At 42.1% G+C, this 144,179-nt stretch overlaps 4 protein-coding genes and 1 pseudogene across 8 annotated transcripts in view; all 5 read right to left on the reverse strand.

The window, feature by feature from the left end:
• LOC106803316 (uncharacterized) overlaps window positions 1-5,766 on the reverse strand; it is a 6,492-nt gene extending 726 nt beyond the window's left edge. Inside the window, exons 1-3 of one of the 2 annotated variants that reach the window (XM_087420987.1) lie at window positions 5,349-5,478; window positions 2,556-2,682; window positions 1-1,217 (exon numbers count right to left, since the gene is read on the reverse strand). The exon at window positions 1-1,217 is cut by the window's left edge and continues 726 nt beyond it. In XM_087420987.1, the coding sequence (XP_087277113.1) occupies window positions 1-1,217; window positions 2,556-2,682; window positions 5,349-5,438 (1,434 nt within the window). In that variant the 5' untranslated portion in view covers window positions 5,439-5,478. Of the gene's footprint in view, window positions 1,218-2,555; window positions 2,683-5,348 lie in introns of both variants that reach the window. The other variant, XM_087420986.1, reaches the window with a different exon arrangement.
• Window positions 5,767-27,894: 22,128 nt separating this feature from the next.
• LOC106803281 (uncharacterized) lies at window positions 27,895-37,942 on the reverse strand. The gene is given in 5 exon segments (XM_087422312.1): window positions 27,895-31,536; window positions 31,538-32,026; window positions 32,558-32,703; window positions 34,049-34,168; window positions 37,246-37,942. Coding segments are annotated over 5 exon segments (1,746 nt in total). The 5' UTR covers window positions 37,279-37,942; the 3' UTR covers window positions 27,895-30,578.
• Window positions 37,943-51,321: 13,379 nt separating this feature from the next.
• LOC101408935 (zinc finger protein 418-like) lies at window positions 51,322-59,940 on the reverse strand. The gene is made up of 3 exons (XM_014794408.2): window positions 59,683-59,940; window positions 57,769-57,895; window positions 51,322-56,023 (listed from the first exon to the last, which is right to left on the reverse strand). The coding sequence occupies exons 1-3, from the start codon at window positions 59,713-59,715 to the stop codon at window positions 54,639-54,641; spliced, it is 1,545 nt and encodes a 514-aa protein (XP_014649894.1). The 5' UTR covers window positions 59,716-59,940; the 3' UTR covers window positions 51,322-54,638.
• A 7,734-nt stretch (window positions 59,941-67,674) lies between these two features.
• On the reverse strand, window positions 67,675-77,317 carry LOC101408678 (uncharacterized). 3 transcript variants are annotated; one of them, XM_087420994.1, is made up of 4 exons: window positions 77,069-77,177; window positions 76,402-76,444; window positions 74,220-74,346; window positions 67,675-72,195 (listed from the first exon to the last, which is right to left on the reverse strand). In XM_087420994.1, exons 3-4 carry the CDS (start codon window positions 74,251-74,253, stop codon window positions 70,475-70,477), a joined length of 1,755 nt encoding a protein of 584 aa, XP_087277120.1. In that variant the 5' UTR covers window positions 74,254-74,346; window positions 76,402-76,444; window positions 77,069-77,177; the 3' UTR covers window positions 67,675-70,474. The 3 variants fall into 3 exon arrangements, with proteins under 3 accessions (XP_087277120.1, XP_087277119.1, XP_087277118.1); XM_087420993.1 differs by lacking the exon at window positions 76,402-76,444 and having other exon boundaries at window positions 77,069-77,317; XM_087420992.1 differs by lacking the exon at window positions 77,069-77,177 and having other exon boundaries at window positions 76,402-76,598.
• An 18,242-nt stretch (window positions 77,318-95,559) lies between these two features.
• LOC147912692 (uncharacterized) lies at window positions 95,560-102,957 on the reverse strand (annotated as a pseudogene). The gene is made up of 3 exons (XR_015549406.1): window positions 101,480-102,957; window positions 99,356-99,482; window positions 95,560-97,415 (listed from the first exon to the last, which is right to left on the reverse strand). The product of XR_015549406.1 is annotated as an uncharacterized LOC147912692 (transcript).
• Window positions 102,958-144,179: the final 41,222 nt, after the last annotated feature.

Consider the following 144,179-nt stretch of genomic DNA (forward strand, 5'->3'; position numbering starts at 1 on the left):
ATTGTGAAGTTTATGGTGTTGAATGAGGCTGTAGTTTTGGCTAAAAGATTTTCCACATTCCCTGCACTCATAAGGCCTTTCTCCAGTGTGAATTCTCCGATGTAGAATGAGGCTGAAGCTCTGGCTAAAGGATTTCCCACATTCACTGCACTCATAAGGCCTTGCTCCCGTGTGAACTCTTCGGTGTTGAATGAGGCTAGAGCTTTGTCTAAAAGATTTCCCACATTCACTGCACTCATATGGCCTTTCTCCAGTATGAACTCTCCGGTGTTGAATGAGGATGGAGCTTTGGCTAAAAGACTTCCCACATTCACCACATTTATAAGGCCTTGCTCCAGTGTGAATTCTTCGGTGTTGAACGAGGCTGGAGCTTTGTCTAAAGAATTTGCCACATTCAGCACACTCATAAGGCCTTGCTCCAGTGTGAATTCTCTGGTGCCGAACAAGTTTGGATTTGCACCCAAAAGCTTTCCCACATTCGCTGCACACATAAGGTCTTTCTCCAGTGTGAATACGCTGGTGCTGAACAAGTTTATATTTGAACCTGAAGGACTTCTGACATTCACTGCACCCAAAAGGCCTTTCTCCAGTGTGGACTGTCTTGTGTTGAACAAATGTGTGCTTGTAGCTGAAGGTTTTCCCACATTCACTACACTCATACAGTCCTTCTCCAGTGTGGATTCTCTGGTGCTGGACAAGTGTACGTTTGCGGCGGAAGGCTTTCCCACATTCACCACACTTATAAGGACTTTTTCCACTGTGAAAGGCCTCCTCAAGCTCAGTACTGCTATGCATACTCAGTACTGCTTTGGGAGTGGCCTGGTTCTGGAGAAGGCCCACATTGACCAAGAAGTCCTTTCCAACCTCCTGACAGGTGAAAAGCTTCCCTGACGAATGGCTTCCATAGTTCTTCACAAAGGAGGCCCTGTCTATGTCCTTGCTGTAGGGTTTTTTCCCACTGTGCTCCTTCTGGTGTTGCTGAAGATTTGCACTGAAACAGAATTGTTTCCCACATTCCACACATGTGTATGATTTCTGCCCAGTATATATTCCTTGATGCTCAGCCAGATACAAAATATCTTTCATGACAGGAACACACATCTCACAAAGATGAGCCTTTTGAGTTGACTGATCTGGTTTTGGAATCCTGATTTGTGGCACTCTTTCCAGAGAAACACTCTGTCCAGAAGGTGCCTCCTCTATACCACACAAACAACCTGAAAACAGAGAAATGCCAGTGAAGTACATGTTGTCTCTGGGGACAAGTGGCAGTCACATCACAAACATGTGTTTAACACACCAAAGAATGAATATATGAGGTTGTTTGTAGAATAAGGGAGTTGGAGTCAGGATAAGAAGGGGCTGCTTTACAGTAATGGGACTCTAAAAGGTCACAGAAGTAGGGAGGCCTCACAAGATGAATGACATTAAGGATGGGATGCATAAAGTGAGGAGAGGCAGGCAGTTTCCAACTCACTTCTCTGAGAATCACCTTCAGCAGGGCCTTAGCTGCTGCTGACAGGTGAGCATTTTGCAGATGTTTTTGTCCAGAAACAGAAGAATTCCACTGTAAATGAGTAGCTGGCGGTCAAGGACTATTAAGGATATGTGCACACCACCCATTATGTATGAGCCAATGTTGGAGAACACTGCAGAGGCAGCAATGGAGAGGAATGGGTAACAGGTGGAGACAGGAAGGTTGGGAGCAGCCAGTGACTAGAAGTCAGAATATAAATGACAAGCTGACCAAGTATAAAGAACGGGGGAAAAAAGGTAAAAATGAGGTGTGGCCACCAGCAATGGCACCAAAACACTAGTTTGAACAGGTTCTTGGTATGCTGTGAACACAACCCTGATGTCATGTTCTCCCTCAGCTGCTGCTCAGCAGGGCCCAGCCCCCTCTAGCTCATCCTGCAATGGTGGGAGTAATATCCATTTTGTGAAGCACCCAGAACTCTCCCCTCTCCCAACCTGAGTTGAGCAATTATATGGGACCTGAATAACACAAGTCCTAAGGGAAAGACAGGACAGGTAAGTGCCTAGTACCAGCCCAGGGCAACTTATCACATGACAGACCACAGGAAAGAAAACTAAATGTTACAAAAATAACCTCAGATGAGGGTCTCACAAGAACAGCTTGAGGTGCACATAAGTAGTGACCATGTCAGTGATGACAATTCCTGGCACAGGTACGCATGAAGAACTGTAAGTTAGAAGAAGAGAGCAAAACTTGAACCATGTAAGTACCATGGATCTGGAAAGTCACCCAGCCAGGGAGGGGGCAAGCAAGGTGGGATCCATCAGGCTGAATGCAACACTACACAGAAAGATTACCCCAAATCCTTCCCTACTAGGCTTCAGGGTAGCATGTATCAGGGCTGCAGGGAGAGAAGACGGCAGTGCAAACACCCCAGCCCTAGCAACACAGCAACTAGCCATGGAACTGGGAAAGGAAGGAGTGCCATGGTCTGGATATAAGAAGGACAGAGCAGCCCCTAGGGAAAAGCAGACAGGCAAAGCCTATCCCAGGTCACTGGGGAGGGTGAGGGCCTTACCCAGTGAGGATATGAGTGCAAAGTTCTCCAGCATCACATCATGGTACAGGTGTCTCTGAGCCTCATCAAGGAGGCTCCATTCCTCCCAGGAGAAGTACACGGCCACATCCTCCAAAGTCACATTGCCCTGTCATGATGAGGCCAGATGAAACCACAGCCTCTGTCCTGGGGACACACAATCCCCCCCCACACACACATCTACCGCACGCCCACCGTCCTCCCAAGCTCCTCACCTTAGAGGAGATACCAGGAACTGATGCGATTGATGCTGCTCTCTCCTTATGCTTCCATTAATCAATGTACCCAGCCCGCAGCAACTACAGGCAGGTAGGCAGATAAGACACTATCTACGGTCAGGGACAAGACTACAGGGCCTCATCCCTTCCTGCTAGGCAATTTCCTTGGGGTCCTCCAGATCATGCCTCACAACACAATACAATCTGGGGTCACCCTTCACCCTTAAGTCTTCCGTACCAGAGCCCAGAGCCCATCAATTCATGCTCTCTCTCTCTACATGCACCTGTCTCACATCTTCAGACCCCACAGTTGCATCCCACAGTCACCGCCAACTCCGTGCTCCACACCATAGTCATCTCCTTGGACTCACCCAACGACTTGGCACATGGCATCCAGAGAGAGTTTGACAAACTCTAACAGGAACCAGTATTACCCAAGACCTCAATGGAGCTCAACACCAGGGGGAGCACTGGAGGCTGCTTTGAAGGACTCTCTGCCTGTCTCTAATCCTTGCTTCAACATTAGTCACACAGAACCAAATGTGAATTTTAGATACCCATGGCCCTCTTCCATTTCTATGCTGCACTTGTTGTCCCCTCAGCAGCCAAATCCCTCCTCTTTCCACCTAACCCTCATTAAAAGCCCAGCCACACTGGTACTCCCACCAGACGTAGTGATTCTCACAGATGAGCACATTTGCCCATGGCCTTATGCCCCAGCGAGACTGAAACACTCCATATTCCACCAAAGCTCACCACAAAATTCTAGTAAATCCATCTTATCTTAATCAGTCCTAAGCCTCCACATCTGTCTCACGGTCACTCTTCCCTTGGAAGTCTTGGCCACCTGTCAAGACTATCCTCCCCACACATACTCCTTTCACAGCAACTTCTCTCTCATACAATGTTTATTATGCTCATAACCCCCAACTAGGTGCCCAAGCAACAGACCTGGTCCTCAGAACTCATACTCTTCTTTATGACCCCCTAATATCATTACCATGACCTGAATTCCTCTTGTGAGTATGATTCACAGCTTCACCATGGTGCCCACAATAGCCACCACTTTTGGATGTCTCTATCCTGAACCCCTCCCCAGATTTCCAGACCTCTGGGTCCAGCTGCCCACTTGATGCTACCACTCACTCTCTGAAATGTCTTAGAATCTTAATATGGCTAAAAACAAAACTCTGATACCCCTCGTGAAAATCACTCCTACTACTGATTATCCCATCTCAGTTGAAGCTTCCATCCCTCTATCTGCTAAAACCAAAACTTTAGTGTCAACTCTGACTCTTACTTTTCTGTCTCTCACCCTCAAATTGAGAAAATCTGGGCAGCCCTTCTTAAAAAATGGATCCAGAATCCAACCACTTCTCCCACCTTCACGGTCACCACTCTGGTCTGTACACACTCATCTGGACTATTACAATAGCCTCCTCCTTCACCTCCAAAGTCTGTTTTCCACTCTGCAACCAGATGGAGCCTGTTCAGACCTGAGTAAGATCATCTCCCTCCTCTGTTCCAAATCTCCCATTACCTCCAAAATAGATACTCAACCTCTCAGGCAGCCACATTACAGGACTCATTCCTCCCCCCCTGCTCTTTGCTCCTGACAGAAAGGAGACCTGTTGTACTCTGTTCTCAGCTCAGCCACACTACCAAGCATTTGTATATGCTGGTACTTGTTCCTCGGATAACCTTCTGTAAGTCTTTCCATTGGTGGCCAGAAATAAGAACTCCTCCAAACAACCCTCAGCCTGCAGGGGATTTCTTCCAGGTCTCCAAAAACAAGGGCTGGGATAATGGCAGGCAAAGAGCCCCAGGACACCACAATCTCAAAGTTCATATAGGTGGGGGCCGAATCAGGGAGAGCCTGGGCCACCCTCCACTTCTCTAAGTTCCACAAATTCTTCTTCAGCCACAGGGAGCTGTGGGCAGAAATAAGCCATAGAGGCTGGGACCACAGTGTGTTTCAGTGGGCTAAAACTTCTCGTGTACCTCTACCTGGCCCTGGAGACCAGGTGACCTTAGGCTGAATGACTAAACTCTGCTTCACTCCTCAGAGCTCCCTCCTCCCAGTTCTATGATTTTGGACGAGGACTCAACTCCCTGTGCCTCACTGTCCTCATCACCCCCATTCCAGTCTGTTCTCTCTCTGAGCAGCTCTCGGAAAACTTTTAAAAGCCTAACACACAGTGTTCCTCTTCCGTTCACAACACTCCACCGCTCCCAGGGCCCTTGGATTGAAGGAACAGCCCCTCAGCCTCCAGTGCAGGCGACACTCCTCCTCACACTGTTCACTCCACACAGAACACGGACCCCAGGTCCTTGACTCCCCCCGGCTCAGTCACCCCTCCAGGCCTTTCCCCCGCCGGGTCCTCCCCTGGGACCCTCTCCCACACCCGTCACCCCGGCTCTCAGAAACAAGCCCCACGAGCCCTCCCCGTCCCGGACACCGGGGCCTGGGCTGCAGGCCCGTGAGCGGCGCCCGCACTCGGGGCTCTAGGGCTGGGCTGGGCTGAGGGCGGGGAGGACGCGGAGCACGAGCACTGACCTGAGCCGGCTCCCTCCGCGCGGCCGCCGCCATCGGACTCTGCGGGCGGAGCGGGGCCGGGAGCGGCAGGAGAGGAGAGGAACCGGGCATGGCGGTCCCTGTCCCGGCCCTGGCGCGGGTCCCCCTGGCGGCGTCGCCGAGCCTCTGACCCGTCCTGTGCAGCAGGGACAGCGCCTCCTCTCGCACCTTCTCTGTCCGTCACCTCAGCCCCAACCCAAGGCTCTGGACGCGGAACTGACCCGAGAGCAGCCAAAATGACCGCCACGAGGAGGACTCCAGAAGTCCCGCCCTCCACGCGACGCGTACGCACAGAATCGTCTTCATCCTGATCCTTCATTGGCTCAATCCTGATGCCTCTCGGCGCGGAGTCCTCTGGGTAATGTAGTTCACAGCGCTCTAGAGGACGCGGCAAAGGGTGTTCTCACCTGGACCATCCGAAAGGCCCGGAAGGACCGCGAGGGTTCTAACAGGTTGGGAGAGGCCTTCGCTACTTCTTGAAGGGGCTGCACGCATATTTATGGGGAATGTTGTCTGCAGGTGATCACCAAAAGTTTTTAGAACCATTATTTCAGACCCCATGAAGCTCAGCAGCTCCCAAAGACTAAAAATATTTTAGATGCTCCCAAAGGCTGCAGATACAAATGGACAAATCATTCCATAACATCAGACATAAAATATGTATATTCTTATCTGTAAACTAATAAACATCATCTTATTGTTCTTCATAAGCGTGTAACCTGAAGCACTGGAGTCAATTTTGTGAGTATCTCTATGTTCCGTGAAGAACAAGAGGAAAGGACTCTAGATAGGGCCATGATGGGAAGATAGAAGAGGGATGTTGGGCTGCCCTGAAGCAGATGGACAAGGGTGAATCTCGGCCTCCAGTTCCCACGGAAAACATCTCTCCTGCCTGTATGTTCAGTGATTGTGTCCTACCCAGTGAGGAACACTGTTTTAGCCATATACTATTTCTTTCTCCATATTCTAAGATACATTCAATTCCTTTCAGGAATCGGACAAGTATCTCAAATGGAGAGCAAGTTAACAAAGGCTATTTTCGTATGGGACAGTGACTGCAGTGTTCACAGTCATAGCATATGTGCAAAGGAGGCATCTGAACCCCATGATCTCATTGCCTTGCTGGGAAATAATGATCATTTTTCCTATTTTTGAAGGGACAGTACTGCATGGGGAATTCAGATGATCTCAGAAAGGCAGTTGTGAAATGGAAATTACAGAAAGTTATTAATAATGTTTATGTAGTTCTTTAAAGATAGTGGTGGAAAGCTCTGTGGAAACATCAGTGAAGGGTGAAAAAATTTAAGACCTCAATGAAATTTGAGAAGTCACGGAAGTCTGAGAAGAGCTACAATCCAGTTGAGCATGTGACTGCTGGAACCTTGGTCACTCTGAGGATATTGTCTCCAAAACGTGATCCAGTTGCACACTGAGCAATACCAGCTTGGAGAGAGAGTGAAAGAGGACATTTAGAGTAGCCAGAAGAGTAAACATAAACAGGGAATCTCACATGTCTCGTTTATCACTGCTCTAACAAATGTTCATTGAGCACAGCAAGAAATCATATAGAATTGTATTTCTTACAAGAGTTATGGCAAATACTTAGTAAGCAATGCAAAAAATAGAAGCTAAGAATAATTTAACCAAATGAGAGTATGTAAAAAGGTACAATCTATGTAAGATGAAAGACACCAAAAAATTGAAAAATGAAAAGGTGAATTGAGTCCACAAAACTCCTTTGAGTCCCTGTGAATCACAGATGAAAGTGTCCTTCAAGAACGGCAGTCTTTCATGGACAAATAAAGTCCCATCTCATTTTCTTGATCAAAGTAGTTACTGTGGAGGCAGAAATAGGGCCTAAGTCAGGTCAATCTTTCAGGGATAGTAAGAGGAAAATGCCCACCCTCTAGTTCTTCTGGATGGGATTTAAGCAGTTAGAACTTTCTAAATTATCACTGATCAAAAGCTGAAAGGATGTAAAAGTTTTACAAATCCCAACAAATCCAACAAATCCAAAGCAGGTGCTAAGTTCAGGATCTAACAAAATGCTTTTACATCTGGTTACAGTGTCACATTTAGACCTTAACATTCCTGGTCATTCCTGCTCTCCAACACTTGCAAACTTTTAATCATTTTTTTATTTAACATGACTTTTATCTCTCTAAACAGGAGATCAAGTTTAGGCTTCTTTGTACTGGCCAGAGATATTCACGACAGACGTAATGTTATGGACACAATAAAGGGAACCCTGCACCCATAAACAAAAGAGAAAGAAGATGGAGGTTTTTAGTCTCACGCTTATCACTGACTTTCGTTTTACAGACATACTATTACAGACTCCCACAGCACAGTGTGGTCTCTGAGACAAAACAATCAAACAACACACACACATGCACACTGTATGACAAATTTTTTAAACTATATTTTTCTGATGCTTCAACATCCCCACAAACAGGCTGTGAGCACCCCGCCCAGATGACCAGGTACCCCAGTGTGATAAGGCTGGTCCCTGCCACAAGTTCCCCTTTCTTGTCCTCCTGTGACTGTGACCTAGTGACATCCAAACACACCAATAAAATCCCTTCATGCCTTTTGCTTATCCACCTTGACCTCCAATAAAGGCACTTGCCCCCGGGTTCTCTCTGTCTCTGTCTGTGTCTGTCTGTCTGTCTATCTGTCTGTCTCTGTCTCTCTGGGCTCCCTGGGCACTCCTCTCATCTGGCCCTCTGCAAGATAGGCCGTGCCTCCTTCTTCTGGGACCTGTGAGTATAAGTTCTTTAATTTCATATGCCTCTGCAAGTGTAATTTCTACCACCGTCTTGGAGTGATCCTTAAAGACCCCACAAAGGGGACTTGCTCTCCCACTTACAGCACCATTGGCGACAGGGATGGGATCATTCCAAACTCTAGGCAAGTCCCTGGGAGAGGCCCTCGACTGCGCATGGCTTACTGAGTGGCTCTCCCGATTGGCTCCATCTTCTGGGGAGGCACCTTGTTTTGTTGGCGTTCTGGGCCCTGCTCTGCGCTGCCCCTTCCTTGCAAGGGCTGCCAAGACTCCGCATCCTAAAGAGCAGATCCTGTTCAGTCCCAATAACGCACCCAGGATACCGCTTCCCAGCCGCGATCCGGCAAGAGGGGGTAATTATTTTCTATTTACATCCCGGGAGCCGAGTCACTGGGCCATGTCAGTCGATACTTCTGCGCGCACCTCTGGTAATGGCGATTTCAGGAAGGACCCTGCGGGTAGAGCGGAGTTCCCCTGCCGCTGGGTCACACATCACCCGGATGCAGACCACCGCGCCTAGCCCAGAGTGCTGAGGCTCCCGCACAGCGCAGCGTGTCCTCCGGTGGCGCTTGGGAGAAGGATACCTGGCCTTCCTACCCCGGACAGTCCTCCAGGGCCCTCCTAAGCATCCAGGCTGCCCAGCCCCTTCCCCGCAGCATCGCTCTTGCCGTCGCTCTTGGTCCCCACCCCTCTGAGGCGGATGGGGAGAAAACAGAGAGGGAGACCACCGCGCACAGTGGGCCACTCGGACCACCGGGAGACGGTCAGGTAGACGTCCAAGGAGAAGGAAAAAAACAACTAGGCGCCTAGAGATTAAAGCCATTCTAAAAGATTCTGAAGAAGAGAAAAAAATGAAAAGGGCAAAAAGAAACTGATTTTCCTGCGGTTGGGGCCTTCCGAGGAAGAGGCTGCTGCCTGGAGAGGCAGGGCGCTTCAGACGGCTAAAAGCTTAAAAAAAAAAAAAGAAAAAAGACTGCCGCTTTAGGCGGTTATGACCCCAAGTAGGGAGGAAAAGGGAACTTATTTAAATCTTATGTACTGAGCAAATGCCAGGTCTAGCCAACATAACGCCAGCTCTAGATTACTTATTGATTTAAAAAACAAATACAGGGGGTGAAGATAAAAGGTAATTAAATAAATTGTGTGTGTGTTTATGTATGCATACATATATATGTATACATAGCTAAGGTAAAACAAGGTTCCATAATTTGTTCCAACTGGAAATCCAAAATTTATATACTAAAGAATTTCCATAACAAAAAAAGATTAAAAGGACACTGATTGGCTTTTCTGCCTCTACAATCTAGGTTCTAAAATGAAATTAACATTTGCTAAAATGCACCAATGGACAAAACTTTATGGAGTTAATCAATACTGGGGCTGAAATTATAGTTTTAGCTGGGGAGCCCATTCAATTTAAACGTTGTACGACTCATAACCTGAAGAAAGTAAGTAAGAAGAAAATGGAAAAAATGTTTATGCCTCACTTTAACCGTAGCCTTGCCTAAATTTTCCACAGTCACAGTACCCATTGCCCTAAAACATTCCATATTAGGCATAGATGCTCTAACATAATGAATAATAAAATTGAATTAAAGTAAGTTTTTGACATTTACAAATTGGCTTGATATATGAGACCCGTGAATGTCCAGTTAAAATAGTGACTGTGGCCCAATATGAGTTAAACCAGGGCCTTCAGGATTAAAAGTTATTATATGAAACCTAGTCAATAAGGGGTGATTATCCCCACTGCTTCTCCTTTTACAGCCCAATTTTGCCTGTTTTTAAATGTGGAAAAAATAAAAAGAACTTCATGATGGATTTTTACAGCCTTAATGCGGTGGTCTCATCCATCAAGGCCTCATATCCAATATCCAATATTATTAAAATTACTGATTCTATTCAATCAACGACTGGTAAATATTTTTTGCTCTATATATTTGGCTAACATGTTCTGTTCAGTGCTTCTTTCAACAGCCTCTCAACTGCAGTTTGCTTCCTCCTCCAAAGGGACACAATACACCTTTACTAGGCTACCCCAACAGCTCTGCCATCACACACAATCTCTGCAGACAAATCTTGAATACATCCACCTTTCTCCAAAAGCAGAGGTGTGACATTACATTGATAACATCCTCCTCCAAGGAGATTCATTTGACGCTCTTATTAAGGACATATCAGTCCAACATCATTTAGTCCTTTAAGGGTTCTGGTGGCAACATAGTCCTCATTATAAATTTTATTTTAAAATTACAATTAGCAGGCACTCTTGCTAGTGCCCGCAGAGACTCCTTCCCTTTGCTTCGCTTTGCTTTGGCAACCTCTCCTCATCCTTCTGGAGTCCGGACACTTAGGATGGCCATTAGTTGCCTCAGGGCTTCTGATACAAGAAACTGCCCCTCTCAGCCTTGTGCAATACACCATTGAACAACAAAAGAGTGGCTACCTACTGGGCTTTCCTGGAAATAGAGGCTCTCACAGACCCTGAGCCTGTGACCCTTCATACCCAGCTCCCCACTATGCTTTGGGTCATGGAATCAACACCCCATAATCTTGGCACAGCTACTGAGAGGCCTCCTTAAGGCAGGATGGAACCCAACCTGGGCCCTTTGGTGTGTTCCACCTGTAGGATGGGTGGCCTCCCCTGTCCTCAGTCCCCTGACAGATGCCGTGGTGCTGGAGGAGGTCACCTCTCCTGTAGATCCCTTGGCTACCTGGGTAGTCCCTTGGGATTAACTGAGTGAATAGTTATGGGAGTTTGTGGACTATGCAAACAGCACTGCTAACCATCATAGGTGATAGAGCTCAGAGGAATGTTGCTGCTCTCCATCCCTTATCTCAGGATGTTCCTGAGAAAGGACGGGACCCAGGAAACAACACAACTGACCAGACTTCAGGCAGTCATCTTAGTGCCAGATGCCCTGGCCAACAAATGATGCCATCTTCACATTTATTGTAAACTATTGCACCATTACCTAATAATTGTCCCCTTCAGGGTAAAAAACTCTGGGAATCTGCTGCCTCACAGATACCCCAAATATAAATCAAAGTCACATATGTCTTTACATATACTAACACCACAATACAAGGTCTTGCCAGGACACTCTCCTTATTCTATTCAGAGTTAAAAACATTACTAAACACAAATTCAAAATGATATCTGCACCCCCATGTTCACTGCAGTGTTATTTACAATAGCCAAGATATAGAAACAATCTAAGTGTCCATTGATGGATGAATGGATAAAGAAGAGGTGAAATATATATATATATATACACACACACACACACACAATGGTATACTATTCAGCCATAAAAAAAGAATGAAATCTTGCCATTTGCAACAACATGGATGGACCTTGAGGGCATTATGCTAAGTGAAATAAGTCAGACAGAGAAAGACAAATATAGTATGATCTCATTTTATGCAGAATTAAAAAACAAAACAAAACAAAACAAGCCAAGCTCATAGGTACAGAGAACAGAGGCAGGGGGTTAGGGGTGGCCAAATGGGTGAAGGGGTCAAAAGGTACAAATTTCCAGTTACAAAATGAATAAGTCATGGGATGTAATGTATAGCATGGCCACTATAGTTAATAATACTGTTTTGCATATTTGGAAGTTGCTAATAGAGTAGATTTTAAAAGTTCTCATTATAAGAAAAAAAATTCTGTAATATGTATGGTGACAGACGTTAGCTAGACTTATTGTGGTGATCATTTTGCAATGTATACAAATATCGAATCATTATGTTGTACCCCTGAAGCCAATATAATTTTATGTCAATTATACCTCAATTAAAAAATTAAAAAGTCTTAAAGAAACACATTACTAATTGTAACCAAGACACACATTTTCACTTTTGAAAATACACAATGCTGGGCTCCTGGAAGAGACATTCAATAGAAGTTTCATGTCCCTTTTGAGATTAGGTCCCCAATAACTGGCTTAATTGAGAGATATAATGGTCTCCTCAAATAACTCCTTTTTAAATTCCAGTCCAAGAAATAAACCCCTAAAGTTCTCTACCTTACCACAGTCCTTAATCTATTTTTATAAATTCTCGATCTTACCGCCATCCCATAAGGTCGCAGGCCAGGTGGAGGGCCCAAACTTGCCTGGCCCCACAGGCCAGACAGCTGCTCATCTGATATGGGACCCACGTGAACCTAAACTTCCACCAAAAAAAAACAAAAATAAAAAACCTTGTCAGGTACAAATGCACACCACTCTGTTGACTATGCATCCTCTTACTACAGGTATAGGAGCTTTCACTGGTTTACAATCCAGGAGCCAACATCAACTCAAGAGGGTACCCACTTAAAAAGGATACCCCAGTCTCTCATACCAGGGACTCACTGCTGACCCCAAATATCACTGCTGGAGATGACATCACCTCAGATGACATCGGCCCCACCCAAGACCTCAACATTAGAGATGACTTCACCCCCTGTGCCAGAGGTGGCTATACCCCAGCCACTAAACCTCCACCCCAGCAATGCCCATGGACTGCTTTTCCTAAGGGACAAATCGGACACAGGACAGTTTGTTTTGCTTGCTCTGATATTAGGGATCCTATTATGTTCCTGGGCTTGCTTTCTGCTTAGCCCCTGATCCTGGCATAGTCCTTACTCTCTGCAAAAACATCCATCCCTACACTCCCATGCCTAATGGGAAGTCTGGTAGAGGTTGTTGCTGTCTGTGCCATTCCAAAAATTCATGGAAATGATTGCTTCCCCCAGGAGGCACCTGCTGCATATCAGGCACCCTTTTGACCCCCTGGGGTGAGGACCACCCACTCCCAGATGCCTTTCCTACTGCCCCCTCCAGCTTTCCACCACAATCTCCGACCATGATCACCACAACCACTCTTTTCCATTGGTTAAACACACCACCACATTCTCACAGAAACATTCCACTCTAATAATGTTCGAGTCCTGTGGTGACCCAAACTCACACAGCACCTTGTATATCTGTCTTTGCTGGCTCCCCCACACGTTTTTCCTGGGGAAATCACACCCCAGTGTGCAGTGCTTACACTGAAGATTCCCACAGTTCTTCATCCTCAGGGTTCCACACCCTCATCATATGATCATAGGAGACTCTTCCTACTTGTAACTTTTATCAAAGTTTGCCTACTGTGGCAAGGTCAAGCTGGCCCACTCACCTTTAACATCTCCACAACCCAGGTGACAAGTGGTATCTATCCCAATTAGTATTGTTAATGATGTTGAGGCATCACAGGATAGACTGTATTATAAATTTTTAAAACTTCAAATTTTTCTGATGCTCCAACATCCCCACAACCAGACTGTGAACACCCCACCCAGATGACCAGGTGCCCCAGTGTGATAAGGTGTCCCTGCCACAAGTTCCCCTTCCTGCCCTCCCCTGACTGTGACCTAGTGACATCCAAACACACCAATAAAATCCCCTCATGTCTTTTGCCTGCATACTCCCCCCGACCCCCAATAAAGGACTTGCCTCCAGTCCTCACTCCTCTCTGGGCTCCCCGCATGCTTGGTTGATCCCGATCTCTGGGCACTCCTCCCATAAGGCCCCCTTTGTGGGGTGCAGTGTCTCCCTCCTCTAGGACATGTGAGTATAATAAATCCTTTAATTTCATATGCCTCTGCAAATGTAATTTCTGAAGCCCTGTTGGAATGATCCTTGAAGTTCCCACAAGGGAGACTTAAACTCCCCCATTTACAACACACATACATCCTGTGAACCACAAGCCATCCTCAGACAGCAGGTGCGCACTCAGTAGTTACAAGCTGAGCAGAGCAGACAGGTTAGACGTCAGGCACCCCTGAGACAGGAAGGTGAGAAGGACTGAACATTTCAGGAACTCTCAGAAAATAAGCCTCCCAGTCATATTTATCAGGGCTCATATTGTAACCCTAGGACAAAAAAAATAGTTAAATTTCCAAACAAAATTAATTAGGTTTTCTAAGAAATATCCTATTTACCTAAAAATCTGTGTTTTGCCTAAAAAGAAGGTCCATTTACCAAATTAAATTTCCTGTGGGACAGTGGATGCCACGGTCACAAAACGCATGTGGTGGGCCAGCCCCTCGGCTTAGCGGTTAAGTGCGTGCGCTCCACTACTGGCAGCCCGGGTTAGGATCCCGGGCATGCACCGACGCACTGCTTCTCCGGCCATATTGAGGCTGTGTCCCACATACAGCAACTAGAAGGATGTGCAGCTATGACATACAACTATCTACTGGGGCTTTGGGGAGAAAAAAAAAAGGAGGAGGAGGATTGGCAATAGATATTAGCTCAGAGCCGGTCTTCCTCAGCAAAAAGAGGAGGATTAGCGTGGATGTTAGCTCAGGGCTGATCTTCCTCACAAAAAAAAAAAAAAACACACATGTGGAAAGTGGACATTTTATCCATAAGATAAAGGTTTGGGCCACCATGAGGTCACGTCATTGCTGGGAAGTGATGACCACTTCATCTCTAACTGCAATGACCAGGTCTGTATTGTGACTTGAGATGATGTCAGACAAAACATTTGCAAAGTGCTTAAATGACTGAATGTTATTAACAGTGACTAATTTAGCCAGAGAGAGAGATGAGGCAGGAACAGCTAGGGCAAGGCATATTTGTAATACCTGAAAAGGACAGGTGAGATGAGGGCAGTAAGGTCTAGAAGGGGACAGAAGGAAGCTGAGAACAGGGCTGGGCTGTGTTTCTGGCCAACCTGAGGGTTTTGTCTCCCAACTATGATTCCGTTTATTTCTGAGAACCTTATACAGTAACCATCTTGAAGAGGAAAAGAAGGGAGGACAAATGAGAAAAACTTGCCAGAGTGTTAGAAATGAACCTGGAGAAAGTGGAGAAACCTATAGTCCCTATTTCAAAAAACACATGTTAAGCAATTAATGTGTCACCCATTATTCTCGGTGTATGAGAAAGATCATGGAACAAAACTGGCAACAAACCACTTAGGGAAAGAGTAACGCAAGGCCGGCAGGGGGTGGGGGATGAGATATTAAGTAACAGGGGAGGCCTTCTCGATGAGATATGTGAGGCGAGACTTGAAAACAGAGAAGGGAGAGAGTCATGCGAGTGATTGGGGAGACATGATCGAAGCAGTGGAAACAGGCAGGTCCATGTTCCAGTGAAGCTGGCGGCCAGGCACGTGGAAGCAGAGGAGTGAGAAGGAGCTTGTCAGCGAGGAGGTTAAGAGAGGCGACATGGGGCCAAGTCCTGTGAGGCTCCATAGGCCTCGGCGAGGATTTTGACTTTTCTCAGAAAAATTGCAAAACATTGCAGGGTTCTAACCCAAAGACTGTCATTTTCTGACATACACTGAAAGAGTCATGTTCGCTGGTCAGTTGAGAATTGCCCAGTTTTTTCTCTCTTCACTTCTCCTGCAGTTGAATTAGTTGTATGGTAGGGCTTGAGGGAGAGGAAGAGATTTTCACGTCTTTTCCTTTGATAACTCAAAGTAGTTATCTGCACCCTGTCTCTCCACCCTCCTCTCATTGCAGGCTGCTCCCACTGCCAATGGGCTTCTACCTACCCCTCCTTTAGGAGTACAGTTAGCCTAGTCAACAAAAGTTTATGGTCACTAAGGGCAATGGTCACTTCCAAGCCATTTAAAAATAGCTATCCTAGGATCTTTTGATGATTTTAGGATCTTCCTTTCCTTGAAGTTGATCCTATACTCTCCCATTCTTCCTTTTTCCCCTGACCTATTAATAGCTCATTTTCTGCTTTTTTTTTTTTTTGTAAGATGCGATGTCTCTGCCCACATCATGACTAAAGATGTTTCTCAGGGATGTGAAGAATCAAGGGTTAACACCTTATAATGGAAGCACATAATCCACTTAGACCATCTCCTTGGTTCGCAGTATTTCATGACCCAGATCGCACCATTTTTTTGCTCCTCTCTAGGTGAGAGAGGGACTGTCAGCTTCCATGGATCACAGGAAAGTTTCTCTGACATGTTTCTCCCTGCTCCTTGGGAGAGCCTTATTAATCACTCGTAATTTTTTCTGCTAATTGGTAGAAGAGACAAAAGTTTTTCAGTTATTCTCCACTCCCCAAGCAGGGACTGTCATCACCGCACCTGGCGATTGGATAATCACAGCTCCGGAGGGAGGTGAGATCAGGGAATTTCAAATGATATCTTAGGGCTTTGCTGCCTCCCCACCACCCCTCCTCTGATTGCTGTGACTGTTACCACTGGTCCATCCTCCTAACAAAAGACAACATTTTGGATGACTCTCTATATATCAGTCTGAGAGACAGAGGCTCAGAAGAAAAGGGCTCTATGTTGGGATAACAAGTAATGTGTAACATCTGGAAAAGTAACTCTGCTTGTCAGGGTTGGTCCTGGTACTGACATAAGCTTCCACACAAAGAGGATGCATATTTTCTAAAGCATGAACTAGACTTCTGAAGACAGCCTGTGGGTAAGAAACTCCATGCCATTTCTGATTCCTCCTCTTTCAGCTGCTATGAGCATCAGTGTTACTGGTTGCTGGTGTAGAACACGGCTATGAGGGATGTTTTCTAGTTACTTCAGATGAGAATTCTATAGTTAGAATTTCAAGCTGTACTTTCAGGATCAGCAAGTCATAACATTGTTATCTCCAGTGTGTGATGACGGATGATATGACATTTGATAGGTTCTCAGATCATGGGTAGCCACTAGGAACTTGAATAAAAATTGTTGCAATGTGAACGTTTATTACCCTAACTCTGAGCCCCTGATGCGATTAAGGGAGACGGGGAGTGTTTCTCCATAGACAATAACTCAAAAGAATTTCTCTTGGAGAAAGGAAAGCAGTCTTAAAGGGAAAGCTGATTTCATGAATGCAGGTTTCAGAGAGCAAAAACATCCAGTGTCTTTAGAAGGTACATTGTTCTAACATTTCTTGTGATCTGTTTCTCTGGTTTTCATGGATGTTTTCTAATCTCATTCTTTGGTGTATTTATTCTCATTTTTCTCTTTCAATTTTCTCACCCAGCGTTCTCCATGCCTTCCAGAATCCCATCATTAGTTGATCTGATGAAGAGTTGAATTTGTTCTGTGTGCGTGTGTTTGTGTGTGTGTGTGTTGCTGGAAAAGAAGGACATATTTAAATTCTGCAGCAGAGAAAGGGGAGAGATGTATGCTGGCACATGTCACAGTTAATGAAATGAATAGGCTAAAAGGAAATTAGAAGGCCAGGAAGCCAAACCCTACAATTTTGCCAAAAAGAAAAAAAAAAAGAAATTCACACAACTTATGGTCGTTCAGCTAACTGGTGAGAAACTGGGACTCCAACACTGAAATTTTGACTATAAGATTCCATAGTTTGTGTTTAGAGTTCATTAAATTGCTACATGTGTGAGTGACTGTAAACCCCTCTTGATCTGGCATGAGCATAAGTTACCTATGATGTAGAGAGCTTTGACATGACCCTGTTGAATAATTTGTAAAATATATGTTTCTTTTAACATTTCCATTGTTATTATCTCAGTCCAGAGCTCCACCCTCCCGCATATCACTCTTAGAGCAACCCCAAAAACTCCTGCCACCATCTGACAAGGCACCTCCCAGGCAGCATTGCCCAAATTGGACCCTGTCTTGGTTAATATGACCGGGATGCTTCCTATTTCTTTAAGTTTACAATACAATACAATACAAAAAGAGTCCTGTTGAAGGATTCTTCATTCAGTGTATCAGTATATGTGTTTTACTCTACATAAACACCAAATTTTAATATATAACTTTATGGAGTAATTTGATAAATGGTAGGGCACCATCTCTCTTGTTCACATTTATTTTTATAATTATTCTTTAAATAGTTTTAGCGTAATTTGCCATTTCGCATTTATTGGTCTAATTATTCTTTAAATAATTTTAAATGTAACAACTTACACATATCTTGGTAGCTGATTAGTAATAATGTCATAGACTCATAATGTAACACTGGAGTTCCTTCTCCTGATCATATCTAGGGACAGATCCAGAGTCTTTGTTTATTTATGGATTCTATTAATGCCATAGAATTAAGTTTTCACTATTCATGTAACGCACATTTCTTGTTTTCATTATTCAAGGTTTTCATGGAAATGTAACAGTGTTGTAAAATAAGTATTTTAAATATATTTTTGTATTAATTGATGTTGAGATATACAAAAACTATGGATTTTGTATACATTTTTCTCATATTTGTGTATCATTAATTCGACTAAATTTTGAACTAATCCTCTATACATAAAAAGAAGGTAACTATATCCTATACAAATGAAATCATTTGATGTTTTTGCTTTATAGTATTTTATATTTTAATTTGCATGACCTGTTGTTTGGGGGTAGATTTTTGAATATTTGCTGTGATAGTGGCCATTGTACATTTGCACTTGAGTGAAACGAGAGTAAATCTTTGATTTTGCCATCCTTCTCTGGAACTATACTTACATTGACTAATCCAGTTTGCTCATGGTGAATTATTCTGTTACTATTCTACTATAAAATAGGTCATTCATATTATAATTTGGATTCCTGCATTTTCATACAAATAGGAGACTGCCCTATGGAATGATTACTTAACCAGCAAAGGGACATTTGACCAAAGCACTGTGCAGAAAGATATTGTAACACAAATAGAACAGAAAATGATATATAAGGACAAGATAAATATGGATGTGAACTAGTATAAAAAGCTAAACAACACATTTATTGTATATATATAAATATGTGTTGTATATTTGTATATTATCGTAAAAACAAGCATTCAAATTCAATCTTGGAAAAATAAAGAATGTATTTTTGTAGCAGGCATTTCTGAGCAGGGAAAAAATGGTTAGTGGTAAGCAATGGACTTAAATTTCCTTGATAAAATACACCACCGGCATTTCTTTCTAGGATTGACCGTCTCTGAACGTACTTATTGTCCTCATGACTGAATGCCATCCAAGGACCTGACAATGGGAATAATCTTTGTCTCTCAGACTGGAGCTGGGATCCTGGGCAACATCTGGCTCCTTTGTGGTTATGCCTTCATTTACTGCACTGGAGGGAAGTTAAGGCACACGGATTTGATTCTCAAGAACCTGATTTTAGCCAACTGTTTGGTTCTTCTCTCTAGAGGAATTCCTCTGACAAAGGTAGCTTTGGGGATGAAATACTTTCTGGATGATCTGGGTTGCAAACTAATTTTCTATCTTCACAGAATGGCCAGAGGGGCGTCCCTTGGCACTACTTGTATCTTGAGTGGCTTCCAGGCAATCACAATCAGCCCTAGCAGACCCCAGTGGATAGAGCTCAAGGCCAATGCCTCCAAGTACATTAGATTTTCCATTTATCATACTCTTCACATGCTGGTAAATAGTATTGTTCCTCTATATATTACAGACACAAGGGAAAGCCAAAACCACACAGAGAGAAAGGACTTAGGGTGCTGTTCCAGCACAATTATTAACAGAAATATATCCTTATTGCATTTAGTGATATTTTCTTCCATTGATGTGTTGAGTTTGGGGCTTACGGTTTGGGCCAGTGGCTCCATGATGTTCATCTTGTACAGACATAAGAAGAATGTTCTACACATTCACAGCCAAAACTTCTCTCCTCAATGCTCTGCTGAGACCAGAGCCACCCAGAGAATCCTCATCCTGGTGAGCACATTTTTCTCCTGTAACTCACTGTCTTCATTCTTTACCTTTTACTTGGCTTGCTGTGATAAATCCAGTTGGTGGCTGGTGAACACCAGCGCACTTATAACTGCATGCTTCCCCACTCTCAGCCCCTTTGTGCTCATCAGCACAGATCCCTGTGTCTCTAGGCTCTGCTTCCCCGCTGGACAAAATAAACAATTTCCATAAATTGGTCAGTTCATTATAAATGTTAGAATATATGTCTCCGAATATTGTCCATTTACAAATTCATCTTTTCCTCTCATATATTTAAGCACTTACTATGGCCAAGTCAGATTGTGGACAGAATCAGGAACAAGATAGACTGAGCCTGATCCTAAAATTATTTGTAATTTAGCAAACCGGGCACAAAACAAGGAAGGTATTCTCGTTTCTGCTTTGCAGTGCTCACATCTCATAAGGGGCAGAGTAGAACTGGGTATTTTCCTTGCAGTCTGTCCTCACGTGTCCTCTCTTCCTTAGAAGCCTTGCTAAATCTCCTGTCTCTCCTACTCTCTGCCCTTCTCTCCTTTTAGAATCATTTGAAACATGGTGATTGTAAAAGTTATTCTCAATTTTACTCATTTGATTAAACATATATAATGAACTCCTAAAACCATGAGATTCCTTTCTTCCTTCTCATTCTTGCCTGGGCTAGAAGAGACTTTGGGAATATAGTTACGATAAAGCTTTCCCCCCAGTTTCATTGGGAGAAGAGTCTTAAGTCACTTGGGACTCAAAAATTTCCTATAATTGAGTCCAAAAGCATTTAGTGCAACTTGGATGCCCTCAAATAAATTCCAAACACAACTGCAGAAAAAAGTAAGCTGTCCTTTTAATGATACCTTCAGAGCTGTCATGGGGCATCATACAATACTTGAACAGGAGAGTGGAATTTTGAAATTCCGCGTTGCTTATGGTTACAATGCAATCAGAAACCTCATATATATGCCCCTGCAGTGTTCTCTGTGCTCTAGTGGGATTGAGGACGAACTGAAGGGAAGGGGTCATGTCAGTCTGGAGCTGAGCTGGGTAGGAGTGAGCAATTGGTAAAGTGTGAATGAAGACCATCACTCATGAAGGTGAGTGATGTCGCTGCTCTGGTACTTGGGATCACGGCCCGCAGTAGAGATAGTGACGATATTGTAACCCCCTTGAAGAAGCTGTGGCTGTGCTTCTGTGTCTCAATTCTTCTGTGACTCTTCTCTCTGAACCGACTCTCTCATCCCTGGTGCTCCTTACCTAAGCTCTTTCAGAACTAGTACTCAGGAAATGAACTTTTAGTAGGAAGGGTTACTTGGTATTCTTCTTCCTTCTAAGAATCACAGGGGATGTGTCCATTTTACAACTTCCACTCTGTGTTGCTGTCTGCTGAGGTTTTTTGCTATCATGGATTTTTATTTGTTCACTCAGTCTATTTCCTCACCTGTCTACCTCTGGTCTTTCATTTTCATGCTCTATTCTGGAGTCAGGATATTTCACTTGACCTTTACTCTTCCTTTACCCCTTTAAACTCTTCTTGGTCTCTATATTTGAATCCTCTATATTTGAATTTGTTGATTATTTTTTCATATCACGTTATCAATCACTTGAATCTCACTTTTATTATTTATTCAACTGACTAAAAAATAACTGAATCAGTATATATGTATCAGTACCATTCCCCGTGGAGTGTAACATTCCTGTCTTTCTTCCATTCTCTCTTTTATCCCGGAAGATTCAGACCATTTTCATGAGCTCTTTCTTCTGCGAGACTCAGTCTTGGTCAACATGGTTTTCTCTCTTTTATCTCTCTTCCCTCCATCAGTAGGAGGAATTCTTGCTGCTTCACCTAATGTCTTTCTATTCATTGTCCTTCTTCTTGTATGGTCAACTTCTCCCAAAATCATTTCACATAATCTTGACGTGTTCAGATTCTCTATGAAATGTGTACAGCATGGCTTGACACAAATCATCTTGGGTCTTACAGAGTAAATCATTTTATGCTTTCACGGCATTTCAGAAAGAAAAGATGTCACTGCAGGTACTACAATTGGGAAAAATAATAGAAGCTTAGATAGTGTGTGTCTTTTCTTTCACCTCAAGTTTCATTTAGTCTGGTTCTCAATGATTTTCCTTCTGGAGATGATCGTTTAGATGACTTTGTGGTACTATTTCTATACCTGATTTTGTCACTTATAACATCAGTCACTCTTTCAGAATCAATAGTAGGATAGTAGGATTTCTCCATTCAAATGAAAAAAAACCACTTTTTAAGCATTATGGATTGGCATTCTGTGTCTTAGGGGCATTTGACAGGACATATATGTCTCTTTCCCCATCTCTGGAAGTACTATTTACTTAGTAGATATTGTGTATCTATACAAACCCACTGTAAAGAGTCTGGGACAATAAGCCTTCCTCCACCCCACCTTAATAAAGAGAAATAGAATTAAAGGAGGTGACAGATAAATTATTTCAGATTTCCCACAGCAATCATGATCTGAAACTTAAGGAATTTCATAATTTAAAGCTTACCCTTCTCTAAAATATCTGATCATTAATTTTCAGAAAGACAACTCCATGAAAGACAAAGACTGAGCAAGTGTTGTATACTGAAAGAGGCTGAGACACATGATAACAAAACGAGACTCTAGAATGAATCCCTGCTCAGAAAAGAAAATGTTACAAAGGAAATATTTGGAGCAACTGGTGAAAATGGAATGTAGTATATATCAGATGATAGCATTTATCAATGTTAACTTTCCTAAATTTGATAACAACATGGTGACTGTGAAAAAGTGTCCTGTTCTTAGAAGATGACGACAAAAGTATTTTGGCGTGATAGATGAGAGTTGGGGGGTTGCTAATGTGTAAACACTAGATGAATCTGGGGAATGGGTAAATGGGTGTTCAAGGGTACACTGGTGTTCATTAAACTATTATGACATTTCTATAGGTCTAAAATTTTTCCAAATAAAAATATAAGAACAGAGTTTCCTATAAGAAGAAAATATTAAAATGTTTTGTCTACTTGTATTATTACTAGCCCCTCCAAGTATCTTAGTTTTCTGCAGAGGATACTCTGGTGCAAGTTCAAGAATATGTTCCCCGCTCTCTGTGTAGGAATAGAGGAATTTTTAGTTTGGGGAGGAACCCAGGAATCTGTTCTAGGCTTAATTGGATATAAATAAAATTTCCTGTCATAATAACTAATAAATTATGAAAATATTTAAATATGACTAGCCCTTTTCTTACACCATGTCTTGACTATTCTTGGCCATATGTTTGTTTTTAGTATTAGTTTTCAAATAAGCTTTTCAATTCCCCCAGGGAAAAAAAAAAACTTTTGGAATATTGACTATAATTTCATTAACTATATAGAGATATTAAATACCCATTAACAGTTGTTCTGTGCCAGGTCTTAACTTACAAAGTAGATTGAGTGATGATGGGGTCAATAGCATTGAAAAAAAATTTTCATGTTACTCACAGTTCCCCTAGAAATGAGAGGCATGGCTCACCATGCAGGGCCATAAAAGGAACAACAGGCTTTTGGTCAGGAAGCAGAAGCAGGAGACAGGGGAGAGCCTAGGTCAGAAGCCTTTACTGGGGTTTCTGGGGGAAAGGCAAAGGATGGGCAGCATGAACACTTTAAGATTGGCTAGCTTGAATAATTTTGGCAGGCTTTGGGCTATAAGGATGGTCGGGAGTTGCCAGGTAGACTGGCCCTGGGATGATTAAGGCAGAACAATATTGCCTCCCAGGGTGCATGGGCCAGATGGAGGAGGCCTGGCTCTGCATGGGTTAGTTTGCATATAAAGGTATACTCCTGGCTTGGGCCCTTTGCTGTCTCTAAGAATTGGCTAGCCCCAGGAGGGACAGTCTCTCTTCAGCCAGAAAGGTATTTAAGGAAGTCAAAACATTATAATATACAGAAAGCAAAAAACACGATGAATACAACTGATTCTCTGATGTTTTGACATCATGTTAAGGAAACTTTGGACTGATGATAATGGAGACTTTTTGGCAGAAGGGCATAAATTGTCCCAAACAAGAAGAAAACACTTTACTTTGAGAATAGAAAGGAGGAAGACCAAGAGTCCTTGTAGGCTGGCCCATAACTAGGTTTTCTATTTATATGGCATTAGCCAAAAAAATAGATCTGAAATTTTTAGTATCTCTAAAAATATCTTGATGGAGTTGTAGTGTGTTAGAAATGTGCTTAGGTCAAGTTGGCAGGTCTGGCAGTTATGTTGTCGAAGGGTACAAACTGCTAAGTTAGTAAAGTATATGTAAACATTAGTGGTATTTCTGTGTAATTAAAAGGAAAGATTGTTTGTGGTGGTCATGGTCAGAGATGCAAGACAACCGATTGTGGTGGAAAACTGGAGGGGCGTATTAGAAGGCACTGGGGAGTGGGTAGTCCTCTACTTAGGAGGTCAAGGGTTTGATTAACATGAGGCAGGTGCCTTCTGGGGAAGCAATATATATATTTTTTTTGCTGAGGAAGACTCGCCCTGAGCTAACATGTGTTGTCAATCTTTCTCTTTTATTGCTTGAGGAAGATTAGCCCTAAAGTAACATCTGTGCAAATCTTCCTTTTTTTTTGCTTGAGGAAGATTAGCCCTGAACTAACATCTGTGCCAATCTTCTTCTATTTTGTGTGTGGGTTGGCACCACAACATGGCTGATGAGTGGCATAGGTCTGTGCCCGAGATCTGAACCCATGTACCCAGGGCGCCAAAGCAGAGTGTGCCAAATTTAACCACTATGCCATAGGGCCGGCCCCAGCAATAATGTCCATTAACTTTTGCAATGGCACAGGTAGTAATTACCTCTACTAGATTGCCCTTTAGGCATGGAGTGTAGGGGTGTATGCTTCAGCAGAGAGCAAGGACTATACCAGGCTCATGGGCTAAGCAGACAGAGAGCTCAGAAAAGATAAGATCTCTTGGGCCGGCCCTGTGGCTTGGTGGTTAAGTGCACGCGCTGCGATGCTGGTGGCCCGGGTTCGGATCCTGGGTGCGCATCGAGGCACCGCTTCTCCGTCCATCCTGAGGCTGAGTCCCACATGCAGCAACTAGAAGGATGTGCAGCTATGACGTACAACTATCTACTGGGGCTTTGGGGGGAAAAAATAAAAATAAATAAAATCTTTAAAAAAAAAAAAAAGAAAAGATAAGATCTCTAATATCAAAGGAAGAGACACAATAAACGTCCAGTAGAGGACTGTGGCACAGCTCTTCAGGAAACAGGGATGACTGTGAAGGTACCAGGGGCCTCTCTGTACTGAGATTGTGTTGTTCTCCTCTGCTGCCATCTGCACACTGTCAAATCTACAGTGACAGAGGGGGAGGGGCTATCCTTTCCAAACCAGGCTTTTGGGTATCTCTATTACATGCCTGTCCCACAAGTCTCCGTGGAATATTTATGCATTTGTGTCCCCACACCTGTTATGATGTGTCAATACCTCATTTCCTTGGTGTGTTTTACTTGTACCAGTTGTGTGTGCCTCAAGTGTGTCACACTTTTGTGTTGTGCATGTGGTGTACACGTGTGTCCATGCTGGGTTGAGGGTGTCAGCATCCCACATCTGTCTCCCACGTTCCCAGGGGATATGTCGGGTATCCCCAAGATGTGCTAAGGAGTGTATCACACACCTGTCACACAGGGTCCCCTGATCTGAGCGTGTGTCCCCAGGCTGTGCCGCAGTGTCATCACTACACATCCATCCCACCCAACACCTGAATGTCTTTCCAGGTTGTGCCACTGTCACACACCTGTCTGCCAAGACCAGACCTCATTCATTCATCTTATCAATATCTAGTGCACAGGAAATTTGGGGGAAGGGCCAGCATGTTAATAGTATGATGCAATGAGCCATATCTAGAATGCAGCAAATTATAATGGACACATGGCTCATCACCTCAACAAGAAAATAATAAGAATAAAAAAGAGGTGAGCGGGGCCGGCCCCGTGGCTTAGCGGTTAAGTGCACGCGCTCCACTGCTGGCAGCCCGGGTTTGGATCCCGGGCGCGCACTGATGCACCACTTCTCCGGCCATGCTGAGGCCGCATCCCACATACAACAACTAGAAGGATGTGCAACTATGACATACAACTATCTACTGGGCCTTTGGGGGAAAAATAAATAAAATTAAAAAAAAAAAAAAAAAGAGGTGAGCGATGCCTATAGGTTAAGACTCACAAGACACACATTGTGTAACCTGATTGCATTTGGTCTGTCTTAAAGAACAAACACATTTTTGAGAAAATTGATAAAATTCAGCACTGACAACACATTTATCATATTTTAAAATATTTTTATTTTGTCTGAGAAAGTTATTGGCATTATTAAAAAATCCTTACATTTTAGAAAAACATTCTCAAGAAGTTATGCATTAAATGACATGATGTCTGGGTTTATAAGTAAAATAAGCCACTAATGTGCATGAGGAGAAATGAACCAAGAGCAATCTTGATGGAAGATTAGGGATTCATCAGTCTTTTCCACTTTTGTATATATTTGAAAATAGCCATTGCAAAAGGCAGAATATGGAGAGTGACATCAGCATCATGGCAGTGTGAGTTGCTCCCTTTGTCTCTTCCTTCTAAGTTACAACTGGTAGAATATCCATAGACCAACAAAGTATTCTCTGCACAGCACACCAAAACGCCTGAGAGACCCATACATCTATACACTTGATGGTGAGGGGACTGGAGCTTGTGGAAGTGGTGGAACCAGGGGAGCAGTGGTGTTTGCTCAAAAGACTGGAAGCTCCAGGAACTGCAGCAGCGCCAGTGACCAGAGGCTCCAGGAGCTGCGGCAAGCCCATGATTGGAGGCCCCAGGAACCTAGAGGCCCCAGGAACTGAGATGGTGCACACGACCAGAGGCAACAGGAACCACAGCAGTGCCCATAACCCAGCCCCCTCCCTCTCTCACAGCAGTGGCGCCTGCAAGCCCTGCCTTAACATCAGTGGGGTCTGCATCCAAGACCCCAGTGCCCCCGGCAGTGGCGGTGGTGCCCATGACCTGAGATTCCAGAAATTGTTGTGATGCCTGAGACTAGAGGCTCAAGGAACTGCAGTGACACCCATGATCAGAGGCTCCAGGACCTGTGGTGGCGCCTGTGACCAGAGGCTCCAGGAACCATGGCAGCACCAGTGACCCAGGAACCCCTCTTGCAGTGGCAGTGGCGCCCACAACCCTGGCCCACTCAGCAGCAGCAGTGATACCCACAAACCCAGTGATCCCAGCAAAAGCAGTGCTAGCACCCCTAGAAAACTCAGGAGCAGAAGCAAAGGCAGTGCATGGTAACCGCCTCCCAGTCATAGCAGCACTCTAGCCTGCAGAGAACCTGATAGCAATGAGAGTGGAGCCGGTGACCCTGGTCTGCCCACCCATGGCAGCGGCACCTGCAGACTCAACAACCCCAGATATAGCAGGGGCACCCATGATGCAGGCAACCCTAGAAGCAGCAGAGGTGCTCACCAGCCTGGTGACCCCAGTGGTGAGGCCTGCGACCTTGGCAACACCAAAAGCAACAATGTACCAGCAACCTCAGAGGCACAAGCAGCAAAACAACATCAACAAAACAAAAAGACAACCTCACAACTGGGAGAAGATATTTGCAAATCATATATCTGATAAAGATAAAGAACACATAAAACTCAATAACAAAAAAACAAACAACCCTATTAAAAAATAGGCAGAGGGGCCAGCCTGGTGGCGCAAGCGGTTAGGTGCGCACGCTCCGTTGTGGCAGCCCGGGGTTCACCAGTTCGGATCCTGGGCACGCACCGATGCACCGCTTGTTAAACCATGCTGTGGCGGCGTCCCATATAAAGTAGAGGAAGATGGGCACGAATGTTAGCCCGGGGCCAGTCTTCTTCAGCCAAAAAGAGGAGGATTGGCATTGGATGTTAGCTCAGGGCTGGTCCTCCTCACAAAAAAAATAAAATAAAATAAATAGGCAGAGGATCTGACAGATATTTTTCCAAAAAAGATACACATCTGGCCAACAGACCATGAAAAGATATTCAACATCACTAATTATTAGGGAAATGCAAATCAAAACCACAATAAAATATCACCTCACGGTTGTCAGAATGGCTATTAAAAAGACATGAAATAACAAGTGTTGGAGAGGATGTGGAAAAAAGGGAACCCTCTAGGAGAGGCAGTGGAAGGTGGAAAGTGCAGGCTCTCAAATACAACCAGAAGCAGCTCAGAATCCAAGTAAACAAAGCCTCACCCAAATAAGAAAGGTGTATGCTACTACAAATGAGCAAGCAGAGGAACAACTCAGCAAGCACCATGAAAAATTACGGTAACACAGTATCACAAAAAGAAAATGGCAATTCTCCAAAAACCAAACTTGAAGTCATGGAAGATTGCAATCTGATAGAGAATTGAAAATAGCTGTCATGAAGAAACTCAACAAGCTACAAGAAAACTCAGAAAGACAGTTCAATGAGTACAGGCATAGAGTTCATGAACAGAGAGAGTACTTCTCCAAAGAGAATGAAAAAGAATAAAGCTAAGAGCTGGTTCTGTGAAGAGATAAAGAAAATCACAAACCTTTAGCTAGACTCACGAAGAGAAAAGAGAGAAGGCTCAAATAAGTAAAATGAGAAACAAAAGAGGAGAAATTACAACAGATGCCTCAGAAAATAGAAAGGATTATAACAGAGTACTATGAAAATCTTTTTTCCAACAAATCGGATAACTCAGAAGAAATGGATAAATTCTTAGAATAACACAACTTCCTAAAACTGAATCAAGAAGAAATATAGAACCTGAATAGACCAATCACTAGAAGGAGATGGAAACAGTAATCCAAAACCTCCCCAAAAACTAAAGTCCAGGACCAGACAGCTTCTCTGGCGCATTCTACCGAACATTCAAGAAGATTTAATACCTATACTTCTCAAACTCTTCCAAAAATTTGAAGACAAGGGGATGCTTCCTAACTCATTTTACAAGGCCAACATTAGTCTGATACCAAAATGAGACAAGGACAACACAAAAAAGAAAATTATAGGTCAATATTGCTGATGAACATAGATGCAAAAATCCTCAACAAAATATTAACAAATCAAATACAATACATTAAAAGACTCATACGCCACGATCAAGGGGGATTTATTCCAGGGATGCAAGGATGGTTCAACATCAGCAAATCAATCAATGTGATACACTACATTAACAAAATGAAGAAATCACATGGTCATCTCAATAGACGCAAAGAAAGCATCTGACAAGATTCAGCATCCATTTATGATAAAAACTCTCAATAAAATAAGTATAGAAGGAGAGTACCTCAACATAATAAAGGCCATATACAACAAACCCACAGGTAACATCATAGACAATGGTGAAAAACTGAAAGCTATCCCTCTAAAAACAGGAACAAGACAAGGATGCCCACTCTCACAACTTATTCAACATTGTATTAAAAGTCCTAGCCAGAGCAATCAGGCAAGAAAAAGAAATAAAAGGTATCCAAATTGGAAGGCAAGAAGTAAAATTGTCACTATTTGTGGATGACATGATTTTATATACAAAAAACTCTAAAAAATCCACCAAAAAAACTTTTAGAAATAATAAACAAATACATTGAAGGCACAGTATAAAAAATAAACATACAAAAACTGGTAGTTTTTTTTTTTTTTTTGGTGAGGAAGATCAGCCCTGAGCTAACATCTGCGTTAATCCTCCTCTTTTTGCTGAGGAAGACCGCCTCTGAGCTAACATCTATTGCCAATCCTCCTCCTTTTTTTCCACAAAGCCCCAGTAGATAGTTGTATGTCACAGTTGCACAACCTTCCAGTTGCTGTATGTGGGACGCGGCCTCTGCATGGCTGGAGAAGTGGTGCGTTGGTGCGTGCCCAGGATCCGAACCCAGGCCGCCAGTAGTGGAGCATGCGCACTTAACCACTAAGCCACAGGGCTGACCCCTGGTAGTGTTTTTATACACTAACAACAAACTAGCAGAAAAAGAAATCAAGACTACAATGCCATTTACAATTGCAACACAAAAAAATTAAAATACCTAGGAATAAATTTAACCAAAGAGGTAAAAGACCTGTACAATAAAAACTCTAAGATACTGTTGAAAGAAACTGAGTGAAACACAAAGAATGGAAAGATATCCCACGCTCATGGACTGGAAGAATTAACATAGTTAAAATGTGGCTATGTGTGTGTGACAGGCAGTTTGATTTGGTGACCTGGAAGGCAGAAAACTTCACAAACACTTCCCGAGACCAACTGTTTACCTAAAAAAGCTAGTCTTTCTCTGCAAGCCATTAGCAGAACTCAGATAGCATTCTCTGGGCCAACAATGGGTCAGGTCCATGCTCTGACTTGTCAGAGAGAAGTGAATGAAGACCCCATAACAGCTCAGGGTACTCATGATTTCCTTCAACAAATGGAAAAGCAAACAGGTCAGCTTCACTGAACATACTAGGGTGGTTACTGATGCACATGGTGTGGACCTGCCAGGTGGGAGAGGTAAAATGGCTTCTGCCACAGAAATTAGCAATGACATAAATCTGACAAGGACCACAGGCAGGTTACACATGCTTCCCACATAACTGAAACTTATGGCGAATCTCCAGTCTACGGATGTCCAAAATATGAGACTCAATTCAGGCAGATGGCTCCTCACAGACGCTTTCCTCCAATGCTTTATACTAAGGAATGAAAGAGCACATTCCCCACATATCTAAGGCGTTTTTTCAGAGTGAACTCTTAGGTGCTGACTGAGGTTATCTGCAGCTAAAAGATTTCCCACATTCACTGCACATGAGCTTTCCTATGTCGAAGGAGGCCAGAGCTCTGGCTAAAAGATTTCCCACATTCACTGCACTCACATGGCCTTTCTCCAGTGTGAACTCTCTGGTGTTGAATGAGAATGGCGCTTTGACTAAAAGATTTCCCACATTCGCCACATTCATAAGGCCTTGCTCCAGTGTGAATTCTCTGGTGTTGAATGAGGCTGGAGCTTTGTCTAAAGAATTTGCCACATTCAGCACACTCATAAGGTCTTGCTTCATTGTGAATTCTCTGGTGCCTAGCAAGTTTGGATTTACATCCAAAAGCTTTCCAACATTTGCTGCACTCATAAGGCCTTTCTCCAGTGTTAACTCTTTGGTGTTGAATGAGGATAGATTTCTGGCTAAAGAATTTTCCACATTCTCTGCACTCATAAGGCCTTTCTCCAGTGTAAACTCTTTGGTATTGAATGAAGACAGATTTCTCACTAAAAGATTTCCCACGTTCAATGCACTCAAAAGGCCTTACTCCACTGTGAATTCTCTGGTGCTGAACAAGTTTGGATTTACATCCAAAAGCTTTCCCACATTCAGTGCACTCATAAAGCCTTGCTCCAGTGGGAGCTCTCGTGTCGAAGGAGGCCTGAGCTTTGCCTAAGGATTTCCCACATTCACTGCACTCATAAGGATTTTCTCCAGTGAGAACTCTTTGGTGTTGAATGAGGTCAGATTTCTGGCTATAAGATCTCCCACATTCAACACACTCATAAGGCTTTGCTCCAGTGTGAACTCTCCAGTGTAGAATGAGGTAGGTTTTGTAGTTGAACAACTTCCCACATTTACCACACTCATAAGGCCATTCCCCAACGTGAATTTGCCGGTGCTGAACAAGTCCATATTTGCAGCTAAAAGCTTTCCCACATTTGTTACACTCATCAAAACCTTCTCTAGTACAGACTGTCTAGTGAGGAAAAGTGTGTGTTGCTGAAAACTTTCCTACATTCAATCCACTTGTCAAGACTTTTTCCACTGTTAAAGGCCTCCCCACACTCAATGCTGCTGTATAGCTTCTCAGCGTTGGGAGTGGCCTGGTATAGGAGAAGGCCCGAGGTAGCCAGAAAGTCCTTTCCACTCTCCCCACAGGTGAGGGGCTGCCCTGACACGCGGAATCCACAGCTCATCACAAATGAGGCCCAGTCCATGTCCATTTTGAAGATTTCCTCTCCGCTGTCATGCTTTTGGTCCTGGTGAAGGTTTGCACTGAACCAAAAGCCTCTCGACACCCCACCAAAGTATGGTTTATGCCCATCATATGTTGTTTGGAGCTCAGTCAGATGCAAAATGTCTTTCAACACTAGAACACACTTCTCACAGGGGTGAGTCTTCTGGGTCGATGGACCTGTCTTAGAAGTCCTGACCTGTGACACTCCCTCTACAGAAATGCTCTGTTCAGAAGGTACTTCTCATCCTCTGCTCCACACCAACGACGGAAAGCAGACAAATGCTGATAAAGTGCATGTTAACTTAGGTGGGAGAGGGAAGTCCAACCAAAAATGTGTCATACACACACAGACCGTCCCCGCCTCATGATGCTGCGACTGACAATTTTCTGATTTTATGATGGTGTGAAAGCAATATGCTTTCAGTAGAAACCATACTTCAAAGTTTGATCTTTTCCCAGGCCAGGAATGTGTGATATGATATTCTCTTGCGATGCTGGGCAGCAGCAGTGAGCCACAGTTCCCAGGTAGCCACAAGATCACTTGGGTAAAAAACTGATACACATACAACCATTCTGTTTTTCATCTTCAGTACAGCATTTAATAAATTACATGAGATAGTCAATACTTTATTATAAAATAGGCTTTACCTTAGATAATTTTGCCCTAATGTAGAGAATGTAACTGTTCTGAGCACATTTAAGGTAGGCTAGGCTAAGCTACGATGTTTGGTAGGTTAGCTGTATAAATGCATTTTTGACTTAAGATCTTTTCAACTTACGATGGGTTTATCGGGACATAATCCAATCGTAAGTCAAGGAAGATCTGTACATTCAAACCAAAGAATGAATCCATGGGAATATTTTCAGGCAGAGGGAGCTGACAGCCATTTGAAGAAAGGGCAGGCTGCTTTGTAGTACTGGGCCTCTAAAGATCACAGAATGGGGGAGACCTTACGGGACAAGGACATGAGTATGGGGTGCCATACAGGGAGGAGAGGCAAGATCACTGACTCGCACTTCAGCCAACAGCCTTCAGCAAGACCTTGTCAAGGGGACACATCCATGCTATGCAGAAGGATGGTTGTGTCCAGGCCCAGGAAAATACAATTGGAACTGAGTATCTGGTGTTCAAGGACTATTTAAGGATATGTGCACACTTCACACACATTATGCATGGGTCACTGTGGCAGAACTGTAGCCCATGCAGTGGAGAGGAACAAATGATACATGGAAGTCAGAAAGGTGGGGGCAGCCAGGGACTGGAGTCACAGATGAAATGACAAATAAGAAAAATGTTAACAATGCAGAAGAAAGTATAGAAAGGATTTGTGGCCAGTGGCATTTTCACCAAAACACTACTGGACACAGGGCAGGTTCCTGGTATGATCTGAACACAGCCCTGATGTCATGTCCTCCCCCCAGTGCTACTCACCAGAGCTAGTCCTCCTCTGAGACCATCTTGCCATGTCCACCCTGTGAAACAATCAGGGTTCTCCCTGCATTCCCAGTTGTGTAACCACATGAGACCTGAATGAGGCAAGGCCCTAGGGACGTGAGTGGTAAGCACTGGCCCAGAGCAACTCTGGAAACAAAAGACCACAGGAAAGGAAAGAATATTATAATATAATCTCAAAGGAGGGTGTTTCAACAAAAGTCTATGGACCACATAAGTAGTGACCATGACAATGCCCGTAATTCCTGATACAAGCAATATACGGAAATCTTAAGAGTTCTCAACACCCAAAAAAATTTTTTAACTCTGTATGATAATGGATATTAACTAGACTTTTGTGGTGAGCACTTTGCAACGTAGACAGATATTGAATCATTATGTTACACATCTAAAATTAATTGAATCATTATGTTGTACATCTGAAAATAGTATGTTATGTCAATTATATCTCAATTCAAAAACAGAAAGTGAAAGGAGTTAGAACCTGTTACACAAGGCACCATGGATCTGGACACAGTCATACAGCCAGGGAGAGGGTAAGGGAGGGGAAATCCATTAGGCTGACTGCACGATTCCCAAGTCCCAGACCATACCCTGCACGCCTTGGGGTAGCAGGTGTTAGGGCTGCATGGGGAGTGCACTGCTTGGGGTAGTGCACACAGCTTAGCGCTGGAACCCGAAGTACATATGTTAAGGAAGAGAGGAAGCTAGCAGAGCCCATAATCTGGCTATGGAAATGACAGAGCTGCCTTTGGGACAGGGGGAAAGACACACTAGCTAAGGACAGGGGGAGAAATATGAAGTCCTTACCCAAGGATGTTGTAAGTACAAAGTTCTCCAGCATCACATTGTGGTACAAGATCCTCTGTGCCTCATCAAGGAGGCTCCACTCCTCCTGGAAGAAGTAAATGGCCACATCTTCAAAGGTCACACAGCCCTGTCATGATGAAGACAGATCATTCCATGATCAGCTTCTCTCCTAGTGGAAGTACATCCACCCACTCTTCTATCCACTGCTCACCTTCCTCCCCATTTCCCCATCTTCAAGGAGATGCACACTCTCTCCTCAGGGTCTCTTTGATCACTGTGTCCACCCACAGCAACAATAAGCAGGTGGGCAGATAGACAACACCTAAGCTCTGGGCCAGGCATTGAGGGAAACACGCTCTCTTATCGGGCAATTCTCCTAGGATCCCCAGATCATGCTTGCCAGACACAACAAAGGGTGTGGGCTCACATTTCATCCTTATGTCTTCATCCTTGGGCCATCAGCTCACCTTCCCTCTCCACGTGGACATCACTCTTTCTACCTCATCTCTCTCTCTCACAGTCTCACTCTCACAGCCACCACCTCTTCCCTGCCCTGCACCATAGGTATCTCTCTCTCCTTCCTATATGTTATTCAACACACAGCATATAGAGACTGCCTGGCAAATTCAAACAGAATCCAGTACTACCCCAGACTTCCAATGGTCCCCACTGCCATCGGCAGCCCAAGATCCTGCTCTAAAGGTGTCTGCCTGACTCTGTTCCTTGCTTCAACCTCAGCCACTTAGAACCACCTATGAATTTCATATACCCATGACCCACTTCCTCTTCCACTTGTCTGCATTTGACGTGCTCTCTCTAGTCACGGCCTTCCTCTCTCCTCCTAACCCTCATTCAAAACCCAGTCCCCGAGGCTTTCCACCTCAGGTCCAGCGACTCTCCCAGATGGCCACCTGTGCCCTTAGACTAATCCACCCACCTGACTGAAACCCCCCAGACACCCCAAAGTCATGACAAAATCCTGGAAAGCCCACACAGCAGTGAATAAGCACTAGTCCTGCCCTCACTGTCATCTAGTGTCAATTACTCCTATGCCCCCATATTCCACCCATCTCCCAGAGGCCTTAACCATCTGCCAGATTATCCTCTGTCCCACACTGTTCCCAAAGCCACTTCTCTCCTTCATCAGTGTTTGTGATGTCTATGACCTCCCATCTAAATGCCCAAGCAAGAACCAGTCCATACAACGCATCTACTTCTTCCTGGGATTAACATCATCATGACCAGTATTAACCCTATTAAACGCAACCCACAGTGTTATGGACTGAATGTATTCGTCCTCCCAAAAGCCCTAACTCCCAATGTGATGGTAATGTAGAGGTGGAGCCAATGGGAGGTAATCAGGTTTAGATTAGGACATGACAGTGGGACCCATATAAGTGGAAGATAGAGACATCTCCTGCTCTCTCCATTCCCTTGCACGAAGGAAAGTCTAACTGGGGATAGAGTCAGAAGGTAGCCATCTGCAAGACAGGAAAACAGTCCCCCACCAGGGATAGAATCTGTCAGCACTTTGATCTTGGATTTCCAAGATCTGTGAGGATTTCCAGAACTGTGAGAAACATAAAACATACTATGTTTTAGCTGCACAAACTAAGACACAAAATTGTCTTAGTTTTGTCTATATAGTATTCACTACCTTCTGCAGATGTCTCAATCCTGAACCTCTCCCCATAGTCCCAGACCAATGTGTCCAGCTGCCCACTTCATGCCTCTACTCTTTTATTCTCTGAAATAGCTTATACACGTAACATGGCCAAAACAAAACTCCTAATATCCTGAATGAAAATTAATCCCACTACCAACTTCCACATCCCAGTTGACAGAGCTTCCTTCCCTTCAGCTGCTAAACCCAAACAGCTTGCAGTCATTCCTGACTTCTACCTTTTTTCCTCTCACCTTCAAAATCAGAGCAGATCTACTGAAAAAAACTGATCCAGAATCTAACCACTTCTAACACCTCCACAGCCCCCACATGGGTCCACATCATCAACACTCACCTGAACTATTGCCTGTTGCTCCTTCCTGGTCTTCCCACCACCTTCCTCACACCCCCAGTATGTTCTCCATGCTGCAGTCACAGGGAGCCTGAAGAGAGCTGGGTCAGATCACCTCCCTCCTCTGCTCAAAACCTCTCATTGTTCCCATCCTCCAGAAGAGACACCCAACTAACTGCTCAGGGAGCCATTCCAGGCCTCATTCTGGCCCCCTGCTCTCTCTTCCCATGAGAAAGAAAGGAGATTTGAGATTCCTTTAAACCAGTTCAGCCTCACCTCCAAGAGTCTGCACATACTGGTACCTATACCTGGGGCAACCTTCCTCCACACCTCATTCCATTGGTTGCCAGCAACAGGAACCACTCCATATGTCTGAGGACTCTGGGCTTAGGATTTGTTCAGGATCCTAAGGATCAAGGCCTGGAAGAGGGACAGGTGAAGAGTCCTAGGACACCACAATCCCAGAGATCATGAATAGGAGCAGGATCAGGAGCAGGAGGAGTAGGAACAGGAGGTTCTGGAACACCCTCCACTCACCCACTTTTGAGGGCTCCAGAAGTGCTTCTGTACTTGTGACAGTCTAGGTGAAGAGAGAAGTTCTGAGAGGCAGGTGACCATGGCAGGGCTCTATGGGCTCCCAGCTGCCCAGTTCCTCTGCCAGGCCCCGAAGCCAGGTGACCTGGATGACTGCATTATCTCTAGGTCTCAGTCCTCTGAGTTTTATCAGCTTTGTGACCTTGTACAAGGACTAAATCCCCCCCCCATGTCTCCTATTTTCATTCCCTTTCCAGTCTGCTCCTCTGAGCACCTTTCGTAAAACTTCTAAAAACCTAATTCAGGTGAGGCCTTTTCTGTTCACAACTCTCCATGGCTCCCAGTCTCCTGAAAATGGCAACCTACTATTGCAAGTGCGACTTGGCCTCATAGTCTGTTTCCTGAACAGACACAAGACAGACCTCCGGGTTCCCGACTCCTCCCGGCTCAGTCGCCCTCCAGGCCTTTCCCCGCCGGGCCCTCCCCTGGGACCCTCTCCCACACCCGTCACGCCGGCTCTCAGAAACAGGCCCCACGAGCGCCTCCCCGTCCCGGACACCGGGGCCTGGGCTGCAGGCCCGTGAGCGGCGCCCGCACTCGGGGCTCTAGGGCTGGGCTGGGCTGAGGGCGGGGAGGGCGCGGAGCACGAACTGACCTGAGCCGGCTCCCTCCGCGCGGCCGCCGCCATCGGACTCTGGGGGCGGGGCGGGGCCGGGAGCGGCGGGAACCCGGGGACAGCGGTCCCTGTCCCGGCCCTGGCGCGGGTTCCCCCGGGGCGGCGTCGCTGAGCCTTAGACCCGCCCTGAGCAGCGGGGACAGCGCCTCCTCTCGCGCCTCCTCGGTCCCGTCACCTCAGCACCGACACAGAGCTCCGGAGCCTGACGTAAAGCCGCCACGAGGAGGACGCCAGAAGTCCCGCCCCGACTCGCTTCGCACGCTCGCTTCGCACGCACGGAAATGCCCCTCTCCTGAGACTTGGCTGGCTCAACGCCCTGGCGCCCATGCAGCGTCATCTGGGTAACGTGGTTCTCACAGCTCCAGAGGCCCAGATGTGGACGTTGCTCAGTGAGACCTCTGGGGGAAGAGGCACCAGGAGAGAAGCTGGGATGTGGTATCTCCCGTCTCCAAGGGCGAGGTAGGATCTTTGCTACTTTTTAAGAGACTGTATTCTAATTTCTAAGGAGTGTTGTCTGCAACTGATCACCTAAGTGTTTAGGGACATTACTTCAGACTCCTTGAAGCTTGGCATGCTCCCAGAGTCTAACAGTATTATTTCACGTGCTCCCAATGACTACAAATCCAAAGAGGTATTTCAATCTATAGAGTCATTCAGACACATAATGTGTCTCCTCTTAGCTGGAACCTAATGAACATTATGTTCTTTTTCTTCAAGTGCCTGTTGCGTGAAACGTTGGAGTCAGCTTTGTGAGTTTCAGGATGTCGGGTTAGGAACAAGAGGAATAGATTCCACACAGGGACGGGACAGAGAAGATTAGAAAAGGGATGTTAGACTGCCCTGAAGCAGGAGGACAAAGCTGGAACTTTGTTTCTGGTTCCCACAGAAGATGTCTCTCCTGCCTGTGTAGTCAGTGATTGTGTCCAACTCAGTGAGGAACACTGGTGTATCTATATAATATTTCTTACTCCATAGCCTTAGATACATTCAAGTCCTTTTAGGAACCTGACAAGTATTTGAGAAGAGCCACTTACCAAATGTCATTTTGGAATAGGACAATATTTATAGTGTTCACAGTAGGAGCACATGTGCAAAGGGGACACCAGATCCCTGAGAGAAAGGTTTGGGACACTAAGATCTCATCTCTTTGATGGGAAGTGATTATCATTCCTACTGTATTGCAGGAAAAGTGTCCTCATGGGGAGTTGAGATTAGCTTAGCATAAGTTGTGAAATGAAAATCACTGAAAGCCATTAATAATGATTATGTAGTTATTCAAAGGTAGTGCAGGATACTCTGGGAAAACATCAGTAAAGGGTAAAAAAAGGTTAAAATCTCAAAGCAAATTGAACAGGATATGCTGAAGTCTTGGAAGAGATTGAGTTATTTGAGCAATAGCTATGCTGAACCTGGACACTCAAGATTTTGTCGTAGAAATTTCATTATTTTTTCATTCAGGAAAACATTGATCCCTGTCCCGGGATCCTTTTTTTCCCTTTTTTTGAATTAAACATGAGCTACAGATCTCCAACGATGGGATCCCTTATATCCTACTTGCTTGGGGAATGAATTGTGACAGCCTCAAAGCTAGCAACAACAAAAAGATCTGCCTCTGAAAGAATATGTTACCTTTGGTGCCATAGTTTCCCCTGAGGAGGGGGCCTCGACGCTTGTAGAAGGAAGATCCCTTGTGAAATGTGAAACAAAACCTCCCCAGGGACTGAGACATAGGCATCAGCCATTATTGTGACCTAGGACATGTGTGCTGACACAGACACTGGCAGACACCATTGGAATTATTCCCCTGGCCTGTTAGTGCAGGGGTTTGCCCTGCCCTCTAGAGCACTGATTTAATCCAGCTCAACCAGGGCAGGAAAGCCTGCCCTAGGGACAGGCTCCACCCACCAGCAAGCCCTCAGGCAACTTGTGGACCTGCTGGGGTGAGTGGGACCTCTGTGGTGGGGCAAGTTGGTCCTCTTCAGTGGGGCAGGGCATGTACATGGAGCAAGACTGCATGGACAGGGTGTGTGGGCCTGCAAGTGGTGGGGCTTGTCAGCTGCAGCAGACTTGTGCTTCTCAATCAGCCATATAGGGGATCTGCCCTGGCTTCCAATGCCTGAAACAATTGTGTGCTGCCATACTTGGGGCTGGCCCCACCCAGCTGCACTACTGAGAGAGCTGACAGTGGCATTGCAGGCCAAAAGCCTACAGCAATTGTGAACCCCCTGAGCCTAGCAACCAGCCATGCTGGAGGCCTACTCTCTTAACAGAAAAACTGCAGCAGGAATGTGCTATTAGACCTTTCAGCCAACTGTGCTGGGACTCCCCCTACCCAATAAAGTGACTGAAGGGACTGTATCAGCCACACTCATCTGAGCCTTACAACCAGCCAGCCAGGGGGACAGCCTAGCCTTCTTGTGCAACTGCAGTAAGAGCAAACCCACCACAAAAGAAGGACACACGTAGCTCACACAGGGGACAATCCTGGAACATTTGGAACTGGTGATGAAAAAGAAGCACATTGCTGGGCCTCGTAAGGCATCTTTTACATAAGGCCACTTCTCCAAGATCAAGAGAAGTAGCTGATCTACCTAAAACATACATATAAGCACAGAGAAATAGGGAAAATGAGGAGACAAAGGAATATGTTCCAAATAAGGGAATAGGACAAATCTTCAGAAAAAGAACTAAACAAAACAGAGATAAACAATTTACCTGCTGAAGAGTACAAACTAATAGTCATAAGGATGCTCACTGATCTTTGGAGAAGAATAGATGAATACAGTGAGAACTTCAACAAAGAACTGGAAAATATAAAAAAGAACCAATCAGAACTGAAGAATACAATAATGGAAATGAAAAATTCACTAGAGGGAATCAACAGCAGAGTAGATGATACAGAAGAACAGATCAGCAAGCTGAGCAAAAGATGAGAGGAAATCACCCAAGCAGAACAGAGAAAAGAAAAAAAGAATTAAAAAGAACAAGGACAGGGGCCAGCCCCATGGCCTAGTGGTTAAGTTCAGTGCACTCTGCCTCAGCAGCCCGGGTTCAGTTCCCAGGTATGAAACCACATCACTCGTCAGTGGCCATGCTGTGGCGGTGAGCTACATACAAAATAGAGGAAGATTGGCACAGATGTTAGCTCAGGGAGAATCTTCCTCAGCCAAAAAAAAAAAAAAAAAGAACAAGGACAGTCTAAGGGACCTCTGGGACAACATCAAGCACACTAACATCTGTATTATATGTGTCCCAGAAGGAGAAGAGAGAGACAAAGGGACAGAGAATCTATTTGAAGAAGTGATAGCTGAAAACTTTCCTAACCTAAGGAAGGAAACAGACATCCAGGTACAGGAAGCATAGAGAGCACCAAACAAGATGAACCCAAAGAGGCCCACACCAAGATACATTTTAAATAAAACATCAAGAGTTAAAGATAGAGAATCCTAAAAGCTGCAAGAGAAAGACAACAAACTACATACAAAGGAAACCCCATGAGACTATCAGCTGACTTCTCAGCAGAAATCTCACAGGCTAGAAGAGAGTGGCACAACATATATAAAGTGCTTAAAAGAAAAAACCTACAGCCAAGAATACTCTACCCAGCAAGGTTATCATTCAGAAAGGAAGGAGAGATAAAGAGTTTTGCAGAGAAGCAAAAACTAAAGGAGTTTATCACTAATAAACCAGCCTTACAAGAAATGCGAAAGGGACTTATTTAAGTGGAAAAGAAAGACCACAAGTAGGAATAAGAAAGTTATTTAAAAAAAAAAAAACACATCACTGGTAAAGGCAAATATATGGTAAAAGTAGGAGATCAACCACCTATGAAGCTAATATGAAGGTCAAAAGACAAAAGTACTATAATTATGTATTTCCAAGATAAGAAGTTAATGGATACACTCACACAAAAAAGAGGTTAAATATGATATCAAAAACATAAAATGTGGGAGGGGAGTAAAAGAGTAGAGATTTTAGCAAGAAGTCAAACTTAAGAGACCAACAACTTAATATAAATTGCTATATACATAGATTATTAAATATGAACCTGATGGTAATCACAAACCAGAAACCTATAATAAATACATAAAAAATTAAGAGAAAGGAACCCAAACATAATACTAAAGAAAGCCATCAAACCACAAGGGAAGAGAGCAAGAGAAGAAAGGAACAGAGAAGAACTACTAAAACACCCAGAGAAATGGCAACAAAATGGTAATAAGTACATACTTATCAATAGCTGCTTTAAATGTCAATGGACTGAGGGCTGGCCTGGTGGTGTAGTGGTTAAGTTTGCATTCTCCACTTTGGTGGCCCAGGGTTTGCAGGTTTGGATCCCAAGCACGGACCTGTGCACTGCTCATCAAGCCATGCTGTGGCAGCATCGCATATACAAAATAGAGGAAGATGGGCAAAGATGTTATCTCAGGGCTAATCTTCTTAGCAAAAAAGAGGAAGATTGGCAATGGATGTTAGCTCAAGGCCGATCTTCCTCACCAGAAAAAAAAAAAATGTCAATGGACCAAATGCTCCAATCAAAAGACATAGGGTGAGGGCTGGTAGCAGTTAAGTTCGCATGCTCCACTTTGGCGGCCTGGGGTTTGCGGGTTCGGACCCTGGGCACAGACCTACGCATTGCTCATCAAGCCATGCTATGGCAGGCATCCCACATATAAAGTAGAGGAAGATGGGCACAGATGTTAGCCCAGGGCCAATCTTCCTTAGCAAAAAGAGGAGAATTGGCAACAGCTGTTAGCTCAGGGCTACTCTACTTCACACACACACAAACCCAAAAAGGATATAAGGTGGCTGATTGGATTAAAAAAACAAGACCAGGGCCGGCCCTGTGGCTTGGCGGTTAAGTGCGCGCGCTGCGATGCTGGCGGCCCGGGTTCGGATCCTGGGTGCGCGAGGCACCACTTCTCCGTTCATCCTGAGGCCGAGTCCCACATACAGCAACTAGAAGGATGTGCAGCTACGACACACAACTATCCACTGGGGCTTTGGGGGGAAAAAATAAAATAAAATCTTAAAAAAAAAAAAAAAAAAACAAGACCAATATATATGCTACATACAAGAGATCCACTTCAGATCTAAAGACACTCACAAACTGAAAATGAAGGGATGGAAAAAGATATTCCATGCAAATGGTAATGAAAAGAAAGCTAAGGTAGCAATACTTATATCAGACAAAATAGACTTTAAAACAAAAACTGTAACAAGAGACAAAGAAAGACACTACATGATGATCAAGGGAACAATCCAACAAGAGGATTTAACACTTGTAAATATCTATGCACCCAACATAGGGGTACCTAAATATATAAAGTAATTATTTTATTTTATTTTATTTTATTTTTGTGAGGAAGATCAGCCCTGAGCTAACATCTGCCAATCCTCCTCTTTTCGCTGAGGAAGACTGGTCCTGGGCTAACACCTGTGCCCATCTTCCTCCACTTTATGTGGGATGCCACCACAGCATGGCTTGACAAGCGGTGCATCAGTCCGTGTCCGGGATCCAAACCTGCGAACCCTTGGGCTGCTGCAACAGAGCGTGTGCAAGTAACCGCAACGTCACCAGGCCGGCCCCTATATGAAGCAATTATTAACAGACATAGAAGAAGAAATAGACAGTAACACAATAATAGTAGGGGACTTTAACACTCCAATTACATCAATGGATAGATCATCCAAACAGAAGATCAAAAAGGAAACATTGGCCTTAAATGACACACTAGAACAGATGAACTTAGTAGATATATACAGAAGCTTCCAACCCAAAACCATAAAATAGACATTCTTTTAGAAGGCACATGGAACATTCTCCAGGACAGATCACATATTTGGCCACAAAACAAGTCTCAAATTTAAGAAGATTGAAATAATAGCAAGTATCTTTTCTGACCACAATGGTATGAAACTAGAAGTCAACTACAGGAAGAAAAATGGAAAAGCCCCAAATATGTGGCGATTAAACAAAATGCTATTGAACAACTATTGGGTCAATGAAAAAATCAAAGGAAAAATCAAAAAAATACCTGGAGACAAATGAAAACAGAACATGCCAAAATTTATGGGATACAGCAAAAGTGGTTCTAAGAGGGACATTTATAGCAATAAACTTCAACAAACAAGAAAAATATTGAATAAACAATCTAACACTGCACCTAAAGGAACTAGAAAAAGAACATATGAAGCCCAAAATCAGTAGAAGGAAGGAAATAATAAAAATCAGAGTGGAAATAAGTGTAATAGAGACTAAAAAAACAATGGAAAAAAATCCATGAAATGAAGAGCTGGTTCTTTGAAAAGATAAACAAAATTGACAAACCTTTAGCTAGACTCACCAAGAAAAAAAGAGAGAAGGCTCAAATAAATAAAATCAGAAACAAAAGAGGAGAAATTACAATGGACACCTCAGAAATACAAAAGATTGTAAGAGGGGCCAGCCCCGTGGCATAGCAGTTAAGCGCGTGGGCTCTGCTGCTGGCAGCCCAGGTTCGGATCCTGGGCGCACACCGACGCACTGCTTCTCAGGTCATGCTGTGGCAGTGTCCCACATAAAGTGGAGCAAGATAGACATGGATGTTACCTCAGGGCCAGTCTTCCTCAGCAAAAAGAGGAGGATTGGCATGGATGTTAACTCAGGGTGGATCTTCCTCACAGAAAAAAAAAAAAAGATTGGAAGAGAATACTATGAAAAGCTATACACCAACAAATTGGATAATATAGAAGAAATGGATAAATTCTTAGAATCATACAACCTTCCAAAACTGAATCAAGAATAAATAGAGAATTTGAATAGACAAATCACTAGTAAGGAGATTGAAACGGTAGTCAAAAACTTCCCAAAAAATAAAAGTCCAGGACCAGATGTCTTCCTTGGTGAATTCTACCAAACATTCAAAGAAGACTTAATACTTATTCTTCTCAAACTCTTCCAAAAAATTGAAGAGGAGGGGAAGCTTCCTAGAAGCTTCATTCTATGAAGCCAACATTACCCTGCTACCAAAACCAGACAAGGACAACACAAAAAAGGAAAATTACGGGCCAATATCACTGATGAACATCGATGGAAAAATCCTCAACAAAATCCTAGCAAATAGAATACAACAATCCCTTAAAAAGATCATACACCATGATCACGTGGGATTTATTCCAGGGATGCAGGGATGGTTCAACATTCGCAAATCAATCAACGTGATACACCACATTAAGAAAATGAAGAATAAAAATCACATGATCATCTCAATGGAGGCAGAGACAGCATTTGACAAGATACAGCATCCACTTATGATAAAAAAGTCTGAATAAAATCATATAGAAGGAAAGTACCTCAACATAATAAAGGCCATATATGACCAAGTCACAGCTAATATCATACTCCATGGAGGCGAACTGAAAACTATCCCTTAAGAACAGGAACCAGACAAGGATGCCCACTTTTGCCACTCTTATTTAACATAGTATTGCAAGTCCTAGCCAGAGCAATTAGGCAAGAAAAAGAAATAAAAGGGATCCAGATTGGAAAGAAAGAAGTAAACTGTCACTATTTGCAAATGACATGATTTTATACATAGAAAACCCTAAGGAATCCACCAAAAAACTTTTAGAAATAATAAATGAATACAGTAAAGTTGCAGGGTACAAAATGAACATACAAAAATCAGTTGTGTTTCTATACACTAACAATGAAGTAGCAGAAAGAGAAATTAAGAATACAATCCCATTTACAACTGCAACAAAAGAATAAAATACCTAGGAATAAATTTATCCAAAGAGGTGAAAGACCTGTACACCAAAAACTATAAAACATTGTTGAAAGAAACTGAAGAAGACAAATGGAATGGAAAGTTATTCCATGCCCTTGGATTGGAAGAATTAACAGTTAAAATGTGCAAACTTCCTAAAGCAATCTACAGATTCAATGCCACCCCTATCAAAATTCCAATGAAATTTTTCACAGAAATAAAAAACCTTAGGGGCTGGCCCCATGGCATAGCGGTTAAGTGTGTGTGCTCCGGTGCTGGCAGCCCGGGTTCGGATCCCGGGTGCACACCAATGCACCGCTTGTCAGGCCATGCTGTGGTGGCATCCCATATAGAGTAGAGGAAGATAGGCACAGATGTTAGCCCAGGGCCAGTCTTCCTCAGCAAAAAAAAGAGGAGGATTGGCATGGATGTTAGCTCAGGGCTAATCTTCCTCACACACAAAAAACCCCAAAATTTATGTGGAACAACAAAAGACCCCAAATAGCCAAAGGAATCCTGAGAAAAAAGAACAAAGCTGGATGTGTCACATTCCCTGATTTCAAAATGTACTACAAAGCTATAGTAATCAAAAACAGCATGGTACTGGCACAAAAACAGACACCTGTATCAATGGAACAGAACTGAGAGCCCAGAAATAAACCCACACATCTATGGACAGCCAATTTTCGACAAGGGAGCCAAGAACATACAGTGGAGAAAGGAAAGTCTCTTCAGTAAATGGTGTTGGGAAAACTGGACAGCCCCATGCAAAAGAATGAAAGTAGACAATTATGTTACACCATTCACAAAAATGAACTCAAAATGCATTAAAGACTTGAATGTAAGACTTGAAACCATAAAACTTCCAAAAGAAAACATAGACAGTATGCTCTTTGACATTGGTCTTAGCAGCATATTTTCAAATATCATGTCTAACCTGGCAAGGGAAACAAAAGAAAAAGTAACTAGTGGTACCACATTAAACTAAAAAGCTTCCACACAGCAAAGGAAACCATCAACAAAATGACAAGACAATCTAACAATTGGGAGAAGATATTTGCAAACCATTTATCTGATAAGGGGTTAATATCCACAGTATATAAAGAACTCATACGTCTCGGCAACAAAAAAACAACCCAGTTAAAAAATGGGCAAAAGATCTGAAGAGACATTTTTCCGAAGAACATATACAGATGGCCAAAAGGCACACAAAAAGATGTTCAATATCACTAATTATTAGGGAAATGCAAATCAAAACTACAATGAGATATCAATTCATGCCCACCAAAATGGCTATAATTAACAAGACAAGAAATGACAAGTGTTGGAGAGGATCTGGAGAAAAGGGTTCTCTCATACATTGCTAGTGGAAATGCAAACTGTGCAGCCACTATGGAGAACAGTATAGAGATTCCTCAAAAAATTAAGACTAGAACTACCATATGATCCAGCTATTCTACTGCTGAGTATTTATCCAAAGAATATGAAAACATTAATGCATAAAGATATATGCACCCCTATGTTCATTGTGGCATTATTCACAATAGCCAAGACTTGGAAACAACCTAAGTGCCCATCAAGGGACGAATGGATAAAGAAGACGTGGTATATATACACAATGGAATACTACTCAGCTATTAAAAAAGATGAAATCTGGCCATTTGTGATAACATAGATTGTCCTTGAGAGTATAATGCTAAGTGAAATAAGTCAGATGGAGAAAGTCAAATACCATATGATCTCACTTATAGATAGAAGATAAAAACAACAACAACCACAGACAAACACATAGATACAGAGATTAGATTGGTGGTTACCAGAGGGGAAGGAGGTAGGGAAGAGAGTGAAAGGGTTGACTGGGCACATGTGTATGGTGATGGATGGTAATTAGTGTTTGGGTGGTATTCTGCACAGAAATTGAAATAATGATGTACACCTGAAATTTAAATAATGTTATAAACCAATGTTACCTCAATAAATAATAATAATAAAAAGAAACTAACCCAAATGTTTTTTAAGTTAATGTGATATAAAATAATCTTTGGTAAATAAAAGCTTAAGTTTATTGGTTTAATTAAAATAGGCATGTCTTCAGAGTTATCAACATTGGATATAATGCAAACATGTAACTTATTCCACCTGGATTATTAAACAAATAAGCTCATGTTATCTCCGTTACAAAATTTGTCAGCAAAAAAAGAAGAAGAAAAAAAAACAAAAAGAAGATGATGGCTAACTGCTTTAAGGTCTCATGAAGTTTTCACAAATAATCTAAGTATGATTAAGAACAAATGAATCATATAGATGTTAATGCAATAAGAATTTTTAGGTGCAATAATTATGTTTTATGGTATGTGTACTTAAAAAAACTTCAAAACCTTTTGGTAACTTGAAACTTTAGAATTTTGTTAAGGATGGAAAATTCATTGAATATCTAGATCATTTGCAGATGAATCTAAAACCTAAAAGATGTTTGAGTCTATTAATGAACAAGTCTTGTGCCACATTAAAAAACTTATGCTATGAGAAAGTGTATGTTTTCAGTAAAAGAATGTGTAAAAGAAGGTGTTAGGAATGGAGATATTTTTGTTAAAAAAGTAAATTTGTCCTAAAGTAAAACTGGTTATGGGAAAGAAGAAAGGACAAATTCTGAAATTAAAAAAGAAAGTTATAGAAAGTGTGTGGAAGAGGAACCCTGAGCAAAGAATTTTATGCAAGCTGGCTAATATTGGAATGAATTTAATTACATAAATGAGTTTTAATATCAAAAGTAAGCTGGTGCAAATTAGAATTTGGTTTTCTGTTATAAGGGCAAGGTTTCTTAGGCTTTTAGTCTGCTCTTGATAAAGAGACTATGAAAGGTTTTTCTGTATCTTTGAGTAATCTGCCTAAAAGGCAGGGATTTTATGTTTTATCACAATAATCTCTTGTGCTTTATGTTAAAAGCTGAATTTTTTTCTACTAAAAAAAGCTAAGGTTTTGCAAGTAACTTTCTGAAATATTTTTGTCACTTTATTTAAATAGATAATTAAATATTCAGTTTTATAACAATCTGTGATTCTATTTAGGCAAACGTTTTAAGACCTTCTTTGACATTTTTGACAAACTTCCCAAAATCAGATTCTAAATGAAGTCTTTTTTGACCTCTTGCTAACTTTGGGATTTTTCAGAGGATCCCTGAAACATCTCAAAAGACTTGTTCTCTTTCCTCATAAAAAGAGGGATATTGAACTAATAAGGCTTATCTAATATGTTAAATTACATGGGAAGCATTGTCAAATAACAAATAACATTAGGGCTGGCTCAGTGGTGTAGCAACTAAGTTTGCACATTCCTCTTCAGTGGCCTGGGGTTTGCCGGTTCAGATCCTGGGCATGGACCTACTCACCGCTCATCAAGCCATGCTGAGGCGTTGTCCCACATAGAAGAACTAGAAGGACCTACAAATAGGATATACAACTATGTACTGGGGCTTTGGAGAAAAAAGACAAAGAGGAAGATTGGCAACAGATGTTAGCTCAGGACCAATCTTCCTCAAAACAAAAACAAAAACCCCATGCATTCATTTAAAAAATAAATAACATTGTCTTCTTTATGTATGTCTTTATAAGCATATGTTACAAAATTTCCAGAAATTATGTGAAATTCTGCAAACATACAGGAAACATCCTGTCCCCAGAAGCCTCAGAACGCTTCCCTCTGGATCCTTTGAGCACCTGCAGCTGGATTTCATTCAACTGCTACTTAGTATGGCTTATCAACATGTTCTTATTATTGTATGTTCTCTGGCTATGTTCCAGGAAAAAATGCCTGGAAATCTAATGTGTCGTGATATAAAATGTTGTGTCATTAAAATTGAGGATCACAGTAAGAGGATGGAACATAATATCAGAAAAGCACCTTAGCTGATTTCCATATAAAGGCATCAACAACAGAATCTATAAAGATTGGCATGTGTGGATGAAGTCCATTCTGCCTCTTCAAAGAGCAGCCCCTTGTTGCCAGACTTTTGCCGTCCTGATGCCCTTGTAACATGGCAACAGTCTGCTCCTGAATCGGAGAAATTAAAATGGGTAAACAATGGCTGTAAAATAAACAGTCAGGGCTATGGGAAGTCCAAGACGGCCTCTTGGCTCTTCCCAGCTCCCTGGCAAATCCTATTTTTCATCTTTACATTCCTTCACCCACCATAATGCATTAACAAAAACTATTTCTGTCCCCAGAAGCCTCAGAACGCTTCCCTCCGGATCCTTTGAGCACCTGCAGCTGGATTTCATTCAACTGCTACTTAGTATGGCTTATCAATATGTTCTTGTTATTGTATGTTCTCTGGATGGGTTAAAGCCCTCCCTTGCCACAAAGCTGATGCCCTCACAGAGGCAAAGAAACTGTTAGAAAATGTTTTCCACTTAGAGTATACCTTCCACATTCTGCAGTGATCGAGGCAGCCACTTAACTGGGCAACTCATATGAGCCTTAATGAAAACCTTTCAAACTTCCTGGAATTATCACTGTCCTTGTTGCCCTCAATCATCAGGCAAAGTCGAGAAAACTAATGGAAAAACTGGATCCAAGCAGAACAAGTATTAATTACGTGGGACTACATGAACTGAGGAGGATGCTCCAATGTTTTCTTTTTCCAGATTCAAAGAAATCTTTTCTCTTAAGCAATCAACAATTTCATAAGACATACCTTTGTGAATAAAGATGAAATATTTTCTTTTTCTCCACACCTGATCCCTCCAGAATTCAGAAACTGAGTATTCTTATTTTCAATTATGTAAATAATCAGGCCAAATTTTTAATATAATTAGTTTTACTGTGATGATCTTTGGTAAAAAAAAAGAGGGTAATTGTAGAGAGAAAAATTACATTTGCACTTTTGTAGAAATTAGATTCTAGTCCTGTTAATTGTCTTTCAGCTTTGTTATATACCTATAGACTGGACTCCCCTGGAGTAAGGTATTGTCTTTGGTCATACTGTTCATAGTACCCTCTTTGGAAAACATAAACTAACTCCACAAGAGATAGTCACCAGCAGATCAGTGTCTGTTAATACACAACACAAGGGATTCTGCTGATCCCTTGTCATCTTTTACTAGTATGACCAGACTACTGTAAGTCTCTAATGTCATATACTCAAGCCTATCATCAACAGGTTAAAGCAGCTTTCCCAGATCCCAACTTAAAGGATCCTGGTGGTCAGTCTAGAGCCTGGTGACTGAGCATTCTGGAAGTGTCATCAGAGACAGTCCTCAAGCCCCATTGGAAAGGACCTTACCAGGTGCTCCTGATCACTGAAATTGATGCAGAACTACAAGGCATTGCATACTGTGTGCCCCTCCTGGGTACACCTTTATGTGCGATTACTATGGAGAACCATGTGCTTATAAATGCTAGACAGCTGGCATATGGCAGGACAATGCCTTTAATTATATTCCATTTCAAGTTCTTGTTAAAGAAAAATACCCAACTGCTATCTCACAGGGCTAGTTGAGACTTGGCAACCCAGTTTTTACACCCCATCTACTCTCCATTGACTACCATTGCCAAAGGCTTTGTCCCTCGATGTCCATAATGACCTGTTGATAAAAAAAAAAACTTATCCCTAACCATAGCTGAACTGGCAAATTCTGCCAATCAAGCCATACCTCATTAAAATGATCCCTGGATTCCTTCGCAAGGGTTATATTAGATAATTGTATGGCACTCGATTAACTCCTTGCAGAACAGGGTGGCATCTGTGCCATAGCCAACACTTCCTGATGTACCTGGATCAGCTCCTCTGGTGAAGTTGAATTAGAACTCGGAAAAATTATAAAACTAGCACAGGATCTCTCCAGTCCTACATCAGGTATGTCAGGTATCCCCAGGATGTGCCGAGTGTCAGTATCACACAGGGTCCCCTGATCTGAATATGTGTCCCCAAACTGCACTGCAGTGCCATCACCACACATCCATCCCACCCAACACCTGAATGTGTTTCCAGGTTGTGCCACTGTCACACACCTGTCTGCAGGACCAGACCTCACTCATTCATCTTATCAATATCTAGTGCACAAGAAATTGGGGGGAAGGGTCAGTGTGTTAATAGTATGAGAGATGCAGTGAGCCAAATATAGAATGCAGCAAATTATAATGGACATGTGGCTCAGCACTTCAACAAGAAAATAATAAGAGGTGAGCAATGCCTATAGGTTAAGACTCCTAAGATACACACTGTGTATCCCAATTGCAATTGGTCTGTCTTAAAGAACACATACATTTTTGAGAAAATTGATAAAATACAGCACTAACAACACATTTATCATATTTTAAAATATTTTTATTTTGTGAGAAAGTTATTGGCATTATGAAAAAGCTCTTACATTTTAGAAAAGCATTCTCAAGAAGTTATGCATTAAATGACATGATGTCTGGGTTTATAAGTAAAACAACTCACTAATGAGCATGAGGAGAAATGAAACAAGAATGATCATAATGATGGAAGATTGGGGATTCATCAGTCTTTTCCACTTTTGGATATATTTGAAAATAGTCATTACAAAAAGAAGACTATGTCATTGTATCAGTACTTTTATATTTTGAGAAGGATGAATTTAAAAAGGGCATGAGGAAACTTTTTTTTGTATCACAATATCAAAATATACTTTAAATATGTGCATTTAGATGAATTATACATCAATTAAACTGTTTAAGTTAAAGATACTCAAACATTGTCACTCCCTAATCATTTTACTCTGTTTTGTTATTCTTGAGGTTGTTTGTGGCTACTGGATCAGTATGGTGGAAATAGAATGGTGTGCTACCGGCAACTCTCTCCAACTCCATGTTCAGTGACATCATGTTGGCAGTTTAAAACTGGCCAAGGTGGGGAGTATTTACACCAAGAAAATTGGCAAACACTACAAACTACGGCTTGACTTATGGTATTGTTAAATACAATATACTGAATGTCTACACTTAGAAGAGTGATAAAGAGTATGTCAATAATGCTGATGTAACTTAGTGTTTTGTACAGGTGGCCATGACATTGTGCATACTGAAAAAAAAAAAAAATTAGGAAAAACTGACAAAAAACTCCTCTAGTATTCAAAAACAATTACTCCATGCAGCAAAGAAGTCACTGACATTCATTAAGAATGAGTAAAATTCCAACATATGTCTTTGTTGTCTCACTGTCTTATTTGTTACTAAAAGGCACACAGGCAAAATTCATTAAGATAGAAAATAGGCCAAAGATAAGAATAGGCATTTTACTAAAGAAGATATACAGGTAGCAAACACACAAAATAATGATCAACACAATAAATCCTTACAGAAATGCAATTAAAGCCAGTGACACACCACTACACACTTACTTTAAAACAGTAAAATTAGAAAATGACCTTACCAAGTATTGACAAGGGTGTGAAGGAATTGGAACTGTCACACACTGCCAGTGGGAATGCAAAAAAACACAACCATTTTAGGTCACAGTTTGGCAATTTTGTAAAAAGTTAAATATTCACCTACCCCAAGACTCTGGCATTGTACTCTGAGTTATTAATACAAGAAAATGAAACACGTACCTATAAAAAGGAGAGTAAACAAATGCTCATATCAGCTTTTATTTGCAATTGCTAAATACTAGAAATAACCCAAATATCCATAAACAGGTGAATGGATAGACATAGTCAATTATACATGGAAAAAACGCTATTTAGAAACAAGAATGAAATGTGCATATAAGCACCATTAATGAATCTCAAAGTAATTATGCAGCATCGATGAAACCAGAAAAAAAGAGTAAACACTTTACAATCAATCATAAAATTCCAGAAAATGCAATCTATTGTAGAGGAATGGAAATCAGTGGTTGCCTGGAGGGCCAGGCAAAACAGGGAGAGAGTATAAAAGGGCATGAGGAAAATATGCAGGTGACAGATATGCTCGCTATCAAGATAATGAGGACAGTTTCATGAGTTTATACAAAAGTCAAAACTTACCAAATTGTACACTTTAAATATGTACAATTTATTCTATGTCTACTATACCTTAATACAGCTTTAAAATGTGGTTCCTATTTTAGATTTTGATTTTCCATCTTGATTTTCCATAGAGTGGAAATCTAAATCTTCCAGTCTTTAGAAAATCAGGTTTGACAACTCTGTATTGACTCCACTATCTCACTCCTCATGCCTTGAAGGACAGCCTTTCCTCAGTGGCAGGAAATACTGGCAAACAATGAAGACCATTTCCACCTGAGTCAAAAGGATCCCTGGCTGCATCACAATAGCCACATCCCTGGACTATAGGATCTCCCTTCTCCCCATCCTTCTGTTGTCTATATAGCAATGACCTTGAGGTAAGCGGCTCAGAGAGGCTAGAGGAATCCACAAAATATTTTTTCTGCCAATGAGTTCAGCTACGCAGATAAACATACCTGGAGGTTCCATGATTTCTGTACATACTCATTGCACAGTCATTGTCATTAGAACAATTGTGGATGCATCTTTAGCAGAGGCACATTCCATCTAGTTTGCTGCAGTCTCCTCCACTCTCTATTAATCCAGTGTTTCTGTACCAATTACTGTCTCCCCTGCCCCTGTAGTCTTACAACTAGAGACACCAGCCTACTGAATTCTGGATGAGGACATATGGCTCCTCTGTAGGACCTGGGGTTAAGATTCCCCTCGGCAGTCCTGGGCATTATGTGCTATCCCCTGTGAGCAAGGCAAAAATACATGTTGACTCTAGAAGCACTGGAGGTGTCACAAATGCCCCTTCCTCAGTGTGACCTCTGAACTCACAGATCTCTGGCATTCAGGTATAAAATTAGGACCACAAAGCAGTCTTTCCTAGAAAGCCTTGGCAGCAACGCAAAGTAGGCCAAAACTGGAAAGCACCATATTCAACCATCATACTGTCCCACCTGAGGCACCCCAAGTTTGGATCCTCACAAAAGTTGTTTACCCTTCAAGTTGGAAGGAGCTTAAAAAAAAAAAAAAAAAAAGGCTTTATTACTGTACAAACCAGATCAATGTGCAACAGGCATTTTCTGGCTTGGTGGATTGGAAGCCAGAAAACTTCATCACAAGCACTACCTGAGACCAACTGTGTCCCTAAGAAAGCTAGACTTTCTCTGCAAGCCGTCAGCAGAACTCAGATAGCGTTCTCTGGGACAACACAGGGTCAGGTCCACACCCTAACTTGTCCTAGAATAGGGAATGAAGACCCCATAAGGGCTAGGATACTCATGATTTCCTCCAACAAATGGGAGAGAAAACATGTCAGCTTCACTGAGCATAGTAGGGTGGTAACTGATGCACACACTGTGGACCTGCCAGATGGTAGAGGTGAAATGGCTTCTGGCAAAGAAACTGGCAATGACATAAATCTGACACAAACCCTGGGCAGGATACACATGCTTTCCACATAACTGAACTTATGGGAAATCTCTAGTCTGTGGATGTCTGGATATATGAGATTCAATTCAGGCAGATGACTCCTCACAGAGCCTTTCCTCCAACACTGTTCTTCTAACTAAGCAAAGAGCACATTTACCTGAGGCTTTTCTCCAGAGTGAACTCTTTGGTGTTGGCTGAGGTCAGACTTGCAAGTGAATGATTTCTCACATCACTACATGTGAGCTCTCCTATGTCGAAGGAGGCCAGAGCTCTGGCTAAAGGATTTCCCACATTCATTGCACTCATAAGGCCTTGCTCCAGTGTGAACTGTCCGGTGTCGGATGAGGTGGGTTTTGCGGCTAAAGGATTTCCCACATTCACTGCACTCATAAGGCCTTTCTCCAGTGTGAACTCTTTGGTGTTGAATGAGGACAGATTTCTGGCTAAAGTATTTCCCACATTCAGCACACTCATAAGGCCTTTCTCCAGTGTGAACTCTTTGGTGTTGAATGAGGACAGATTTCTCACTAAAAGATTTCCCACACTCAATGCACTCATAAGGTCTTATTCCAGTGTGAACTCTCCAGTGTCGAATGAGGTGAGTTTTACAGCTAAACGATTTCCCACATTCAGTGCATTCATATGGCCTTGTTCTCGTGTGAGCTCTCTTGTGTCGAAGGAGGCCAGAACTTTGGCTAAATGATTTCCCACAGTCACTGCATTTATAAGGTCTTTCATTAGTGTGAACTCTCTGGTGTTTAATGAGGATGGACTTCTGGATAAAGGATTTCCCACATTCACTGCACTCATAAGGTCTTTCACCAGTGTGAACTCTTTGGTGTTGAATGAGGTCAGATTTCTGGCTAAAAGATCTCCCACATTCAATGCATTCATAAGGTTTTGCTCCAGTGTGAACTCTCCAGTGTCGAATGAGGTGGGTTTTGCGGCTAAACAATTTCCCACATTCAGCACACTCATAAGGCCGTTCTCTAATATGAATTTGCTGGTGCTGAACAAGTCTGTATTTGCAGCTGAAGGCTTTCCCACATTTGCTACACTTATCAAGACCTTCTCCAGTGCAGACTCTGTGGTGATGAAGTGTGTCTGTGTTGCTGAAAACTTCCCTGCATTCAATCCACTTGTCATGACTTTTTCCACTGTTAACGGGCTCCCTACATTCAATGCTACTATGTGGCTTCTCACTGTTGGGAGTGTCCTGGTGTTCGAGAAGGCCTGAGGTAGGTACAAAGTCCTTTCCACCCACCCCAGAGGTGAAGGGCTTCCCTGACACATGGAATCTGCAGCTCGTCACAAACGAGGCGAGGTCCATGCCCATTTTGAAGATTTTCTCTCCACTGTCATGTTTTTGGTTTTGGTGAAAGTTTGCACGGATCCAGAAACCTCTGGATGCCCCATCCAAGTATAGTTTCTGCCCAGGATATGTTGTTTGGAGCTCAGTGAGGTGCAAAATGTCTTTCAACACTGGGACACACTTTTCACAGGGGTGAGTCATCTGAGCCAATGAACCTGCCTTAGAAGTCCTGACCTGTGACACTCCTTGTACAGAAATATTTTCCTCAGAAAGCACCTCCTCATCCTCTGCTCCACACCAACAATCTGAAAGCAGAGAAACGATAAAGTGCATGTTAACTTAGGTGAGAGATGGAAGTCTCATCAAAAGTGTGTCATACATACACATTCAAACCAAAGAATGAATTCATAGGAGTGTTTTCAGCGAAAGGGGGCAATCTGAAGGGAGGGCTGCTTTGCAGTACTGAGCCTCTAAAGGTCAGAGAATGAGGAATACCTTACAGAACAAAGGGCACAATGATGGGCTGCCATACAGGGAGGAGAGGCAGGATCACTGACTTACTCCTCTGCCAACAGCCTTCTGCAGGACCTTGTCATGGGGACATGTCCATGCTATGCAAAGGATGGTTGTGTCCAGGCCCAGAGGAATACAACTGGAACTGAGTATCTGGTGTTCAAAGACTGTTTAAGGATATGTGCATACCTCTCAACACATTATGCGTGGGTCACTGTGGGAGAACTGTAGACTGTGCAGTGGAGAGGAACAAGTGATGCATGGAGGTCAGAAAGCATGGGGGCAGTAGGGATTGGAAGTCACAGATAAAATGACAAATCAGAAAAGTGTCAAGTATGTGGAAGAAAGTATAGAAATGATTTGTGTCCAGTGGCACTTGCACCACAACACTGGTTAATACAGGGCAGGTTCCTGGTATGATCTGAACACAGCCATGATGTCACGTCCTCCCCTAGTTGCCACTCACCAGGGCCAGGCCTCCTCGGAGACCATCAGGCCATGTCCATCTTGTGAGACAACCAAGGTTCTCCCTGTATTCCCAGTTGTTTAACTACATGAGACCTGAATGAAGCAAGTCTTTAGGGAAAGACAGTTCACATGAGCGGTGAGTACTGGCCCAGAGCAACTCAGGAAACAAGAGACCACAGAAAAAAAATATTACAACAAAATCTCAAAAGAGGGTCTTTCAAGAAAAGCCTATGTTGGGCCGACCCCATGGCTTAGCAGTTAAGTGCATGCGCTCCACTGCTGGCGGCCCGGGTTCGGATCCCGGGCCTGCACCGACGCACCACTTCTCCGGCCATGCTGAGGCCGCGTCCCACATACAGCAACTAGAAGGATGTGCAGCTATGACATGCAACTATCTACTGGGGCTTTGGGGGGAAAAAATAAATAAATAAATAAAAATTAAAAAAAAAAAAAAAAAAGAATCTATATTAAAGAAAAAAAAAGAAAAGCCTATGAACCACTTCAGTAGTGACCGTGACAATGCCTGCAATTCCTGATATAGGCAGTAATGAGGAAATCTTAAGCATTCTCATCACAAGAAAAAAAATGTTTGCAACTCTGTATGATGATGAATGTTAACTGGACATGCTGTGCTGAGTATTTTGCAATACATACATATACTGAACCACTATGTTGTACACCTGAAACTAATATGGTATATGACAATTATATCCCAAAAAAAGGAAAAAGCAAAAGGGGTTACAATCTGGGACACAAGGTGACATGGATCTGGGCAGTCATACAGCCAGGGAGAGGGCAAGCAAGGGGAGATCCATTATGCTGACTGCAAGACTGCTGACTCCCAGACTTCACCCGGCACACCTTGGGGTAGCAGGCATTAGGGTTGCATGGGGAGTGCATTTCTTGAAGTAGTGCACACAGTTTAGTGCTGGCACCCACAGTACATATGCCAAGGAAGTGAGGAAGCTATCAGGGCCAATGGTCTGGCTGTGGAAAGGACAGAGCTGCCTCTGGGACAGGGGGAAAGACAGACCAGCTAAGGACACTGGGAGGAATATGAAGGCCTTACCCAGGGATGTTGTAAGTGCAAAGTTCTCCAGCATCACATCATGGTACAGGAACCTCTGTGCCTCATCAAGGAGCCTCCACTCCTCCTGGGAGAAGTAAATGGCCACATCTTCAAAGGTCACACAGCCCTGTCATGATGAGGACAGTCAGCTCCTCTCCTAGTGGAAGTATATCCACCCACTCTTCTATCCACTGCTCACCTTCCTCCCCATTTCCGCCATCTCAGAGGAGATACCAGGCCCTGGTGTGACTGATGCACACTCTCTCTTCATGGTCTCTTTGATCCCTGTGTCCACCCACACAGGATGTGGGTGGGTAGGTAGACAACACCTAAGCTCAGGGCCTGGCATTGAAGGAAGCACTCCTTTTTGTCAGGCAATTCTCCTAGGATCTCCCAGACCATGCCTCCCAGATATAACAAAGGGTGTGGGCTCATTTCACCCTTATGTCTTCAATGCAAGGCCCTTGGGCCATCAGCTCACACTCTCTTCTCCACATGGACATCACTATTTCTACTACATCTCTCTCTAACCATCACTATGTTTTCCCTGCCCTGCACCATAGAAATCTCCCTTTCCTTCCTACATGTTATTCAACACACGGCATATAGAGAGTGCTTATCAAATTGAAACAGGACGCAATACCACCCCTGACCTCCAATGGTCCCCATTGCCATTGACAGCCCAGAATCCTGTTCTAAAAGTCTCCCCTTATAAAATAGATAAATCACAGGCATGTAATACATAGCATAGTGAATACAGTAATAATATTGTGGTAAAACTGTATGGTGACAGACGGTAACTAGATTTACGGTGACAATCATTTAGTAACGTATGAAAATATCAAATCACTATGTTGTGCATGTGTGTTACACCAGAAACTAAGATAACATTGTATGTCAATTATGCTTCAATACACACACTTCTCTCTACCTGCCTCTGTTCCTTGCTTCAAACTCAGCCACTCAGAACCACCTGTGGATTTCATATACCCATGGCCCTCATCCACTTGTCTGCACTTGATGTGCTCTCACCAGTCACAGACTTCCTCTCTCCTCCTCTCATTCAAAACCTCATTCCAGAGGCTTTCCACCCGGGGTCCACTGACTCTCCCAAATGATCAAAGTGCCCCTATACTAATCCACCCACCTGACTGAAACTCCCCAGACACACCAAGATCACAACAAAACCCTGGAGAGCCCATAAAGCAGTGAATAAGCCGTAGCCCTGGCCTCACTGTCATCTGGCCTCAATTACTCCTATGCCTCTGCCTCCATCTCACCTGCACTCAGAAGCCTGGGCCACCTGCCAGATCATCCTCTCTCCAATACTGTTCCCACAGCCACCTCTCTCCTTCACCTGTTTTTGCACCGTCTATGATCTCTAACCTAGGTGTTCAAGTATGAGACCCAGACCTCACACTCCATCCTCCCCTTCTTGGTCTCTTGTCAGCTGCGTGACCTTTTACAAGGACTAAATCCTTCTGTGTCTCCCATTATCACTCCCTTTCCAGTCTGTTCCTCTGAGCAGCTTTTGTAAAACTTCTAAAAGCCTAATTCAGGCGAGGTCTTTTCTGTTCACAACTCTCCATGCTCCCAACCTCCTGAAAATGGCAGCCTGCTATTGCAAGAGCGACTTGGCCTCACAGTCTCTGGTTCCTGAACACACACAAGACAGACCTCAGGGTTCCCGACTCCCCCCGGCTCAAACGCCCTCCAGGCCTCTCCCCCGCCGGGCCCTCCGCCTGGGACCCTCTCCCACACCCGTCACCCCGGCTCTCAGAAACAGGCCCCACGAGCGCCTCCCCGTCCCGGACACCGGGGCCTGGGCTGCAGGCCCGTGAGCGGCGCACGCACTCGGGGCTCTAGGGCTGGGCTGGGCTGAGGACGGGGAGGGCGCGGAGCACGAGCACTGACCTGAGCCGGCTCCCTCCGCGCGGCCGCCGCCATCGGACTCTGGGGGCGGGGCGGGGCCGGGAGCGGCGGGAACCCGGGGACAGCGGTCCCTGTCCCGGCCCTGGCGCGGGTCCCCCGGGTGGCGTCGCCGAGCCTCAGACCCGCCCTGTGCAGCGGGGACGGCGCCTCCTCTCGCGCCTCCTCGGTCCCGTCACCTCAGCCCCGAAACAGCGCTTCCGAGACTGTTGCCAGGAGAACCGCCCCAAGAAAAGCCAAAACGACCGCCACGAGGAGGCCGCCGGAAGTCCCGCCCCCACTCGATGCGCACACACGGAAATGCTCCTCTCCTGAGCCTTCATTGGCTCAACGCCGATGGCGCCCGGCGCAGTGTCTTCTGGGTAATGTAGTTCTCACAGCTCCAAAGGCCCAGGCGCTAGACGGTGCTCATTGGGACCTCCAGGGGAAGGGGCCCCGGGAGAGATACCGGGAAATGGTACCTCCAGCCCCCTAGAGCGAGGGAAGATCTTTGCTCTTTCTTTAAGGAGCTGTATTCAGATTTCTAGAGAATGTTGTCTGCAACTGATTATCTCAGCTGATTATCTAAGTGTTTAGAGACATTATTTCAGTCTCCTTGAAGCTTAGCATGCTCGCGGAGTCTGAAAGTATTATTTCAGGTGCTCTCAATGACTACAAATCCAAAGGGATATTTCATTCCATAGAGTCATTCAGACCCATAATGTGTCTACTCTTAGCCGGAACTTAATAAAATTATCTTCTTTCTCTTCAAGTGCCTGTTGCCTGAAACTTTAGAGTCAGCTGGTGAGTTTCAGGATGTCTGGTTAGGAGCGAGAGGAAAAGCCTCCACCTAGGGAGGGGACAGAGAAGATAGAAAAGGGATGTTAGACTGCGTTGAAGCAGGAGGTCAAAGCTGGAACTCTGTTTCTGGTTCCCACAGAAAATGTCTCTTCTGCCTGAAGAGTCATGAGGAACACTGGTGTATCTATATAATATTTCTTACTCCATAGCCTTGGATATATTCAATTCTTTTTAGGAACCTGACAAGTATTTGAGAAGACTCACTTACCAAATGTCATTTTGGAATAGGACAATGTCTATAGTGTTCACAGTAGGAGCACGTGTGCAAAGGGGACACTAGATCCTTGAGATAAAAGTTTGGGACACCAATATCTCATCTCTTTGATTGGTGGTGATTATCATTCCTACTGTTATTGCAGGAAAGGTGTCCTCATGGGGAGTTGAGATTAGCTCAGATAAAGTTGTGAAATGAAAATCACTGAAAGCCATTAATAATGACTATTTAGGGGCCAGCCCCATGGAGTAGTGGTTATGTTCAGCATGTTCTGCTTTGGCAGCCCGGGTTCGCAGGTTCAGATCCTGGGCACAGACATGCGCCACTTATCACCCATGCTGTGGTGGCGACCCACATATAAAGTGGAGGAAGATTGGCACAGGTGTTAGCTAAGGGCTAATCTTCCTCAAGCAAAAAAAAAAAAAAAGCCTATTTAGTTACTCAAAGACAGTGGCTGGGTAGCTCTGGAAAACATCAGTAAGAGGGTTAAAAAAAAAAGTTAAAATCTCAGAGAAAATTAAACAGGACAAACTGGAGTCTGGGTAGAGATAGAGTTATCCTAGCAGTAACCATACTGAAACTTTGGCCACTCAGGATTTTGTCTTGAAAATTTGAAAATAAAATGAAAATTATTTTTTCATTTATGAAAACATTGGTTAATACTTAGAAGTGTAGTTAAAAAGGACTTTTAAAATATCCTCAGGATACTCTGGTGCAAATGAAGAATATATTCCCTGTTCTCTGTGTAGGAATATAGGACTTTTTAGTTTTTTGGAGACATTAACTAGGATCCAGGAATCTGTTCTGGGCTTTGTCAACACAATCCATAATCAATCTATAAATCAAAGTTGGGGAGAGTTTATTATATGAGCCAGTTTTGAGGACTATAGCCCAGGTGCAGGCCTCCACCAAGGAAGGAAGCTCTCTGAGGAAGTGGGGAGTACGCAGTGGTTATATACCATCTCGGAACAAGGAACAGATATTAAATATGACAGGAATATCCCTTTTACTATAGTCATGAGACACTTTGCTAGGACAGCAGCTCGGTGGTCAAGAGGTCAGTGGTCAAGAGATGAGCACAGTAGGTTAGTAATTAATCCTTAGTGTCTGGGAAGGAATGCTAATCTTTAAAGAAATGCTGCTGGGGCCAGCCTGGTGGCATAGAGGTTGAGTTTGTGTGCTCCTCTTCAGCTGCCTGAGGTTCACGGGTTCAGATCCCACGTGTGGACCTACACACTGCTCATCAGGCCATGCTGTGGTGGCGTCCCACATACAAAAAAATAGAGGAAGATGGACACAAATGTTAGCTCAGGAACAATCTTTCTCAACCAAAAAAGAGGAAGATTGGCAACAGATGTTACCTCAGGGGCAATCTTCCTCACCATAAAAAAAAAAAAGAAATGCTGCTATGGGGGGTGGGGAGGCAACATCCCTATCTTTAAGGGCATCATTCTCTGCTTTAGGACATTGTAAATGTTTAAAGCAGATGTACAATGCATGCTCAACAGGCCACTTCAGGCCTTTCTTGAAAAACAAGGTCAGGCAGAATTAGTTTTAAACCACATGTCTTCCTCATATACTCCAATATATGCTTTTCATTTATTCATCAGCTTAACTGGATATAAATAAAACTTCCTATTGTAATAAATAAATTAATAAATTATAAAAATATTTATATGATTAGCCCTCTTCTTCCATCATGTCTTAAGTATTCGTGGCCATAGGTTTACTTTTAATTTTGGTTTTCAAATAAGCTTTTCAATTCCCACAGAAATAAAACTTTTTGGAATATCGATTGTAATTTCATTAACTCCAAAGAGATATTAAAATAACTATCAACAGTTGTTCTTTTCTGGGTCTTAATTTATAAAGGTGACTGAATGATGATATGGAGGACAATGCCATTAAAAGAAAAGTTTCATGCCAATCACATTTCCCCCAGAAATGAGAGGTTTGGAAGGAACACCAGGTTTTGGTCAGAAAGCAGAAGCAGGAACAAGGGGAGAGCCTAGGCCAGAAGCCTTTATTGGGGTTTCAGAGGGAAAGGCAAGGCAGGGCAGGGTCAACAGTTTAGCATTGGCTAGTTTGAATAATTTTGGTGGGTTTTGGACTATAAGGATGGTCCATACTTGCCTGGTAGACTGGCCTTACAGTGATTAAGGCAGAGCAAAATTGCCTCTTGGGGTTCATGGGCCAGATGGAGGAGGCCTGGCTCTGCATGAGTTAGTTTGCATATCAAAGGCGTGCTCCTGGCTGTGCCCTTTGCTGTCTCTAAGAATTGGCTAGCCCCAGGAGGGACAGTCTCTCCTCAGCCAGAAAGATTTTTTGAGAAATCAAAACATCATAATGTATAAAAATAAAAAATATGATAAATACAACTGATTCTCTGATGTTTTGTCATCATGTTAAGGAAACTTTGGAGTGATGATAATGAAGACTTTTAGGTAGAAGTGATACTGGCTCAAGACAAGCTTGACATGAGGGAAGCCATTGTAGAAAAGAAACCCTATTGTAACTTTCAATGACCTCTGACAAACTAACCCAGCTGGCTATGCACCCTCCAGGAGATCTAATGGCTTTGTAGATTTTACGACCCCTTCTTGTGCACCTACCTCCCAGCTGCGATAAGATGATGACTTTGTTCTTTTGAGTTCCTTAGGAATGTAATGACTCCCGAACATAGAATCTATGCTGATAGCCATCATCAATGAAAACTGAAAGATCTGGTGTGGTGACTCCCAGTCTGTAACACCTGAGGGTCAACATTCCTAACCCCCTCTCCTATAACCCAATGACCTATATAACTGCTGTAAGATTTTGTGCCCCCTTAAGATGGTTCTTTGAGATGTTAGTCGGCCATCTTCCCTCTTGCTAGCAAGCTGTAATAAACTGCCCTTTCTTTTCCACCATCTTGCCTCTTGATGATTGGCTTTTGTCTTGCAGTGAGCAGATTGTGCCCTTTGTGCGGTAACAGAAGGGTGTAAATTGACCCAAAGTAGAAGAAAACATTTTACTATGATAATAGAAAGGAGGAAGACCAGTAGAGGTATAAGGAGTCCTTGTAGGCCAGCCCAAAACTAAATTTTCTATTTATTTGGCATTAGCCATGAAAATAGATCTGAAATTTTTGAGATCTCTAACAATATCTTGGTGGACTTTTAAAGTGTGTTAGTAATATGCTTAGGTCAAGGTGGCAGGTTTGGCAGTTATGTCACCAGAGGGTATGAACTGATAAGTTAGTAAAGTATATGTAAAGATTAGTGGTATTAGGAGCTGGCCTGGTGGTGCAGCAGTTAAGTTTGCACCTTCTGCTTTGGCAGCCTGGGGTTTGCCAGTTTGGATCCTGGGTGCAGACCCAGTCACCACTCATCAAGCTGTGCTGAGGCAGCGTCCAACATAGAGGAACTAGAAGGACCTACAACTAGGATATGCAACTATATATTGGGGCTTTGGGAAGAAAAAAAGAAAAAGAGGAAGATTGGCAACAGATGTTAGCTCAGGGCCAATCTTCCTCAAAACAAACAAATAAACAAACAAACAAGCAGATTAGTAGTATTTGTGTGTAATTAAAAGGAAGAAGTGATTGTCGTGGTAATGGTTAGAGATGCAAGACAGGAGACTGTAGTGGAAAACTGGAGGGGCATATTAGGAGAAGCACTGGGGAGTGGGTGGTCCTCTACTCAGGGGGTCAAGGAGTTGATTAACATGAGGCAAGTGCCTCCTGGATAAGCACTAACCTCCATTAATTTTTGGAACAGCACAGGTAGTAGTAACCTCTACTAGATTGCCCTTTAGGCATGGAGTGCAGGTGTGTACACTTTAGCAAAGAGCAAAGGATCATGAGCTAAGCAGGGAGAGAGCTCAGATAAGATAATAGGATTGATGATGTCAAAGTAAGAGATGCAGTAAATGTCTTGTGTCCAATTTGTGCCTTAGGATAGGCAGCCCATGGGCATTGTTGGGGCAAAAGCTTTGGTGTAAGGGGTGAAGTCATCTCCAACTTTGAGCTCTTGGGTTGGGGTGATATTGTCTGAAGTGATGTCATCTGAGGTGATATCACCTCCTACAGTGAGCTCCTGGGCCAAGACGATATCATCGGTGATGTGGGATTAGGGTATCCTTTCCAAGTGGGTACCCAGCTGAGTTGATATAAGTCTCAGCTTTGCTATGTTAGGTTGAAACAATGGCTTACTTGGAGAGATTGGGCCTCCTGATTGTAAATTAATAAAAGTACTCAGACCAGTAGTAATAAGATCAACAGTCACAAGAATGGTGTGCAACTGAACTTGACAGGTTTTTGTTTTTCAATGGAAGTTTAGTTTCAAATGAGTCCTATATGAGCAGCTCCCTGGTCTGTGGGACAATCTACGGTTAATGGGTTCTAGGAGAGTATGTACCCTCTTTCTGTCCTCCAGCTCTCATAGGATGGGGCAAGATCGAAACCTGATAAAGATAGGTTAAAGCCCAGCGCAATATAGAGACTGATTTAAGGGGTTTATTCAGACTGGAATTTGAAAAGGAGTTGTTTGAGGAAACCATTATGTCTCTCAGTTAAACTGGCTATTTGGGACCTATTAGGGACATGAAAGTTCTATTCAGTTCTTCTTTCAAGAGCTCACATCGTATATTTTGAGAAGTAAAATGTGTGACTTGTTGCTATTAATGTTTATAACTCTGAAGGGAATAAGGAGTATCCTGGCAAGGCCTTGTATTGTGGCCTCAGTACACATAGAGGCAAGTGTGATTTTGTGTTATATTTGGGGCCTCCATGAATCAAGAGATTCCTAGAGTTTTTTATCCTGAAGGAGACAATTTTTAGGTAATGGCCCAATAGTTTATCATAAATGTGAAGGTGGGTTCATTTGTTTGCCAGGGCATATGGCACCAAGATGACTATCTGAAGTTTGGTCAAGTGTGTAATTTCTTGGGTCTCCTCCTTTACCAGGGACATTCTAAGGTATGGAAAGCAGCAACATTCCACTGAGCTCTATCATGTGTGAAGGTTGGCAGTACCATTCACATTGCTCATTAAACAGGCATTCTGAGACCAATTCTAGTGTGTGTGTGTGTGTGTGTGTGTGTGTGTGTGTGTGTGTGTGTGTGTTGGGGGGGTGGTTCCCATACATACACCCAAGCATTTCTTGGACACCAGCAGAGTGTCGAAGAAGTCAACTCAACTCTGACGTTATCTACCCTTAGATAGCATCATTTCCATATGTTAGGATTCAGTCTTAAAAGACTTCCCCCCCAACCTCAGAAGCCAGTTGCAAGCCCAGGTTGTTACTTGTGCTTCTGACCGACTGGCTATAATTCAGAGGTTCCCAAGACCTCCTCCTAAGGTTTTATTAATTTGCTAGAGCAGTTCCTGAGGAATCCTCCTTCAGGATGAACACTTGAACTCATTAAATGCATGAAATCCATCTGCAAGTGTTCACATTACAGAGCTATGGGCTCGTTCTACTTGCTGCAAGACTAGCCAAAAAGTCGCAGGCAAGTCGGTGGAATAGAAAGGGTTTATTCATTTTTGCCAGCAGAGACAGAAGATGGTGGACTAACGTCCTCAAAGCCCATGTTCCCAGAACAAAGACTACAGGCCAGTTATGGGGAGGAACATGCAGGCATGCATGGAACTATTTTTGGAATGCGGTTTCTTCAGACATCTAGCCTCTGCATGGGCCTCCAAGGCCTGGTTTCAGTTCCCGATAATCTTCTGTTTGTCCTCCCTTGTGACTGATGTTCCTGTTTTCCCAGAGACTGGACATGCATCAGAGACCCAGCAAGCTATGGGGCCTGCTCAGGGCCCATAGCCTAGTCCCAGCAAGCTCATGGGGCCTGCTCAGGGCTACTCCCTGTTGAAAAGAGAAATTAGTAACATTTAGGGCAGCATTAGAGATTCAGCACTATACCAAGACTTTCTCCTGAAAGCAAACAGAAGGGAAAGAAAAGGGGAAAAGTCTTCTCAGGCTGTTCACTCATGCCATTTGATGACATGTCTGTGAGCCCTCTAAGATCATCTCTTGTACCACTGGAGCACTGTGGCCCAGGCCATCAGTAAACAAGGATGACTGTGAAGGCACCGGGGGCCTCTGTACTGAGATTGCATTGTTCTCTTCTGCCCCCACCTGCACTGTCAAATCTGCAGTAACAGAGGGGGAGGAGCTATCATTTCTAAACCAGGCTGCCCCTGCCTCATCACACTTTTCCCAGGCAATTGTACAATTGTGTGCCCAACACACCAGGCTTTAGAGTATCTCTGTTACGTGACTGTCCCAAAAGTCTCTGTGGAGTATTTGTGCATTTGTGCACCCATACCTGCTATGATGTATCAATACCTCACTTCCCTGGTGTGTTTTACTTGTACCGGTTGTGTGTACCTCAAGTCTGTCACACATCTTTTGTGTTGTGGATGTGGTGTACACATGTGTGCCCATGCTGGGTTGACAGTATCAGCATCCCACATCTGTTACATGTTCCTGGGGGTATGTCAGGTATCCCCAAGATGTGCTAAGGAGTGTCAGTATCACACACCTGTAACACAGGGTCCCAGATCTGTGTCCCCAGGCTGCACTGCAGTGCCATCACCACACATCCATCCCACCCAACACCTGAATGTGTTGCCAGGTTGTGCCACTGTCACACACCTGTGTGCTAGGACCAGACCTCACTCATTCATCTTATATCTAGTGTACAAGAAATTTGGGGGAAGGGTCAGCATGTTCATAGTATGAGAGATACAATGAGCCATATCTAGAATGCAGCAAATTATAATGGACACATGGCTCATCACTTCAACAAGGACACAATAAGAACAAAAAAGAGGCGAGCAGTGCCTATAGGTTAAGACTCCCAAGATACACATTGTGTATCCTGATTAGTGTACCTTAAAGAACAAACAGATTTTTGAGAAAGTTGATAAAATTTAGCACTGACAACATGTATTTTAAAATATCTTTATTTTGTATGACAAAGTTATTGGCATTATGAAAATGTTCTTACATTTAAGAAAAGCAATCTCAAGAAGTTGTGCATTAAATGACATGATGTCTGTGTTTATAAGTAAAATAATCCACTAATGTGCAGGAGGAGAATTCAAACAAGAATGATCACAATGAGGGAAGATTGGGGATTCATTAGACAGTCTTTTCCACTTTTGTACATATTTGAAATTAGCCATTACAAAAGGTAGAATATGTCATTGTAACAATAATTTTATATGTTGAAGATGAATTTAAAAAGGGCAGGACAAGAGGCCAGCACTGTGGCATAGTGGTTAACTCCAGCATGTTCCACTTTGGCCACCCAGGTTCACAAGTTCAGATCTCGGGTGTGGACCTACCATTCGTCAGCCATGCTGAGGCAGCGACCCACACACAAAATAGACGAAGATTGGCACAGATGTTAGCTCAGGGCTAATCTTCCTCAAGCAAAAAAGGAGGAAGATAGGCAACACATGTTAGCTCAGGGTGAATCTTCCTCACCAAAAAAAAAAAAAGGCACAAGGAAACTTGACAATATACCCTTCCAGTATTCAAAAACAATTATTCCATACAGCAAAGAAATTGCTCGCATCACTGAAGAATGAGTAACATTCCAACATGTCTTTGTTGTCTCATTGTCTTATTTGTTACCTAAAAGCACATAGCCAAAATTCATAAAACAGAAAATAGGCCAAAGATAAGAATAGGCATTTTACTAAAGATATGCAGGTAGCAAACACACAAAATAATGCTCAACACCCTTAGGGAAATAAATCCTTAGGGCAATGTAATTAAAAGCAGTGAGACATCACTACACACTTATTTTAAAAGGGAAAAATTAAAAAATAACCTTACCAGGTATTGATAAGGGTGTGAAGGAATTGGAACTCTCAAACACCTCCAGTAGGAATGCAAAAAGACACAACCATTATAGATCACGGTTTGGCAATTTTGTAAAAAGTTAAATATTCACTGACCCCATGACTCAGGCATTGCAAGCTGAGTTACTAATACAAGAAAATGAAACATATATCCATATACAAAATTTAAACAAAAGTTCCTATCAGCTTTTATTTGCAATTAGTAAACACTGGAAATAACCCAAATATCCATTAAGACAATAGATAATCACAGTCAATTATACATGGAAGAGAAAGCTACTTAGAAACAAGAATGAAATGTGCAGGTAAGCACCACTAATGAATCTCAAAGTAATTATATGGCATTAATGAAACAAACAAAAAAAAATGAGTAAACACTTTATGATCAACCATAAAATTCTAGAAAATGCAATCAATTGTAAAGGAATGTAAATCAATGGTTGCCTGGAGAGCCAGGGAGAGCAGGGAGTATAAAAGGGCATGAGGAAAATATGCAGGTGACAGATATGGTTGCTATCATGATAATAATGGTTTCATAGCTTTATACACGTCAAAACTTATCAAACTGTACACTTTAAATATATACAATTTATTCTATTATACCTTAATACAGCTTTAAAATATGGTTCATAATAAAAATCTAAATCTTGCACTCTTTAGAAAATCAGGTTTGGCGACTCCGTATTGACTCCACTATCTCACTCCTCATGCCTTGAAGGACAGCCTTTCCTCAGTGGCAGGAAATACTGGCAAACAATGAAGGCCATTTCCACCTGAGTCAAGAGGATCTCTGGCTGCATCACAAATGCCACATCCCCGGACTATAGGATCTCCCTTCTCCCTTTCCTTCTTTTGTTGCCTGTATAGCAACAGCCTTGAGGTGAACAGCTGAGAGAGGCTACAGGAATCCACAAAACTATTAGATTGTCTGCCAATGAGTTCAGCTACACAAGATAAACATACCTGGAGGTTCTGAGATTTCTGTACACACTCATCCCACAGTCATTGTCACTAAAACAATCGTGAATGCAGCTTTCGAAGAGGCACATTCCATATAGTTTGTTGCAGTCTCCTCCACTCTCTATTAATCCAGTGTTTCTGTACCAATTACAGTCTCCCCTGCCCCTGTAGTCTTAAAAATAGTGACAGCAGCTTTCTGAATTGTGGATATGAGGGCATAGGGCTCCTTTGTGGGAGCTAGGGATAAGATACTCCTCAGCAGGTTTGGGCACTAAGTGATTTCCCCTGTGAGCAACAAAAAATTCATGTTGTCTCCAGAAGCACTGGAGGTGTCACAACTACCCCTTCCTCAAGGTGACCTCTTAACCCACAGACATCTGTGTCTGTGAAAAAGCTAGTCCTTCTCTGAAAGTTGCCAATAGAACTCAGCATTTGCTGAGCCAACACTGGGCCAGGTCCACACCCTAAATTGTCAGTGAAAAGGGAATAAAGACCCCATAAGAGTGCAGGATACTTATGATTTCCTCCAACAAACGGGAGACCCCAGAGGCCAGCTTCACTGAGCATACTAGGGTGGTTACTAATGCACACTGTGTGGACCTGCCAGGTGATTGAGGTGAAATGGCTTCTGCCAGAGGTGAAACTGGCAGTGATACAAATCTGACAAGAACCCCAGGCAGGTTACACATGCTTCCCACACAACTGAAACTTATATGGAGTCTCCAGTCTGTGGATATCTGGATATACAAGATTCATTTCAGGCAGATGGCTCCTCACAGAGCCTTTCCTCTAACACCGTTATTCTAACTAAGGAAAGAGCATATTCTCTACATAGCTAAAGCCTTTTCCCAGTGTGAACTTAGGTGTTGAGTGAGGTCAGATTTGCAGCAAAGGATTTCAAACATTCAGTGCACATGAGCTCTCCTATGCCGAACAAGGCCAGATCTCTGGCTGAAGGATTTCCCACACTCATTGCACTCATGAGGCCTTGCTCCAGTGTGAACTGTTCGATGTTGAATAAGCTGGGCTTTGCGGCTAAAGGATTTCCAACATTCACTGCAATCATAAGGCCTTTCTCCAGTGTGAATTCTTTGGTGTTGAATGAGGACAGATTTCTGACTAAAGGATTTCCCGCATTCACTGCACTCATAAGGTCTTTCTCCAGTGTGAACTCTTTGGTGTTGAATGAGGACAAATTTCACACTAAAAGATTTGCCACATTCAATGCACTCATAAGGCCTTACTCCAGTGTGAACTCTCTGGTGCTGAACAAGTTTGGATTTACATCCAAAAGCTTTCCCACACTCAGTGCACTCATAAAGCCTTGCTCTAGTGTGAGCTCTTTTGTGTAGAAGGAGGCCTGAGCTTTGGCTAAAGGATTTCCCACATTCACTGCATTCATAAGGCCTTTCTCCAGTGTGAACTCTTTGATGTTGAATGAAGACAGATTTCGCACTAAAAGATTTGCCACATTCAATGCACTCGTAAGGCCCTCCTTCAGTGTGAACTCTCTGATGATCACGGAGCCTGAAGCTAAAGGTAAAAGCTTTCCCACATTCACTGCACTCATAAGGCCTTTCTCCAGTGTGAACCCTCTGATGATAACGGAGCCTGGAGCTAAAGGTAAAAGCTTTCCCACATTCACTGCACTCATAAGGCCTTTCTCCGGTGTGAACTCTTTGGTGATGAACAAGGGCAGATTTCTGGCTAAAGTATTTCCCACATGCACTGCAGTCATAAGGCCTTTCTCCAGTGTGAACTCTTTGGTGTTGAATGAGGATAGATTTCTGGCTAAAGGATTTCCCACATTCAATGCACTCATAAGGCCTTACTCCTGTGTGAACTCTCTGGTGTCGAATCAGGTGGGATTTATAGGTAAATGATTTTCTACATTCAGTGCACTCATAAGGCCTCTCTCCTGTGTGAACTCTCTGATGATGATGGAGGGTGGAGCTAGTGGTAAAATATTTCCCACATTCACCACACTCATAATACCTTTCCCCAGTGTGAATTTGCTGGTGCTGAACAAGTGTGTATTTGCAGCTGAAGGATTTCCCACATTTGTTACATGTGTTAAGACCTTCAGTGCAGACTCTCTGGTGGGGAAGTGTATCCATGTTGTTGAAAACTTTCCTGCATTCAATCCACTTGTCATGACTTTTTCCACTGTTGAAGGGCTCCCCATGCTCAAGGTTCCCATGTGGCTTCTCACCATCAGGAATGGCCTGCTGCTGGAGAAGGTCTGAGGTAGCTAGAAAGTTCTTTCCACCCTCCCCAGAGGTAAAGGGCTTCCCTAACATGTGGAATCTGCAGCTTATCACAAACGAGGCCTGCTCCATGTCCATTTTGAAGATTTTCTCTCTACTGTCATGCTTTTGGTGCTGCTGAAGGTTTGCACTAAACCAGAAGCCTCTGGATGCCCCACCCAAATATGGTTTCTGCCCAGAATATGTTGCTTGGAGCTCAGTGAGGTGCAAAATGTCTTTCAACACTGGCACACACTTTTCACAGGGGTGAATCTTCTGGGTCGATGGACCTGCCTTAGAAGTCCTGACCTGTGACACTCCTTCTACAGAAATGCTCTGCTCAGAAAGTACCTCCTCATCCTCAGCTCCATACCAACAATCTGAAAGCAGAGAAATACTGATAAAATGTATGGTAACTTAGGTGGGAGAGGCAAGTCCCATAAAAAATGTGTGTCATAACATACACACATGCTCGGCTAGCCATATGCAACACGATACTGTCTTGTGATGCTGGGCAGCAGCAGCAAGCTACAGCTCCTACACAGCCACAGGATCACAAGGGTAAACAACCAGTACACTTACAACCATTCTGTAAACATACAACCAGGGCCGGCCCCGTGGCTTAGCGGTTAAGTGTGCACGCTCCACTGCTGGCGGCCTGGGTTCAGATCCCGGGCGCGCACCGATGCACCGCTTATCCGGCCATGCTGAGGCCGCGTCCCACATACAGCAACTAGAAGGATGTGCAACTATGACATACAACTATCTACTGGGGCTTTGGGGGAAAAATAAATAAATAAAATTAAACATACAACCATTCTGTTTTTCACCTTCAGTATTCAATAAATTACACGAGATATTCCATACTTTATTATAAAATAGCTGTTGTGTTAGATAATTTTTGACATATATTTTCAACTTATAATTGGTTTATCAGGACGTAATCCCATCATAAGTCGAGGAAGAGCTGTACATTCAAACCAAAGAATGAATCCATGGCAACGTTTTCAGGATGAGGGAGCACACAGCCATTTGAAAAAAGGGCAGGCTGCTTTGTGGTACTGGGCCTCTAAAGAACACAGAATGGGGAAGACCTCAAGGGACAAATGGCACAAATATACAGTACAGGGAGAGGAGGCAGGATCACTAACCCACTCCTATCCCAACACCCTTCAGCAAGACCTCATCATGGGGACATGTCCATGCAATGTAGAAGGATGGGTGAGTCTAGGCCCAGGGAAATACAATTGGAACTATTTGGTGTTTAAGGACTATTTAAAGATATGTGCACACTTCACAATTATTACAGTAACCCACATTATATGTGGGTTACTGTAGATGAACTGTGTCATGCAGTGGAGAGAACAAATGACTCATGGAAGTCAGAAAGCAGGGGACAGCAGGGACTGGAGTCACAGATGAAATGACAAATCAGAAAAGTGCCAAGTGTGTGGAAGAAAATGTATAAATTATTTGTATCTATTGGCATTTATACTATAACACTGGTGGACACAGGGCAGGTTCCTGGTATGATCTGAACACAGCCCTGATATCATGCCCTCCCCTAGTTGCCTCTCAACAGTGTAAGGCTTCCTCTGAGTCCATCTTACCATGTCCACACTGTGAAACAACCAGGGTTCTCCATGCCCCCTCAGCTGCATAACTACATGGGACCTAAATGAAGCAAGTCTTTAGGGAAAGACAGGACATCTGAGCAGTCAGCACTGGCCCAGAGCAATTCAGGAAACAAAAGACGACAGGAAAGGAAAGAATAGTATAATAAAATCTCAAAGGAGGGTCTTTCAAGAAAAGCCTATCGACCACAGAAGTAGTGACCGTAATAAGCCTGTAATTTCTGATAGAGGCAGTCACAAGGAAATCTTAAGGGTTCTCATCACAAGAAAAAAAAAATTAACTCTGTATGATGATGAATGTCAACTGGATTTACTGTTCTGAGCATTTTGTAATATATACACATACTGAATTATTATGTTGTACACCTGAAACTAATGTTATATGACAACTATATCTCAATTAAAAAAAAAAAAACCAAAACAAAATGAAAGGGGTTAGAACCTGGGCCACGAGGTGCCACAGATCTGCACACAGTCATCCAGAGACGGAGAGGGTGAGAAAGGTGAGCTCAATTAGGCTGACTGCACAACTCTGGAGTCTCAGACCCATCCCCGTACACGTTGGGATAGGAAGTGTTAGGACTGCATTGCGCAACTGCATTCCTTGGGGTAGTGCATATAGCTTACTGCTGGCACCCACAGTACATATGCCAAGGAAGTGGGGAAGCTAGCAGGGCTCATGGTCTGCCTGTGGAAAGGACAGAGCTGCCTCCAGGACAGAGAGAAAGATAGACTAACTAAGGACACTGAGAGGAATATGAAGGCCTTACCCAAGGATGTTGTAAGTACAAAGTTCTCCAGCATCACATCATGGTACAAGATCCTCTGAGCCTCATCAAGGAGCCTCCACTCCTCCTGGGAGAAGTAAATGGCCACATCTTCAAAGGTCACACAGCCCTGCCATGATGGAGACCATTCATTTCATGAACAGCTTCTCTCTTAGAAGTCCATCCACCCACTCAATCATCCCCTGCTCACCCTCCTCCCCAATTCTCCCTCTCAGAGGAGATACCAGGCCCTGGTGCCACTGATGCACACTCTCTCCTCATGGTCCCTTTAATCCCTGTGTCCACCCACAGCAACAACAGGCAGGTGGGCAGACAGACAACACCTAAGCTCTGGGCCTGGCATGCAGGGAAGCACTCCCTCTTGTCAGGCAATTCTCCTAGGATCACCAAGACCATGTGTCCCAGACACAGCCAAGGGTGTGGGTTCACATTTCACCCTTATGTCTTCAATGTAAGGCCCTTGAGTCACCAGTTCGCACTCCTCTCCACTTGGACATCATTCTTTCTACTACATCTCTCTCTAACAATCACCACCTTTTCCCTGCCCTGCACTATAGGCATCTCCCTTGTCCTTCCTACAAGTTATTCAACACATGGCATATAGAGAGGGCTTGGCGAATTCAAATAGGATGCAGTATTACCCCTGATCTCCAATGGTCCCCACTGCCATCAGCAGCCCAGAATCTTGTTCTACAAGTCTCCCCTTATAAAATAAATAAGTCACAGGGAGGTAATATATAACATAGTGAACACAGTAATAATACTGTAACATAACGTTGTATGGTGACAGAAGGTAACTAGATTTAGCATGATGATCATTTAGTAATGCATAAAAATATCAAGTCACTATGTTGTACACCAGAAACTAAAATAGTAGTATACGTCAATTACACTTCAATAAATATGTATATACTAAATGTGACCCACAGTGTTATAGACTGAATGTATGCATCCTCCCAAAATTCATATGTTGAAGCCCTAACCCACAATGTGATGGTATTTGGAGGTGGTGCATTTGACAAGTAATCAGGTTTAGATTAGGTCACAAGGATGGGACCCTTATAAGAGGAAGACAGATTCCTTGTTCTCTCTACAAGTTTGCACTAAAGAAAGGCTATGATGTGAGGATACAGGGAGAAGGCAGCCATCTGCAAAACAGGAAGAGAGCCCCTCACCAGGAATAGAATCTGTCAGCAATTCAATTTTAGAATTGCCAGCTTCTAGAACCATGAGAAATGTAGGTATTTTGTTTTAGATGTCCAAGCTAAGACACACAGCTCCACCCTGGTCCATATACTATCTAGCATCTTTTGCAGATGTCTCCCTCCTGAAAGCCTCCCCACAGTCCCACTTAATACTTCCACCCATTTGTTCTCTGCAATATCTCATACATTTAACACGTCCAAAACAAAACTCCTAATATCCTGAATGAAAATTAATCCCACTACCAACTTCCACATCCCAGTTGATGGAGCTTCCTTCCCTTCAGCTGCTAAACCCAAACAGCTTGCAGTCATTCCTGACTTCTACCTTTTTTTCTCTCACCTTCAAAATCAGAAAATCAAAGCAGACCTATTGAAAAAAACTGATTCAGAATCCAACCATTTCAACCAACTCCACGGCCACCACACGGGTCCACATCATCAACACTCACCTGAACTATTGCTGTTGCTCCTTCCTGGTCTTCCCACCACCTTCCTCACACCCCCAGTCTATTCTCCATGCTGCAGTCACAGAGCTGGGTCAGATCACTTGCCCCCTCTGCTCAAAACCTCTCATCGTTCCCATCCTCCAGAAGAGACACCCAACTTCACAGGGAGCCATTCCAGGCCTCACTCCTGTTCCCTTGCTCTCTACTCCCACGAGAAAGAAAGAAGACTTCAAGTTCCCTTAAACCAGTTCAGCCTCACGTCCAAGAGTCTGCAGATACTGGCACTTATACCTGGGGCAACCTTCCTCCACACCTCATTCCACTGGTTGCCAGCAACAGGAACCACTCCATGTAACACCCAGCCGGGTCTGAGGGCCCTGGGCTTAGGATTTGTTCAGGCTCCCCAGGATCAAGGCCTGGAAGAGGGACAGGTGAAGAGTCCTAGGACACCACAATCCCAGAGATCAAGAGTAGGAGCAGGATCAGTGAGGTTCTGGAACACCCTCCACTCACCCACTTTTGAGGGCTCCAGAAGTGCTTCTGTACTTGTGACAGTCTAGGTGAAGAGAGAGGTTCTGAGAGGCAGGTGACCATGGCAGGGCTCCATGGGCTCTCCACTGCCCAGTTCCCCTGCCCGGCCCCGAAGCCAGGTGACCTGGATGACTGCATTATCTCTGGGTCTCAGTCCTCACTGCTGACTCTTATCAGCTTGTGTGACCTTGTACAAGGACTAAATCCACCCCACCCCCACCCCCGTCTCCTATTTTCATTCCCTTTCCAGTCTGTTCCTCTGAGCAGCTTTTGTAAAACTTCTAAAAAGATAATTCAGGTGAGGCCTTTTCTGTTCACAACTCTCCATGCTCCCAGCCTCCTGAAAATGGCAACCTACTATTGCAACCGCGACTTTGCCTCACAGTCTGTTTCCTAAACAGACACAAGACAGACCTCGGGGTTCCTGACTCCTCCCGGCTCAGTCACCCTCCACGCCTCTCCCCCGCGGGCCCTCCCCTGGGACCCTCTCCCACACCCGTCACCCCGGCTCTCAGAAACAGGCCCCACGAGCGCCTCCCCGTCCCGGACACCGGGGCCTGGGCTGCAGGCCCGTGAGCGGCGCCCGCACTCGGGGCTCTAGGGCTGGGCTGGGCTGAGGACGGGGAGGACGCGGAGCACGAGCACTGACCTGAGTCGGCTCCCTCCGCGCGGCCGCCGCCATCGGACTCTGGGGGCGGAGCGGGGCCGGGAGCGGCAGGAGAGGAGGGGACCCGGGCACGGCGGACCCTGTCCCGGCCCTGGCGCGGGCCCCCCGGGCGGCGTCGCCGAGGCTCAGACCCGCCCTGTGCAGCGGGGACAGCGCCTCCTCTCGCGCCTCCTCGGTGTTGTCACCTCAGCCCCGACCCAGCGCTCCAAAGCCTGACGTAAACCCAGCAGGCAGTGGCCAAAATGACCGCCAAGAGGAGGACACCGGAAGCCCGCAGGCACGGAAATGCCCCTCGCCTGAGCTTTCATTGGCTCAACGCCAAAGGAGCCTGGAGCATATTCCTCTGGGTAACGTAGTTCTCACATCTTCAAAGGCCCAGGGGTCTTTGTGTGCTGGTCACTGTGGCTTCCATGGGGACGTGGCACCAGGAGAGATACTGAGAATTGGTGTCTCCAGCCTTCTAGGGCAAGGGAAGATCTTTGCTCTTTCTTTAAGGGGCTGTATTCAGATTTCTGGGGAGTGTTGTCTGCATCTGATCACTAAGTGTTTACAGATATTATTTCAGACTCCTTGAAGCTTGCATGCTCCCCGAGTCTAAAAGTATTATTTCAGGTGCTCTCAATGACTACAAATCCAAAGGGATATTTCATTCCATAGAGTCATTCAGACACATAATATGGCTACTCTTACTGGAACCTAATGAACATTATCTTGTTTTTCAAGTGCCTGTTGCCTGAAACGTTGGAGTCAGCTTGGTGAGTTTCAGTATGTCGGGTCAGGAGCAAGAGAAAAAGCCTCCGCATAGGGTCAAGACAGAGAAGACAGAAAAGGGATGGTAGACTTCCCTGAAGCAGAAGGACAAAGGTGGAACTCTGTTTTGGGTTCCCCCAGAAAATGTCTCTCTTGCCTGTATAGCCAGTGATTGTGTCAACTCAATGAGGAACGCTGGTATATCTATAGAATATTTCTTACTCCATAGCCTTAGATATATTCAGTTCCTTTTAGGAACCTGACAGGTATTTGAGAAGAACCACTTACCAAATGCCATTTCTGAGGGCTGTTGGTAAGTTCCTTTTGGTTTGAGCTCCACTTTTTTCATCTGAGCTCCCTACCTAATTGGCTTTTCAGTTATGAGCTTAGTGGATCAGCTTGGAGGCAGCAGACCGTCCTATCCAGAACCAGAAGTCCCTAGCCCACAATTCCGCGTTGGAATCCCTACCCCGGTTCCAGTCGGTAGTCCTCGTTTACTGGGGTTTACTGGTTTAGTCCTTTCCCCAGTTCGAGTCCACAGTCTCCACTTACTAGAGCTAGCTGGTTTAGCTTGTGCAGTGAGTTACTGGTGGTACCAGACACAGTTTAACTGGGTCCAACTTAAACACCAGACTGGATCTGGGATTGGACTGGGTCCAATTTAGTCAGCAGTATTGTCTAATCACTAGTATTGTCTAATCACTGGTTTTCTCCCTGCATTCCACATTGGGAACTGCTGGTGGCAGTTGCAGTTCTCCATTTGTTTGGAATCAATCTGCTGTCCCCATTCTTTGAAGTGTGCTGGTTCAATCCTGTCCCCAGTCCCTAGTTTGTTGCTTACTGCTAGTGTCCACGGTTCTGTTTCCTCAGTTACTCTTAGTTTCTCTTAATGTGCACATGAGGTAAAGGCTATTGGTAAAAGAGAATCTCAGAAGCCAAATAGCTTAGGTATTGATGTGGCTTTGAAGAAACCCAAAGGGCTACCTAAAAGAAATGGGATCTTTTATATCCAGAGAGTTGAGCGCACCACCTTCTGGCACACCTGCTTATTTTATGTTCAACAACTATAGTCCTGGAAGTTGCAGGTACCTAATAAGATGGCAAGATTTTACTAAAAACGGCCTAGAATTACAATGGCCATTATGGGGAATGTTCCAATTAGACAGAATTGCTCATTTAGGAAATGTACTTGCGAGTGTAGGGGAAGAAGACTTATCCTCTACCCACTCTGGGTCCTTTCTGGCTGGACTACGAATTAAATTGACATGAGACAGAATAACAGGAGAAAATCAAACAAAACTTTATAACATATATACATGGGAGAGACCCAGAAAAAACTGGGAAACTCGACAAAATGGCAGAGGTTCTCATCTTAAATACTATCTTCAGGTAAAGACAAAGGAGGATGTTGGAGGGGATTCGCTATGGGAGATTACCAGAAAATCACAGTAAACAAGAGTAAGGTTAATATGCAGATTTAAGTCCTTGCCTTCCACACTGATAAGAGTTTCTAGAGATAAGGTCATCCCCCCCTTTTTCTTGGTACAGAGAGGGCGATACCTTTACAAATGGAGATTTCCCTTATAAATGTATATGTCTCTTACAAAGGATAACTTCTACTTTTACTTGGTTTTCAGAGCTTTGATAAGAATAGGCTTAGCAAAGACTCTCCCAGTCTATCAATTCCCAGATTTATCTATGGTAATGGCCTGTCCTGGGGACAGGCCTTCTATCTTAAATTCTTTTAGGCAGTTAGTGGTGGTGGTGGGAGTCAAAGTTTCTTTCTGAGTCTTCTGAGCCTTTATTGTCTTCAGCTTGAAATAATCTGCATACCAGAGTGGCAAATCTTGGGGCAGCCTGCCCTGAACCCCATCATGAGAAGGGATCCCAAATTGGGTGGGCAAAATAGAAGGCCTACTTTGTTACACAGCAGCTTACAAATGCTTCAAGATTCCAAAATAGCTTCATTGAAAGACTCTTTACAAAAGGCTAATGAAAAATGAAAGAGACAAAAGGTACCTAACACAAAAGACAATAGGAAGGATGTGACTATGGACGTGAATCCTACAGCCCTCCTCTCCCTTCCTTTTTCACCTGAGTACTCAGGATTTACCAATTCTCTGTATGGAAACTTTTTTTTTTCGGTGAGAAATACTAGCCCTGAGCTAACATCTGTTGCCAATCCTCCTCTTTTTCCTGAGGAAGATTGGCCCTGGGCTGACATCCGTGCTCATCTTCCTCTACTTTATATGTTGGACACCTGCCACAGCATGGCTTGATAAGCCATGCATAGATCCGCACCTGGGATCTGAACCTGTGAACCCCAGGCTGCTGAAGCAGAGCCCGCAAACTTAACCGCTATGCCACCGGGCAGGCCCCAGCATAGGAACTTTTTGGAGGCCTACTCCCCTAAGTTAAAATGAAACTGTGTACCCAGAGAGAAAGAAACATTTCAACAATAAGTGGATGGGTGTGTAAATCCATTTTGCCAATCCCCAAACCTCCCATATTATATTGTAAAAGATCATGACATTAGATATAGAATTGTCCTGCACACAAAGAGAAGATAAATTTAAATAATAATTACTCAAGGTACTAAGAGCCATTCTTTGAAATGCAAACTTTAGGGAGAAGTTTCTCATCAGAAGGAAAAAAAAGTGAGAGAGAGAAGAGGTATTTGGAAATTGAGCTAATGAAAAATCTCAGGTGTCCTCTCCACAAATATTAGTAACTATAAGGTCTCTGTTTATGCCTGTCTATATGATTCTGTGTGTGTCTATGTAGATGTGTTATGTTTTTCTACCTCTGGATGGTATTGCCAAAATTATTTTGTAAAAGAGCTGTGTTTAATTGGGTTGAAAGTCAAGTACTTGTAAGGATTTGGCATTCTAAAGTTCTCAGGAATATAAAAATTAACCCAAATGTTCTTTCAAGTTCTCATGTGCTAAAATAATGTTTAGTAAATAAAAGCTAGCTTAAGTTCATTGGTTTAATTAAAACAGACATGCCTTTAGAGTTATCAGCATTAAATATAATACTTTTATTTTACCTAGGCTTACAAATTTGTCAGCAAGAAAAATAACTCGATGTGATGATATTTTCATAAGTATTCTAAACATAATTTTTTAAGAACAAGTAAATTAAATAAATGTAAGTAAAATAAAAGATTTTTAGGTGAATTTTTCAACTATGTTTCCCAAATCTTTTTGGGAACCTGCAACTTTTTAGAGTTTTGCTAAATTAAATTAAATTATAGAAACTTATTGAATATCTAGATCATTCCCTAACGAGATCAAATATTGAATATTAGTTACTGAATATATGTTTTTCTACTTTGAGCTTCCTATTGTAGAGAAACTAAAGATAAAATTGGATCTATTAGTAAGCATGTGTTGTGTCTCACCAAGAAAATTTCCATGAAAAAGCATATTTCTAGAAATTATAAAAAGTATTTACAGTCATGAGCCACATAACAATGTTTTGGTCAATAATGGACCACGTATATGACAGTGGTCCCATAAGATTAGTATCATATATCCCAGGTGTGTGGTAGGCTATACCATCTACGTTTGTGTGAGTACATTCTATGACATTCACACAATGAGAAAATTGCCTAATGACACATTTCTCAGAATGTATCCCTGTCTTTAAGAGATGTATGTCTATATATGTCTGCCAGTCCACAGAATGCTAATGTAAAGGACAGTTCGTAATTGCTTACTTCTTAGTTTACACTAGAAATTAAAGGTTTCTAAGGGTTGAAAATCCTGATATATGTAATTAGAACTACTGGAAATAGTAAAGGAAAGGAATTTTATGTATGGTCAGGGCTGGCCAAGTTTGGAATAAGTTTAATCAAATAAGTGAATTTTAATACCAGAAGTAAGTTGGTACAAAAGTAAAATTTGGTTTTCTTTCTGTTAAGAAAGAAAAAGTTTTCTTAGACTATTGGTCTACTCCTGATAAGAGATTATGAAAGGAAAACAAAGATTTTTATGTTGTATCAAAAAAATTTTCTGTGCTTTATCAAGGCTGTCTTCTTTATGCTGTGTCTGTATTGGCATATAAGTGTTCTAGAAATTGTATGAAATTCCTAAAATCCTGATATGTCCCGGTATAATGTTCAGTTATAATTTTAGTTATTATCTTAAAATGTTGTATGTCACAGAAATGACCAAATTTCTTTGTCAATTGCATTATAACAAACCATTTTTTATTCTTTTGTCATTTATAGTTACTCTGATGCTTTTGCAAAGATGCCTCATCTTCGAGAAGATTCATAGAAAGGAAGCTCATGAAACTGAGTTGGGTCTCTGTCATCAAAATTGAAACTCACACTAAAAGGACTAAATCTGGGGGCCGGCCTGGTGGTGCAAGTGGTTAAGTGTGCACACTCCACTGCGGCGGCCTGGGGTTCGCCAGTTCGGAGCGCCCGGCATGCACCGACGCACCGCTTGTCAAGCCATGCTGTGGCCGCGCCCCATATAAAGTGGAGGAAGATGGGCGCTGATGTTAGTCCAGGGCCAGTCTTCCTTAGCAAAAACAGAAGGATTAGCAGATGTTAGCTCAGGGCTGATCTTCCTCACACACACACAAAAAAAGGACTAAATCTGTGTATCAGGAAAATACTCTACCTGACTTGCATGCAAAGGCAGCAGCAACAGACTCTAAAAATTTGTGGCACATATGCATAACGTCCATTCTGCTTCTGCAAAATAAAAGACCCTTCATTGCCAGACATTTGCTATCCTGATGTCCTTGTAACATGGCAACACTCTGCTCCTGAATCAGAAAAATTAGTATGGGTAGACAATGGCTATAAAATAAACAGTTGGTGCTATAGGAAACCCAAGATGGCTGCTTGGGTCTTCCTGGCTCCCTAGCAAACCCTATTTTTTGAGTTTTGCAGTCCTCCACACACCATAGTGCATTTAAGGTGACTCAAATTATGAATCAACGTTGGTGGGGAGACTTCTACAAAATTGCAAAAACAGTCTACCAGCAATGTCTGACCTGCCAGGTACACAATCCTGAAAAAACTATTCTTGTTCCCAGAGATCTTAGACCTCCACCCTCTGGACCATTTGAACACCTGCAACTGGACTTCATTCAACTGTCACTTAGCATGGTTTATCAATACATACTTGTTATTGTATGTATGTTTTCTGGAAGGGTTGAAGCCTTCCTCTGTTGCAAGGCTGATACCCTCAAGGTGGCAAAAAACCATTAGAGAATGTATTTCCCACTTTGGGTATACCTTCCACAGTGTCTAGTGACAGAGGCACCCACCTCACTGGGCATATTATATGAACCTTAACAAAAACCTTGCAAACTTCTTGGAATTATCACGTACTGTTAACTAACCTTTGTGCCACCAAACTCCAGGGAGTGGACACTTGGATTCACTTGTTGCACCTAAAGAAGGCAACAACCCCCGACTGGACCTGCATACTGTCCAGTGACCTGAAATTGAAGATTTCCAGGAATTGAAGCAGATGGCATCTGAAGGAGACAGCTTTCCCAAGATGACTGGGCCAGGCCTGTACACCCTTTTCTCACTGTTGCTTCTTCGTTTTCTCCCTCTCTTTTTTTGGAAGATAAGTGCCTTTGTTTGCATTTCCCAATCTATTGTGAAAGGGGGAAAGCTCTCTGATTGTTGGATTTGTCATCAGAAGCCTCAATTTGTCCAAGAGAGCAATGGCCCCTTAGTTCACCCTGTAAGTAACTTCGCTGGAACTCTAAATGCCACTGCATGAATAAATTGTTATGCAAGTCCCTTTTACATAGTTAGAGTACTAAGCCCACATAACCTCATTCCTTGCTTCAATTTAGCTCAACCCTAGGATGGAAAAACAAGATCTCTTGACTATATATGAGACACTGCAGACACTGCAGAGTAGCCAATATAAATTGGGCATTTTGTAAGCTTGCTATCCATGTTTAGGTAGTCTTCAAATATGTAATAATACAGTATCTGAGCCTTGGTTGAGTGATGCTAACACCTCAATACCAATGAATGGGTCCCTGGATGTTATCACAACACAGGAGCCTTATGCACACCTCCTAGCTACATCTTAATATGTGGAGGTTTTGGTAATGGCCTTTATGACTGGGCAACTAATTGCTTTGACAGCTGGAGAATAAAAGGACGGTGTGCCCTTGCTGTATTCACTGTTCTATTCTCTCTCTATAATAAAACAGAAGCATCCCGTTGGTTTGTCCCATTAAAGCTCTATAACCACCTCTTCCGCCACATGCCCAGTTGGATAAGCAATGTGGGATTGGTTGCTGAGATACTGAAGAAAAGACCTGAAGACAGCGAACAAGGCATATGGGTTTATTTTTACTTACAGGGAAGGTCCAGTGGTGGCCAGCTAGATGGAAGCGTACGTCACTACTGCCCCTTGAGAGGAGCTTGCTTAAGTAGGCAGAGGAACAAAGGCTGCATGCTTACCAAGGGGGATTGTCCCTGTCTGACCTGCATTCCAAGGACCAGAGCCCCTCCCCACCAGAGGGCTTCCATGTTCCCTCAGACTGTGAGGGTCTTTGTGCTAACTCTCCCATGAGAAACAGCTGGGTTGGCCAAGCCCAGGACTGTTATCATTGTAAGTGCTGGCATGTAGCCCAGACAAGGACCCTCAAGGACACATGGCTTAAAGGGCACATAGGGTAGTGCCCCTACACCACCTTAAACAAGAACTTCCAGGAGGTGTATGTGATTCTGGGTGCCTCTGCAGGGAGAGATTTCTTACTGTGGATTGGAGTAAGTGCCAATAAAAAAACATTAGGAGACTCGGTTGATTCCACAGCCAAAGCAGTTTCAGCTCAGCAACAATTGCTTGACTCATTGGCTAAAATAGTTTTGGATAATCGTGTAACCCTTGATTATCTACTTGCTCAGCAAGAAGGTGTCTGTGTGATAGCAAATACCTCCTGTTACACATGGATAAATGCCTCTGAAGAGGTAGAAACCCAATTGCATAAAATTAGGGAACAAGCACATTGGCTACAACAAATTTCACCTGAAGATTCATAGTCTTTTGATCTATTTTGCTGATTACCTTCAAGTCTGGGCTTCCGGTTTAGAACCATAAAACAAACTCAGTTTGTTATGTTGTTTTTATTTTTTATTATTATTTTTTTAAATTATTTATTTATTTATTTATTTTTCCCCCAAAGCCCCAGTAGATAGTTGTGTCATAGCTGCACATCCTTCTAGTTTCTGTATGTGGGACACGGCCTCAGCATGGCCAGAGAAGCGGTGCGTCAGTGCGGGCCAGGGATCCGAACCCGGGACGCCAGCAGCGGAGCTCATGCACTTAACCGCTAAGCCACGGGGCCGGCCCTGTTATGTTGTTTTTAATTTTGTGTGTGTGTGTGTGAGGAAGATCAGCCCTGAGCTAACATCCATGCCAATCCTCCTCCTTTTTGTTGCTGAGGAAGATCGGCCCTGAGCTAACACCCATGCCCATCTTCCTCTACTTTATATGAGGTGCTGCCACGGCATGGCTTGACAAGTGGTGCGTCCGTGCACGCCCGGGATCCGAACCTTTGAACCCCAGGTCGCCACAGTAGAGTGCATGCACTTAACCGCTGCACCACTGGGCTGGGCCCATGTTGCTTTTAATTTTTAAAATTAATTTGTTTTTTAAAATTATTTTATTGAGATCACATTGGTTCCTAACATTATTTATTTTCAGGTGTATATCGTTATATTTTGGCTTCTGTATAGACTACATCGTGTTCACCACCAATAGTCTAATTTCTATCCATCACCATACATATGTGCCCTTTTACCCCTTTCACCCTCCCCCCACCCCCTGCCACTCTGGTAACCACCAATCGGTACTCATTATCTATATTTTTTTGTTTATCTTCCACATATGAGTGAAATCGTACAATATTTGTTTTTCTCTGACTTATTTCAGTAAGCATAATACCCTCAAGGTCCATCCATATTGTTGCAAATGACACAATTTTGTTTTTTTTATGGCTGAGTAGTATTCCATTGTATATATATACACCATATATTCATTATCCATTCATTCGTTGGTGGACACTTAGGTTGCTTCCAAATCTTGGCTACTGTGAATAATGCTGCAATGAACATAGGGGTGCATATATCTTTTCAAATTAGTGTTTTCATGTTCTGTGGATAAATACCCAGAAGTGGAATAGCTGGATCATATGGTATTCCTATTTTTAATCTTTTGAGAAATGTCCATACTTTTTCCATAGTGGCTGCACAAGTTTGCATTCCCACCACCAGTGTATAAGGTTTTCCTTTTCTCCACATCCTCTCCAACACTTATTTCTTGTCTTTTTAATAATATCCACTCTGATGGGTGTGAGGTGATATCTCATTGTACTTTTGATTTGCATTTCCCTAATAACTAGTGATGTTGAACAGCTTTTCATGTGCCTTTTGGCCATGTGTAAATCTTTGGAAAAAATATCACATCATATCCTCTGTCCATTTGTTGATCAGGTTCTTCATGTATTTTGTTGTTGAGTGGTATGAGTTCTTTATATATTTTGGAAATTAACCCCTTTTTGGATATACGATTTGCAAATATTTTCTCCCAGTTGGTGGATTGTTTTTTGGTTTTGTTGATGGTTTCCTTTCCTGTGCAGAAAGTTTTTAGTTTGATGTAGTCCCATTTGTTTATTTTTTCTTTTGTTTCCCTTGCCTGAGGAGACATGGTATTCAAAAAGATACGGCTATGACCATGTCAACGAGTGTACTGCCTATGTTTTCTTCTTGGAGTTTTATGGTTTTAGGTCTCAGAGTCAAGCCTTTAATCCATTTTGAGTTAGTTTTTCTGGATGGCGTATGATAATGGTCTACTTTCATTCTTTTGCATGCGGTTGTCCAGCTTTCCCCACACCATTTATTGTAGAGACTTTCCTTTCTCCATTGTAAGTTCTTGGCTCCTTTGTCAAAGATTAGCTATCCATAGATGTGTGGTTTTATTTCTGGGCTCTAAATTCTGTTCCATTAATCTGTATTATGTTGTTTTTAATTCTGCTCTGTATATTTGTTAAGTTCTATTGCTTATACCTATTGCTTGTCACACCTTTGTAAAAATTGACATGCCTAATATGATGATGCTAACTCAGCACTTTGAGTTGATCTCCAATGCTTACAACCTTGACAAAATATAGACTTTGAATAAGAAATGCCTGAGAGTTCTCCCTACTACTTTTCCTTGTTATTCAAATGTGGCTCAAGTGGTTTCTAGTCCATGCACTTTCCCTCCAACATGGACACAACACCCAGAAAAGGCCCTTCTTGATACCAATAGATGAAGGCTACTGAATTTGGCAAACCTGACTCTTGATCAGTGATGCTTTTGGAGAAAGATATTGATCAAAAAAGGGGAACTATGAAAATTAATAAAGGAAACCTCAACTAAAATTGGAGTTGGGAAGGCTTGTAGATGGAACTCTCATGGCCTACCACTCCTTGTCAATTACCCCAAACAGAAAGTTGTCAATTACAGACCCCAACAGGAAGAAGATTCAATTACAGACCTCAACGGAAAGAGATGTACCTTGCATCCCCAAATAGGAAGTACAACTACTTTACTACTCCAGTAGGAGGATGGAAGAGTTTCTTCTTGCCCAGCAACAAGCCCAGCCAATGGAAACACCACAGCTCAGCCAATGAGAAGCTCTCATCACCTGAACTCTTTACTACAATGAACTTTCATTTCCTTGCTGACTGACTTCTTTTGAATAACTTTCAATCTCTTGCTGATGACTTCTTTGACCCACCCTCCTTTCTATAAAAGCCTTCCATTTTGTATAACTCCTCCAAGTGTCTCTCTGCTTGCAAAATGAGATGCTGCCTGATTTATGAATTGTTTAATAAAGCCAACTAGATCTTCAAATTTACTTAGTTAAATTTTGTTTTCTAACATGTTTATCCAATTCTTTAATAAATATTTAATGAGCATCTACTAAGTATCAGGCACTATTGTAGGTGCATGAGACAAGTCAGGAACAAGAAAGACAAACTGCCCTTGGGAGTCTTAGACTATTTATGGAAAACAGACAGGAAACATGAAAGAAGAGGTACTAATTTAAAAGTACATTAGATTATAGTAGGCACAATACAAGAGAAAAGAAGATGAGGATGCCCTCTATGGCCTTAGGATTCAGCTAAGTCTGGGTCACCATGGTTGGGGCAGCATTCAGACATGGGAGTCCAGGAGTTCTTGGTGATGGTTACTGTCTTCTGGCTGCTTCCTGCTGTCTCAGGCTGGTCCCGAGATTGTCCTGGCATGTGTGCAGTAAAGGGGTCAGCAACAGTCCCCACTAGGGTCCAGGGTTCATGCAGGTGCTCAACCCACACGTAGGGAACCCTCTGCAGGTTGAGATGACCAGGAAAAGTTGAGTCTACATCCCAGGTGCAACAGGTGGTAATTGGGGCAAAGCTTAACAGCCTGGAAGCCACTCAGGAGGCAGGTGGTACTGAGGGAAACCCCTCTGCCCACTCTTTGTAAATAGAAGAACTTTATATCCAAAATCATCCAGGCAATATTACAATCCAGAAGCTGCTATTGTCTGAGGGATTCCTTTGGAGAGAAGCACCAAGGAGTTGGCTATGACCAGGTGACTGAGAATCAAGTCAGTGGGTCCAAGAATGGATGCAGTCACCAAAGCGAATTTATTAAGATAAAGGAGTGAGAAATTTGCAAGGATCCCAGTGCCAGTCTGAGTGAGGAAATTAATACTCAAATTTAGATTAGTAAAAACCATTATTATTATTATTATCATCATTATTTTTGCTGAGGAAGATTGGACCTGAGCTAACATCTGTTGCCAATCTTCCTCTTTTTTTGCTGAGGAAGATTGGCCCTGAGCTAACATCTGTGCCAATCTTCCTCTATTTTGTATGCAGGTCACTGCCACAGCATGGCTGACAAGTGGTGTAGGTCTGCACCTAGGATTAAAACCTGTGAACCCGGGCTGCCAAAGGGGAGAGTGCTGAATTTAACCGATACGCCATAGGGCCAGCCCCCAAGATTAGTAAAAATCATTACTTTTAAATTTAAAGGGAAAGTTGGAGTTTGATTTTATTGCAATCAGAGGACTCTAGAGAATATAATAGAATATTGAGTACCCCTCATTAGAGCCGGGAAATTTGTTTGCTATCCTAACAATTATTCCAATTTAATATGAATATTAAAAGCAGATTTTTTTCATAAGCACAAAACTATTTTTGCAGCATTTCTGGTAATAACCAAGATTGAAACCCACCCAACATCAATTAATAGGACATGGATGAATAAACCAGGGTGCAACCTCCTAAGAGAGCAGCTGGAAGCCATGGATGGGAGGAGTAAGTTCTTTCAACCATGCAGACCTAAATTGCCAGTAAACATTGGGATACTATGTGCAATTAGCTTAATTTTTCCAAGAAAGAGAGAATGACTCATATAGTTTATGAATTTCTATATGTTTATAATGAAAAAATAAATAAAAAGTGTATACAAGTGAGCACCTATAGGGTGGGGAAAGGAAAGAAGACAGAGGAGAAAGGACAAAACTACATCGCTCAGAATGTATCTTGTTTTGTTTTTGTTTTAGAATTATGTAATTATAGTGCCTGAATGTATATGATAACAAAATAGTTTAAAATATAATCATAGAAATGAAAGCAAAACTAAAGAAATAAATGAGTGTACCAAATTTTAGATTTAACCAAAAAAGAGGCATTATTTCCAATGAAAACGAAAGTCAGCATGACTATGTTCTCCATCAATAAATAAGAGACTATAATAAATATAAAACAGTTCAATAATAATATTTTGAGTAAAATCATGAATATTCAAAATTTTATGTTACATATATGTTGTTTCTAAAAACATCTTAAAAGAAATGGCACATGGGCAGATGTGCAAAAAGGAAAAGGCAAGAACTTCATGGGCTCTTGTTTCTTAGTTTTGACCAAAGTTTTACCGTGTTACCAGGTCATCCAATCCAGATTGCTATCCCCAGTTTTTTTTAACTAAAAGAGTTTCAATTAAAATATTCTGTGGGGAGTGACAGCAGCATAATGGGGGACTAGTGAGCTCCAAGCCCTCTTTCCTCTATAGAGATTAAAGAAGAACCAAAACTGTCACCTGAGAATTCTATACCTGGCAGATCTGTTCTTTAAAAAATGAGGGATAGGGGCTGGCCCAGTGGCACAAGCGATTAAGTGTGTGCGCTCCACTGCGGCAGCCTGGGGTTCGCTGGTTTGGATCCCGGGCGCACACCCCGCTTGTCAAGCCATGCTGCGGTGGTGTCCCATATAAAGTGGAGGAAGATGGGCATGGATGTTAGCCCAGGGCCAGTCTTCCTCAGCCAAAAAAAAAAAAAAGAGGAGGATTGGCAGATGTTAGCTCAGGGCTGATCTTCCTCACCAAAAAAAAAAAAAAAAAAAGTGAGGGATAAATAAAGACATTACCAGATAAACAAAAGCTGAGGGGGTTCAGGACTACTAGTCAGGTAGGGATTTTTGTCTATTTTGTACCCTGCTGTAGTCCCAGCATTTAACACATACCTGGCATTTGATGGCCACTCATGACATTTTGGTCATGTTTAAATAAATATTCCAGGTGGAGAGGGTGAGGGCTAAGTGGAGGCAGCAGTGGTGCAGAGAGAAGAAGTACAACAGACCACAGAAGAATTGGGGGAGTAGAAACCTCAAGATGGCTTCAGCGCCCAGCCAAGATGACCCTCTAATAACCTTTACAACTAAACAGAAAGAAAGAGAAAATGATCAGTAGAACAGTAATACAAAGAAATTATACCGATGAAGCAAAATAAAACGAGGATTATAAGGAAAGAAACCGAACTACTGTTAAGAGAAATTAGGAAATAAATTCAAGTTAAAAACAGTTAGACCATCTTAGAGTGAGAATGAACAAGGCTTGTATGAGAGACAAGAGGGGCTTGTAAATCCAAAATTTGCTCTTCTTACTGACCACAGCTAATGCTTAAGAATGGCAGTCACTCAAGATCAAATAAAAGCTCTTAAGCTTCCTCTGATTAAGAAGATTCTGCAGGAGCATAATTGGGGCTTAATTAAGAAAATAACTAAGAAAGGGATATGAAGATGCTTAGCACAGAGTGTTTCTCATCTGAATATTGGTTAAACCAAACCATTTAAGGTCTTCTAAATGGTACACTAAGAACCAAAAAGTATCTGAGATATTTATACTGAGAGAGGTGAGATGTTAATGGAATTAACATGTTAAGTACATACATAACTTGCTTCTATATCACAGTAACATTTATATCTGGAGATTTTTCACCTCCCTGGCTGTTCTTACCATTTGAAACTTGCAAACATTCAGTCACATTTTTCTTATGTGACTCTTTCAGTTCACTAATTGGGAAAGGTGATCATCTCTTGCACTGATGAAAGAAATTTTGGAGAAATACTCCTACCAACTTCCACTAGCAAATTATGCTTTGAAAAGACAAAAAAAAAAAAAATATGTATCTGCCAACAATGACTAAAGGAACACTCAGTAGCTGTGAGTTAAACACATTCTCTTCCTGATCTTCACTTCATGTGTGGTGAGGGCTTTAGAGCGGATGCTGTGGGAGTCAATGAATTTGTCAGAAATGAAAGATGGATTCACACAAGCTATCAGAGAGAACACGGAGAAGAAATCAGGCAGCCCTAAACCAAGTAGACAACAGGGACCTATGTCTCTGGGTCTCTTGAAAACCTTCCCCCTGCCTTTCTGTCAGCATTTACGTCCAACTCAACCAAGCAGAACTGATTTTCAAGGTAGTATTTCTTTCTGATTTCCATAATGTGTTCTATTCTTTCCCATAGTCTGACACTTATCTGGGAATAGTAGTTACTTATCAAATTGTCATTTGCTGCCAGGATGGTGGCTGTCATGGAAGCATCCATGCGTGTACAGAAAATGAACATCTGAGCCCTGAGATAAAGGCTTGTGTATCCATGATCTCCTCTCTTTCCGGGGAGTGATTATCATTCACTTCTAATTGCTGAGATCGCATCTACATGAGGAGTCGAGATGATCTCTGGAAAAAGTTTGTGAAATGTACAAAGCCTTGAATCTATTAATAATGTTATCAATAAAAAGTGGCAGAAATACCAGGGAGAAAGCATCTTTAATTACTGAGATAAATATCAAGAGCAGGTGAGCAAAGGACTGGGAAGTAAGTTCTGTGAAATAAGGTAACTAAGTAACCAGACTGCATTCTGGGTTCCTGGCTATCCTGAGGGTTTCTCTTCCAAATGTGATGTTTTAAAATCCCCATGGACACTTAAAAATACCAGATTTGAGGGAAATGTAGAGCAAGAGGAGAATTAAGAAAACATTTCCGGTGTAGTAAAGATTAACAGCATAGCAGTAGTGTCACATTTTTTGATCATTTCAATAAACTTTTATTGAGCATATGTGGTGTGTTAGCCTTTTTATCAGGTGTGTATAATGTGTCAGTAAACAAAAGAGGCAACAAACTCTATCTCATGGTGCTTATAATTACATAAGGATATTCATCAGGATAATAAAAATGAATGTAAATGATACAATATCTATTAAGGGGACTGGTGCTTTGAAATAGAAAAGACAAAAGAATGACAATGATGAGAAGTGCAGGAGATTGCAGATAGACTGTGATATTAAGGAGGACTTGTCCATTAGACCTCAACAAAGCCGGGGAAATAAAGAGGGTTGCTTGGGACCCTCCACTGATAAAACAATATTTAAGGAAAGACTTGGAGAATGTGGAGTGAGTCTTGTGTGTATCTTCTGTAGAGCCTGTATTCCAAAGAGAGGAAACAACTAGAACAAATGCCATGGGCCAGTGCAGACCTTTCATGTTGCAGTGAAAGTATGAAAGCTAATGCAACAGAAAGCATCTGAGTGGGAAGAGCATGGTAAAGCTCAAGTTGGATCCCAAAAAGCACTGTGGGCCACTAGAAGAATTTTTCATTTTAGCCAAATTGATAGAGGAGTCATGACAGGGACTGGAACATCATGCTAAGTGCTTGAATAAGAAATGTAGACTGGGGGTGGGGCGGTCCCCTGGCATAGCGGTTAAGTGTGCGCCCTCTGCTGCTGGCGACCCGGTGTTCGGATCACAGGCACGCACCGATGCACCGCTTGTCGGGCCATGCTGTGGCAGCATTCCATATAAAACATTAAAGAACCAGTAATGTTTCAAACGAAAAAAATTCATAAAAATTTATTAAAAAAAATAAAAGAGAAATGTAGAGGGGCTGGCCCCGTGGAGAAGCGGCTAAGTGCGCGAGCTCCGCTTAGGTAGCCCAGGGTTCACAGGTTTGGATCTTGGGCACACACCGACGCACCGCTTGTCAAGCCATGCTGTGGTGGTGTCCCATATAACGTAGAGGAAGATGGGCACAGATGTTAGCCCAGGGTCCATCTTCCTCAGCAAAAAGAGGAGGATTGGCAACGGATGTTAGCTCAGGGCTAATCTTCCTCACACACACACACAAAAAAGATATGTAGAGAAGGCGGGCTTAGTAATGGAAGAAAGATAAGGTTAGAAGCACATGGAAGACTAGCTGGATGACTTAGTGCAGATATCCAGGTGAGAGAAAATGAGCTCTGCAATCACAGTGGTAGCAGTACTGGAAACAACATCATTAGATTCTTGATATATCCTGAAGTTATGTCTTTCAGTCCCTAAAGGATTTTCAGTGGATTGGATGTAGGGTGTGAGAGAAAGAGAGAAGCTTGAAAAGCTCTGCTGAGTGGGAAAACCAGTTTGGCCACAAATGGAAAATTACCCTCAAAAGAACAGTGAAATCAAAACAGTATCATCAAATCCCAGCAAGCTTATATTGCCTGCTGAGACCTGTGAGTCTGAAGCTATTCCTTCATAGAAAAGTGAAAGTGGCCACAGTTAGGGTGACATCAATTGCATGGAACTGAACCAAGACTTCCTCTTGAAAACATTCTGGAGGGAAAGAGAAGGGAAAAAGGATTGGCTCTCTCAGGGTGTCCACCTATGCCACTTGAGGATGTGTCTGGGCAACCTCCAAAATCATCTCCTGGACCAGCAGAGGTCCCAGGCCTCAGCAAACAAGGTACCATTGTGCTAGCACCAGGCACCTTCTCATGGAGATTGTGTTGTTCAGGAAGATACCAGGGAAGGCTGCCTGACTCAGCCTCTTCTCTGAGGGCTGTCTATCACTCATGACTCTGCCAATAGGATGGTGGGGACAATTGGCCCAACCAGGCTGGATCCATCATGTTATTGCCTATGGAATCTGGAATAAGGACCTCAGACTGAGTCCAGAATATGCTGAGAACTGGAATGAGGGTTTGTGTTTAGAAGGACTAATGATCCCTGATGCAGACACAGGAAGACCAGACAAAAGGATGCGAGACCAGAACACAACACAAACAGGGGCCATGGGTAGAGGGCCAAAGACCTGAACCAAAGGGTGGAATCATGGAGGAAGCCTCAGTTCTGCCCATAGAGGACAGAGGTGTGGCCTTACCTAGCAAGACCAGGAGCCCACAGTTCCCAGCATCACATTTTGGTACAGGGTCCCCATGGGCCAGGTCGAAATGTCCACATTTCTCCCAGGTAAAGGTCACAGTCACATCCTGGAAGGTCACCCATGCCTGGAAAGTCAGAGGCAGCAAGCAGGCCTTCCGGTGTTGGATGAGATCAGAACCTATTGCTTGGTCACTGCAAAGGGTATAGAGAGACCTAGGCCCAAACCACTGATGAATTTTGACGGCAGAGTTCTGTGACAGCCTCAAGGGGGAGGCGGATGCTGCCTATGGACATAACGTAATTGTGACTGAGAGAAAAGATTCCCATGTAGAGAGTCCCTCTTGAGTCAAGGCTTCCACTACAGGGGCTCTGGTTGATTATATTCCCCCTTGTGTCCTTGGGCACTCGCATCCAATGACTCAACCTGTGAGCCTTCAGGTTGTGCCATGTTGTGCACCTGCTCCCTGTTCTGACCCTCATTAGTGCATCAAGCTAGCAGGATGATGAGAAGGGTTGTTCTGTCCAAGACAGGTTATGCATGCCTTGTCACACTTAGTGTATGGAGATCATGTGGTTGTCTATGTGTTGTGGATAATAAACCAAGACACAGCGAGTCACTGGAAGATTTGTGGATGCACTTTTACTAGAGACACATCCCATCTAGCTTGCTGCAGGCTTCTCCTCTACCTATTAATCATACTCAGTTCTGTACCAATTATGGTTCACACTTGGCTCCCATAATCTTACAAGAGACACCAGTCTATGGAATTATGGACATCAGGGTGCATGGCTTTTGGTAGAACCTGGTGAAAAACTTCCCCTCAACAGTGCTGGGCATTATGTGATATCCTCTGCCAACAATGGAATAAATTCCTGATATTCCCAGAAGCACTGGAGCTTGTCATAACAACTGACTCCTCCTCAAGGTGACCTCTGTTCTCATGAAAAAATAAAGGAACCCAGAACGGTCACCAATTAGGACTACAACATCCTGCATTGGTACCTAGGAGGTCTTGGGCAGCAATGAAAATTGGGCCAAAACTGGAATGAGAACTACTCTCTGCCATTACAGTGTCCCTGCTGAGGCACACATAGTTGGGGCCCCCTTTAAAAAAGCCGTCCATCCCTTCACACAAACCCAGCCCATTTCCATTTTCCACTCAGCCTGAATAAAACTCCCAGGATTACAGGTAGATTAAACAATAAGGCCTTTATTAGTGCACAAACCAGACCAATAATTTCTATGAAGAAGGTAAGCCTTATCCCCAAGCCTCTACCAAAATCCAGACTGGGTTGTCTTAACCAAAACTGGAGCAAATTCATGCCTTAATCAGTCAGGAAAGGAAATGAATTCCCCCTAAGGGCTCACACTACTTAACATTTCCTCCATGGACTATGAGAAAGCGCAGACACGTGTGTTGCCTTAGGTACATCAGGGTGACCCGATGAATGGGTACAGGGTGATAGAGGTGAGATGGCTTCTACCAGAGATCCTGGCAGTAATATAAATCTGGAAGAGCCCCAGGAACTTTAGAATGTCGAATATAGTTCCTGAAAGCTTCACACATGCCTGGAATGTATGCAGAATTTCACCCCTCTGGATGTTTGGAAGAATGAGTTTCAATCAGGCAGATGGCTCTCAGAAAAGCTCTCTATTGTCCTTATAGCAAACCAAGAGACAACACATTCCCTGCACTCTAAGGCTTTTCTCAAGTGTGGACTTTCAGGTGTTAAAAAATGTTAGACCTTGAGGTGATCATTTCCCACATTTGCTTTATGGGGCCTGTCCTTGGTGTAACATTTGCGATGGAAAATGAGGCTACAGTGTTTTCTAAAGAATTTCCCACATTTCTTGCCTTCATAAAGCCTTGCTCCAGTGTGAATTCTCTGGTGTTCAACAAAGCTGAAGCTTTGTCAAAAGAATTTCCCACATTAGCCACATTCATGAGGCCTTTCTCCACTGTGAGTTTTCTGATGCTGAACAAGTTTATATCTGTACACAAAGGCTTTCCCACATTCCTCACACTCATAAGGCCATTCTCCATGAATTCTGCAGCGTTCAAGAAGATGGGAGCATTGACTAAAGGATTTCACACATTTGCCACACTTACATGGCCTTTCTCCAGTGTGAACTCTCTTATGTACCATGAAGGAGGTTCTTTGATTAAAGGATTTAGCACATTTACCACACTCATAAGGCTTTTCTCCTTTTCTCCAGTGTGAGTTCTGCAGTGTGTAGTAAGGTGGGAGATTTGACTAAAGGATTTCCCACATTTGTCACACTTATAAGGCCTTTCTCCAGTGTGAACTCTCTCATGTACCACACAGGTGGCTTTTTTACTAAAGGATTTCCCACATTCACCACATGTATAAGGCCTTACTCCAGTGTGAAGTCTCTGGTGTTGAATGAGGTTAGAACTCTGGCTAAAGGATTTTCCACATTCATTGCACTAGTAAGGCTGTTCGCCAGTGTGGACGGCCTGGTGCTGAACAAGTGAGTACTTGCTGCCAAAAGCTTTCCTACATTTGCTAGATTCATAAAGCCTTTTTCCAGTGCAGACTCTCAGATGGTGACCAAGAGTGTCTTTGGGGCTGGAAGCTTTCTCACATTCTCCTGACATGTAATGACTTTTTCCACTGTAAAAAGCCTCCCCACACTCAGTGAGTTTGTTGGGCTTCTCACCTCTGGGCATGGCCTCAGGCCAGAGAAGGCCCAATGTGGCCAGGAAGTCCTTCTCAACTTCCCCCCAGGTAAAGGACTTCCTTGACATATGGAATCTGCTGCTTTTCACACGTGAGGCCCTGTCCACATCCCTTTTTGAGAGTTTCTCTGCACTGGAATGCTTCTGAAGCTGGTGTAGGTTTGCACATGCACCAACCAAGTACGGTTTCTGCTCAGGAAGATCAGCCAGGTACAAAATGTCTTTCAGAATTGGGACACATTTCTCAGGTGGATGAGTCTTTTGGGTGGATGGACCTGGCTTTGATGTCTTGACTTGGGACAAAGCTTCTACAGAAACACTTTGCTCAGAAGGTGTCTCTTCATTCTCCATTCCACACCAGCAATCTGAAAGCAAGGAAATGCTAATGAAATACACGCTGACTAGGCAGGTGTGCATTAATCATTTTTTAAAAACTTTCTGTATTAATGACGTTTTGACATCTAAAAAGTCTTGCTGGCCTGGGAGAGACTGCCCCTCCCAGGACCAGCCAATGTTTAGAGATAGCAAAGGGCTCACACAGGAGCACGCTACTTTTATGCAAACTAGTCAGTCCAGGGCCCATACTCCAAACTGCTTTTTCTCCCTAGCTTGGACACACCAGGAGGCAATATTCCTCAATCCCAATTATCCTGGGGCCAGGGACCAGACAACTAAGGCCACTCCAGATGCCCCACAACCCACTGAAATTATCCGAACTAGCCAATCCCAAGCTGTACAGCCTGCCCTGCTCTCTCTTTTCTGCAGAAACCCCAATAAAGGCTGTGGACTCATGTTTCCTCCTCTGGCCTGCTTTGGCCCCCTGACCACTGGGTACTTCCCCAGGTGGCTCTGCATGGTGTGGCTTTCCCCTTCTCTTGCAACTGTAAGTAATAAATTCTTCTTTCAATGACATTAACCTCTCTGTGTCAGCACTCAGTCATCTCCATAAATTGAAATCCTGTGGGGACAGTTTCAAAGGAGGGGTGAGCCCCATCACACACACACCAGGAATGAGTCCATAGGATTGTTCTGAAGATGAGGGTAGAGAAAGGGGCTGCTTGGCCGTGCTGGGCCTCCAAAGACTGCAGAATGAGGGAGGCCTCACTGATGAAGGACACAAAGATAAGGTGCAGCACAGGGAAAGGCAGCATCTCCAACTCGCTTCTTTGCAAACAAGCTTGAGCTACTGGCATTTTATGGTGGTCATATAGTTATCTCTGAGCAGCTCCTGAATCCTCAGAATTCACCACACACCTTCAGCAGGACCTTGTCTGCTGGTGACATGTGTGTGCTGTGTAGAAGGTTGGAGGTGTTCAGGCCCAGGGAAATCCAATTGGATCTGAGGAGCTGGTGTTCAAGGACTATGTAAGGATATGTGCACACTTCACGTTACATGTGGGTCAATGGTGGAAAACCTGCAGAGGGGGCAGTGAGAGGAACAGTTGAGCCACGGAGGCCAGAAAGGTGGGGCAGCCAGGGGCTGGACATCACAGAAGAAATAACAAATCAGCAAAGTGTCAACTATGGGGAAGAAAGTGTTGAAATGATTTGTGACCAGTGGCATTTGTACCAAAACACTGGTAGACACATGGAGGTTCCTGGTATGATATGAACACAGCCCTGATGTCATGTCATGTCCCTTAGGTGCCATTCACCAGGGCCAGGCCTCCCCTGAGACCATTTTGCCATGTCCACCCTGTGAGACAACCAGAGCTCTCCCTGCAGCCCCAATTGTGTAACTACATGGGACTTGAAAAAAGCAAGTCCTTAGGGAAAGACAGGGCAGGTGAGTGGCCAGCACAGGCCCAGAGCAACTCAGTAGATGAGATGACAGCAAAGAAAAGTAATATCACAAAAAAACCCTGAAGGAGGTTCTGGCAAGAACATCCAATGGCCCATATAAGTATTGATCATGAAGTTGACTGCAATTCCTGAAATAGACAGCCACGAGGAAATGCCAGCTAGAAGAAGAGAGCAGAACTTGAGACCTATGGTGCCTGGATCTGGACATAGACACCTGACAGGCAGAGAGCAAGCCAGGTGAGATGCAGAAGACTGACTCCAAGACTCCTGGCTCCTAGACTCTCCCCTACACCCTCTGGAGCAGCAGGAGTTAGGGCTGCCTGGGGGGTGCACACAGCTCTGACTAATGCACACAGCTCAGTGATGGCACCCACAGCACACATGCCAAGAAAGTAGGGAAGTTACCAGAGCCACAGTCCAGCTGTGGAAGGGGCAGCATTGCCTCTGGGGGAAAAGAGGACAGATGGAGACCAGGACACTGGGATAGCTGTGAGGGCCTTACCCAGTGAGGCTATAAGTGCAAAGTTCTCCAGTATCACAGCGTGGTGCAGGCATCTTTGACTCTCATCAAGGAGGCCCCACTCCTCCTGCGAGAAGTAAATGGCCACATCCTCAAAGGTCACACACACCTGCCAAGACAGGGACAGTCACTCCATGATCAGCTTCTCTCATAGGACCCCAAGTTCCTCCACCCACACATCCACCCCGTGACCCTAGTCCCATCGCCCCACTTCAAAGGAGATACCAAGCACTGGTGCCCCAATGCCCACTCTCTCCTTAAGGCATCATGACCACTGTGACTGCCCACAGCAACAGGCAGGAGGGCAGGGAGAAGACATCTAAATTCTGGCCTGATTGTAGGGCATATCACCTCTTCTAGGCCATTCCATTGGGTTCCCCAGATCATGCCTCCCAGACCCAGCCAAACATGGGCTCATCCTTTACCCTCATATCCTCAGTTCCAAGGCCCTGGGGCCATCAGTTCACACTCCCTGTCTCACACAGTCTCATTCCCGCTGCCACTACCTTGTCCCTACCCTCCATACATGTTACTTGGAACATGGCATCCAGAGAGTGCTTGGCTAATTCAAACAGGATGCAGGCCTACCCAGACCTCCAATGGTCCCTGCTACCATCAGTAGCTCAGAATCCTGCTCTAAAGGTCTCTCTGCCAGACTCTGTTCCTTGCTTCAACCTCAGCCACCCAGAACCACCTGCAGATCTGATACCCATAGCTCTCTTCCACACGTGCTGCACTTTATGTCCTCTCACTAGTCACAGCCTTTTTCTCTTCATTTAACCCTCATTCCAAGGCCAGTCCCAGTGGCCCTCCTCCCCAGGCCCAGTGACTCTCCTAGATGGACACTTATGCCTCTAAACTTATGCACCCATTGGATTAAAACTCCTCAAACACACCAAGGGTGACAATAAAATTCTGATGAGTCAAAGCGTGGTGAATAAGCACTAGTCTTGGCCTCATTGTCGTCTTGTATCAATTACTCCTATGCCTTCACAGCAGTCTCATGTCCATTCATCACTTAGAAGCCTTGGCCACCTGCCATATCACCCATTCTCTCACACCCTTAACATGGCCACTTTGCTCCCACACCTGTTTGTGATGCCCACCATGAGCAGCCGGGTGCCCAAGTGTGAGACCCAGTCATGGCCCCAGCCTCCCCTACCTGGGTTACTAATACCATTACTATCAAGATGAGGATTCTCCCTTCCAATTATGAACCACAGCTAGACCCAGAGAAGAACTGGCCACTACCTTATGGATATCTCCATCTTGAAACCTTCCCCTGAGTTTCAGACCTGTGAGGCCATCTACCCACTTGATGACTCCACTAATTGTCTTTGAAACATCTCAGACTCTTTTCTGGATGTCTTTTAAGGACACCCAAACAAAACTCCTGATACCCCCAATGATAATTACTCTGCTACCAACTTTACCATCCTAGTTAATGGAGCGTCTATCCTTTCAGGTGCTAAACCTTGCAGTCACCCCTGATTTCTACGTTTCTCTTTCACTCTTAAAATCTGAAAATCCAGGCAGCCCTACTTTAAAAAGCAATCCAGAATTCAAACATTTTTCCATTTCTACGGCCTCCACAATGGTCCAACCATAATCAACACCCACCTGAACTATTGCAGTAACCTACTCCCCAGACTTCCTACTATCTCCCTATACAGGAAGCTTGACGACACCCGGGTCAGATCACTGCTCTCCACTACTCCAAACCCTCCCATCATTCCCATCATCTCCACAATAGACACCACACATCTCAGGGAGCCATTCCAGGTAAAAATCCTACACCCCAGTTCTCAGTTTCCATGACAAAAAAAGGAACTATGTGGTTCCCCAAATGAGCTCAGCATTACCTCCAAGAATTTCCACATTGTGGTACCTCTGCCTGGGTCAACCTTCCACCCACCACTGCATTGGTTGCCAACAAGAGGGATCACTTCACATAACTGCTAGCATGGACTTATGAACCTGGGCTGGGGGCTTGTTCAGGGTCCCCAGGCTCAAGGCCTGGAAGAGGGACAGAAGAGCCCCAGAAAACAAGCCCAGAGATAAAGGGTGGGGCCATCATCAGTAGGGCCTGAAACACTCTCCACTCACCTGTGTGGACTCCACCAGTTCTTCTGTAGCTATGGGAATGTGTGTGAAGACAGAGGTTGTGAGAGGCAGTTGACTATGGCAGGGCACCATGGGCTCAGGCCTACTTGTACCCCTGCCCAGGCAAGGAGCCAGGTGACTTTGAGATGACTGGATTATCACTGGGCCTCACTCCTCAGTGCTGTTGATGGAAATAATGAGTCTAGGTAAAGGTTAAATGAAGCAGTTTATTTGATAATGCAAGCAAGGAACTTGAGTCTCTGGAAACAGCCCAAGAGTATTCTGAGGAACTGCTTCGAGGTCTACAGGTTTCAGTGTAGTTTATACACATTTTAACAAAGCAGTGTACATGCAGGAGAGGGCTTACACACCTAATAGTCAGATACTTCAAAGATAACAAGAGCTTTTGGGTTATACGTCAAACAAAGCTTGTAATGTGGGTTATTATCTATGTGTTGAGGGAGGCAAAGACCATGGTTGTTATTTTTTCCCTCAACTTCTAAGAAATGCAGCTGGGAAATGTGAGAGCAAGGTACTTTTTATCTCTTCCTGTTGCTGATTCATCCTGCTGGACTCTTCAGTCATGACACGAGGGGTTGCACAGTCATTTAGACACAGGCTTATGAGGCCTGCATGGCTGCTTCACAGGACACCATGGATTTTTATTGTACTGACTTTAAGCCTAAGCAGCTTGCTTGTTAGATTCGCCTGTTAGACCAGGAAGAGGGGTCCCGGTTTCGTTCACATAACTCTTACCAGACGTGTGACTTTTCACAAGGACTCAAACTTCCTGCGCATCAGTGTTTAGCCCCTTGCCAGTCTGTTCTAACTCTGAGCAGTTTTTGGAAAACTTTGAAAAACTTAACTCAGATTCTGTGCCTCTTCTATTCCCAATCCTCCATGGGGTCCTGAGAATCAAGGTAAAACTCCTCACCTTGGCGTTCCAGGTGTGAATGGTTCTGGATCAATCGCCCCTCCAAGACTTTACACAGAGCAGTCCCTCTGCCTGTAACACTCCCACACCTCATCACAAAGGCTTTCAGGTACGGGGACCCCACCCACAGGCTCCCCACTGTTCTGGATACAAGGATCTGGACAGTAGTGACATGATCAGGCGCCCCGCACTCGGGGCTTTAGGACGTGAGTGGGGTAAGATTGGGTGAGGATTCAGACGACGCAGCTTTTATTTGAGCCAGGCCCCTCAACGCAGCCGCCGCCATCGGAGTTGTGGGTGGACGAGGTCGTAAGCGGCGGGCGACAAGGATGGGGACCCGGGCACAGCCATCATCCACCGCCACTGACCTACAAACAAGTCGCTGTGCAGTAGGGACAACCTCTGCACTCGAGTCTTCCCGCTTTTGTCACCTTGGGCGCGACCCCGCACTCCTGAAGCTGTGATGACATGAACAGACCCAAGAGCAGCCAAAATAACCGCCGCCTGAGCGACGACGGAAGTCCCGCCCCGAGCCTACGGTCCAAACGTCACTCGGGAGCGTTCATTGGCTTTCCCCTCGGCCGAAGGCATTCTGGGTAGTTCCCACAGTACCTTAGGCCTCAGCGAAGAGCGCTCTACACCAGAGTCGTAGGGAGCAAAGGTCACACCGAACAAAGGTCAAATTGCCCCTTGAGGGACACTGGGAAGTGGCGCCACCATCTTGAGAGAGCACAGGGTGTTTTCTCCTTCGTAAATGGGCCGAACGCCGATTTCTGGACGTCTTGTCTGCAGATGATCACCCAAGTATTTAGAAACATCATTTCAGTCTCCATGATGCTCAGATGCTCCCAGAAGCTAAAGATATTATTTCACCTGCTCCCAAAGCACATCATTCCACAGTCACTCAGTGGCAACATGCCTCCACAATAGGTGGAAGCAAATAAATGTTATCTGATTGCTCCTCGCTGCCCGTTGCCTGAAGCGTTTGCCAGTCCCGGGGCTTCAGAGGGTTGGGTCAGGACAGGAGAGGACAGACTCCAGGTCGGGTTCCACCCCGGTGCCCCACACACCAGAAGGCCGCAGCAAGGGCTGCATTGTCCTGGCCTCTTCCCGACCTCCGGCAGATCCTGAGATCCTCCCGGGAGGGGTAAAGGAGAGGGGCTGACGAGGGTCCCTCCCGGAGTCCAGAGTTCGCAAGGGGGCTCGACTCCCACATGGGGACCCCTCCGCCGGCACCGACGCCTGGGGTTTTGGCGAACAACGTGGGAGGTCGTCGTGGGGCGCGCACCAGCTCGTGAGTTGGGCCCTGGAGGCCGAAGCCTTCGGCAAAATGTTCTGAGTCCGCTCAAGAGTCTGGGAGCCGCGCCCGCCGCTCTCCGACCCCCGGCCCGAGAACGCGCTCGAGAAATGCGAGTCCGGGTCTCAGCCATTAGCTGGGCCTGGAGTCCCGGCGGGTTGTGAGCGCCTCCTAGGGTCGAGTGGAAAGGTCGGGATATGGCTTCGGAGGCGAAAAGCTGAGACTCTGCCCCGAGCGCGTCAAGTGGGGACTCGGCCTCCGGAGGGCAGTGTGGACTCCTCGCTGGCGGCCCGGGTCTGCGCCCCACCTCCGGGCGGGGGTGAGGACTTTCGCCCCGGGACGGCGGCGGGGACTTGGCGCCGGGAGCCCAGAGGGCTGGGGAAGCCCTGCCGGGAGGAGCCTGAGACACAGGAACCTCCGAGGGGTTGGAGGCCCCTCCGCGTGCCCGCAGCTCCCGCGCTCTTACCGGGAAGGCGCCAGGGCAGCTCGCGGCCCGCCACTCTTCCAGACCCGCGGGCGCCGCGTGTGAAAGTCGGCATTCGGGCCACTGAGTGAAAAGGGGCAGCTCGGACTCTGGGGCCAGAGATGGAGGCTCAGCCCCGACGGGAGTGCCCTTAAGGGCCTCCGCGGAGGTGCCTGCACCCTTTGGAGTCTCCGCCGGCCCCGCGCTCCCCTGCTCCCCACATGAACCAGCGTCAGCCCTGGGCACCGTGGGGTCTGGACTTCCAGCTCGTCCCTCCTGCCACCCACACTGTGACCAGCCAGCGCTGTTCCCTGTCAGATGCGTCCTCAGATCACATATGGCTCCACTGCCTTGGAGCTGAAGCCGGGTATCTGAGAGGTACTGTAGATATTAAACCAATTTGCTGTTTTTCCTGTTTAACTTGTGAGGTGTCTCAGAGGTCTAGAGGATTTGTGAGCTTGTTTTGCAGGAGAAAGAGAATGCCTTTGAGGAGGTTGTGATCACCGAATGGCCGATCACCAGATAGCCGGCCCTCAGCAGCTGTTGAAGCCCAGAAGTCAGGTTGCCCAGAGGCTTATCAGGAGTGACCCCTTTCTTTCCCTGAAGCCCCTCCTGCCAAGCCCCTTAGCTCTATAAAACCCCCTGCTTTCTGTTCTAGGGGAGGTGGATTTGAGCGAATCCAGCCTCCCACCTACTCGTTTTGGCCGATTCCAATAACTCTCTCTCATCTCCAAGCACCGATATCTCGGTGTTTGGCTTGCTGGGCATCAGGCACAGAAACGAGATTAAGAGGTTGGGTATCAGAGCAAGTCTGTTCTCAGAGAAAAAAATAACCACAGTCCCTCAGGAGAATGGGAGCATGGAGAGCCCTGCGCTTTATTCAAATTAAAGGATTATCTGATACAAAAAATAAATATTAGGGCACCTTATTACTACTAAGGTGAGGCCTTTCTGGGGTCTCCACTGACCACCCAGGGTGTTCAGGGAGGTATCTCCCCTCTGGCCGATCAGGAGTCTAATATTATCCACACTGTGCAGCCTATGCAACCTCCTGCCACTTTTCCGCCCCAGCAGGATTTCTCTGTCCATCCTTGTGAAGTCTCACCTTGCACATGCACAGCTTAGTTACTCCCTGGTTACCCCATGCAGATTGTGAAGTCTCACCTTGCACATGCACAGCTTAGTTACTCCCTGGTTACTCCATGCAGATTTCTGAGATTTCAGTGCCCATATCCCACTTTCTGTCAGGCCCACACAGGAATTCCAGCCTCCTCCTCAGCTCTGCGCTCTGAATACATGAAATCCCCAGAGTACAGCATGAAACTTTCAACTTGCTTAAAGGTCAGAAGAAGTAGGAGCCCCTTCTAGAAAAAGACTTACTTGATAGGAAAATTATTTTGTGAATCGAATAAGGGGAGAGGAAAATCCCAAAGTGACAGGCTCAAGCCATATTATACACTACCTCTATTTCTCATATGAGGTGTCAATTTCCTGTTGAAGAACTATTTTGCTATGTGCAGTTTACTCACTGGAAGAAAGATGGGTTTCCCTGACTTCCTTTGGAAATGGAGGAGAGACTGTGGAGGAAGGAATTTGACATGTGGACTGCAAGCCCAACTGGAATGGGCAGTGGGGAAGAGGAGCCAGGAAGCCTCAGGAAATGGAATAGATAGAGCTTTAAGGAGGTGGTGGAGGCAAAAAATTTCTTTTCAATGAAGTAGGTATCAGTCCATGTTTGTACATTGATGGGAGCTCAGAAGAGAGGGGAAAATAGATGAGGAAAAGGATCATGGAAAACAGGAGGAAAAAATTACTTGAGATGTCAACATTATTGGTCACTAGGGAAATTCTTTTCAAAACCACAATGAGATACCAATCTACATCAATGAGATGACTATGGAAAAAAACAAAAGGAAAATAAGTATTGACAAGGTTGTGGAAAAACTGGAATCCTCATACATTGCTGATGTGAATGTAAAATGCTGCAATGTGAAAAACAGTTTAGCAGCTCCTCAAAAACATAATATAGAAATGCCATCAGACCCTGCAATTCCAGTCCTGGGTATACACCCGAAAGAATTGAAAGGAGGGACTCAAACACGTATTTGTACACCAGTGTTCATAGCAGCATTATTCACAATAGCCAAAAGATGGAAACAACCCAAGTGTCCATCAACACATGAATGGATTAAAAAATGTGGTACATTCATACAATGGAATATTATTCAGTCATAAGAAGGAATAAAGTTCTGCTACATGTCGCAACATGGATGAACCTTGAAAACATTATGCTAAGTGATTAAAACCAGACACAAAAGGATAAATCTTATATGATTCTCTTTATAAGAGATATCTACGGGGCTGGCCTAGTGGCATAGTGGGTAGGTTCACTCTTTCTTCTTCAGCAGCCCAGGGTTTGCAGGTTTGGATGCTGGGCGTGGACCTGCACACCGCTTATCAAGCTTATCAAGTGGCAGGCTTCCCACATATACAGTAGAGGAAGATGGGCATGAATCTTAGCCCAGGGTCAATCTTCCTCAGCAAAAAGAGGAGGGTTGGCAACAGACGTTAGCAAAGGGTTAATTTTCCTCACCAAAAAAAAAAAAAAAAAGAGAGAGAGAGAGACATATCTAGAATGGGGGAGCTCATAGAGACTGGAAGTAGAGATTACCAGGGGCTGGATGTAGGGGGGAATGGGGAGTTATTGCTTCATGGGTACACATTATCTGTTTGATTTTTAAAAAAGTTTTGTAAACTGATAGTGGTGGTAGATGCAAAACATTGCAGATATATTTAAGGCCACTGAATTGTATCCTTGAAAATGATATAAATGACAAATTTCATGCCACATATAATTTACCACTATATATATACACACCATATATATACACACCAAACAGCCACAGAGTGAGTTTGTCCAAATCCCCAAACTCAAAAATTTTCTTCTGCTATACTATTTCAAAATTCTTGAACATTTTTTATTGATGGAGCTAAAACAGTTAGTTTGAGTAATATTTGTATAAATAACATACATAATATTCATGGTAGACATCTTACAGGAATATGAGTTCCAGGACCTAATTGTTCCAGTCAACATAGAATGATACTTTCCTATCAAGAATCTGAAAATTATCAGTCACCTAAATATTAGCAGATGAGCAAAAGATTGATTGAATTTCCTGTAGAGAATAAAGTCATTTGGTCTCAACCAAATTAGCAAAAAGTGTTTTCCCTGCCTGGTGATGAAACAGAACTGTTTTAGCAGTGACACGAGTATCACTGCAAATGAGCAGAAAGGGGCTGAATGTTGGGAAACATAAAGACAAGAATATAGAAATATCCAGCAGCCACTGGCCTGGAATAACAAATAGAGTCATCCAAAGAGACAAAAAAGAGGACAGTGAGTAAGTGGAGAAAAAGGAGCTCACAAGGATCAAGATGGTGCGTGTGGCTCTGGCCTCGGGGGAAGCTCTGGGAGAATGGCTGTGGCTGCGAATGTGTTGGACTCTCTGCTTGTGCCTGTGCAGGACAAGGACCATGGAGCCACTAGCCCAGACCATGAGACCCACAAATATGAGGTCTACTGTGGAGAATATGACTACAACTAGAAACTTTATAAATCGGTCTGGCTTCAGAGAGGAACAGTATCCATAATTTGCTTGCACACTAAAGTTTTCACTGTGCATTGGACCAGTAATTCTGAAAGGAGTAAAGGTATTTACCAAAAGATGCAAAATCCAGCAGAGGAGACAATAGAAGCCAATGCACTTCGGGGATCTCATTCTGAGCTCCATCCACCTAGAGAAATTGGGGCAAAGCCTAATGGCTTGGAAGCCACTGAGGAGGGAGGTAGTGCTGAGGCAAACTCCTCTGGCCACCCTGTACAAATAGAAGAAAAATTTGCATCCAGCCTCATTCAGGAAATATTTTGATCCAAAAGCTGCTACCGTATGAGGGATCCCTCTGGAGAAAAGCACCACGGAGTTGGCTAAGACCAGTTGACTGAGAATCATGTGTATGCATGTCACCTTGTGTCCAGTGAGCAAAGTGAAGTTATAAAGACAAAAGAGGGAGGAGTTTCCAAGGATTCCCACTCCCATCTGAACAACTAAGATAATCCCCGTTTCCCACTTGGCAGAAGCCATCACATCAATATCTATGGGACATTAGTTTAGTTGGAGCCAGAGGAATGGTCAGTTCAACAAACAAATAGGAGTATGCTGCCATCACCATCATGTCCAGTAACCTCCTATAGTAAGCCTAATGCATACTTTGTCAATTTAAATGAGCATTCAGTACATTTGCTTATGGGTGCAGAGGCTCTTCCTGAAGGTTGTACTTGGAAACAATTGAAATGTCTATTTACAGGTGGCTGCATTATGGCCCAACTGCACAACAGAGTTGTCTAAGCCTGTAAAGTGAGTAAGGAGGATCTCTACACTGATCTACAGTTATGAATTGGATGCATTCTGCAGTGAGAAGCCAGGTACAAGACTGCGTGTAGAGTATGCTAGAGTTTTCCCAAGTAATGGAGGAATGAAAATATAGGCACACAACAAACATGCGATGGTGCAGAATTTAAAACTAGACTTTTACAGGGAAACACTTGTTGTAGTTTTTTTTGTACAAATGTATGTTTCATATAATTATTAAACAATATTAAAGCAAAGTAAATGGTTTAAAAACACTAAATTCAAAGGTTAAAAAAATTGATTGAATATCCAGTTGGTGGTGTCTATATGTAATGGAAATACTTCAAGTGAGTTGAAAGTACAGAATTTTGTATTTCCCTAAGGGAGCTGTATGAAGGCAAAACTACCTGCAAAGAAATCTTCAATTTTGCCTATATATTTTGCTATAATGTATTGGTTAGATATTTTCAAAACAAGTATGTTAATATAAATGGGAAACAGTCTTTATATTAAGACAAAATAAACTCAAATATAAAACCAAAGAATTTGAATACTAGTCTAAAACCTACATTTGAGAGGAACAATCAATACTCACTTATGTGGTATTTGATTTTAAACTTACGTGTTTTTCATTTCTCTTTCCACTGAAAAAGATCTAGAAATGACGGACAACCCTACAACAATGCCTAATTCCAGCACCCAGTTTATGGACTCTTAATACAGTTTCTCAATGTAAGGGAAGCATAGTGTCTTGAGGGGAACAATCTTATTCTAGGTGTAGGGCAGGAACTACCCAATATCATCTTGAAACCACTTGTCAAATAAAGGAATCAAGGAAACAGTCAGAATGCTGACGTTACTTCAAGAGGTCACAGGATTCCACCTGAAGAAGCTGCCCCTGCACAATTTTGGTACAATAGTTACTCCAAAGGATTGACAAGCATGAGCCAAACCCATATGGTGTAAGTGAAAGAAAATAACTGCAAAGGTTAGTACTGAAAGATGTTCGGGATACAGCTCGTTGTTCTGAAAACTGATAAAGGATTAATATAAACCATTTCTCCTGCCATAGTAGTACAGACTGTATTTCACATTGAGAAATCTTTGTGTGGGCACACAAAACTGGTCTGTTTTGTATGAGACCTGTGGGTGTCACCTAAAAACAATTTCCATCATGGGAAAAGATACAGAGATACAAAAGTAAATCATAAGAAAGTAAATTCAACAACATTTTAGGGGAGACTTCCTCATGAGAACAACTCCTTCCAGATGCACTGATGTGTTAGAATTGGATGAAGAAGTATGAGGACATTTTCATATGTGAAGACACAAAACCAGCACTCTGGACAGCACCTTGTTGAGTCACCATCTTCCTGGTGTGGTCATTTCTATTTGGCAATAATAATAGGTGTGAGATGTATTTCAGTTTCCATGATTGAAAACTGAAACAGCCATACACTTGAGAAATAAAGGAATTGTTATTAGGATCAAAAATATAATTTAGAATAGTCACAAATAAAGGGAGTCAAAATTTTCCCTGTGTATAGACAATTGGTCCTTAAATGTATAAGCAAAAATACGTTAGTGAAACACAAGTGAAATTTTGGAAAACAATATTAGAATAATGTGGGAGTAACATTGAATTAAAACCAAAAAGTGTATTGAAATCATAGGATTCATTTTAAGTAACAGCAGAGAAAACAGTTGTCCTACATGGAAATTTGTCTAATGTTAATAATTCAGTTCACACTAAGTATGTTACTGAGTAAAATTTCATTGAAAATTCCTGAAGTTCCTCTACTAATATCAGAAGTACACACATTTTAAAATCAGGTCAATGAAAGAACTTGCTTTAAAGTTTAAAGTATAATAATAACTACAGGTTGCTACTGGAAAAAAACAGAAATGGGGTAGAACAAAGGAGCTCACAAATTATCTGTGTTTGCAGGTATTTATAGGATAGGTTTATAGAAGTTTATATATGATAAAAATTAATGATGAGGGCTGGCCCCATGGCTTAGCGGTTGAGTGCTCGCGCTCCGATGCTGGCGGCCTGGGTTCGGATCCCGGGCGCGCACCGACGCACCGCTTCTCCGGCCATGCTGAGGCCGCGTCCCACATACAGCAACTAGAAGGATGTGCAACTATGACATACAACTATCTACTGGGGCTTTGGGGGAACAATAAATAAATAAAATTACAAAAGAAGGTCACATTGTTTAAAAAAAAAATTAGTGATGAATTGGTTTGTAGAAATGGCTTAATATATGGTATTAAAATATTTGGAGATTTAATAAAGACATTAGAGGTATATTTCCAGCCTTAATCTTAGAGAACATAAATACTAGATCTAAACACAAGGAATGTCTAATCTCTTAGCTAAAAATATTGCAGTATATTTTCATAATTTTGCCTGAAAAAGTATTACTAAGCATGTGCCCAACCTGAGGACTTAAAACATTTTTAGCATGTTTGTATTTATAAAACTTAAAAATTTTTTCACTGTTATGCTATCTTTTACTGAAAGATTCCTAAAACAAATAGAAAAATAAAACTCAAAGAAAACACTTAACTATGTAGAATAACAAGAGGCAGTTACAGTCTCAGTGCTTCTTTTGGAAATGCATATGAACAGGCAACTCTTAGAAAAAAATAGTATATTATAAAATATAATTTTATCATAAACATCAGAAAAAGCCCAATTACACTGAAAATGACATTGAATGTTTCACATATAGACATACTATTGCTGAAATTGTATTTTAGGGTCAGTTTACTCTAATAGAAAAATTGCATCTTCTTGCTATGAAAAACAATGGTCAAATACAATTTAAATTTTGGGGTTTTTAAAAAACTGGCCTGCTATATTGTTAATTTTTAAACTTCATATTTTCCTGCTGCCTCAACATTTTCACAAACAGGGTGTGACCATCCCAGCCAGGTGACCAGGTGCAGCAGTGTGTAGGCTGGCCCCTGCCACAAGTGCCACTTCTTGCCCTCCCCTGACTGTGACAAGCGACCTTCGAACTTTCCAATGAAATCTCCTTTCACCCTTTGCTTGTGTACTCCACTCTGACCCTCAGTAAAGGCATTACTACAGATTATCTCTCTCTCTCTCTTTTAATCTCTCTCTCTTCCCCACCTGTTTGGTTGAGCCCACTCTCTTAGTGCTCCCCTCATGGTCCCCTTGTGCCATGGGTGATTCTGTCTCTCTAGGACCCATGAGTATAATGCACTTTGTTTCCTGGGCCTCTACTGTGTCCCCTCTTGTGGCCACAGCTGACAGACCATATCATGAAAGGATACAAAACATCTGCTAATTTAAAATTTTTTGAAAACCAGTTAGAGTGCTGAATACATAAAGTTTCATATGATAACTTTTCTAATCTTGTTTTCCAGAATGATTGTGCAATTTAAGATTAAGTAAAATAAACCCTTTGTAAAATATATTTAAATCATATTTCAGTAACTGAACCAAAGAGAACAGTTTGTATTTAAGTGTGGGGGAGACGCCTCACTCTTGGTAACTGAGAATCCGGGTGTGAGAAGGGGGGGAACAGATCTCACTAGTGATGTCCACTCACAGCCTTTGGACATGGATTGGTATGTTTCCTAAGAGAATGTGGAAGGTGAATTCTCTCAGCTGTAAATCAGCAGATGTGACTGAAGAGAGATCTTAGTGACTGCATGTAAAGTGGTCTAGAAGGATCCTCACCAAGTGAAGCAGGGTTACCTGTCTGTGGTGAGAGGGTGGAGAGGGGCAGAGTAGGGGGTGTCAGAGTGAATGCCTGCCTTAAATTTATACATACATTGATTTGCTTAAAAGTTCACAGTGAAATTTATACTTTTTATATTTAAACGTAAAATTTTATAATTTTTTTTGAGGAAGATTGGCCCTGAGCCAGCATCTGTTGCCAATCTTCTTCCTTTTTCCCTTTTTTCCTCCCCAAAGCCCCAGTAGATAGTTGTATGTCATAGTTGTAGATCCTTCTAGTTGCTGTATGTGGGACGCTGCCTCAGCACGAGCGGTGAGTATGTCCGCACCCAGGATCTGAACTGGCGAACCATGGGCTGCTGAAACGAATCGTGCAAACTTAACTGCTATGCCATCGAGACAGCCCCCTACAATTTTATAATTTTAAAAACACCATTTAAGATTGGAAAGAGAGATTTGGGGGATAACTAATGGAATAAAAAATATGTAAGAGCATTAGGACACTGAAGTAAACTACTAGAAAGGGAGACAGACAGGAATCCTTTGTAAGAGATATTATAAAATTCATTTAAATCTAAAACACCTAGTTAAAGAGACATGGTATGTGAGTTAATAAAATTTGTTTAAATAGAAAGCCTGCATCAGGATCCTGTAAATCCAGAAATTGCTGTGGTTAGTGATCCTTGCAGCCCTTAAAACTTCAGAAATACAAAGGCAATAAAGGATCATGATATTCCCCTAATCATAGGGTTTAGGGCAACAAAGGGAGGATCTAAATGAAGTGAGTCCTGCTCTAAGAAAAAGGGATGTGAACCTCCCCATCAAACAAGTTCTCCAATCAGAATTTTATTTTATTGTTTTTATTCTTTTTATCTTTTAGATTGATAAATACACATCTTAGAGAGTAGAGAGAGCAAGAGCTGAATCACAGAATGCGAATAGCAAGGCCATTTTTAACATCTGGCTACATTACCTGCAGGGTAATGTTACTATCTTAAGAAGAAAGTCTCTAATTATTCCTTTTTTTTCCAAACCCCACAATCGTTAGGCATCATGTTCTTTAAATAAGCATTTGATTTCCTTAAATGGAGAATGATTAGACTTTCAATTCTCTAAATGGAAGATAGATGTTAATGCTCTTCTACTGATAACAGAAGTTTTAGACCCATGTCATTACAGACACCATTTCACACAACAGGCTCACAGAAAATAGAGCAAAACGAAATGCACATGCCAGCACCTGTCAGTGAGACCTCAGGTGACTACTCAGAGCTGGAAGCTCAGTGTCGTTATCTACTTGCCGGACACATGTCTGCAGTGTGGAGTCTTTAGAGTGGATGCTATGAGGTTCAGCATCTTTCATCAGAGAAAAATGAAGGAAGATTTCAGAGAAGCTGTAACTGTGAGGAAAGAGGAGAGATGGCAGGCAGCCCTGAAGCAGGTGGGCAGAGGGGCGGTATGCATCTGATGTTCTCAGGAAGCATCACTTCTCACTATATACAAAAACATACTTGTGTTCCAATCCCAGAAAACATATGAGACAGAAAGAGAGAGATTTATGTTTGTGTGTTTTATTGGATTTTCTGGGATATAATTCTCCTATGACTCTGACAGTTATCTAAAAGAAATAGACACTTACCAGGTAACATTTGCAGTCAGGGTTCTGGGTTCCCAGGCACGTCTGTGCAGGTGTGGAAAGGGGCCTCTGAACCTGAGATAAAGGTTTGGGACACCATGATGTCATCTCCTTGTTGGGAAGTGATTATCATGTCACCTGTAATTTCAGTGACAATATCTGCATAGGGAGTTGGAATGATCTTTGAAAAACATCTGCAAATTGTACAAATTACTGAAAGCTATTAATATTGAATTATAAAGTTTTCTACTGGAAATTGCAGAAATATCTGGGGAACAATTTACCTGTGAAACACTTAAAAAAATAAATCTCATGGGACACTGAGCTGGCCAGAAAGCACTGGGATCTACTAAGTGAGAGAATGCAATGAGCATCTCGTTATCTGGGGTTATTAATCACTTTGAAAGTTTGTCTCAGAATATGATGCCCTTCCATTCCTGAGTTCACCGAGTGTACTGAAAGTGAAAGTAGAGCAGCAAATGAGTAGAGATAGAAAGAACAGCTGGATGGTTCAAGTGAACAGAAATCTGTGATGTCATCTCATTAAGTGTTCTCCAAGATATTTATTGAAGTTCTTACAATGGTTGGGCACTTTGGTATATACACTGGATCATCATTCTACAAAATAAGGAACCTAACTTCTAATGGAGAGAAACAGATGGCATTAAATAAAACCAACTTATTAAATTCTTTAGTTTATTAGAGGGTATTATGTTCTATGGTAAATAGAGAAAAAGAGCAGAGCATGGATGATGAAAAGTTCAGTGGACAAGGAAGGGTTGCGACCCTAAGTAGAATATTCATAGCAGGACTCATAGGGAAGATGATTCTGAAGCTAATATATATATATTTTTAATTTTTTGTTTATTGCAGTAACATTGGTTTATGACATTGTAAAAATTTCAGGTGTACATCATTGTACTTCTATTTCTGCATAGATTACATCATGTTCACCACCAAAATACTAATTACAACCCATCACCACACACATGTGCTGAATTATCCCTTTCACTCTCCTCCCTCCCCCCTTCCCCTCTGGTAACCACCAATCCAATCTCTGTCCCTATGTGTTTGTTTATTGTTGTTATTATCTACTACTTAATGAAGGAAATCATACGGTATTTGACCTTCTCCCTCTGACTTATTTCACTTTGCATTATACCCTCAATGTCCAAGCTAATATTTTAAAGAAGTTAAGGGGTAGGTTTGATTCTTCCTTTTAAATCTTTGAATGTTCATATTTTTCCTGGCATTAGTACAATAGATAGGACTACAACTAGAGCGTAGTGCTGAAGAGTAGTGGAAAGGATGAGAATCTGTCTTTTGTTGCCGCACACAAGGAAACTATTTTAATATTGGAGCAGTGGGTATAATACTGGTGTAGGTTTGGTAGATACTGTTGACTTTTTGACAGTCTTTTCCTCGCAGTTTTCTTCATGATGAGGTCCAATTATATTAAATTATGTTTAAACCTCTGTTGAAATTTTTATATGATATTTCTATTTCTTTCAGCTAAAGTGACCATATGCATGGATTGATATTTCTAACTTTTTATTGTGATGCAATTTTAAGCTTACAGAAAAGATGCAGATAAAGGAAAGAGAGTTTCTATACTCTCTAACCAGGTTCCCTGCCTCCTACTCCTGCTCTTTCCTCTCATTTTACTTCCCTCACCTTTTTTTCCAACTTTATTGAGATTTAATTGACATATAACATTGTGTAAATTTAAGATGCAAAATGTGATCATTTGATATGTGTATACATTCGGAAAGGATGATCAAAATGGGTTTAGTTACCATCTCCATCACCTCACCTCATTATCTTTTGTGTATGTGTGTGGTGAGAACAGTTAAGATCTCCTTTCTTAGCAACATTCAAGTATACAATACAGTATTGTTAACTAGAGTCACCATGCCGTACATTAGATCCCCACAACTTATTCACCTTATAGCTGGAAGTTTGTACCCTTTGATCGACATCTCCCCATTTCCCCCATCCCTCAACCCCTGGCAACCACCATTTTTCTCTCTTTTCTATGAGTTCAGCACTTTTAGATTCCACATGTGGGTGAGATCATACAGTATTTGTCTTTCTGTGTCTGACATTTCACTTAGCATAATACCCTCGAGGTTCCTCCATGTTGTTGCAAATGGCAAGGTTTCTTTCTTTCTCATGACTGAATAGTTTTCCATTATATACATATGTAACTCACATCTTCTTTATCCATTCATCTGTAGGCAGACACTTAGGTTCTTGGCTATTGTGAATAATGCTGCAATGAAAAAATGAGTGCAGACATTTCTTTGAGCTCCTAATTTTATTTCCTTTGGATATATACCCAGAAGTGGGATTGATGTATCCTATGGTAGTTCTATCTTAAATTTTTTGAGGAGCCTCCATACTGTTTTCCATAGCAGCTGTACCAATTTCCCACTAACAGTGTGTAAGTGTTCTTTTTCTTTCTTCTGCTTTACCCATTCTGCTGATGGTGGTCTGAGTTGCAGTTTTCATTTCTTTCATTGTATTCTTCAGCTCAAGAATTTCTGTTTGGTTCTTTCTTTAGGATTTCCATCTCCTTGTTAAACTTCTCATTTTGTTCATGTATTGTTTTCCTGGTTTTGTAGAATTGTCTTTCTGTGTTTTCTTGTAGCTCATTAAGCTTCCTTAAAACAGCTATTTTTGAATTCTTTATTAGGTAAATCACAGATCTCCATGCCTTTAAGGTCAGTTACTGGAAAATTATTGTGTTCCTTTGGTGGTGTCATGTTTCCTAGATTTTTCATATTTCTTGAAGTCTTGCATTGTTCTCTTCTCATTTGAAGTAGCAGTTACCTCTTCCAGTCTTTACTGACTGACTTTGGGAGAGAAATACCTTCTGTCAGCCCTGCTAGGGATTCTGAGGCTTTCTCAAGCCTTCTATGGATATGCCTGCTCTGCACTTCTTGCTCCCTCTTGTGGCAGAATTCTTATATTTGTGTTCTCTCCAGCCTCCCCAGCCAGGCCAATGTGCTGACAGCCTTTCTTTTGCTTTTCCAACAGTGTGTTAATGTTCAAGTTTGTGTTTTCTCCCAGGCCCACAGATCCTGGTTGGCTTCCTGCACGCACTCATTGGCCATCTGTGAAAGCTCACTCTTGCTGCCATTGGGAGTGTGCACAGGAACCTGACTGCAGGGTGGTCCATAGGTGCAGGCTGGGTGAGAGAATACAGCAAGTGGAGACGATGGCTTTTGCGGCCACTTCTTCATGCAACTTACTTGGGCCTTCAGGGACTGCTCAGGCCCAATTACATATGTACACTTCCATTTGATGATGGAGTGTTGCTATGCAACGTTATGGCTTGGTAGGTCAGATAATACCCAGTTCACAATGGCAAGCTTGGGTTGCATTGCAGCCTGGTTAAGCAATCAGTCTCTACCAGGGCCTGGTAGCAGGAGAAGAGCTGGTTCTAGGCCAATCCTGAAAGTCAGGATTCAGCCAATTGGGTGAAAAGGGAGGACTCAGCCTCTAAGGCCAGAGATGGAGACTCAACCCTGGGGGCAGTGTCCTTAAAGACCAAAAAGAAATATGTTACTATTACAATGCCCAGTAATCTCCAGTGTTAAACCTAACACATATTTTCTCAATTTAAATGGGTACTAAGATGTGCGCTTATGGGTGCAGAGGCTATTCATGAAAGTTCTACCTGGATAACAGTTTACATGTCTATCTTTGGGAACCAGGTGGATGAATTATGGTCAATCTGCACAGCAAGTATTCCACGTCTGTAAATTGAGTGTCTACAGCTCTAACTGAATGTGTTCTGAAGTGAAAAATCAGGTAGAGAACTGTGTATAGAGAATGCTAATTTTTTCCAAGTACGTGAGGAATAGAAATATAGGCACAGACACATAAAGGTTGGGGCAGAAATCAAAGCTAGACATTTATGGAAAAATCTTGTTACATTTTCTTTGTAGAAATGTGAATTCTTTGTATAACTATGAAACAATATTAAACCAAATTAAATATTTCAAAACACGAGAGTATGGAAGTCAAGATGGCAGCGTAAGCAGACTCTGAACTCACTTCGTCCCACGGACACAGCCAATTTACAACTACTTGTGGAAAAATTACCCTGAAGAGAGAACTGAAAACTGGATAAGAGGACCTCCTGCAACAAATGACAATCCTAATTGAGGTGGAAGAGGCAGAAATTCCCTTCTGGAGAGAAAAAACACCACCTTCACAAGCCACAGCACTTCACAGCCACCCAGGAGCAGCCCAAATGTACTCAGCCCTCCCTGGAGGAGTGGGGCCCTGAGCCAGGGAGTGTGCCCACTATAGGCATTTTGTGGACCCAGCACAATCGAGACAAGTGGCATAATATCTGACTTTGTTTGCTACTAAAACATTAGGGAGTACCCACAGAAAAGCTGGTTCACAAAGAAATTAAAACCGGCTCTTACAGGGCCCATGCACAAATTCATCCATTTCAGAAAGCAACCTAAAATCACCAGAAAGAAAGGTGCACAGTGATTTGGTGAAAAGAGACTCACCTGATAGGCTCTGAATGCATCTCAGTGAGAAATGAGAGCTCTCCAGGGACTGGGACATTGGCGGTGGCCATTGTTGTGGCGTAGTGTGGGTGTGCTGACACAGACACTGGCAGATGACATTGGAGTTCTCCTTAGGGCCTGCTAGCCCAGAGTCTGCCCCACCCACTAGAGCACCAATATAATCCAGCTCAGCCAGGGCAGGCAGCCCACCCTAGGGACTGGCCCCACCCAACAACAAGCCCTCAGGCAACTTGTGGGCCTGCATAGATTGGTGACTGGTTTCTCTGCAGCCTGGCAACTGGGCCCAATTCAGTGAGGCAGGGCATGTACAAGGAGCAGGTGGGGAGTGTGGGACAGTGGTGGAGTGTGTGGGGCTCCTGCTGTGGAGAGACTGGGTCCACTTCAGGAGGTTGGAGCACACACACAGGGCAGGACTGTGTTGACTGTGTGTGTGGACCTGTGGGCAGCGGGGCTTGTCAGCTGCAGAAGACTTGTGGTTCTCAAAGACCCACATAGGAGGTTGGCCCCACCTCCCAAAGCCTGAAACAATTGGGTGCTCCCGTGCCTGAGGCCACCCCCACCCAGCTGCAATCCTAAGAGAGCTGACAAGAGACCTAAAGGCTGGAGGCTTACAGCAATTATAAGCCCCCGAGCTTAACAACCTGCCACGCTGGGGGCCTACTCACTTAACAGAAATACTGCAATAGGAATGTGCTATTAGAACTTGAAGCCAACTGTGTTGGGGCTCCCCAAACCTGATAAAGAGACTGAAGGGCCCACAACAACTAAAAGCAGCTGAGCATTACAACAGCTGGCCAGGGGCATAGCTCAGCTTCCCTGGGCACCTATGGGAAGAGCAACCACGCCACAACAGAAGGACACATGTAACCCACATAGGGTTCACTCCTGGAATATTCAGAACTGAGGGAAGAACACTGCTGGGCCTCATGAGGCATCAATTATATAAGCTCAACTCTCCAAGAGCAGGAGATGTAGCTGACCTACCTAATACATAGACACAGCACAGGGAAAGAGGCAAAATGAGGAGGCAAAGGAATACGTTCCAAGTAAGGGAACAGGACAAAACCCCAGAAAAGGAACTGAGTGAAACAGAAATGAGCAACCTACTTGACAGAGAGTTCAAACAAAGAGGGTTAAGGATGCTCACTGATCTGGGGAGAAGAATGGATGAACTCAGTGAGAACGTCAACAAAGAAATAGAAGATATAAAAAAGAACAAATCAGAAATGAAGAATACAATACTGGAAATGAAAAATTCATTAGAGGGACTCAAAAGCAGAGTAGAGGATACAGAAGAACAGATCTGTGAGCTGGACAAAAGACTAGAAGAAATCACCCAAGCTGAACAGGTAAAAGAAAAAAGAATTAAAAAGAGTGAGGACAGTCTAAGTGACCTCTGGGACAACATCAAGTTCACTAACATCTATGTTATAGGTGTCCCAGAAGGAGAATAGGGAGACAAAGGGGCAGAGAATCTATTTGAAGAAATAATAGCTGAAAACTTCCCTAACCTAAGGAAGGAAACAGACATCCAGGTACAGGAAGCACAGAGAGCACCAAACAAGAAAAACCCAAAGAGGCCCACACCAAGACACATCATAATTAAAATGTCCAGAATTAAAGATAAAGAGAGAATCCTAGAAGCCGCAAGAGAAAGACAAGTTACATACAAAGGAAACCCCATAAGGCTATCAGCTGACTTCTCAGCAGAAACCTTACAGGCTAGAAGAGAGTGGCACAATATATTTAAAGTGCTAAAAGGAAAAAACTTACAGCCAAGAATACTCTACCCAGCAAGGTTATCATTCAAAATAGAAGGAGAGATAAAAAGTTTCCCAGACAAGCAAAAATTAAAAGAGTTTGTCACCAAGAAACCAGTGCTACAAGAAATGCTATAGGGACTTATTTAAGAGGAAAAGAGAAGACCACAAATAGGAAAAATTATCTATTTCCATGATAAGAGGGTAATGGATACAAATGCACAAAAAAGAGGTTAGATATGATATCAAAAACACAAAATGTGGGAGGAGGGGTGTTAAAGAGTAGAGCTTTCAGGCAAAGGTCAAACTAAAGAGAGAATTAATTCTGTATATGGACCCCATGGTAATCACAAACCAGAAACATATAATAAAAACACAAAAACCTAAGAGAAAGGAACCGAAACATAATACTAAAGAAAGCCATCAAACCACAAGTGAAGAGAGCAAGAGGAGAAGAAAGGAACAGAAAAGGACTACTAAAACACTGAGAAAAAAAGTTTAAAAATGACAGTAAGTACATACTTATCAATAGCTACTTTAAACGTCAATGGACTAAATGTTCCAATTAAAAGGCATAGGGTGGCTGATTGGATAAAAAAACAAAACCTATATATATGCTGCATGCAAGAGACACACTTCAGACCTAAAGAGACTCACAAACTGAAAGTGAAAGGATGCAAAAAGATACTCCACGCAGATGGCAATGAAAAGAAAGCTGGAGTAGCAATACTCATATCAGACAAAATAGACTTTAAAACAAAAACTGTAAAAAGAGACAAAGAAGGGCATTACATAATGATCAAGGGAACAATCCAACAAGAGGATATAACACCTGTAAATATCTATGCACCCAACATAGGAGCAGCTAAATATATAAAGCAATTATTAACAAACATAAAAGGAGAACTAGACAGTAACACAAAAATAGTAGGGGACTTTAACACTCCACTTACACCAACAGATAGATCATCCAAACAAAAGATCAATAAGGAAACATTGGCCTTAAATGACACACTAGAACAGATGGACCTAGTAGATATATACAGAGCATCCATCCAAAAACTCAAGAGTACACGTTCTTTTCAAATGCACGTGGAACGTTCTCCAGGACTGATCATTAGGCCACAAAACAAGTCTCCATAAATTTAAGAAGATTGAAATAATACCAAGCATCTTTTCTGACCACAACGGTATGAAACTAGAAATCAACTATAGGAAGAAAATCAGAAAAGCCACAAATACTTGGAGATTAAACAAAATGCTACTGAACAATGATTGGGTCAATGAAGAAATCAAAGGAGAAATCAAAAAAATACCTGGAGACAAATGAAAATGAAAATACGACATGCCAGAATTTGGGATACAGCAAAAGCGGTTCTAAGAGGGAAGTTTATAGCAATACAGGCCTATCTCAACAAACAAGAAAAATCTCAAATAAACAATCTAAGAATGCACCTAAAGGAACTGGAAAAAGAAGAACAAACAAAGCCCCAAATCAGTAGAAGATGGGAAATAGTAAAAATCAGAGAAGAAATAAATGAAATAGAGACTAAAAAAACAATAGAAAAAACTAATAAAACCAAGAGCTGGTTCTTTGAAAAGATAAACAAAATTGACAAACCTTTAGCTAGACCCACCAAGAAAAAAAGAGAGAAGGCTCAAATAAGTAAAATCAGAAATGAAAGAGGAGAAATTACAACAGACACCTCAGAAATACAAAAGATCATAAGAGAATACTATGAAAAGTTATATGCCAACAAATTCGACAATCTGGAAGAAATGGATAAATTCTTAGAATCTTAAAACCTTCCAAAACTGGATCAAGAAGAAGTAGAGAATTTGAATAGACCAATCACCAGTAAGGAGATCGAAACAGTAATCAAAAACCTCCCCAAAAATAAAAGTCCAGGACCAGACGGCTTCCCTGGCGAATTCTACCAAACATTCAAAGAAGACTTAATACCTATCCTTCTCAAGCTCTTCCAAAAAATTGAGGAGGAGGGAAGCTCCCTAACTCATTCTATGAAGCTGACATTACCCTGATACCAAAACCAGACAAGGACAACACAAGAAAAGAAAATTACAGGCCAATATCACTGCTGAACATTGATGCAAAATTCCTCAACAAAACACTAGCAAATCGCATACAACAATACATTAAAAAGATTATACACCATGATCAAGTGGGATTTATTCCAGGGATGCAGGGGTGGTTCAACATTCACAAATCAATCAACGTGATACACCACATTAATAAAATGAAGAATAAAAATCACATGATCATCTCAATAGATGCAGAGAAAGCATTTGACAAGATACACCATCCATTTACGATAAAAACTTGAATAAAATGGGTATAGAAGGAAAGTACCTCAACATAATAAAGGCCATATATGACAAAACCACAGCTAACATCATCCTCACTGGTGAAAAACTGAAATCTATCCATACTCTAAGAACAGGAACCAGACAAGGATGCCCACTCTCACCACTCCTATTTAACATAGTATTGGAAGTCCTAGCCAGAGCAATCAGGCAAGAGAAAGAAATAAAAGGGATCCAAATTGGAAAGGAAGAAGTGAAACTTTCACTAATTGCAGATGACATGGTTTTATATATAGAAAACCCTAAAGAATCCACCAAAAAACTTTTAGAAGTAATAAACGAATATGGCAAAGTTGCAGGAGACAAAATCAACATACAAAAATCAGTTGCCTTTCCATACACTAACAACAGAGTAGCAGAAAGAGGAATTAAGAATACAATCCCATTTGCAATTGCAACAAAAAGAATAAAATACCTAGGAATAAACTTAACCAAAGAGGTGAAAGATCTGTACACTGAAAACTATAAAACATTGCTGAAAGAAATTGAAGAAGACACAAAGAAATGGAAAGATATTCTGTGCTCTTGGATTGGAAGAATTAACATAGTTAAGATGTCCATACTGCCTAAAGCAATCTATAGATTCAATACAATCCCCATCAAAGTTCCGACAACAGTTTTCACAGAAATAGAATAAAGAACCCTAAAATTTATATGGAACAACAAAAGACCCCGAATAGCTAAAGGAATCCTGAGAAAAAAGAACAAAGCTGGAGGTATCACACTCCCTGATTTCAAAATATACTACAAAGCTATAGTAACCAAAACAGCATGGTACTGGCACAAAAACAGACACACAGATCAATGGAATAGAATCAAAAGCCCAGAAATAAACCCACAAATCTATGGACAGCTAATCTTCGACAAAGGAGCCAAGAACATACAATGGAGAAAAGAAAGTCTCCTCAACAAATGGTGTTGGGAAAACTGGACAGCCACATGCAAAAAAATGAAAGTAGACCCTTACCTTACACCATACACAAAAATTAACTCAAAATGGATTAAAGACTTGAATGTAAGACCTGAAACTATGAAACTTCTAGAAGAAAACATAGGCAGTACATTCTTCGACATCGGTCTTAGCAACATATTTTCAAGCACCGTGTCTGACCAGGAAAGAGAAACAATAGAAAAAATAAACAAATGGGACTACATCAAACTAAAAAGCTTCTGCACAGCAAAGGAAACGATCAACAAAACAAAAAGACAACCTAACAATTGGGAGAAGATATTTGCAAATCATACATCTGATAAGGGGTTAATCTCCAAAATATATAAAGAACTCATGCATCTCAACAACAAAAAAACTAACAACTCAATTAAAAAATGGGCAAAAGACCTGAACAGACATTTCTCCAAAGAAGATATACAGATGGCCAACAGGCACATGAAAAGATGTTCAACATCATTAACTATCAGGGAAATGCTAATCAAAACTATAATGAGATATCACCTCACGCCCATCAGAATGGCTATAATTAACAAGACAGGAAACAACAAGTGTTGGAGAGAATGTGGAGAGAAGGGAACTCTCATACACTGCTGGTGGGAGTGCAAACTGGTGCAGCCACTATGGAAAACAGTATGGAGATTCCTCAACAAATTAAGGATAGAACTACCATATGATCCAGCTATTCCACTGTTGGGTATTTATCCAAAGAACTTGAAAACACCAATTTGCAAAGATACATGCACCCCTGTGTTCATTGCAGCATTATTCACAATAGCCAAGACTTGGAAGCAACCTAAGTGCCCATCAAGGGACGAATGGATAAGGAAGATGTGGTATATACACACAATGGAATACTACTCAGCCATAAGAAACAATGAAATCCAGCCATTTGTGACAACATGGATGGACATTGAGGGTATTTTGCTAAGTGAAATAAGTCAGAGGGAGAAGGTCAAATACAGTATGATCTCACTCATTAAGTAGTAGATAATAACAACAACAAACAAACACATAGAGACAGAGATTGGATTGGTGGTTACCAGAGGGGAAGGGGAGAGGGAGGAAGGCAAAAGGGGTAATTAAGACACATGTGTGTGGTGATGGGTTGCAATTAGTATTTGGGTGGTGAACATGATGTAATCTATGCAGAAATAGAAGTATAATGATGTACACCTGAAATTTATACAATGTTATAAACCAATGTTACTGCAAGAAACAAAAAATAAAAAATATATACATATATAAGAATAAAAAAAAAAATTAGACCGACAATAGGCAGTTCATCCCCAACTTTCTGAGAGCAAAGGGCCCTTAATTTGGATTCTCCCTGTGTTTCTACAGAACCCTAGGATTAGGGGAAATTTCAGCCATTATTGCCTGCTAATCACTGCAGGTTTGTACAGGCTGGAGTGATCAAAAGCAATGTCAAGATTGTCAGAATTTCTGGTTTATGGAAACTTTGATATATAGAGCATAAGTAGATAGATTAGATAGATGGAGAGAAAGACAGAGAGAGAGAGATAAGATAGATAGATAAGATAGAGATAGATAGATAAGATAAGATAGATAGATAGATAGGTAGGTAGGTAGGTAGGTAGGTAGATAGATAGGTAGATAGAGAGATAGGTAGATAAGATAGGTAGATAGATAGATAGATAGATAGATAGATAGATAGATAGATAGATAGATAGATAGATAGATAGATAGGTAGATGATAGGTAAGATAGATAGATACGTAGATAGATAGGTAGGTAGGTAGATAGGTAGAGAGAGAGAGAGATAGATTAGATAGATAGGTAGATAGATAGGTAGATAGATAGGTAGATAGGTAGGTAGATAGAGAGATAGGTAGGTAGGTAGATAGATAGGTAGATAGGTAGGTAGGTAGATAGAGAGATAGATAGGTAGATAGATATAGATAGATAGATAGATAGATAGATAGATAGATAGATAGATAGATAGATAGATAGGTAGAGAGATAGGTAGATAGGTAGAGAGATAGATAGGTAGATAGGTAGGTAGATAGAGAGATAGGTAGGTAGATAGACAGATAGATAGGTAGATAGGCAGAAAGCACAACTGCATACAGTCTGGAAATGAGGGGAGCAGCGGCATATGGCCACTCTTGTCCACCTGCTTCAGGGCTGCCTCATGTAGAGATTTTCTTTCTCCTTTTGGTTGTATTCTCTTTAAAACTTATCTCACTTGCTTCTCACTAAACACACTGACCCTCACAGCCTTCTCTCCAAGGCTCCAGGACACAGGCCAGTGGTGGTTATAAGATAAGGAAGGTGAGCTCCCACTCTGAGGATTCTGCGAGATAGTTGCTGCCGTGCATACGTGCACATTGGTTGATGTTTTGCTTTGGGCTGGGGCATATTGTGTTAAACAGAGTCTTTAATAATGTGTCTCTAAATTTCTATCATCAGTGGAAGGCTGTTAACCATATTTCTCATTTAGACCAATAAAAACCACATTTATCTCACACTCATGGAATGAAAATCTAAGGTAAAAGTGGATATGGCGATAACATTGTGGGGTTATGGAATTAAGGAGTAGTCAGGGTCATTCATAGTCTCAAAATTTAGATGTTCCCCTGACATGTAACCAGATTTTAAAAGTGCCATGATAGTCTCATTCTCATGCTAATCTGATGCTCTCTCTACCCTCCCAGGATCTTGTCTGTCCTTCTGAATTGATCCTTCCCTATATCTACAATCATATCTCTATCTACCTATCCTCTATCTATCTATATCTATCTTTACTTTTTGTGACTTTCATCTTATCTGAGTTAACACTTACATTATGCTGATACAAACCACTCTAAATATTTAATAAACTCTCGGAAATTTGATAATATTAAGGAATTACTATTTATATTTACCTTTGATAAATATACTGTAAAGTTAAGTAAAAGTGTCATTGCCTTTCAGAGAGATTCACTAAAGTATTAAGGGATGCAATGATACGGCTTCTGGGATTTTCTCTAGTAGGAGAAGTTGCTGTAAAATAAGTATTGCTGTGAATCAGTTCTATTGAAGCTGTGTTGTGGGTTCACAAGGTTCATTATATTATCCCTTTTAATTTTGCAGATGTTTGATAAATTCCATAATAACATTTAAAAAGGGTCTTATTTCATTAATTGACAAATGTTGACAATTTGTTCTCTCCTATAATGTTTCAAAACATGCTTTCATTCCCTAAAGTACTGTAATATTTTCTTTTCCAATGCTTAATCTTTCATTTTCAGAGAGTATTACATTAAAGTCTCATAATATTACTATCTTTCTCATCATCTTTCCTAAGCCAAGAAAAACCATTTAAAGGCCAAAAGATCTAAGTTCAAGGAGTGCAGTCAACCAGGCAGACAGAGGTGTAATCTGGAGAAGGTAAGAGAGACCTAAACAGCTGTTGTTTCCAACCTACTGGCCATTTTTTAACTTGTGTTACCAGGTGATCAAGTTCAGACTGTTGTCTGAAATATTCTCAATTTTAAGAATTACAAAATTACAGTTTAAAACCATATGCAGGCAAGCAAAAGATGTCTATGGGCTGGGAGAAGCATCTGGTCTCTCACTTTCTGACCTTGGTAATGAATAAACATGCAGAATATTAAGGGCATACTACCTAATGCACACCATATATTTTCTAAAATATTATAAATCACATAGAAATGCAGTCACACTGCTGGAGACCACCACTTCGCCATTAAATGTCTGGCATATTCAATCAAAAAGACAAAATATTATTGTGGATATATTTATGGGCATTCATGAAGTCAGTTTTAATATTGAGATATAATGCAGTTGTGTAAATACAAAATATTATAGAATGACATTAACTTCTATTCATAATAAGAGTTTAGAATATACACAAATGCAAGTTTAAAAAATCAATATCATACAGATTTTCTCTCTAAGGAAAATACTATATTTGAAAATATGAGGAAAAACAACTTATGAAAGACGCATTTAGTAATGCAAATCAACCATAAAATTAAATAAATGTGGACGAAATAGTGAAAGGAAATGAAGAACTTAAAAGCAGATCTAAATGAACACAGAGACAAACCATGGAAGCCTCAATATAATAAAGAATTCAATCAGCTAAATAGGTGTGATTTTACAATGTAAGTGATAACATTTATGCATATCTTTCACTGGAGAAAAGGAAGACAACAAAATAAAATTATATTTAATGAGAGGCATAGTTCTACTAGATTTTTTAAAATTTCAGATATACCTTGTGTTTAGTAAAGAATCAGATATTAAAATCAATGGTATTGAATATGTATTCTAGAGCAAGTAACACAAAGTATTTGTGTGTGTGTGTGTGTGCGCGCATGCACATAGGAAGAGTAAGAGAGAGACTGAGAAAGAAATAGGAAATTGGTTAGATATATAGTATGCAAAATTTTAGGAATTTAGTGTTTGTGTGAAAATGAATTTTAAAAATATGAGCACAATAGCAACAAAAAAAAGAAAAAAATGTGACTAAAAATATGATCACTACTGCAAAAATAGAACTAAACCTCTACTGCATGCCATTAAGATAAATATATATATTTACTATGTATTTACTATTTATATATGCTAGTATATAAACATAAAAATTAAAAGCTAGTAGATCAATCATACAAGAGGTATGATTTTAAAACATGAATCATGGCAAATAGCAATGCAAAAAAATAGGAACTATATAATGTTTTAGGCATATTACAGTTTGTAAAAGTGTTAAAGTTATATGTGGTGCTTTAGAGGATAAAAGAATAAAATTGTAGGAGAAAACAAACTGTCAACATTTGGTAATTATTTAAATAAGACTTTTTAAATGCTACTATAGAATTTACCAAACATCTACAAAATTGAAAAGGATGATCTAATGAACCACATGAGCCCATCACGCACCTTCAATAGAACCAATACGTAGCAAAACTCATTTTACATGTAATCCTACCATGTCACCCTTCCAAATCTTCTCTTATTAAAGCAAATCCCAGAAGTTGTATCCCTAAATACTTCAGTGACTTCAGTGACTATCTCTGGAAGACAAAGACACTTCTGCTTAACTTTATTTCATTTTATTTATTTATTTATTTATTTATTTATTTATTTATTTATTTATTTATTTATTTATTTGTGAGGAGATCAGCCCTGTGCTAACATCTGCCAATCCTCCTCTTTTTTGCTGAGGAAGACTGGCCCTGGGCTAACATCCGTGCCCGTCTTCCTCCACTTTATATGGGACGCTGCCACAGCATCCCATGGCTTGCCAAGCAGTGCGTTGGTGCATGCCCGGGATCCGAACCAGCGAATCCCGGGCTGCCATAGCGGAGCGTGCGCACCTAACCGCTTGTGCCACCAGGCCAGTCTTATCTACTTAACTTTAAAATGTTTTTATCATATGTAAATATAACAACAATTCCTTAATATCATCAAATTTCTGAGATTTTACTAAATACTGAGTGTTTTTTAAAATCAGTGTCCAAATGATTTTCCTCTTGTTGTATCACACTTATATATCCTTGGTTTTATTATGTTTTATAGATGCCCACCCTCTTGTATCTTAAAATATTGTTTCATAAAAGGTGTAAAATAGCATGTAGAATATACCATATTCTCATTGGGCTTATTACGTCCTCATGGTCTCTCTTGAACATGATCTACTATGCCCCATCCTGTAAATCTATGAGTGGAATCTGACTCATATTTGATGTTTGGATAGAATTATTCATATGTGTCCATGTCTGCATATTTTTATATCATATTGAAAGATATCTAATTCCTCCTTGTCTCTCTTTTCATGGTGTAAAGATCAATGTGACCAGTAAGTGAAGGTATTGTCAGCCTGATCCATCCATACGACACTCACTATCACTCTGTCACCTGAGGGGTCTGGCAGCTATTGACGTACGTTACCTGTGCCCTCCCCACAAGGATGTTCCAGTCCAGTCCCTATCTTCCTGTATTAGATGGAAACCTCCTATAAAGAATAAAGTTACCCAAGGAAAACTAAATAGAAAAAGCGTGTCTGGATTGTTTCCCTTCATTTCCTTTTTTCCAATGATATGATTTGTTAACATATATGTGTGTTTTAAACTATTACATGTATTATTTGAGGATGGAAATGTCCCACATATTGCCTTTGAATCCTTCATATTAGCTCTTGTGTCCTGACCACATGACACCAGTGATTTTTGGTGGCTCATTTGCTTTTTGTAATATGAGGGGTTTCGGGTTCCTCTGCCCCAGATACAGTATCAATACAGCGATTTCTTCAGGGAGCTCCTGTTTATTTTAGTAAAAATGACATTCGAGACTACATATTTTTTTTCAAAATTAGTATACTTGTGATTTTACTCAATATTATTACTGGAATGTTTTATTTTTATTTTCCTTAGTTATTTATTAAAATAGAACATAGACTCAAATTATTGGGTTTAAAAGTTAATGTGAATAATTCCTGTTTGTTAGGTTATTTATTTTTGTTTTTATTTTTATAAATTATATTATAAAATATCTTTTGAACACACATTTAGCCAAAATATTTAATTATTCTAAACAAGATAAGGAAAATACATTCAAAGCAATCTAAATTTCATAGTGTCTCTGTTCTTATTTTTCATATTGTGTTGGAATAATGTCTTTTGTGGGCACAGAAATTTTCCAAGTATAATAATAGTCATCGAAGTTTTCTTTTTTTTATTTGGTAAATTTGACTTGTTACATTTTGTAAATTTAAGGTGTGCAGCGTGTTACTACGATACATTTAGATGTAATATGATTGACATTAAAGAAATATTTATCACACTACATCATTACAGAACAATATTATTGTCTGCATTGGTTATACTGTGCATTAGATCTCTGTGGCTTATTTACTAGTTGTTACAAGTTTGTACCTTTAAACACCATCAACCTTATCCTCTCATCCCCCATCCCCTGGTAACCACCATTTTACTCTATGTTTTTTTACAGGTTTAACTTTTTTAGATTCCACATATAAGTGATATCATGTCTTTCTCTGTCTGATTTATCTTGCTTAGCATAATGTGCTCAAAGTCCATTTATGTTGTTGCAAATGGCAGGATAGCCTCCTTTCTCATGGCTGATAATATTCCATTGTGTATATGTACCACATCTTTTTTTATCCATTCATCCGTTGATGGGCATTTGGGTTGTTTATGTCTTAGCTATTGTGAATAATGCTGTGATAACCCTGGGTGTGCATATATCTCATTGAAATCCTGTCTTCATTCCTTTCAGTATATACCCAGAAGTGGAACTGCTGGATCATACGGTAGATCTATTTTTAATTTTTTGAGGAACCTCCATATTGTTTTCCACAGTGGTTTGACAAGTTACGTTCCCACCATCAGTGTACAAGTGTTTCCTTATCAACACATCTTCGCCAGGACTTGTTGTCTCTTGTCTTTTTGATGATAGCCATTCTAATAGGTGTGAGGTGATCTCACTGTGGTTTTCCTTGCATCTCCCTGATGGTTAGTGACGTTGAGCATCTTATCATGTTCCTGTTGGCCATTTTGATGTCCTCTTTGGATAGCTGTCTATTTAGTTCTTCTGTCCATTTTTTAATCAAATTGTTTTCTGTTATTAAGTTTTGTTAATTCTTTATATATTTTGGATGTTAATTGCTTATTCTATATGTGGTTTACAAAAGTATCCTCCCCTTCTGTAAATTGCTGTTTCCTTTTGTTAATTGTTTTTTTTTTTCTGTGCAGAAGATTTTGAGTTTGATGTAGACCCATTTGTTGATTTTTGCTTTCATTGTTTGTGCTTTTGGCTTCATGTACAAAACATTATTGCCAAGACTAATATCTATGAGCTTCTTCCCTATGTTTTCTTCTAGGAGTTTTATGACATTAGGTCTTATGTTTAAGTCTTTGATCCATATCAAGTGAGTTTTTGTGAGTGTTGTGAGATAGGGGCCTCATTTTGTTGTTCTGCATGTGTTTCTCCAGTTTTCCCAGCACCATTTGTTGTAGAGATGATCCTCCTCCGTTGGGTACTCTTGACTCCTTTGTCAAATATTAGTTGACCATATATGCCAAGATTTAATTCTGGGCTCTCTATTCTGTTCCATTGGTCCATGTGTCTATTTTTGTGCAAGTACCATACTGTCTTTATTCCTGTAGCTTTGTAGTATAGTGTGAAATCAGGAAGTGTGATACCTCCAGCTTTGTTCTTTTTTCTCAGGATTGCTTTGGCTATTCATGGTCTTTTGTGGTGCCACACAAATTTTAAGATTGTTTCTTCTACTTCTGTGAAGAATGCCTTTGGTATTTTCATGGGGATTGTATTGAATCTGTAGATGGCTTTGGGAAGTATGGCCATTTTAACAATATTTATTCTTCCAATCCATGGACACAGGATATCTTTCCATTTGTTTGTATCTTCTTTGATTTCTTTCAGTAAAGTCTTCTAGTTTTCATTGTATAGTCTCTCACTTCCTTGGTTAAATGTATTCCTAAGTATTTTACTGTTTTTGATGCTTTGTGATTGAGATAGTTTTCTTTATTTCTCTTTCTGATGCTTCTTCCTTAGTGTTAAGGAATGCCACTGATTTCTGTAAGTTGATTTTGTAACCTGCCACTTTACTGAAATCATTGATTAATTCCAACAGACTCTTTGGGATTTTCTACGTATACGATCACACCGTCAGCAAATAGCAAAAATTTGTTTCTTCCTTCCCAATTTGGGTGCCTTTTATTTTTTTTATCTTGCCTAATTGCTCTAGCTAGGACTTCTAGTACTACATTGAATAGGAGTGGTGAGAGTGGGCAACCTTGTCTTATGCCTCATCTCAGAGGAAACTCTTTCAGCTTTTCTTCATTGAGCGTAAAGTTAGCTGTGGGTTTGTCATATATAGTCTTTATTATGTTGAGGAATGTTTCTTCCATACCCAATCTGTTTAGGGTTTTTATTGTTAAAGAATGTTGTATTTTACCAACTGCTTTTTCTGTGTCTATTGAGGTGATTGTGTGATTTTTCTTTTTCATTTTATTGATTTGATGAATTACATATATTTATTTGCATATGTTGAACCATCCTTGCATCTCAGGGATAAATCCCACTTGGTCATGGTGTATAATACTTTTAATGTGTTCTTGAATTCAGTTTGCTAATGTTTTTGTTGAGAATTTTTGCATCTATGTTAATCAGGGATGTTGGTCTATAGGTTTCTTTCCTTGTGGTATTCTTATCTGGTTTTGGGATCAAGGTAACACTAGCTTCATAGATTGAGTTTGGAAATGTTCTGTCTTCCTCAATGTTTTGAAAGAGTCTGAGGAGGATTGATATTAAATCTTTTTTAAATGATTGGTGGACTTCATCAGTGAAGCCATCTGGTCCAGCAGTTTTCTATGTTGGTATTTTTTTGATTACTGATTCACTCTCTTGACTCATTATTGGTCTGTTCAGATTTTCTATTTCTTTCTGATTCAGTCTTGGTAGGTTGTTTCTAGAAATGCATCCATTTCTTCCAGGTTATGTAATTTTTTGGCATATAATTGTTCATAGTAGTTTCTTATAATTCTCTTTATTTCTGTAGCATCAGTTGTAATGTCTCCTAATTCACTTCTAATTTTATTTATTTGAATCATTTCTTTATTTTTCTTAGTCTAGCTAAAGGTTTATCTCTTTTGTTTATCATTTTGAAAAACTGGGTTTTAGTTTCATTAATCCTTTCTATTGTTTTTCTGGTCTCTATTTCATTTATTTCCACTCTGATATTTATTACATCCTTCCTACTGCTAACTTTGGCCTTAATTTGTTTTTTTTTTCCTAGTTCTTTGAGGTGTAAAGTTAGATTGTTTATTTGAGATCTTTCTAATTTCTTAACATATGCATTTATTGCCATAAACCTTCCTCTCAGAATGGCTTTTGCTGCATCCCACAAAATTTGATATGTTGTATTTTTATTTGCTTCAAGATAATTCTTTATTTCTCTTTTCATTTCTTCTTTGACTCTTTGGTTCTTTAGAAGTGTGTTGTTTCGTTTCCACATATTTGAAGATCTACTCACTTTCCTGTTGGTTTCTAATTTCAAGCCATCGTGCTCAGAAAATATGGTTGGTATGAGTTCAGTCCTCTTAAATTTGCTAAAATTAGTTTTGTGACCTATCATAAGATCTATCCTGGAGATCATTCTATATGTACTTGAGCAGAATGTGTATTCTGCTGCTGTTGGATAGAGTGTTCTATGTATGTCTGTTAAGCTCTTTTGTTTCCAAGTGTGGCTCAATTCCAACATTTTCTTGTGGATTTTTGTCTGGATGATCTATCCATTGCTAATAGTGGGGTACTGAAGTCCTCTACTATTATTGTATTGTTGTCTATTTCTCCCTTAAGGTCTGTTAGTATGTGCTTAATATATTTGGCATTCAGATGTTGGGAGTGTATATATTTATGATTGTTAGGTCTTCTTGATGTTATACTTCTCGAACATCCTTTATCATAATATAATGACCTTCTTTGTCTCTTGTTATCATTTTTGGCTTGAATTCTATTTTTTCTGATATAAGTATGAATGACTACACCTGCTTTCTTTGGTTACCATTTGCCTGGAGTATCATCTTCCATCCCTTCACTTTGAGTATATGTTTGTCTTTGGAGCTGAGATGAGTCTCCTGAAGGCAGCGTATAGTTGGGTCTTGTTTTTTAATCCATCCAGCCACTCTGTGCCATTTGATTGGTGAGTTCAATACATTTACATTTAGGGTGATTGTTGATATATGAGGACTTACAACTGCCATTTTCTCTTTTTCTTTCTGGTTGTTTTCTATCTCCATTGTTTCTTTTTCCTTGTGTTTCTGTCTACGTTTTAAAGTTGGTGGTTTTCTATGATGATTTGTTCAGGTTCCCCTTTTTTATGTTTTGTGTCTTTGCTCTAGATTTTTGTTTTGTGGTTACCATTGAGGTTTGTATAAAATGTCTCATACGTAAAATAGTCCTTTTTCTGCAGATAGCAACTTATCTTCATTTGCCTATACAGGTTCTGTCATTTTCTTCCTCCCCCTTTATATTTTTGTTGTCACAAATTACTCCTTTTTATACTGTGAGTTTGTTATGAAACTATAGTAGTTATAGTTATTTTTAATGCTTTTTTCCTTTAACTTTTATGCTACAATTAAGTGTTTAACACTATATTCTAAAATAGAGTTATAATTCTTTGATTCTATTTATCATCTTACTCAAAGTTTTGTGTACTTTTGTCTTTTCATTTCAAGTAGAAGAGCTCCTTTCAACATTTCTTGTAAGGCAGGTCTAGTGGCGGTAAACTGCCTCAGCTTTTGTTTGTCTGGGAAAGCCTTTATTTCTCCTTCATATCTGAAGGATAACTTTGCTGGATAGAGTATTCTTGGCTGGCAATTTTTATCTTTCAATACTTTGAATACTCTCTCCTGGCCTGTAGAGTTTCTGCTGAGAAATCTGCTGATAGTCTAATGGGGATTCCTTTGTAGGTTACTTTATTTTTCCCCCTGGCTCCCTTTAACATTCTTTTTTTATCTCTGACTTTTGTTTGTTTGTTTGTTTCTGTTCGTTTGTTTGTTTTGTGAGGAATATCAGCCCTGAGCTAACATCCATGCCAATCGTCCTCTTTTTGTTGAGGAAGACCGGCCCTGAGCTAACACTCATGCCAATCTTCCTCCACTTTATGTGGGACGCTGCCACAGCATGACCTGACAAGCCGTGCCTCGGTGCACACCTGGGATCTGAACCTGGGCCGCCAGCAGTGGAGCTCATGCACTTAACCACTACGCCATGGGGTCGGCCCCCTATCATTGACTTTTGACAGCTTTGTTATAACTGTCTTGAAGAAGGTCTTTTTGCATTGAGATAATAAAGTGATCTATTAGCTTCATGGATTTGTATGTCTAGTTCTTTCCCCAGGTTTAGGGAGTTCTCAGCTATTATTTCTTTACATAACCTCTCTGTCCCCTTCTTCTTCTGGTATATCCATTATTCTTATGTTGGCTCACCTAACGGAGTCTGATAGCTCTCGTAGAATTTCTTCACTAATTAAAGATAATTATCTCCTCTTACACCTGAATAATTTCTAGATTCCTATCTTCCAGGTCACTTATTCTCTCTTCTATCTTATCTGCTCTATTTCCAATGCTTCCCATGCCTTCATCTCATTTATTGAACTCTTGAGCTCCAGAATTTCTATTTGGTTCTTTTTTATAATTTCAATCTCTTTGGTAAAGTACTCCTTCTCTTTATTAATTTTATTCTTGAGTTCATTGAATTGCCTTTCTGAGTTTTTTTGTAGCTCATTGAAATTCTTAATAACAGCTATTTTGAATTCTCTCAGTTAGATCCCAATCTCCTGTGACTTTCAGTTTGGTTGCTGGAGAATTGTCATTTTCTTTTTGTGATACTGTATTACTGTGATTTTTTATGGGGTCACCAGGGTCACAGGTGCCACTGTAGCTGCCTGAGTCACCAGGATCATGGGAGCCACTGATGCTCCTGGAACCCCCAGAGTCATGGGCACTGCCAGTGCTGCTCCCCCAGTTCTGCTGCCTCCATGAAGTCTGATCCACTGACCTTCACATGAACAGATGTATGGATCTCTCTGGCATCCTAGTGTGTTGTGCTCAGGAAACTTTGTTGGGTTATGGATGTCCTACTTTCTGAATTTATTGGGAGAGACAAAGGGAACAACTCACACAACTGTCATGCTGATGCCACTCCTCAATTTTCTTTTTTAATCTCTCTTTTCCTATGATTCAAATAAGAGTAACCTCTCACATCCCCTCTAAATTGATGAAATGATTTCTACTAATATAAGTTTGGGTCTTATTTTCCTCACTCAGAATGGAGCTGGGATCCTTGGAAATTCTTTGCTCCTTTGTCTTTACATCTTTATTTTGCTCACTGAACACAAGATGAAACCCACAGACTTGATTTTTAATCACCTTGCCTTAGCCAGCAACTTGGTTCTTTTCTCTAAAGGGGTCTCTCAATGTCAGCTTTTGGGTAAAAATATTCCCTGAGTGATGTTGGATGTAAACATGTTTTCTATTATTACAGACTGGGTAGAGGGGTTTCCCTCAGCACTACTTGCCTCCTCAGTGGTTTCCAGGCCATTAAGCTTTGCCCCAGTATCTCTAGGTGGATGGAGCTCAGAATGAGACTCCCAAAGTGCATTGGCTTCTGCTGTTTCCACTGTTGGATCCTGCACCTTGTGTTAAATACTTTTATTGCTATGAATACTACTGGCCCAAGGAAGAAGAAAAGCATGAGTATGAGGAAAACTTATAGATATTGTTTATAGTCCATTCCAGATAGATTTTTAGTGTCACGATACACAGGCATATTCTTGTCTATTGCTGTACTACCTTTGGGACTCATGATCTTGGCTAGTGGCTCCATGATCTTTTTCCTGCACAGGCACAAGCAGTGAATCCAACAAATTCACCCCAATAGACTTTCCCCTAGGCCTTCCCACAAGGCCAGAGACACATGCACCACCCTGGTCCTGGGGAACTCCTTTGTCTCATTTTACTCTCTCTCTTCCATTTTGACACTTTGTTAGGCCCTAATCAAAAACCCAAGCCAGTGGCTGTGTCCACTTCTGTTCCAGTGTCTTCATGTTTTCCAGCATTCGGCCCCTTTGTGCTCATTACCAGTGACATGCATGCCTCTTGTTTCTGCCTTGCCTGTTGGGCGAGGAAAACCATTTTTCACAATCTGGTTAAACGTCTATATGTCTTGTAACCTATGCAGTTGGATCATTTATAAAAATATTTCGGGTGAATCTTAGGTGCCGATAATCAAGCTAGCACTCTGTTATTCTCTGACCCACAAGAGCAATGATGTCCCTGCCCTTCTATAGCTTAGAGTGGAACCATCAATGATCCCTCCACTCCAGTAGATAAAGTTAACCTGTCTCATTGTGCTGTGCTATTCAGTATGGGAACTCTGGACATATTTGAGTTAATGTAAGGCAGTGGAATATTGATTTGAGGGGAAACAGTTGGGTTCCATTGTGTACTTGTTTTTCTTTATTTCCATGTTGTTACCTGAGAAAATTTTTTGAATTTTTTTTAACCCTAGTGGAGTCTAGCTATTTTAGGCAGATGGAAAATTGTCTGAACTGACTCCTGGTTGGGAAGGCACATACAGCCCCCAAGGAACTTTAGAAATCCAATGTTTTAGGGATATTGGTAGTGAGAGGAGAGTGGCAGGAGGAGAATGAGGAAGGTGGTTCTGTCAAATGTTGTAATACAGACGAAGAACTGGAAGCTGCATCCTAAGAATAATGACAGGCCAGAAACTGGGTTCAGTCAGGAGTGTGACATCATCAGCCCTGCTTATTCTAAGTGATTTACAGAGTCAATTGGAGTAAATTAAATTCTTTTATAAAAACTCATATTTTCAAAACATTTAAATTGTAGAGTTAAATGCTTTAGTATTAACTACAATTTAAAGAGAGCATATTTTCATTTCGCAATGGTGAACGTACATTAACTTTTATATATTTATTCCTCATCCTGTACCACTGAAAGGCAAAACATTAAATGAGCTGAAATTTCATTTTCCTATTACTCTTCACGTTTAGATCCACAGCAAAAGCTTTTCTTTTTTTTCCGTAGCCCATTATGTTCTTGTCCAGGGTTTCTTAACTTCAGTGTAGTCAAGCAGTCTCCAAGCGGCTTGCTAAATTGGCTTGCCACTCTGCCATAGATCTCACCAATAAGGAGGCAAGAAAACACATGTTTAGACTTTATTACTTACACAGACAACGTAAGCAAGGACAGCATTTTGTCAGCTTCCCATGACTCTTGTACCACAAAATGACACCTAATCAAAGGGACCAGATTATGGTGGTCTGATGAACAAATGAGCAATGGAATGATCTGTCATTGAGGAATCTGTTCTAGACTACAGCTAAGTGGTTTCCTAGTCTGCAGCTGTACAATAAGGAAGGCATCCAGGGAGGCAGAAGAGGAACTGCCCCATGGCATCCACAAAATAAGAATGTGAGCAAGAAATGGCCTTGTGACAGGTCCTTACAAGAATGCCTATCTTTCCATGTTCTTGGAAGGATCACAAGGTTTTCTGTCAACACTTAGGTCAGACTGCTGTTGAGTCTTTCCTATGTAGACTATGTGGATCTGTGCAAGGTTGTCAGGACACCATGGCACAGCCAGCCTCTCCAGGCATTATGGACATTTGAGGCTGGACCATTGTTTTGGGATGCTCTCCTGTGCATTATTGGCTGTTGAGCAACATCCTTGGCCTCTACCCACTAACTACCAGTAGCACCACCATCCAGTTATGACAACCAAAATTGGCTGTGAATGTTACAAAATGGTCTCTGTGAGTGAGGGCAGAATTTCCTCAAGTTGAGAACCACTGCTCAAATTATTTAAGTCTACTCATGCTCTCTGGAGAGTTTTTAATCGAATATAATTTTCCTGAAAGTCTCAGTTATTTCGTGCTATTGTTTTTGCTTACACATCCTACATAATGTACATAGTGTTTTATTTATTTCACCAAATGTTTGAATTTAATAATTTACTGACATCTAAAGCTTTTACATTTCCTTGGTTTATCAATTCTATTTTAGTAAAAAAGTTCATATATTCTGTAAAAATTTATCATGTTCATGTTTATGGATTACTTTGGGGGGGGGATCTTATTTCCGTTACCTCAGTTCTCCCAAGATTTGGAAGGACATTGAACTTTTTTCTCAAGTGTAAGAAAGGCCCATTACAAAGCCAAATCGGGTGGGCATGATGATCAGCTCTGCCTATTATAAATAATTTAGTAAATATTCAATTAAAATACATTATTTATTTAATAAAATTCATATTTCCCAGCATTTAATTTTAGCTTAAATTATTAAAATTTAATAGCTAATGGTCTTCCAAGGGAATTCATTCTTATTTTGTAATGATCAACTTTTGTTAACTAAATTTAAAATGTTTTTGTCTTTGCTAATATCCCTTAACTGCAAGCTTCTGAATGACCTTTTTTTTTTTTCAATTTTTCATCATCGAAAACATTATTTCTCTTCTTACTTTAAGGACTTTATTGTAATTTTATAATTTCATGATAGATCAGGTATTTTATGGGAGTATTGTGTAGTTTATCTATGTAACACCTTGAATTTCATTTTAGTTCCAGAGAATAGAAAATTACAGGTATTGCACCAAATTCCTGTCTTTCTACACCTTGGCCTAATGCCCTCCCCACCCCTTCAGCTATTTTACAACATCTGGATCTCTGCTACATTGACACCACTATGATACCATCATCAGTGACCACATTCCTTCCACACAAAGCTGAGATTCCATATTTTATCATCATAATGAATCCCTTGAAAAAAGACTCTAGAACCTTTCTTCCTAACTTACAAAGTTTTGGTTAATTGTATCTCAAACCTGTTGAAATAAACTCTGCCTCTTCCACCACCATGCTTGAATAATGCTGTAAATACAAAGGCATCAGGCTGTCTGGTTTTAATATACATTTATGGAGACAAATGTGAAGTGGTACCTTAACGGTGTCCTACAAACCTGGAAGTTCTCCCTAATCTGTGTGATGTTAAATATTCTATAAAAGCCCTTTCCAATCTACTCCTCTCTCCACTCCCTTTTTATATGCTAAACCTCCCGTAAGCTCTAGTGATGTTAGGATGTCATAATTCTTTGAGGATTTATAAGTAGAAAGGTAGGCTATTCCCATGTGTTTCCACTACCATATTGACAACTAACCTCTACTTTACTCACATTCTGCCTTTCCTATTGTTACAGTGGAAAACAGATCTTGCTGTGGTAAGAGGCAATTCCTCACTTTGTGTTATCAACTATCCCACCTTGTCTTCTCAAGGACTATATACTGAAGCTAATTAACTTTCTCTCTAGAGTGCTAACCATTTTTATTCTATCCAGCTTATTCCCAACAACATTCAAACACGGTTGTGTGTCTCCAATAAAAAATATTGCATTGATGTCACAACCTTCCTTCAGCTGATATTACATCTCCCCTACTTCCCATTATAGCAAAAATTCTATTGGACAGTGTGGCCATTCCTTGGATCTTCTTCCACCACCCACTCCAGGGAGGTTTGTGTCCTTTATTGAGAACATTGTTGCTAAAATCACTATCAATTTTATATTACCTAATTTGTGGTCACTTTAATTGATTTCTCAGCAATTTTTCAGCAGGATTAACCACTCCTTATAAGCTTGACATCATATTACAAATTGAATGCTCTTTACCTTTAGAACTAAATTCAAACTCTTCCTCCTGTTCTATAAAAGCTTATACAAACTTTCTTCTGCCTTAAAAATATCTTGTTATTTGCTTAATCATTTATTGAACACATAGTTATTGAGTGAATTCTATGTTCCAGTCCTGGGGATTCCACAGTGAACAAACAAACCTAGTTCTTGCCCTTTGAGTGGTTACATGTTAAGTAGGGGAAGAAAAATATAATCAAACACATTATGCATGATATGACGTACGTCATAATGAAGGAAAAATATATATGATTCCTTAGCTCCCTGAAAGGTGTGCAAGGCTTTGGAAACATCAGGCCTACTTATGCCATGAAAGGCTTCTGTGCACTCTCTTTGAATCCCCACCCCGCCAGCTCTGAGCGTCTCCTCTTCCCTATCCTCTACCATCCTACTCTCTGCTGTGCCCACAGTGCACCTTCTTGGTTCCTCAGGCTGTCCTCTGGACCTGTCACTGTCTAAGAATTCTTACAGATCCTACCGTGAGCATTGGGCTGGATTTTTACAGGGTTGTCACATCTTCTCCTGCTTCCTATTCTTGGTTGCAGGATCCATCTTCTAACACGAACACATTGAATTAAACTGTCTTCAGCTCCCTGGCTCCAGGTCCCATGCAACTTGCAGCTCCACTTCTTGCATGCCTCTACTCATTGTCACTGTCTTACACTCAAATAAAAGCTCACCTACACTCATACATTGTCTGGATTCAGAGGATTGCTTTACAGGAGTCTGGAAAAATATCTGTTTGCGGGAAAGCCAATTTCCTCACATATCTGATTCCGTCGTTGCTGCAAAATCAATTACATAATGTCTCACCATATAGGAGACTTGAACACCTTGCTACCCACTGCCTGACCTTGAAAAATAAAACTCAGAGTCTTCTTCTGAACCCTGAGCTTCATCTCAAACTCAGCAACATTCAGCAGGATAACATTTTATTTCAACATCGCCATCTAAGCACCATTAAGCATATATCACTTTAACGTTGATTGGCGAAAACTACTCTCAGTCTTCTTTCTGAAGAACTCGTGTGCATTTCATTGCTTATGTTCCATTCTTGATATACTTAAAACCTCTTTCTACATTAAATTCATAAAATCTTGTCTATAGCATTCATTTCCATGCTTAACTTTAAATTTAGTGCCTTCCCTTTCAGTAATAACGAATATTTCTTAAAATACATTTAGACAAATAGTTAACCAATATCAAGTACATATTGAGTAAACAACACTAACGTTAATATGTAAATAAGATACAAAAGAACAGGTAGCTAATCAGGAAGGATTAAATTTGCCTTATTGTATAGCTTGAATAAAAAAATAACAGCAAGGAGACAGACAAAAGGAAAAAAAGACATTAGCTAGCAAGAAAGGTAAACAGAAGGAAAGAAAGACAAAAAAAGGAAAAAAGTTCCTCCATGCACTGTTGGTATTGAAATGATTTTGGGGGAAAAGTCATTAGAGATGTTCAGAGATCATTGTTAAGAAATTGTTATATTCCCAAGTGTAATCTTACAGATGACCTAGACATGCAGATGGAGAATTAGCTCAAAGTCAAGGTCATAAGGGTAGACACACAGACCAATGGAACAGAACTGAGGATCCAGAAACAAACTCTTGCATTTATGGTCAATTGATTTTCAACAAAGTTGCCAAGGTAATTCAGTGGAGGAAAGGATAATCTTTTCAACAAATGCTGCTAGGGCCACTGGATATCCACATGCAAAAACATAAATTTAGACCCCTGTCTCACAAGATAAAGAAGAATTAGGGCCGGCCCCGTGGCTTAGTGGTTAAGTGCGTGCGCTCTGCTGCTGGCGGCCCGGGTACGGATCCTGGGCGCGCACCGACACACCGCTTCTCCGGCCACGCTGAGGCCGCGTCCCACATACAGCAACTAGAAGAATGTGCAGCTATGACATACAACTATCTACTGGGGGGAAAAAATAAATAAATAAAATCTTTAAAAAAAAAAAAGATGAATTAACTCAAAATGGCTTTAAAAAGCAACAAAACTTCTAGAGGAAACATTACATAAAATCTTTGTGCTTTTCTGTTAGTCAAAGATTTTGTAGCTACACGACCAAAAGCATGATTTATAAAAGAAAAAAATAAATTAAAATTCATCAAAATTGACAACTTCTGATCTTTCAAAGACACTAGTAAGAGAATAAAAGACAAATCATAGACTCAGAGAGCTTATTTACAAATTACATACGTCATGAAGGTGACCTATTTTCAGCATATATTAAGACTCAATAAGAAAATAAGGGCCGGCCCCGTGGCTTAGTGGTTAAGTGCGTGCGCTCCGCTGCCGGCGGCCCGGGTTCGGATCCCCGGTGCGCACCGAGGCACCACTCCTCCAGCCATGCTGAGGCCGCGTCCCACATACAGCAACTAGAAGGATGTGCAGCTATGACAGACAACTATGTACTGGGGCTTTGGAGGAAAAATAAATAAATAAAATCTTTAAAAAAAAAAAAGAAAATAAATGACTCAATAAGAAAAATAAGAAAAAGATTTGAAAGACAGTTCATCAAAGAAAATATATGGATATCAAGTGAGCACATGTAAAGATGCTCCACATCGTTATTCATTAGGGAATTGCATATTAAAACCACAACAAGTAACTCTTCATATTCACTAGCATGGCTATGATGAGACAGACAATTCTAAGTGTTCCCGAGGAGAAGGCAAAGCCTGAACATTCATGCATTGCTGCTTGGAATGGAAAATGGTGCGGCCAATGTGCAAAGCATTAGAGTTTCTTAAAATGTTAAACATAAATTGACCATATAACACAACACAACAATTCCACTCCTAGGAATCTACTGATGAGAAAAACACAGGTCCACACAAAGACTAACATGTGAATGTTCATAGCAATGTTATTCATAATAACCAAAAGTGAAGACAACCCAAATGTCCATAAAATAGTGAATGGATAAACAAAATGTAGTATATCCACAAAATGGAATACCGCTCAGCAATAAAAAGGAACGAGCTATTAATATGAACAACAACATGGATGAATCTCAAGATAATTATTCTGATTGAAAGAAGCCAGATGAAAGGGAGTACATACGGTTTTATTCCATTTGTATAAGTTGTAGAAAATGAAAACGAATCTATAGTGACAGAATGTGGATTGCTGGTTGCCTGGAGATGAGGTTTTGGAGAGTAATGAATACACTCATTATCTTAATTGTAAGGATGTTTTTGCAAGTGTATACCTATAACAAAATAGACCAAATTGAACACTTTAAGTATAAACAATTTAATGTATGTCAATTGTACCCCAATACAAGTGTAAAAATGTGAA

This window comes from Ceratotherium simum, chromosome 33, assembly GCF_057802395.1.
Source record: "Ceratotherium simum simum isolate JZ-2026a chromosome 33, ASM5780239v1, whole genome shotgun sequence".
NCBI lineage: Eukaryota > Metazoa > Chordata > Mammalia > Perissodactyla > Rhinocerotidae > Ceratotherium > Ceratotherium simum.

Bases quoted from the DNA above. Each gene is read 5' to 3' on its own strand.
- LOC101408678 (XM_087420992.1), bottom strand. From the start codon at position 76,557: ATGCAGTCATCCAGGTCACCTGGCTTCGGGGCCGGGCAGGGGAACTGG. The intron at 74,347-76,401 runs GTGAGTGGAGGG...CCATCATGGCAG, and splicing joins TCTGGAGCCCTCAAAAGTGG to GGCTGTGTGACCTTTGAAGA. The intron at 72,196-74,219 runs GTAAGGCCTTCA...CTCTGCTTTCAG, and splicing joins TGTACTTACAACATCCTTGG to ATTGTTGGTATGGAGCTGAG.
- LOC101408935 (XM_014794408.2), bottom strand. From the start codon at position 59,715: ATGGCGGCGGCCGCGCGGAGGGAGCCGGCTCAG. The intron at 57,896-59,682 runs GTCAGTGCTCGT...TCATCATGACAG, and splicing joins CGCGGAGGGAGCCGGCTCAG to GGCTGTGTGACCTTTGAAGA. The intron at 56,024-57,768 runs GTAAGGCCTTCA...CTCTGCTTTCAG, and splicing joins TGCACTTACAACATCCCTGG to ATTGTTGGTGTGGAGCAGAG.